Source organism: Dermacentor andersoni, chromosome 10 (assembly GCF_023375885.2).
Source record: "Dermacentor andersoni chromosome 10, qqDerAnde1_hic_scaffold, whole genome shotgun sequence".
Taxonomy (NCBI): Eukaryota; Metazoa; Arthropoda; class Arachnida; order Ixodida; family Ixodidae; genus Dermacentor; species Dermacentor andersoni.
Window position 1 is genome coordinate 49805278 of NC_092823.1, and position 144179 is coordinate 49949456.

The window sequence follows — 144179 nt, forward strand, 5'->3', positions numbered from 1 at the left end:
TATACTTTCCCCACTCATCGCCACGCAATGACAGCATATTGATAACATAATGTACTGCACATAGACGACGTCTTTTTAACAGCTCTAAAGTGCCTCTTGAACATAACTCGTCCTTTAGCTTTTGCACGTCGGAAAACAACTTTACTGGCATAGAACGCGGGCGTGCGATGCCGTACATATATGGTATCCTTTTATTAAACTCGATATGAAGAAACCAGAAGATATACAAAAAGAATGCGGATTTAATTATCTACAATAAACTTATATTCTCTGACTCGCCAACCCAATTACTAAACGCAGGGATTCTGCCACTACAGCATGGAGTTCGATGAGCATACATAAAATTCACGCATCAACTAATTCACAGCGCGATCGAGATACGCAAGTAAATGCGTCTCAATTTTGTGCATAAGACCAGCAAGACGCAGGCATTCAAATATTGGTGGTTCCACACCTACTGTTCTGGGTATTCATTTCTGGCACGAGCAACGAAAGAGACGAATAGACTGAGCCCTTCATTAACAGAACATCGCTGGAAGAATTCATCTTTGCCATCCAGGATAACTTTTGCAATCTGAGATCTGCTAGCACAGTTAAATGTGCTGTTTAGTTGTGTGTTGTGTTTTGAGTGCTACTTCCAATAACGAGTACTTTCGGATGTCTGGGTCCTAATTAAAAATATACTAATTTTCTTCATATGGATGACCCTCTAGCTAAGATCCTGTACAGGGTTAGCTATGTATAAATAAATGTGTCATTTCATTCTCTCCATTCCCGCAGTGGAAAGGCTTTCGCAGTTCGCCTCCCGGTGATTTTCACTTCGATTATCACTGTGTTTCCGCGGTCGCAGAGGCTGCACGTATTCCGCTCATCAGCTGCCTGTGCTTGGAACGCAAGCTTTTAAGTCCGCGAAACTCGAAGCCACTTCTCCGGGGCCCGTCCTCGGCATCCTGTTGGCTTTACTGGCCAAATAAGTGTTCCACACGATAGCCACGCCACTGCCGAACGGCTGTCGGTAGCTGAGGGGCACAAACTTGAAGTTGACGAACTGCGCCACGGGCCAGATCATGTACATGGTCCTCAGGATTTGCAGGTAGTTCGCGTGCACTGACTGCTTGATGTCGTCCCACGAGCGTCGCTGAAGGGCGCCCAGAACCACCATGAAGCTGGGCACAAACAAGGGGCCGAATATTGTTTGGTCCAAGAGCACTTTCTTGACCACCAGCGCAGTGCCGGCGCCACTGCCGACGACCCGTTCGAGGATGAGGTACCAGCCGCGGACGACGGGACCAACGAATCCGACGCCCATGATGAAGAACCTGCAAATTTCGACAGCACCTTTAGAGAGTGAGATAAAGGTCGGTCCAGCACGGAGGAAGGGAATAACTAGGCGGGAGCATTACGTAAGAAAAAGTTGAAGCGAACAAAAATTGGCTCAACACGTGACCACGTCGCGGTAAGTTCTGGTGGCTTCTAACGCCACACTTTCCACAATCAAGAGGCGAAAATTTCGGCTGTGGCGTAATTGTGTTCACAATTACGCCGCTGTCGAAAACTTACACCCCAGCTAAGAAGAATATAGTAATTAGCTCTGTGTTTATGTGGTTGAGCTTTGCACCACTAGCCGGCGCCACCAATCTGGCCTCTCACGTTCACGCCCCCGACCATCCGGTAATCCGCCCAAACCGCCCCAGTTTGCCGGAATAGCGGACACGCTAAAAGTCTCTAATGGGTCGACACAATCCAACGCAGGGTAACGTGTTGGCCCGCTTTCTGATAAAGAATAGGCGTAGGAGATCGCTTGAAGGAGAGTGTGCTTGCGAATACCGGCAGCGTTGTCGTAATGCTTCCTCCCAGTTCATTCCCAAGCGATTGCCGCTTCATGGCTTATGAGGAGATCACCTCGTCATGGGTGTTTCGTCGCTTTCTGGATGGCTCGTGAGGAAAAGAGGCCCACACAAAGGTGCTTTTCCTAAACGACATAAATGGCAGTAGCTGTTCTATTGCCAGCACTTCAGCCGAATTGCCTTTTTTCACACTATGTGGGAGATAACGATTCCGATGCCCTGTTGCGTCATAACAAAGGCACGGCAACCGGAAGAACATTCACAAGAAAACCAGTATGTGACCTTGGCTTTGTGAGAAAGCTTGTGCAACGTGCCGGTATCCGGACATACTTACCTGTTTTACACATAAGTCTCATGCACTTCCGATCATTACATAATAAATAAAATTGATACCGCAAAAAAAAATCATGCAGAAACTCCTCTAGGAGTTGTCAAAGGATGTGTAAACACTGACAATTGCTCATCTTCACGCAGCCTGTTGTTATTATCAATATTATAAAACTTGATCCGATCAGTATAAACTCCCAACAACCCTTATACCTTGTTAACCTTATCGGACTCTATGCGAGCGTTGTCAGCACTTATCGGTCGATATCAACCTTATCGCAATCGATACGATCCTTATCAACCCTTCCCTGTCCTTGCCTATCTTATCTGGCATGATCCGACCCTTAACTCCTACCGATCTTTAACAATCTTATCGGACTTACTCCGTCCCTTATCAACCCTTATCTATACTTAATTATTAACTGTATCAGAATCGCTTCGACCATTATATGTCCTTATTGCTGTTAAGCATCTTTTCCATCCGCGCTGCACCGCTACCAACCGTGATATGACCCATCTATGCTCTCATCGTTCCTTATCATCCTTATGAACTCATCGACTGCTACTATCGCCAGCGGTTTTCCTTTCCAATTCTGTTTCATACATTAATTTCGTTTAGCAAATTGTCTTACTTGACAGACGGACGGACAGTAATGCTTACGTGTTTAAAAGAAAGAGAGCCCTTCAGGGGCTACCAATTTATTTTTCCGCAAAATAAGGTTTTCGTATACTCTCTAACGTAAGCTACCTGAAGTTAACCTGACAGTGTCGAACGAAATTGAACAAGAAGCTATAATGAACGTGCAGGCACCTTCTATGTACTGCTTACATGTAATCGCATTCCAAATAAACATTTTCAACGCGCGCTTTGCGATCAGCCAAAAAGGTTCTTTTGGGTTACATCAGGCATCATTTTGGATTGCATCGCTTCACTTTGTACTGATGTACGTATACCAGGAGTGCATGTGTTCAGGTTTTATCTACATTAATGACAATCATCAGCTACATCATATCATAGCCACAGCCTGGCGTCGCATGCATCCACGAACTTCGTTGTGGATTTGGAACGCCCGCAGCTGTAAACTTTGCTATAGACAAAAAACTTAATCACAAGCTAAACTGAAATTGAACTGTGAGGTTTACGCGCGAGAACCGCGATAACAATTCGCTCGTCGATTCATTATGAGGCACGCCGTATGGTAGGGGACTCCGGATTAACTTGGCCACCAGGGGTTCTCTAAGCTGTCCCTATATCTAGGTTAGACCATAGTCTCCGAGATTTGAGCACGCCGGTTGATTTTGAGAAAGACCTGCCGGTGAGCGGAAATCTTGGAGGGCATGTTTAGAAGAGCGTATTTCCATTTCCCCACCATCGAAATTCGGCCTCCGCGGCCGGAGATGAAATTTACGACATAGGGCTTAGCAACACCACGCCATAGCCGCAAAGGCAACTCGAGGCGGGTTATAATCACCAGCACGACCCACATTGTGTAGCACCATATTTGTAGCACTAATAATTCACCGACTACGACTATTAGTCAAACCGTTTAGTACAAGCGCAAGAGAGGACTTAGCATACACGCAAACCTAATTGGAGCTATGAATTGGTAGTTGACACGACCAAACCTTCCTAGTCGATGCGCAGAATAGGAAGTTGCTGAGCACAGACTTTGCGAGACCAGTGCAGGTCAATTTCTGTATTTCCAATAGAAGGGATGCCTTCGCTGCGTCATATGCCACGCATTACCAGTCGTTTCTGCACAAGCAGCAGCTTGTGCATGTATTGCGTAGAATGCAACAACGCAGTTTAATCAAGTTGTTATGCTTTACGTTGATGCTGTGATTGACATTCAATAGGAATTAAAACTGAAACGAAGAAAAATAAGTAATTGTGACGAGCGTTCAAAAAAAGAAAAAACTATAAATGAGAATAAGAACAAGCAATCGAGTATACATACAAAGCATCACCTCCATACCGCTTAATTGTTTGCTGTTGAGGCGTAACGCAGTACAATGTGCACTGAAGGTTTGAAAAGTTACCACTTTCACAGCAACGTCCTGCGCATAAATAGCAATAGTGAAAACGAAAACAAAGCGGTGACGTTGCCACAATATCTTGCGCGCACAAGAACGTACTTGCATACTCGCTTGCGCATATATGCAGGCAAGCGCAAAGATATGTAAACACACTTTCACACACTCCCGCACAAACAATGCGTGATTGCAGCAGAATATTTTTGGCGGTTGAAGCTGCACAAATGCTCCTCGTGATCTAGGTGAACGTTGCAGAACCCCAGACGTTCAACAGTAGTCTGGAGCTCTCCACGACGACGGCGTCATATGCCCACGTGTTTCTTTGGGACGTCATAACCCACGAATCAATCATTTCCTAAGTTCAGTGCACCTACGTCGCAGAGTAATCTTAAATTAAATTATGGGGTTTTTACGTGCCGAAACTACTTTCTGATAATGAGGCACGCCGTAGTGGAGGACTCCGGATATTTCGACCACCAGGGGTTCTTTAACGTGCACCTAAATCTAAGTACACGGGTGTTTTCGCATTTCGCCCCCATCGAAATGCGGCCGCCGTGGCCGGTATTCGATCCCGCGACCTTGTACTCAGCAGCCTAACACCATAGCCACTGAGCAACCACGGCGGGTGCAGAGTAATCTTGGGCTGTATATCGGAATGAACCTTTTTCATTTTGCGATAATTCTTGCCCCTCTGTTTGGCTATATTGCCGTGGCCGGCCATTCAGCAGCACGAAGGAGAATAAATTGGAATACGAATAATTCGTACAAAATACAGTCAAAGGAGCAATTGCAGAGATGTCACGCATACAATGTCTGCGAGTATTCTGCGTTGCGGCAAATACTATCCGGTGGTCAGGTTGTTTGTACGGCGCGTCAAGCATAGATAGGCTTTCCTCATCTAGTGAATGACTCGTCGATTCACCAGTGCATGTCCACGTCATAATCGTGTTATGCCAATTTCCTTTCTAAGAAGGACTTATTACCTCGCTCTCCTTAGTTCTTTCATCGTGAAGCCCATGGCGTAAAGCGGCAAAGAAGTTTGAAGTGGTTAAAAAAAGGAAAAGAGAAAAATTACGACCTTTGGAGCTTATCTTGTCCTACGATGATAATCGTGATCTGCCTTGCTTGCGTTTCCTTTATTGAAACCTCCGCGCTCGGTACTTTCCTGTGGAGAATGCAATGTCACGCTGATAACGCCCATGCCGTTCGTGAAGCACCGGGTCGCAGCGTTAAAGGAAATGCGGACAAGATCGGTGACGATTATATCTGCGGGGCAAGACAAGCCCCAAAGGGTTAAAACTTTAGAAGTGTGCGCTCTAAAAACAGTTGCACCCTTTGGGGTGTATATTTGCCGCACATCGATAATCGTCATCTGTCTTGCCCGCATTGTCATGCTGATAACGGCATGTGCGTTATCAGCATGACAGAGCCTTCTCGACAGGAAAGTAACGAGCGCGGCGTTTTCAAGAAAGGAAATGCGGGCAAGACAGATGACGACTATCGTTGTGTGGCAAATATACACCCCGAAGAATGTAAACTCTTTTTAGAGTGCACCTTCAGGCAAAGTTACACCCTTTGGGGTGTATCTCTGCCACACAACGATAATCGTCATCTACCTTGCTTGCGTTTCCTTTCTTGAAAACGCCGCACCGTCTACTTTCCTGTCGGGAATGCTATGTCATGCTGATAACGCGCATGCCGTTCGTTACTGGAAAGTACCGGGCTCGCCGCGTTAAGTAAATGCGGACAAGACAGATGACGATTATTGTTGTGGGGCAAAAGGGTGTAATTTTGCTTAAGAGTGATATGTGTTGTTTCGGTACAGTGACACGCCCCACATAGCACAACTTCAAAAAAAGAAGAAAGAACAGTTTACACTCTTTGAGTTGTCAATTATTTATTTCACGTGCCTTTCCTTTCTTTTGCGCCGCGCGTCCGGTACTTCTATATCACGAACGGCATGCACGTTAGCAGCGTGACAGAACATTCTTGACAGCGAAGTAGCGAGCGCAGAGTTTTGAAGAAAGGAAAGGCATGCAAGACAGACGATGATTATTTGGACATAAAATACGCCCCAAAGGGTGTAAACGTTTCTTACAGTGTAATTTCAGGAACACGAGACACTTAACGTATAAACCGGAATAAAGGTCTGCCCCCGACCTTGACTATAGGCCAGACGACGACTCGCATTGTGAAGACCGCTATATAAGACGATGGGCCGCCTTCGCTCTTTCATTTTTTTTTGGGGAAAAAAATATTGACGTATATTTAAGTTTAAACGGAAATTCGCGCATCAAAAAGCCTACCTCGCCGCTCGAGGCACATCGACGTGGGGCCGGCGTTCGATCACCTTCTGTGCGATCAGGTCTCCCGAAACCATCACTGTGGCCGTGGTGATCATCTGCGTCTTCATCGGGTGATCGCGCACCATACGCGCGTAGAAATTCCACGCCTGCCGCATATCCGGTGCTGCGGCAGCGCTACACAGCCGACGGAGAACAAACGTGCCGGCTCTCGGTCGCACGCTTTGCACGGGCGAGCGCTTCCGGAACCGCACAGTCGCTAAGCGAGTGAAGCAAGCGCGTTAAAATTGCACTGACGTGCCTCTGGCGACAGCGAAGACGCGGGCACGTGTCCAGCGAATGAAAGAGAGCCGAGAGGAGACGTCTGGCCTCTTGAACACCTTATCGCGAGTGACGCGGCAGCGGATGACGTCAGGAGCAAGCGCTCCCAGCTGTGCGCTCATTTCGCACACCTCGCTCGCAAGGTAGACGTACTGCTTACGTACGCAACGCCCTCATGAAAGGGACTCATTCGAGCGCGTGACCTTCGATCCGCTGCAGGTCTGCGGTAAGGTCCTTTAGTCTGCGGCCGCTTGTAGTGCCACCGCTAGGCGACTGGGAGAAGTTTCAGAGATGCTGCGTGGTCTCCGAGATCGGGAGACGTGCGGTTCGCTTTCCGGCTCAAACCGCACACCGTACCGCTGGCTTGTCGCACGCGTGCGGTCGCGCAAAAAAGAATAAAGAAAGAAATTAAAATTGTGCATGTTCTAGGACAGTCGTACAAATTTCGACGCGCAATGATTCCGCACAAGCCGTCTGAATCTAAATTTGCGGCCCTGTTCGAGACATGTGCAGTTTTTCGCACAACCGCACGCGTGTGGCAGGCGAGCGGTGCGGAGTGGGGTTTGAGTCGTAGGCCCAGGCGGAGTGCGCGCCGCCTGGTGGACAGGAATATTGACTAGCGCCTTCGTGTACAATCGAGGCTTATTTTCTTTTAGTGTTTCGACGCCCGAGGTCAAGAAGTTTGGAGTACGATAGCATTCAAACATTGCTGACTGGTTCTCACGCTTCCCGGTAGCTGCGCTTTGTGTAACCGCAATGTTTACCGGGAAACACTGGCGGTGAACGCTATGGAAGAACGCGAGCTTTCTGGTAGAAACGCGGCCACTTGTGTGGGCCGATCTCGGAGGTAGTGCACAGCCGCGCCAAAAAAAAAAAAAGAACAGCATAATTTTCATGTTTCTGTTATTGTTTCGCACTTTTATTATTCAAGTCTGAAAAAATTTAACATTAGAACGCATGCACTGTCGGTGTTTTGTTTCAGGACATTTGTTTGTTGGCTGTCATTCTCAAAGAGCCGAGCAATAATTTTGTCCAGAGTGTAAGACAAAGTATGAGCAAGTTTAGTTATAGAATGGTGTGGCAATATAATCCACATATTCCGCATCTCGTATAGCAAGGCATGGCAGATATACGGGGCCCAAAACGCTATCGCATTGAAAAGCACGTGGTTCACCGCCAGTGGTAAAACGTTGCTGGGGCCGTACGGCCGCACCGACTGGCTGAAAGAAGCCCGCGAATGCCGCGCGGCAGTGTTTTATGTTTAGCGGGCTTTATTTCAGAAAGCCAATTAGCCCAATCCGTCAGTATTCGGAGTTACTTTCTTTCAGGCGTTGAAATAACTTTGGTGTAAGCACGTATTGAGCAGCAGAAAGCTGGCTCGGGAGTTTCTCAGGATGGTCTACAATTTTCCCACTGACATTTTTGCTCTGAATGTAACATTTAAGGAAGTTAATCATTGCATGATAACTACCTACATAAATAGGCAAATTCTTAAAGTACGACTTGCTCCAAGCGATGGCAAACAAGGTTACCTTGGTTCTGTCCAGCTTCGTGGCACTTGCGTGCGTTTAAGTGTAGCGCCAGTTACGCGGGACACGTGGTATATTTCGCTTGCTTAACGCGGCCTAAAGTCGCTTGAAGGCGGGTGTTTGCGCCAGATTAATGTGCACATTGTTCGATCGTCAAATCTGACGTCCAACAAAAACGCACACGCACACACACAAACGCGGGCTCGCGCACATGCACACGCACATTAACGCATGTTAAGATAGACACCGCTTATATAAACTTGCATTGGAAATTTACTTAATACTGTGCTTATAGCAGGGAATTTCTTTTTCCTGCAACGTGGCCCCTAGGTACCGACATGGTGCACGTATTCGAATAAAAATTTTGGTGAAGATCTGGTGATTCAATGTGACACCTATGTCCTCTATAATATTTGCTGTTTTCGTTTTCTTCCATGCATGCGAGTATTTTCTTTCCAGTAAGTTCCATCAGTCGTAACGCCTTAGTACCCGCCGTGGTTTCTCAGTGGCTATGGTGTTAGGCTGCTGAGCACGAGGTCGCGGGATCGAATCCCGGTCACGGCGGCCGCATTTCGATGGGGGCTAAGTGCGAAAACACTCGTGTACTTAGATTTAGGTGCACGCTAGAGAACCTCAGGTGGTCGAAATTTCCGGAGCCCTCCACTACGGCGTGCCTCATAATCAGAAAGTGGTTTTGGCACGTAAAACCCCATAATTTAATCCTTTACTGTAACGCCTTAGTCTACATAGAAAAAAGATGGATCAGCACGCAGCCACATGCTTCGAAACCTTTCTACGTTATCTTCCAGCTGTATGCAATCTGATCTAACATAACCGTATCTAGAGACAGGAAAATAAATGGACTGCGCGGAATTCAAGACAAGGACGTAGGAACAGACAGGGACAAAAACGCTGACTTTCAACTAACTTTATTCTTCGTCGCTCGACAATATGTTTTTGGTCGCACATGCGCGAAACATGTATTCACATTCTCAGTACCACAGGAGAAAGGGCAGGCCTTATTTTCAGAGCACTAGTTACGTCCTCTTATTTCTTAATTTTGTCTTTTACGTTGCGTTACTGAACGTATAGGGAAGGTAATTAAGCGTTACGCTGGTTAACCCCTCTATCTATCAACGGCGGCTCAGTGGATATGGCAGTTTGTTGACGAGCACGAGGTCTCGGGTCCAATTTCCAGTCGAGGCGGCCGTACTGGGAGGGGCCGTGAAATGAAAAAAAAAAGCGCATATAGCTAGATTTAGGTACATTTTAAAATAACTCGAGGTGGTTAAATTATTCTCGAGCTATCAACCATGGCATCTCAATAAATAAATAAATAAATAAATAAATAAATAAATAAATAAATAAATAAATAATGTCAATTTCCTAGGTGTTCTATTTCGTTAATGATGCAATGACGCTGGAAGATGACAGTGCAACAGCATCCATGCTATATTTCCTTTATTTTTGCCAGAGAAATTTTGCAGACACGGCAAGCGCGCTTTCTTGCGACACTGCGAGTTGGGCGCCTTATCGGAGGCGCGACGCACACGAGCGATATAGAGTCGTGTCGTGCTTCCGCGCTATAGGAGCACTCCCGAACTGATAATCTCTTATCAGAAGGCAACCTTGAGAAATAGCAATCAGAAGTCAGCGCGCTGACGTAACCGAGAAGGAGCGTCAGTGCGAGCTTTCTTTAAAACCTAATTCTAGAGGAAATTCCGAGCAGTAAAAGCTGAACCCTACACACGCCCTAAGTTTACACTACTGAAACGAAGCCCATCGTACTCTTCGAAGCAGAACAGAAACGGGCAGAACAGAACTGAATATATATATATATATATATATATATATATACATACAGTAAACGCTCATTTGTACGAACGTCGGTTTATCGAATATTTCAGAATAACGAACTTTTTAAAAATCCCCGGCAGTTTCTTTATAGATTCTATGCAAAAATGTTTCACTTGAACGATTTTCGGAACAGTCAATATTTCAGTTTAACGAACTCGCTCAGAGGACCAAGGCTTATTTTTACGTTATTTTTACGATCGGCAATGTAACGTCGCTGGCACTACAGCGCCCCTGGGGCAAAGCGGCGGCGCGGAAAACGAACGGCAACGAGTCAAGCATGTAATCTCGGAGGCCATGAACAAAGTAACATCGCCGAGCCAGTTTCAAGCCCTGTAACTCTAGCTGAGGTTGTAGGGTACATTGGAAAGTTGAGAGACTGTGTCTCAACAGCAAGCTGTGCCAGAAAAAGTACAAGAACATTGACTATTTGGACAGTTTTGTTACTTCCTGTGCTTTAAAAGTATAAGTGCAGAAGAAGATTACAGATTTTTTTTCCAAGTGAGAAAGGCAGCATTATAACTGTTATGAACCTTGTACTTGTTGATGTGTACAAATTCTATTTCACACATTTCTAACACTATGGATGCCATGTCTTTTGCTCCATGAATTGCACTTCAAACTTTTGACTCTGTATGTCATGTCTTATGTTGGTCTAGTGAATATTCAGTTTAGTGAACTTTCAGTTAAGTGAACTATTTATTTCAGTCCCTTGAAGTTCATTCAAGTCAGAGTTCACTGTATATATATATATAAGCAATAGACGTGCCGTGGCTGAGACGCCCTACTCCTATTGGATAGGCAAGCGCACTTCGTCGTCCGCTTCTCCAACAATCGCGTCCTTCGATCGTCGCATATTCATATATTGATGCGGAACAGCCTCCACAGTGTGGCTACACGTAAGAGGAGGAAGGCGACGTGTTCCCGATTGATACAGGGTCGCCATCTTGACCACCGTTGGCCTATGTGTAAATATATTGTAAATAGCCTTGTGCATCAGCTACACGTCACAATATTTGGTGGAGGTGCTGGGCCTTGCCGCGTGAGCGTTGACGACAAGCTGCTGTCGCGTTAAACTGGTCCACAATGTGTGATGCGACAAGTGACAAGTGATAGGTTACGTAATTAAGCGCGCAAGTTACGTGCAGTGGTGGCTGAGTGGCTACGGCGTTGCGCGGCCAAGCGCGAAGTCGAGGGACGAAATCCCAGCCGCGGTGGCCGCATTTCGATGGAGGCGAAGTGGAAAAACGCCCGTGTCCCATGCATTGGGGCAACGCTAAAGTCCCCTTACGGTCAAAATTAATCCGTAGTCCCCCAACACGGAATTCCTCGGTGCCAAATCCTGGGGCACGCAAGGCCCCATAATTTAATGTTTCTTTTTTTTAAAGCGTGAGATCTAAAAGAAATCTCTCGCTATTCAATATGCCCTATTTGCGTGACGACTCACACTACCTGCCCAACGCCATGGTGGAGTCTGAGCGAATCAATGGCAAAGAACTTCCTGCAAGAGCGCGACGGCATAGATGGCGAGGTAGAAATCAGAGCATCGAATTTTCCGACCCAGCGCATCCTGTCCTACAGCTGCCTATAACAGCTGTGTTGGCGCCAGCATGCTGGGTGTCACAATAAGCGATAAACTGAAGCTATCGTTTGTCCTGTTTGTGCGTGTTCCTTGTCGCTGCCAGAATGCATCAGAGTTCGAGTGACCCACTTGCCAGATCTAGCCTTGGTACATAAATTCGAAATATACAAATGCCTTCATTTCCGGCGATGTTAGAACTTAAACTACCTAATCTCATGAAGTACACTGCGTTTTAGAGGTTCTATAAAACCACACAAAGAAAATAAAAGACAATACATTGTACCATAACAGCTAGACCATCCTCGTAGAAATCTTGTACTCGAAACTATGTCGACCATCTTCGCGGCGAGTTGCGTGTTCTTTGCCTTCTGCGCTATTCCTATAATAGTAAAGACAAAATGAAATTTGTTATCATTATTAGGCAAGTGCTACTATTTAATTTTTTTAAATGTAACATTCATAGATTGGAGAACTGGCATCCATGGAATCCTTCGACGAAGCCACCGAGCAAGCACACACGAGTTTCTATGAAAGAGAACATCGCTTTTTAATAAAAAAATACAATTATTCACTGTTATTGGGCTATGCGAAAACGTCGGTGACCAATATTTTTATCAGCTCTCCGTTTTTCTTTTACTTGAGAAAAACTTTTTTGCAACTTCCTGGGGCTTTCAATGGATCTTTGCTCACATTGCGCTTAAACTTCGGTTCGCCGTATCACCTGGCCGCCTCCTTGATAGGCAAAACGTGTGCTAACCGCCCAGACAGCAGGTGGTGAGAAGTTTGACCTTTGAATTTCATTTAATCCTGGAATTTTAATGTCAGCTACCGTGACATACGACTATTCGAGCGCCACGGAAGGCAGTGTTTGTAAGAATCTTCGACGGCAAAACGTGACCGTGTAGAGCTGAAACTAAAGATAGTGGAAAGACGTAGTTCACATACCTGTATAAGTCCCGCGGAGCTCGTTGGGCCAAATATTTAAACATTTTGTTGTTCACAAACTTGCTCATCATTCTGTTGTGGGGGGTTGGCGTAGCCCGAACAGCCTTCTCCAAGTTTTTAATGGCTAATCTTTAGGTAAAGTTCTGTATGATTGAACGATCCTAAGGAGAAACCTGTTTAGGGTAAAGATTAACTAAATGTTAAAGGATTTTTCTCAATCATATTATTACGATATTATCGGTAGATACCCGAGAGACGAGCCGCCGCGACAACGACGACGAAGTGGGTCTGTGCCCTTGGCGCGAGTGAATGTCGGCCTGGCGCTCTGGCTCCAGTCCAGTGTGAATAACCTGTAAATAGCCTCTTTCATCTGTGTCTTTCTACACGTAACATTCTGGTGGAGGTCAGCGATCCCCGTCCTCGCCACGGAACTCCGGAGTGGTCGGTACATCGAGCTTGTCACCATGCCTCTCGGTGACGAGCCCGCCTCTGCAACGGCTTCGGCTGGTTCGACTGCTCCAATCGTCACGGTTGCCCAACATCGCGATCCTGGTGTGTTCTCTGGCCTGGAGGAACAGGACGTTAACGAATGGATCAAGCTGTATGAACATGCCAGCGCTAATAACAGGTGGGACCCAACAATTATGCTCGCCAATGTTATCTTCTATCTTGGCGGCACACCACGCGTGTGGTACCAGACGCATGACGACGAGATAAGCAGTTGGGACACTTTCAAAGAAAAGGTACGGGAACTGTTCGGCGACCCCTTTGGCCGCAACGTTGCCGCGAGAAAGGCTCTTGCGTCTCGTGTTCAGACATCTACAGAGCCGTACGTTTCATACATCTTCGACATCTTGGCTCTACGTCGCAAAGCTGACGATGCTATGTCTGAATCAGATAAAGTCTCCCATGTTCTAAAAGGCATCGCCGACGACGCTTTCAATTTGCTTGTATTCGGCAACGTCTCGACAATCGACGCCATCATTAAAGAATGCCGTCGCCTTGAACAAGCCAAGAGCCACCACATCACGCACCACATCACGCGGCTACCCAACACCACTGCTACGTCGACATGTGAGGGTCGACCGCGTCAGGCCACCACCTGTGAAGACGTCACCCGTATTGTTCGCCGCGAGCTCGAGGCCGCCTGTTCGCCAACTTTCTCCACGACGCCTCCCGATCCGCCAGCAACCACGATTGCCATGATTCAGGCCGTGGTCAGGCAGGAATTTGAAAACATGGGTCTGAACTCCGTGTGTTCAACATCTACACCCAGCGTTCCCCAGTTCTCTACCGGCCCTCCTCGTTCCCGAAAGTCCTTTTCTACCACATCTCGCCGCAACCCGTCCGAATGGCGTACCCCTGATGACAGACCAATCTGCTTCCACTGCTGTCGCATCGGCCACGTCGCTCGTCACTGCCGCAACCGATGGCCACCGCCTCCTCGGACATACGCCGCCACTTATTCCCGCAACTTTGGACCTTCTGTTCCCTATGCCACCCGCCATGAACCCACTGCCGCTGATGCTCCTGCTCCGAACCTTCGCTACAGCCGCTCGCCCTCACCTCGACGCCGTCAGTCCCGTTCGCCCCAACCCCGCCGCTTCTCTTCGCCGCCTATCGCCTCCCGGGCCTAGCCGGAAAACTAGGCACTGCAGCTTCTGGAGGTGAAGCTGCGGTGTGACAACCAGTGACATTGTCCACGTCACCCGATTCAAATCCTGCAACTCTCCACGTGCCTTGGATATTTAAAAGCACCGTGACGGCGCTTTTGCCGCCGGGGGGTAGCATTACGATATTATCGGTAGATACCCGAGAGACGAGCCGCCGCGAGAACGACGACGAAGTGGGTCTGTGCCCTTGGCGCGAGTGAATGTTGGCCTGGCGCTCTGGCTCCAGTCCAGTGTAAATAGCCTCCTTCGTCTGTGTCTTTCTACACGTAACAATATTAATATCGTAAGAGAAACTAAAAAGATATTCGCGCGTATTTTGTTGTTGGCTGTCAGGCACCTTAGACAGGTTCTGTGCTACCTCGTGAGAGTTCGCACAGATTCGCTAAAGTTGACATTTCTTGTAGCGGATCTTCTTAACACTTATGAGTTGGCCATGTAGCTCTGATTTAAGGTCACATAAGCACCAAGCTTTCGTGGCACAGACTTCCTCTACATTACGGATTTCGGCAGGACTTCCTTGCTTTAAAGGATAAAAATTTTGCTTGCTCCTATAATGACGCGAGGACCACCTAATTACACTGTGACATTTCAAGAAATAAATTGGGGACCCGATATTGACAGCGAACGCCTGCAGTTTTGCAGGTGTTCCTCAAGTCATTCAGTAACTAAAGTCAGTGTTCCTCCTCAAGTCATTTGGAACGAAAGGGAGTGAAAGGGATTGCAAGATTACGTCATAGGACATCCATTAGCATTATCATGTGCTAAGAATGCGTGTGTTTCAATGCGTGAATAACTCTGAAGCAGCCATCTTTCTTACCACTGCATAGAGGAAACAGTGGATTGGCCGATCATGCATAGGTCGCGTGTGCAGACGGCACCATGGTCGTGCCAGGCATGACGCAATCACAGGAGACGCAACCATGAATGGTATTGTACACTCTCAAATTTACTTCACCAGGAGCCATTCCTCTGCTTAAAATCCGAAAGCACTTGAGGCGTCGGGTGACACAACGTTTTCTTTTGTTAAATGTGAAACATTTTTTGGTGAACATTTGCCACTTTGACAGTATCTATCTAGCCGCCAACATCTTGGTGCTCTCATGGTCGTTTCGTTAGCTTGGTATGTACTAAAATTGGCATAGTAGGACAAGAGTGTACGACGAGCATATTTGATAGGTCACCACATGAATATCACGACATGTGTGATGTAGGTCATGAAACAGCCACATAGGTCTTGGCGTTGTCATGGTCGTTTCGTTAAGTTGGCAGGTACCATAACTGGCAGAGTATGACAAGAGTGTATCGCGAACGTAAATGATAGGTCATGACATGAGTGTCATGACATGCATGTCATGGAGGTCATGAAACAGCCGCCTACGTCTTGGTTCTCTCATGGTGGTTTCGTTAACTTGATAGGCTCCCCGCGCATTGCTTTGTACAACATCAATTCCCAAAGGGCGTGGAATCTGCCAGCTTTTTTTGTTGTGTGCCTTTTATAGCCCCAATAACATTTAATTTTGCCCTAATCGCCCATTTTTGTCTACCCGTCGCTGGCCAGCTCCACATTGTCGATCGGTTTCTCCGATGCACCCCGTACCAAAGCAAACGAGCAGAAAGACTGATGGTCATAGTTACCTACCGATGAAGTGTATCCCCTTCGCTAAACACAAGTCCGGGCCCATCTCCGGCGAACGTTAATCAAGTGTTGATTGAAGGAATCTTGGCCCATGCAATTGCCGACAAAGGAGCCGCCGTCTCTTTCATTGGTATCAAAACTATGTCGCTCACTCCGAATTGTTCTTAATTTTGTTGACTACACACCTGTGGTCCTCTCAGTGCACCTAAATCTCAGCACTCGTGCGTTTTTTGCTCTTCGCTTCTATCGAAATGCGTCCGCTGCGGCTGGGAACGAACGCGGGATCGATAGCTAAGCAGCGCAATGCCATAGCGCCACTGGGAAACCGCGGTCGGTGAGGTGATATGTCCTTACCTTCAAAATCTAACGTTATCAATCCAGCGATGTTCAACAGGTCTTTCTTTTGCCTGACTTTTTAGCAAGAAAAATGAACTTGCCTCACCTTACGCCTGCGCATTTTCTAGTGACGCTCATGCGAGGCTAAGTATATTTTATGGCACTCGCTTTTTTCACGTTGTTGCCAGGACCAATGATAATTTGGTTAACTTTTGTAGAGGTAAAATGCTGCTTTGCTGCCTCCTGTTTCATTTGAAACGCCATGCAGCATTCATTTATTCAGAAGCCGTGATAAACGGCAGCGGTGCATGCAGACTCGCGTAAGCTTCGCGCTAATTACCTGAGCCTCCAGCAGATGCACTCTTCTGTAAAGATAAAATGTGGAATTTTTAACCCAATACTTGCATTCTAACTCTCATCATAGATATTTTTTTACAAATGATCAATAATTTACTGCTATGCCCACAAAGGTCGATCAATCAAACATGCTTAGTCAGTAGGCAGGGACCGCAGCATTAAGACATGTTCAAATGAGTCGTGCCAAAAATGAGAAAGAAATGTACTTCGCAAACACAGTTGAAATCGTCTTTCTATTACCTCCGTGAGAAGAGAGCACTGTTGAATCAGCATTACCACAGAGCCAACGTGCCGTACAGCCAAATTCGGCCGCCTATTGCAGCCCTTGAATAATTGCAGTGCGATCTAGAAAGACATTTTTTAGGAAAATCTTAATTTTGCCATTTTTAAAGTGCTGCTACATTGTTCATTCTCTTGTGAGAACGTCAACTGCTGTTAAATAGAACGTGTTCCTAAACAGATAAAAAAAGGGCCGCCATATCTAGCGACAAAATTTTTAAGACGGCGATTCTGATCGTTTAGCTTTAGACAAGTATGGACGTAACTCCCCTTTGACAATATCAGCTAGTGCTATAGACCCGTTGCATAATGCCGCCAACTTTAAATTACAACCGAAATCGCGAGGGATATACTTATCCAGCGCATGACACAGGTAAAATCTTTGTGAGCTACGCACACTCTGCTGCAGGTCTAATTGAGGTTGTTGTAGCGTTCTGAAACACGCATGACATACGCATACATAGCCATCCGATCGCAAGCTCTGGCAGCAGGGCAGGTGGAACAACTTGGCATGCTACTAGTCTTAGCCTATGAACGCGTTGTTGATTTCTGCAAAACTAAAGTGATGGCGGCCTTGATTGCAAAAGCCAGTACTTTTTCTAGAGCCCTACATCATTTCCAGTTCACTCAGAGCAAACCGCACGAAAAAAGAAAGGAAGCAAATCAAGAAGTGAGGCATAATCTTGTCTCTTATGTATTGATGCAACAATCGCGCATGGTCATCCACGTCCGAAGTATCTCTTTTTAAGCTCTAGAATATTCGACGATACACTCAGGTCTATTTGCTGCGGTGACCATTTCTAGGCATCTTTAGCTAAAGAAATGTGTCGCCTACAACACAGCTTTAGGTACGTGACGCAGCTCACTAGGACGGAACCATGAGTCCGACAAAAAACGGATAACTAATCATGTGTACGCTGTGCTTATATATATATATATATATATATATATATATATATATATATATATATATATATATATATATATATATATATATATATATATATATATATATATATATTCACTGGTGAATCGAAGCAGCTGCACTTAACTGTTTCAATCAGCGTGAATGCACTAAGCGCCGTATTGAATTTGGCGCACTTGGGTACCTTATGGCGGGAACTGCACACGTAGGCAGACAGCTTGCATAGTGCGGCACGGAGTGGCACGTCTGCATGTGGAATTTCATTGACGCAACGCAGGTGAAAGAGCAGAAAGCTTACGTGGTGGGACAGGCGAGCGGTGACTGAGGCCTGCCTGTGTCTGACCTTCAATATCGCGTCTAAAGATCACCTTCCCCTGACGGCAACACAGTATTGCAGGAATTGTACAAGTCGCCTATTTCTCAGGCAAGTGCCTTGGCAATGGGTGAACTGCCACAAAGGGCGTTCTAAAGAATGTTATTCTTATGTTTACTTCTAGTAGCTCAAAAGACGCAAGAACACAAATCTCTCCTCGGGCAGAGGCGTCATTCTGGCCCAAAATGCGCAGTATGAGAACACCTGTCCTTTGGCGCAATTTTTAAAGCACTGAATGTTATATGTGGTAAACCTTCAGCCAGAAAAAACATTTAATGTCTGTGCTTTACAAAGCTGTCCATGATGCTCTATATCACAATCGTCTTCCGATTTCATCATCTGACCGTCTTTGCAATTGAACGTCAAAGCGAACTCTCGATAAGTCCTCAGTGCGAAGTTAACTCTGAAAAAAAAAAAAGTAACATCAACGTTTGGTCGTGTGAGCACAAGAACACGACATAGCTGAGAAGAATGAATATATTTTATTTTTTTTTATTACCACTTCAACAGATCATGCAATGGCGATCAGCCAAATCATGCTGAAGGGTCATGAAAGTCATAAGCTTCTACATTTATGCAAGCAATTAACTCGGAATGATCTGCCTGCGTACATGTATTTGCCACGTGCACCCGGTTGATAAAACCTAAGCTCAATGACATCTCCACAACATTTATGATTGTGTGCGCTTTTCCAGCTTGCGAGTTAACACACGTGTTCGGCAAACTGGACTCAGTCTAGAAGTCTGTGACAATCTTTAACTTGCTTGCTCAAAAATATTTGCTCTTCCAGATAGACCGACAAAACAAAGCATTATTTTCAGTGCAATAGATCATGCATAGAACGTAGAATGCGTCATGCTGCCACAAAGTTGTGAAATCAGCCTTTAACGCTTGCCTCATAACGGTGTCTCACAACGGTGTGATAATGCGTATCCAAGCAAGAAAACGAAGTAACGCAGCTGGAGTAGTTCCAAAATATAGCCAAAATTTCCTCAGTCCACAGTGTCCGGAAAGCAAACTAAGCTATTGTAGTTCCATATGGTACTGAATCCCGTACGACCGATGTGCATGTAAAGGCAGAAGACCACGTGGTCAAGGTTGACCAGGATTCACGAGCGGATCCGAGGGTAGCGCGTCCTTCGCAGCTGTTTAGTTTAGTCCAGAAAGAAACGCAAGACAGCACGTTCCACGGGCTCAAGTTAGCAGCACTTTCTTTAAGTTTTATAACCGCAAGAAAGTGAACGATTTCCTCACCCTTATTTTTACCCTCCTTCCTCGAGAAGCGGAAGCAATTCAAGGAAGCACAAATGTCGGAAATGGTACAGTAGTCACCCGACCCGTACAAGCTTCAGGCGACATTATCGCGCAATTCAGTCGCTTCCCCGAATGTACTCCAGAACACGTTCAGGTCTCCACCACCGTCCGGGCACGGAGTAATCGGGCACCAGGGCAATATCGTCAGGTGCCAATGCTGGTACAGAAGGAACCGAGGTGAGGTCCTATAGCTAAAGGGCGTGCCGCAGGCAGGGCAGACGCACAGGCGAGCGGCAACATCTGCAACCACAGAGGCCACCGATCGTTACCAGAGAGCGTGCGGCCCGCGAAGCGCCAGCAATGCGCAGAAACGCGTCCAAGTGAAGCTGATGCACGAGCAAGGCGAAGACGCCACTAGAGGGATCCACACCTCTCCATTAACAGTTCATATCGCAGTCAAAAACCCATGTCCGTCTTTTATTTACACTGCAAGGCCGCCCAGCTTTGGCATTCTCCTAACGCATGGTTCTAGCGCCGCGAATGAAGTAGAGACCGGTGCGTGAGCAGGTGGTGATGAGACGATAGTGTTCAATGTGAACGCGAGCTTGATGCGATAGATCGCAGCGACTTCATCCCCACCGTTGCCGTGGATTGTCGATGTCCTTTCTTCTCCGTGGAAAACTAAAAAGCGGGTGAAGCGGGTGAAGCGGTGCTTGTGTGTTGCTTTTAGCATTCCTACTATGCACGTACAGAGTGCGCAGAGCATCGTATGCAAACAGAGCTATCAGCGCAGAGCGTTCTCTTCCTACCTTTTTCTGCTTTATTTCAGTGCCGTCTCTGCTACAGCTAAAGTTCGGGGGAATGTGGACCCATCTCGGACGCTGTGCATCTCAGCACGGCGTCGCCAGAGCGCGAGTTGTGCCGATGAAAGATGACGAGAAAGTGACGCGGTACGCGAACGACGAATGTTTCCAGATATTGGCTGACTTTCGAACGAGAGGCGTGCGCGTGCAACTGCGGTCCAATAGAGAGCCTCGCCTCATCGAGCGCACGACGCAGATTCTCTCGCCAATTGAGCTATTACGATCTTCGTCGAGCATTCACTCTAAGCCCTTACCACGCTTTCCCCTCTCGCGGTGCCCGCATTGTCACCTTCAAACATTGTCTGAAGAAGTTCATGCAGATCGCGGTTGAATGCTTTCTCGAGGTGCAGTGGCTGTGGAGCGAAATGGTGTCTCCGTTGTCGTGTATTGAGACAGGAGTTCCGGAGCTAAATCTTCCTCTTAAACTTCACCTATTCTGCTTAACTGCTCGGGCTTTGTCTAAACGTCTCTCAACAGACACGGAATTCAAGAATGCCTCGCTTAGTTGTGGCAAAACGAATATTTTAATAAAACCGAACTATCCGTTACGAGGAAACACACTCAGCAGTTTTACGAACAAGAAGTGCAAAGATATTTTTTAAAATTTGTGCCTACATTAAAAAGCTCATTCTTCACGAATCTAGTGCGCTGCATGCTGAAAAATGCCAAGTATGGCTAGACCCTCCAATAGTATGCAGCTTTTACAAAATTATTCAAATTTGAAGTAAACCTGGTTAAATAAATAGATGTAATCTTACCGGTATTCACTTTCATCGTCACCTTCAGGTCCACAGCGTCTCTAATCAAGTAAATAACAATCATGAAAGCTAAGATATCTGCAGCTTTGCGCATTAGCAACATTAAGTAAAGATTGTTGGTATCTCGGTCCCTACATACTCTAAATGACAGGCTAATCTCCTGGTTATTTGAAAAAAAAAACGATTTTGTACGGTAAATAACAAAGGCAAAAGCAACATTGCACGGTATATTGTAACTGAACAAAACATGGTATCAAAAGAACAATCGCGATACCTTATTTTTTGTTCGTCACTGTTCTTGACTGATTATTTCTTGCAGTCTAGGTAACATTTTTAGATAACTACAATAATATGCGACAGCCTTCAGCTGGCGCCTCCAAAAGTACTGCTGTAGCTTCTTATACTATATGCCTGTTAACTTCTCCAGCACAGTATGACGACGTCTTCTATGGTTACTTTAACCCGCCTTCTCAAGACAAAGCACAAAAACAATCACTATGTTAAATGCTCTTTACCAAAGAAAGTTATTTTTGACTGTTATTCTCGATGCCTAAACCGCATGCTGTTCTTACTGTTACGTTTTCATCGAAGGATAGCGAGCTTACCTTAGCGAATGACGTGAAGAACTCTTGCTGAAGATTTTGTATGTTTACGCGCTGAAACTCTGCGCGACATTTTCCAGTTTCTGAAGTCATTTCGATGAACGCCTGCATGGCCAAACACATTGAAGCAGTTACCTATTTAAAACTGGCCTACTTGCTTTAAAACTGTTTAGTGTGTACAGTTACTTACCGCGTTTCTACTGAAAGCTGCTGTACATCGTCATGTTTTGAGAAAAATAACGTAAACCAAGTATGGTGTAAAAGCAGAGCGATGATAGAAGAGCACAACTCGACGACAATACCGAAACCTATAAGTCACGTGCGCGACCGATGTCTTGCGCTGTGAATGGCGCTCCGATGACTCGCTTTTGTCCGGCCAGAAGAGCTTCATTTTCATTGGTTTTCTCGCGCTTGGACTATATGTATTCATTCTATCGTCGTTTCATAAATGCCGCGTGTGTAATAACGATATTATAGTTTAGGGATGTGAAACTGAAGATTTCCTTTTTCAGTCTGTTTCTTTTTTCGTTCGATCACAGCCATGTTTCTATCTTAGATCACCGCCCCAACGTGTAAATGAGGGTCTGCACAGTTTTGGAAATAAAACACGATCGCAGGGCTCATTCGCAAAATTTCGCGTCGACTAAGCGGTATTAGTGTGAAATTTTTATTTCACCCATATTTCGAGTCACTTATGAGATTAAACCAAAACCTTTTTGAGAAGTAGTAACTCATCATTTCACTGACAAGCCCTTTATCTCAAACATTAATTGCACCTCGCACCATCAGGTTTTGCGAACGTCAAGCATGCTTGACGCTATTTTCTTGGAAACAAATCTCATGCCGAACTTTTTAATTCAAAAGTTCTATCTTTGCTCAGATTACCATTGGGCTGTTTCTATTGAATGCAGTTTCGGACTACCGGAAAGCAATCGGCAAATACCGCTTGATCAGCCTATGAATAAATATGTTAGGTAAAAAAAAGAGAAAAGGCAGGAAAGCCTGTGATCATTGACTACGCCTTTGTATGTTTCTTGTCTTTGTGCGTATGTGTGTGTGTGTGCGTGTGTTTGTGTGTGCGTGTGTGTGTGTGTATGTGTTTGTTTATGACTAGAGTTACTTATTATGTCAGGTACCAACAAACCTAAACTTGCAAAATTAATCGTTTCAGTTTTAAATATGCACGAAGAGCTTATAGAGGAAGTTATATTGAAAACGGTGATCTAAGCAAAGGTTGCCGCAAGCTTGTGTGATTAAACTAAACTAAACCAAACTAAACCCGGAATGTGTTCGCTACCCACAGCGGGAACTAAGGAAGGAAGGATTACGCTGAGACGACTAACATACAGGAGTGATACTGTGTCATAGTAGCACTAATATGCTAAGAGCAACACTGCAGCAAAATACTACGTAACTTTATTTTGACCACTAATTTTGTCCGCTCTTACATCAGACATCCCGGACCGCATTTTCGCGGTCATTTCACGAAAACAGAAAAGCCTAAACGCACCAGAGGAATCACGTAGTTGCCTGAGAATAGCTTCAAACGTCACTGCGCAAAACATTGAAGCACAAAAAAACCCCTGGAACGCCATTGTATTTCGTCCCACACTTGGGAAAATCACATCTAGAAACCGCTGTCATCTGGGATATTCATCTCAAGTGGATACTTCTTGCAATTCCACAGGCTATATTCGTAAATATTTATATTAGAAGCACAGTAATTATTTACCATGATAATTGGTTAACATTTGTTTACTAATATAAATTATCAGTTTAGATTTCTCTTTCTAGTAATGCCCTCCTCTTCGAATAATCCAGCTCTACGTCAAGTAATATGCTATGTGCAGCAGGTGATTTAAAAAAAAATTCTCGAAAATAAAAGGAAACATTATCACTCGTATACTAACACACGCACCACACACGGACTTGGCTGGGGTGCCGCTTTAGTGTGATAGCGTATCCAGAAAGGAAGCGGGAGAAAGCAGCGAGGCTGCATGCATGCCTTGGCGCGTTTTGACGGGGGTACAACCGTCTTTGGCTGCATTGGTTCAATGGCAATTGCTCTAACACCGACGGCCATCGTAAAACGGATTCTGCCAGAAATTTTTCTGACACTCGATACTTTGTTGCATGAATACTGTCAACTATCCGCGCCTGAGACGAAGCAGACCCCTACACTTCATGCTTAGTTGAAATACATCTTGCGGTATAATGAAATTGTGCGACCTAACAACCTGGAGCCGCACACAAAAACATGAGGCAAGCCTTTGAGGAAGATCGTGGACCTACTATGACCACCTGGTGTTCTTTAATGTGAACTCAAAAACACAGTACTCATCCCCATCGTAACGTCCTCTATAGCCGGAAACTGGTCACGCGACATCAGCCTTAACAAGCACCATAAACTCTAAATCTATTTTGACTCATAACTGTAATATGGCAGATAGTTATGATAGTTATGAGATAGTTATGAGTCATTACTGTTGTAATTGGTTCTAAAGACAACATTTTTATGTGTAGCACGCATTTGCATAAAAAATATCATATTCCATTATGAGCAGGAACAATGAATCGCTGTTCATTTTTGTAGGCTATGTTCACAACGAAAAAAGAGATAGGTACGGCGGCATGACGATCGATTGCCCTAGAACTGTATCACCCACATTGCGCTAATCGCTGTACACAGACATCATGGCTAATTCTATAAGGTGTCCGCAGCTAAAGTTAAGCTGAAAACAATAGAAAACATTTACGAAAGACGCTGCAAGAAACGATACTAAGGCTAACGGTGTTCGATGTTAAGATCTCTAGCGACCGAACATAGCAGATTTTATACTTCTATCTTCCAGCGTATTTTTTGAACAGCTTAGTTGACGTTAGTTGGGACACAGTATACATTTACACAGATTGCGTGGGCATTAGAGGCATTGTATGAACGTACCAATCGAGTTTTGCAAACTATTACCAGGCTAAAAGGACTGAACACAACAATCTTCATGACTTCCAAGGTAGCTCATCAGAACTATTTCATCTAGTTTGATTATGGACGTGCACGCTATGCTTATCGATTTGCGTAGCGTTCACGATATGATTATAGCCTCAAGGTAAAGCTGGTACTCAGAAAGGAGTGAAAGGACGAATTCTTACATTGTATGACGTCCGTAAGCCAATGTGGTCAAACAGTTTCAAGCTTAAAATGCCATCATCACCCCTGCGCTGTAAAAAAGTGACACACACATTATGTTGGTTGAGTAGAAAGGTCAGAGAGGCTCGTATGTCACATAAACTTCGGATGCTTTAACAGATACAGTTTACTGAACCGCGCTATTGGTTTTTGTTGCAGATTTACATATGTTTTGTGAACTTCGTGCTTCATTTTATAATATGCCAGAAGATTTTTCTTGAAATTTTTGCCGGGAGTTCAGTTTTTTAAATCTACAAAGCTTTAAATGAGACGTGTTCCTAGAGTCGGTTGAATTGTGGTTCCGCTCTTCGTTGATATCGTTTAAATTTCATTCAGATAGGTTAAACAGCTGTCGAATTACCATATTCATGTGTTTCACATGTATTTGGAAAGCAAATTCGCAGATAACCCGAGCCAAGGAATTACCTTAGCACAGGCACCATAACGTAAACTCTTCTTTCCTTTAGACAATTTACAGCACCATACCCATGGGTGCCGCCATATTTACTCACGCGACCGCGACCGCCAATGTGTGCCTTCTGGTCGGCGTTCGCGTGGTCGTTTGCCACGGCCACAACGGCCGCCGGGACTGTTGAGACAGCCACTATTTCAGCCACAACTGTGAGCAGTGAGCGGGTAGGCGAGACAATAGTTTGACCAACGCTGCAGCGCCAGCTTAAGTATACATTTTATTTATCCATCCTGTCTGCGCTGCAAGCTTAATAGTGTGCAAGCTTACCTGCTAAAGGCGACTAGTGTAACAGCTAAAGAATCGGCAAAGGTCTACCCTTGATATTCTAGTCTTTACAGCGCTAGATTTCTAGGGCTATTACGGCCGTGCGCCTGTATTCATTGTTAGCTCTATGTGTAACAACTTCGTTCGGGAATGATTGCATAAGCGCGCCCGTGAAGTGCTTGTTTTCGACCTCCTCCGACCAGGGTGGTTCGTTTCGACTGTGCAATTCTTGTCGCGACCGGTGGTCTGATAACTTGGGAACACTTTTGTTTGCCTAAAACACAGATTAAATTTTTTCACGTACACGTGGACAAAATGTTGTAAGTGGCGGAGCGATCCTTCTTTTTGTTTGATTTCCGCTGCAGATAGAAAACTCGTGCTGCCCACCTATTACTCCATGTTTGACTTCGATGTTTAGGCAAGTAAAATTGCTGGGATATTTCAGGCACGCTTGAGGAGGGGGGCGGGGTCGGGGACGTAGCACTAACTTGCGTGCTTATCACAGATCACAAGGTCACAGTTCAACATTCCGCAATATTTTGTTCCTGTGGTGGCGAGAACGCTGTGTTGTTGCCGTAGGGGGTGTCAGCCCGGAAGTCATTGCCGGCAATGGGTTCCAATAGTAGAGCTTGTTTGTTTACCTTGCGGAAAGTTGTGCATGGCGAACGGTCGTAAATATGGGCACTCCATGTGGACCTGAGGCTTAAGCTCGCACGCAGTCTCCAACCACACATTCAAGTCTTTGTCTCAGTTCATGCAGCTCACGACAAAGCATGCCTTCCCTCTGCTTTGCCACATTTTATGTAAACAGTACTAAACGATTCTCACTCTCTCGCGACGGAATGTTGCTGGAGTGTAGGATGGCGGCTGATGCGTGCTTACGCCGTATTTGGAAGGCGTTCAATGGAAGTGGGCCTGTGGCGGCCCCTGGTGCCTGGGGCGCAGATTGCTTGTAAAAAATCTACAACGCAGGCTATGTGGCAGCACAGCGGTAGGCGCCTAACATCAAGGCATAGACTCACAGCCGTGAATATAAGGATACCAAGATTGTATTCATAGATAACATCAATCTAGACCGCAAAAGCAATTATAAATATGGCGCCCACCATCTTACATGTGCTTTAAAACAACGAACTTGCTTATTCTGGTGTTTAGAATGATTGGTAAAGCGTGAAATTCTATCCTACTAATGCAAAGTGTTACGACACCCTAATTTTACACATATACGTAGCCTTATTGACGTATTCTTATTCTGTACACCTCATTTCCGAACTAAATTACGAACATCGATTTTTTTTGTAAACGTTAAAAGATCGTAAATGAACAATAGATACGCCGAATGAAGTATGCTGGGAACTAGCGTTACGGTCGTTCTTAGCATATTGTGATCGTTACATGGAAGCACCAATCAACACAATGAACAACAATTAACAATAAAATGTCAAAATATCGCTGTGCTCCTTCGCCATACATACTTCATCTGGCCCAAATAATGAACTCATCAAAAATAGTTTCTCGTTTCTTGAACGGGAAGGTTTGCCAGAAGGATTCGCCGATAGTTAAACGCAGCTATTGTTAGCCGTTACCGAATCTCATTCAAATGAAAAATACTATCAATACGTTTTCTTGAGGACACTTGGTTCGGTGTCACATAACTATTATCCCAACTAGATCTTTCGTTTTATTAACGGCTTTGGCCTAGATTATATTTGCACCTTGTATGGTAAGAACAAGATGGCATGCCTTAGCTGAAGAAGTGCGTTGTGTAAAGAACCGAACGGTTGGCCATCTACCAGAATGCCTGTTTTACTCTTGACTTACTCTCTATTTTCGTTCACTTTCATTGTTCTGTACACTTCATCCATAGAGCGTATGCGTACACCATTTGACTGCTCGTGCCAGCAAAACAACCACTTGATTCCTATCTAAGTGACAACTCAAAGTTATTAGCGGACATCAGAATTGCTTCAGTTTTATTAGTGAGCTTTTTCTGTCAACGATTAGGAAAGGTTTTTGACTATAGCAACAATGCAGCAGTACATCTCGAAACCTTTCGTTCCTCAAAAGTGCTAGAGTGTCCTATTATTGTGCGTAAAGCGCGCTACTGGAGTGGGACCATGACACCTGCGCCTTTGTGTTTATGACCAAGTAATTAAGCTACTGCAATCACATCGCACTAGAAAAATTCCAATAGATTTATGCGACTTCTCTGGATCACAAGTCATTCTGAAGAGAAGCTGATTACTCCAACATATACAGATTGAGGCACCTGGCATGCGTTTATTGTTCTTGCGTAAGTATTTCGCTGTGCTCGTACACATTCCGACTCACTACAACCGCGCACGTGGATAACCGAGCCGGAGTCATTGCGCTGGCAACCTTAAACTGGTGAGCGTGAATAATTACTGCCTGACAATTAACACTTGAAAGACAGGTACTTCCAAGAATTCACTCTAAGTGTACGAGGTCTCCACGCTACATATACAGTTTCAAGCCGAAATTCTTGGCCGTTTCCTTGAAGGGGCCCTGCAAAACTCTGTGAGCGTGGTAAATAAATCACACCAGATGCAACAAAACGCTTCGGTAAATACCCGAGCAAAATATTACTCAATCCCATGAAGTGGAGACCGCACAGTCCCCATGTAAAGATTGATCATGCTTTCCCACAGCTCCGCGAAACCCCTGCCATGTAAACTGCACATATGGTGCGCACAGTCGACTATTGGCGAGATGTGTGGAAACTTCCCCAGAAAGATTTTCTCAATGGCCAGAAAAGATAACAATATTCAAGATACCTGACGTGCTGAAATATTGCAAAATACCACTGCTTTCAGAGTTTCTACGCAGCAGTTCAGTTTTGTACTTCTGATATTTGGTGGCCGTCGTTTGCTCGCGCTGTGCAGCCTCCTACGCTGCGCGAGAATGTGACGTCACTGAAGCTTGGCTCACCGCTATCGAAGAGCGCGTCGACGTGTTCCAGAGAGCGCTTCGTTTTGTGTGCAAAATTTGTCACTCACTGACGCACTTGAACGCAAGTCGACGCGCAGCGTGAACGTGGCGTTTCTTATTTTCGCAGCTGTAAAATTTCTGCGAGACATGCTTCACTAGCCTTTTCTTGAAAGGGAACGCGAAACACCGGCGTCAGTGTGCATTTGTTGCCTGCAAAAGCAGCCAGTTTGGAAAACGTCCGGTGCACTGGTTACTGCAGACGAGCAACTTCGGCAAGCCTTGTTAGGTGGTATCCTCAAAGTTTAGTTTAGTATATTGTCAGGTGCTGAAATCGGAAGTAGCGGCCTCTGCGTGAAAATCTAAAACCAGATTCAGACTTCGCGCCGTTCAGTGGCCTCCGCAGCCCCGCAGTGCAAGTCGTTGAACGAGCGGGAGCACCGTGAAGGGGCTAAAATGCGGCGTTTGAAGCCTGGTAACTCCGCGTCTACTAAACGGATGGAAATGCCTTTTCTGAGAAATATTTATAAAATTTTCGCTTTTCGCGGTAAATGTTAGCCTGACGCCGATAAAAAGTGTTGTGGGGCTGCTTTACAGCTACAACTGCAATATTTAGTTTACGAATAGATGTTTGTCAATGCTTTTCGGGTCATTTCGGATATACGGCCGTCCCTGTTGTACCTACAACTTTAACAATTCTTGACCATGTTCTCTTTAGGATGCTTTTTTCGATAGCGATATTTCCCTTGGATACAAGCGATAATGCTGAGTTCAAGAATTCTTCAAGAATTCTTGTAGCCTTGCACAGACAAAAGCCAATCAGTGACAGATGCTTCGAAAATTGTCTCTAATGCACGTGTTCCCTGTAATACCGTCGGCAAGATGTACACTGTAAGAAATGTTTACACCCTTTCAGTCGTATCTTCCCACACAACAATAAAGATCATCTGTCTTGTCCGCCTTTCCTTTCTTTAACGCTGCGAGCCTGGTACTTCCCAGTAACGAACGGCATGCGTGTTATCAGCATGACATAGCATTGCCGACAAGAAAGTAGCGGGCGCGGCGTTTTGAAGAAATAAAACGCAAGCAAGGCAGATGACGATAATTGTTGTGGGGCAGATATACCCCCTAAACAGTGTAAACTCTTCTTAGAGTGTATGAGTGCTACGTGTTAAATTCTCCTTCAGGTGCCAAGGATGTCAAGAACAATTTATATTACCAACAAAACATAAAAACATAGCAGTCTGTCATGCTTGACGGACACTTACAGGGCATCCATACATGGTGTCCCAACTACCATGCGCCGAGTTCTAGAAAAACACGGATAATTTTACTCAAATAACACCAAGTGCATGTTGTTCAGGGTCTTGTTGAGAAACCAACGATACTTTTTGTAGTCTCTGAGATTGAATTTTCTTAATTAATAGTAAGGATATAACTTTTTAATTGCCATTCCAATTGTGAAAAGGTCACGTAGGCGCTTGCAGAGAGCCGTAAAACATGCCAAAGTGAGGTATTTCGAGCAACATACCAAATTAATGTTTAATTTTTTGGGCAAATAAGAAAGGTCGGGTGGAATTTGACAAGAGAAACATATTGCTGGGCATATTACTGCGGCTGTGTGCCCACGAATAGAAGTGCTATGAAAAGTTCGCAATAGAACAGCAAGCTGCTCTCTGAGGATCACCGATCAGAGCATCGCATTTCTTTGATATTGATCCTCGATAATTGCCGGGACTATTCAGGTGTCGTGAAGAGAACACGCATGCTTGTATCACCGCCGCTCAGTCCAACAAGAAAGGAACAGCTTGCTTTTTCACTGGCACCGTTTGATGGCGACGCTATCCCGTGCATGTGGTTAGCGCAGACACATTCTCTTCTTTTTATTTCGCGGCTTTTGTTATTTACCGAAACAGTGAACACGCAATCTGTAGCTTCCCGAAAACACCTGATTTTGTGTGTCTTACAATTCTCTAGAAGCGCCTAAGGTATATAATTCCAATTAGAAGAACAAACAGGAAGCTGGAGAATCACTTTGATTTCAATAATTGAATACAAGGAATTCAACGCATTACTGACTGCTTCTCAACCAGATTCTAACAAACATGTGCTTAGTTCTATAAGTGTGGACTATTAGGTGCTTTTTTGGAAACTCGGCGCATTATTGAAGTTCGGACACTATACATTTGGCTGCTGTTCTGTAGAATTGTTTTTAGAATAGAGAGAATATTTTAAGGTCACCTGTCATAGATAGCACAACTCTAGTTCTTGAGCTGGACTACTCAACGAGGTGAACAATGACTTCACGAGAAATAGGTAGGCATATTCGACGAATTACCGAAGTCACCCTAGTGAATTTTCTCGCAATTACGGTTTTACGTCATATGAGAAGTATTTGAATTTCAGCCGGTGAGTTCTTAAAGTCGGTCAATTTGGAACGAATTCTCAAGGCAACACCAGTTTTGAGAAATTATTCCTGACGTGGGACAAAAAATAATGGCATCCCAGATATTTGTTGTTGTTTTTGAATGCACCAAAGGACGTTTTCATTAAAAAAGTAAATTAAGAAATAGAACAACTTTTACTGCCAGTTCGACAGCACATATCTGGAAACCAGTGCGATTGTGAAAAATTTTTCCACGTGGAATTGCCTTCCAAACTCACCACTTGCAATTTTTAAATGGTAATATATGTGCACAGTAATTAGCTACGAACCGAGTTATTAAAATTAGGTCAATTATACACATTCGCATTTACCTTCACTGTAGTGTCCGTCGCTTGAAGCAATCAAGTTAAATAAATGGAAGTGCTATCTACGACGCCAAATTATCTTCAAATTCAGGAAGCCTTAAAAGACACTTCTTTTAATGGGCTTTTTACAGTCTTGACGTTTTCCGCAACCTATACCATAATTCGTATGAACAAGACCTCTTACTTCGAAGCGTTCCTGAGAGTGTACTTCCAATTTGTTTCCACTGTTCTTTGGTCGACTGTTTTTCTTCTTTAAGCAAGCCAGACGTTCTTTGAAGCTTTTCTTTGTGTATTCTGTCCAGGCGTATTTTCCTGTTCGTTCAAGCCACATTCTTCCTGGAAAAACGAAGCGATGAGAACAAAGTATTTTTCTGCAGACTAGAGACATTAAGTTCTATTTACCTGTAATTAGCTCTGCAAAATTCAGCGCTAAATGTGCGGGTCAGCATAAGATACATTTACCTTGCAAAAGACATGATTGTTCGCCTTGATAGTACCAAAAAAATATTTTGCAAAAGCTCTTGAACATTCAAGGCATCGCATATTCTAGGTGCGAACAACACTTCGGCACTCTGTTTATTGCAACAATGAAGGATGCAGAATGTTGTGAGAGAGCAATGCTGTCCGAGTCTAAACTGACCCTCAAGGAGATAATTGCAATTTCATCTAATGTATGAGTCAGTGACTACTGTAGTAACCGTGCTCTCCTTCGACAAAATCAGAGTAGCAGTGCTTTTAGTAGTGCCACCCGTGTCATTCATATACGTGAACGAACCAGTAGTTGATTCTAGACATAACGTAAACAGGCATTTATATAGCTGGCCATCCTGCCCGCTCGCACAATTAATTTGCTATAGGGCTGGCCAGAGCTACTGACAAAGCAAGGCACCTATCATGTGTAGATACGCGCAAATTAAGGGTACATACATCGATTCCTGCAAATGTACTGCGAACGTGCCCGTACAGCGATGACGAGCCTTTTACTTGGTCTTCAAAAGAGTTATTTCTCGGGTCTCGTCATTCTTTGAAATATTCCTTACGAGAAAAAAAAAATTCTGCGGATTTCTGTACTTAATCAGTATTTACGTATCTACGCATTCCTTCAATCTACGCGCGCTAATGCAGAAAGTTGTAATTGCCTTTTCTTACGATATATTTAGGAAGTTTAGCGTGCATTCATGTACCATGCATCTGTGGGGACGTGGCGAGCTCAGCTCTAAAGTGGCCCTTGAAAACATCGCTGCCAACTTATGTACCACTCAGGAATGTAACCGACAAAGATCGGCCATTAGCAAAGCGCTATTTAATTTCTACAAGGCACATTTGATGTGTTAGGTTTTCATTTTCTCATATTTTTTGCCGGCCTCGACATTGTCCAGGCAGGCGGATTGCGTCTTCTTAATATTGTGATGCTTCTCTCTTCCATGCTTACACTATGACGTTATCGGCATACCCACCCTTTCAAAGCAACAGAAACATACATAAAATTAGTGTCCACAGGAGCATAACTTACCGTTGTAGAAATGAACATTTTGAGACAATCATCTCAGATAAAGTACGTGAACTTACCTTCTGTTAGTAACGCATCAGCTAACTCTTCCGCTGTGAGTGTTCCCATTGACCCAAAAATGTCGGCGCTGAAAACACGCAGTGCATACCGTGTTAGGTATTCCGTGTTGGCTTGTTATCTTTACCTAATATTTGAAACGTGCAGCTTGGGTATCCTCACAGTTTCATAAGATCCGTCAAGACAAACTGAAATAAATAGCTACAAGAAAGCCCAGCTAGATAAACTATTCTGTCATTGCCTTTCCGAAAACCCTAACTGCCGTCTGCTAAACTCGATGCTGTATGAAGAGAAGTGTTTGGCAATCATACGACTTCTTTGGAACTCATATGACAATTGTTAGGATTTTGTGTCGGCTCTTCTCACGCAGATTACGAGCGCTTATACCAGATTGAGAATAAGCCGTTTCTCAAACGGCACCCATTAGGACCCGCTTTTAACTATCTGCATTTCGCACGCAGCCATCTTCTCATACTTGGGCACGCAAGCATTCTATTATCCGGAAGGGGTTATACTGTAAATGTAGGCACATTGCAATGCACAGTATGCGCAAATCATATGAAACGTCTGTGCATCTTCACTAGCATAATTTTACCGATATTCGGCTCGCGGGCATACAGGGCCGCCATCTTCAGGAAGCCTGTCATTGACGTCGTATGAGAGATAACATGGCAAGGGGGGGGGGGGGGGGGCTGGCAGGCCCATTTGACGTCATTTGGGCGAGCTATCCCATTGGCTATTCAGGTTGCGTCATTGACAATTTCTACACTTTATGGTGAAAAAATGTTGTTCTAAATAGTTAGGATGTTGGTTAATCTGTTTATAGAAAACGTGACAGAAAGAATTCACAACAACAATTTATCGCCGCACTGAGCTACTTCCAGCGCACAGCAAGTGTCGTCTGTTAGTGCTTCAACATTCTACATGTTGACGCAAGCTTCGCGGTCAGTGCTGGTCTTGAGCTTTCATTTCGCGAGCACCATGAATCACCCTTGTTACGCTGCATGCTGCAAATCTTGCGATTGGCGGCATGTCAAGCGGCGACATCTTGTCCCTCTGCGAAGCAACATGCGAGCGAAGTGGCTGCAGCGCATCGGGCTGTTGGTACCCGATCTGTGGGAGCATCTACGCTTTTGCGGCCTTCACTTCACGCCGTAGGATTGCGATCACAAAAGAGATGTTTAATATGCCTGGCATTCAGGTAAAAGCAAGCGGACGCAGATTAGTTGTTTTGTTGGATGAGCGGAGGCACAAACTTCAACGGCCTGCACGGTGCAGTCACCTGATGGTACAGAACTTCAAAATTAAAATTAACTTACGGATTTTTGCGTGCCGATACCTCGAACTGATTATGAGGGACGCCACAGTGGGGGACCCCCGAAATTTGAACCACGTGGGTTTGTTTAACGTGCACCTCAACTTAAGCACACGGGTGTTTTCGCATTTCGCTCCCATCGAAATGTGGCCGCCATGGCCGGGATTTGATTCTGCGGCCTCGTGCTTAACAGTCCAACACCATAGCCACTAAGCAACCACACAGCAGGCTGTGGTATACAGAACTTCACCAGACAGACACAGAACTAATATAGCAGTAACCGAGTGTGTTCTACTTTGCTGCAGCTGTAAATTTTCGGTAGGAGCATAATAGTGAATACGTTCCGTTTTTATATGTTCAAGCTATGTTATTCTTGGCTAGAGCAATAGTAGCTCTGTGTTTTGCTGGTTAAGCTCTGCGTCCCCAGGTGACTGCACCATGTAGGCAGCTTAGGCCGGTTAAGTTTACGCTAAAGCACCTTCGTCACAGCGGTAGTAGTATGGAGGGGCTTTAGTTCGCGCCTCCTCTCATCCGTCAACACGCCCAGATCGTCTGCGCTTGCCGGAATACTGGACACGCTCGACGCTTCGACAGAATGCTCGCGACCCACACTGCTAGGATAGCTGCATCACATGATCGATGACCAGGTGGATAGCGGAGAGGCTTCGCTCGCTACTTCCAAGACAACCGGAAGTAGACGACACGACGCCACATCATGACGCCCAGCCAGTGACGGTGGAGCTTAGCCCCGATCCCGATCACTCGGCGAATGAGGTGGGGAGAAAAAGCATGACTAGGAAGGAAGGTAACTTGTAAACGTTCATGTCCCTCCTAATATGAGACGCTTGACCTGAATTGTGGCGTTAATGTTTTACTTTAGCTGTACGGGCCTACAAAATCTGTTCAAACTGTTTAAGGGACCCTTTTCATCATCATCATCAGCCTAGTTACGCCCACTGCAGGGCAAAGGCCTCTCCCATACTTCTCCAACTACCCCGGTCATGTACTAATTGTGGCCATGTTGTCCCTGCAAGCGTCTTAATGTCATCTGCCCACCTAACTTTCTGCCGCCCCCTGCTACGCTTCCCTTCCCTTGGAATCCAGTCCGTAACTCTTAGTGACCATCGGTTATCTTCCCTCCTCATTACATGTCCGGCCCATGCCCATTTCTTTTTCTTGATTTCAACTAAGATGTCGTTTACCCACGTTTGTTGCCTCACCCAATCTGCTCTTTTCTTATCCCTTAACGTTACACCCATCATTCTTCTTTCCATAGCTCGTTGCGTCGTCCTCAATTTCAGCAGAACCCTTTTCGTAAGCCTCCAGGTTTCTGCCCCATATGTGAGTACTGGTAACACACAGCTGTTGTACACTTTCCTTTTGAGGGATAGTGGCAACCTACTGTTCATGATTTGAGAATGCCTGCCAAACGCACCCCAACCCATTCTTATTCTTCTGGTTATTTCAGTCTCATGATCCGGATCCGTGGTCACTACCTGCCCTAAGTAGATGTATTCCCTTACCACTTCCAGTGCTTCGCTACCTATCGTAAACTGCTGTTCTCTTCCGAGACTGTTAAACAATACTTTAGTTTTCTGCAGATTAATTTTCAGACCCACCCTTCTGCTTTGCCTCTCCAGGTCAGTGAGCATGCATTGCAATTGGTCTCCTGATTTACTAAGCAAGGCAATATCATCAGCGAATCGCAAGTTACTAAGGTATTCTCCATCAACTTTTATCCCCAATTCTTCCCAATCCAGGCCTCTGAATACCTCCTGTAAACATGCTGTGAAAAGCATTGGAGATATCGTATCTCCCTGTCTGACGCCTTTCTTTATAGGGATTTTGTTGCTTTCTTTGTGGAGGACTACGGTGGCTGTGGAGCCGCTATAGATATCTTCCAGTATTTTTACATATGGCTCATCTACACCCTGATTCCGTAATGCCTCCATGACTGCTGAGGTTTCGACTGAATCAAACGCTTTCTCGTAATCAATGAAAGCTATGGATAAGGGTTGGTTATATTCTGCACATTTCTCTATCACTTGATTGATAGTGTGAATATGGTCTATTGTTGAGTAGCCTTTACGGAATCCTGCCTGGTCCTTTGGTTGACAGAAGTCTAAGGTGTTCCTGATTCTATTTGCGATTACCTTAGTAAATACTTTGTAGGCAACGGACAGTAAGCTGATCGGTCTATAATTTTTCAAGTCTTTGGCGTCCCCTTTCTTATGGATTAGGATTATGTTAGCGTTCTTCCAAGATTCCGGTACGCTCGAGGTTATGAGGCATTGCGTATACAGGGTGGCCAGTTTCTCTAGAACAATCTGACCACCATCCTTCAACAAATCTGCTGTTACCTGATCCTCCCCAGCTGCCTTCCCCCTTTGCATAGCTCCTAAGGCTTTCTTTACTTCTTCTGGCGTTACCTGTGGGATTTCGAATTCCTCTAGGCTATTCTCTCTTCCACTATCGTCGTGGGTGCCACTGGTACTGTGTAAATCTCTATAGAACTCCTCAGCCACTTGAACTATCTCATCCATATTAGTAACGATATTGCCGGCTTTGTCTCTTAACGCACACATCTGATTCTTGCCTATTCCTAGTTTCTTCTTCACTGTTCTTAGGCTTCCTCCGTTCCTGAGAGCCTGTTCAATTCTATCCATATTATAGTTCCTGATGTCCGCTGTCTTACGCTTGTTGATTAACTTAGAAAGTTCTGCCAGTTCTATTCTAGCTGTAGGATTAGAGGCTTTCATACATTGGCGTTTCTTGATCAGATCTTTCGTCTCCTGCGATAGCTTACTGGTTTCCTGTCTAACGGCGTTACCACCGACTTCTATTGCGCACTCCTTAATGATGCCCATGAGATTGTCGTTCATTGCTTCAACACTAAGGTCCTCTTCCTGAGTTAAAGCCGAATACCTGTTCTGTAGTTTGATCCGGAATTCCTCTAGTTTCCCTCTTACCGCTAACTCATTGATTGGCTTCTTGTGTACCAGTTTCTTTCGTTCCCTCCTCAAGTCTAGGCTAATTCGAGTTCTTACCATCCTGTGGTCACTGCAGCGTACCTTGCCGAGCACGTCTACATCTTGAATGATGCCAGGGTTCGCGCAGAGTATGAAGTCGATTTCATTTCTAGTCTCACCATTCGGGCTCCTCCACGTCCACTTTCGACTAACACGCTTGCGGAAAAAGGTATTCATTATCCGCATATTATTCTGTTCTGCAAACTCTACTAATAATTCTCCTCTGCTATTCCTAGAGCCTATGCCATATTCCCCCACTGACTTGTCTCCAGCCTGCTTCTTGCCTACCCTGGCATTGAAGTCGCCCATCAGTATAGTGTATTTTGTTTTGACTTTACCCATCGCCGGTTCTACGTCTTCATAAAAGCTTTCGACTTCCTGGTCATCATGACTAGATGTAGGAGCGTAGACCTGTACAACCTTCATTTTGTACCTCTTAAGTTTCACAACAAGACATGCCACCCTCTCGTTAATGCTATAGAATTCCTGTATGTTACCAGCTATTTCCTTATTAAGCAGGAATCCGACTCCTAGTTCTCGTCTTTCCGCTAAGCCCCGGTAACACAGTACATGCCCGCTTTTTAGCACTGTATATGCTTCTTTTGTCCTCCTAACCTCACTGAGCCCTATTATATCCCATTTACTACCCTCTAATTCCTCCAATAACACTGCTAGACTCGCCTCACTAGATAGCGTTCTAACGTTAAACGTTGCCAGGTTCAGATTCCAATGGCGGCCTGTCCGGAGCCAGGTATTCTTAGCACCCTCTGCAGCGTCACAGATCTGACCGCCGCCGTGGTCAGTTGCTTAGCGGCTGCTGGGGACTGAGGGCCGGGGTTCGATTGTTGTATTCATATAGGAGGTTGTGGCCAAGTACTGCACCAGGGTGGCCAATCCTGCTCTGGTGAGAGAGTGCGTTACCGGTTCTGGTCACCGGGATCAGGCCGCACTCCAGGCCTGTTTGTGCAATTTTCTCAACACACGGTTTTTTTTTTACTTTCCGGTGGAGAATAGCGCGGCACCGGGATTTGAATCACGGTCCTCTTGCACTGGAGACGGATACTCTACCGTCCCCGTAAGGGACCCTTTTAGCTGGCAGTTATTAGTCAATGTAATTTAATGACCCGAAGGCGCACAAGCGCTATGAAAAATGTCATAGCGGAGGGCTTCAGACAATTCTGGACCGCTTAGGACACTTTAGCGTTCCTGTGAAAAGTGGTACTGCAGCGTCTTTGAGTTCATCTTGTGGAATGCGGCGGTCCCTGCTAGGAAAGAAGATGACAACCTAATGTACTATAACAGAATGTCATTGTCACTGAGCCACCCCGGTGACAAAGTGAAAAAAAAAACTAATCTATCTAGAATGACAGCTTTCAGGAGCTAAAGAATTCAGCTTTGACTCACGAGTGACTGCTGCATAAATTTCATTACAGTGAAGGAATTTACTCACCTCGATGCATTATACCTGAATACAGGCTCTTGAAGCGCACCTGCAGGCACACCTGTTGGAGGACACAGTGCAGTATTCCTGATGTATTGGCATTATTAAACTTTTAGCCACGAGGGCCACTGATGCACGAATTATGTCGTTTCGTCGCGGGTGCCCAAACGCTATCATAGGTTCCCGCTCTTACAAAAAGACAACTTTATTGCAAGAGCCCCCCGTATACTGTTATGCTTAGAATTGTGGACAACGTGAATACGTTGCAAAAACGTTTTGCAAAATCGATATTGTTGCAATGATGACCAAGTATTACTCGGTTGGGCTAGAGTGCAAGCACTCATGGCATTTTTGGTACTTAACAAATATTATACGGCCTACCGCATTAAATGTTGAGCTGATTTAACGTTAGGTAAAATTATTTCGAAAAAATATTTTTCGGTGAGCACCTCTCAAACAAGCGAATGCACAAACCTCCTTTTCTGCTTTTCCTCATCACAAAAAATTGATGTAATCTAATGTCACGAGCTAATGTACTGAGCAAGTTTCAGTCACACTGACCATTGTCGACTGACGAGCGATTCGAGGAGCAGCAACAATGCCTCCAACTTTCCGTTATAAATATAATTGAATTTTCTAATACAAGAACATTACGACCATTGCAAATTCTACAATAAGCCCAGTATATGAAAACTTATAACTCATGAGATCTACTGCGTTCTGAATTATTTCACTCAAATTAATGTATTACAACTGAGACAAATTGTTAGGTCTGTTAGCCGCATTCTTCAGCATTTGGAATTCGTGTATTGGGGAAAGCTGCGATTTGGCTAAACTGCCCTGAAAACTTAACATTGTTCTTTAGTTTAGCGTCCTCATTACCAAAGAGTTAACTGCTTGTATAAGCGAAATATACACGAACGCCTGGGTTATGCAGCGTTAGCAGTGACATTTTATGCACATTTCTAAGTGCTCATATGCGAATTACAGGCGTTTGTACACGCATTTCTTGCTGCAATTATTACTTGTTAGCCGATCTAGTTTCCAGCTAGTTTCTTGGCATTTTCTTATGCTTCATACACATGCTTAAAACTGACGTCATCCTGCCTGGAAGACAGACGATATTCTGACTTTCGGAGAGGCCGAGGCTCATTGGTCGTAATCGAAATGTATTGCAAGAACGTCGCTGCTCAACGGTTGACGCCGATTACCGAAACAGCGAGAAACTTTTCACAAGTACTTGAAGGCCTAAAAGATAGTTGTAAAGTGGTTCATCTGGTTCTTCTTGGCCGAAGCAAGAAAAACCAATGGCAGTATATCTTGCTTGGAATAATTTCGCGGCGTCTTTTTACTCGTATATTCACTACAGTTGCTAATATTTCATAGGTATCCTAAACTTACCTAAACAAGTGTAGAATTCCGAGTACCTCCCATGGGTAGCTAATGTTGACACCGGCCATCTGAAATACACAGTATCAACTCAGACATTTCTCCAGTCAACACGAGTGCTTTCAATGTGTCCTCATAAGCTGGCTAAAACTTTTCACGTCACATCCCTGCGTCGAAAATGATAAAAAAAAATGTTTGCGTTGCTTCCAAAATGCTCTATAGGTGCGCTTTCTGCCCATCCCACACTAGGCACATGTGGATGTGTAGAGCCGCACATTGAGAATATCTAAAGACTCATATCGGCGCGCGTTTGATTAGGAATTATAGCTCAGGAATGACGACACCATGTGGTGCGACCCTATGTCGCTCCATGGTGCCGATTCAAATCAAACGATTCCGCCACTTTGCTTTGTGAGAAGATGTTCCGTACCAAGAAGGCGCATACTCCCCAATAGAAGCCCATATGCAACTGGGCACGTACCGCTACTTATTGCCACGTTTTAGTAAGGGTCAAGAACACAGTAGTGAACTAAATAACTTTCTCGTGCGCGAACCTTTACTCAGAAAAAAAATCAAGCAAGAGTGAAGCACAACGATTGCGGCGAACACGGTCGGAGATCGTCGAAAATCTTCTCTTCGGTTCAAGCTCGTCAGCTTCTACACACGACCCATCAATGGTCGCAGGGTAATAGCTGGTGCCCGCGTGCCTACCAGAAAGCACCATGCAGTTCGCGTCGTGTACATAATCTGGGCCTTCGATACTGAGAATACACCACTCCTCAATGAAGTCACATGACAAGTTGAGGCACTGGGTATGTGCAACTGGATAGCTGCGGCCTCCGCATCGACGCCGCTAGATATAGCAGCGTCTCTGCGAAGCACCAACCTGTCAGCAATCCAGATAAGCAACTGACTTGGAGTATTGGGGGGACGGAGCAGGAAAGAGATTCATACCACTGGGTTCGTTATGGTGTTAGGTAGTGGTACAAGGCACATAGACAAGTTTTGAGGAAGATAAAAAAAGTTTAAGGAAATGTATACGCAAATGCTACAATGAAAATCTGGTATAGCATACCTAATCAACTCAAGCAGGGTGGGTGACTTTGCCTACGCCTAGTTTCAAAGGGGAAGCCAATAAATCGCCATCATCGTCATCACCATAGTCATCATCATCATCATCATCATCATCATCATCATCATCATCGAGAATGCCAGAGGATAGCCCGCTTCAGTGCCCGTATCATACATAACGTGCAGCGACTATTCACATACTTAGATAATTATCGTAGATGAGCTGTACGCGAAGTTCTTGTTGTCAGCGCTCGTAAGTAAGGCTCATACGCACAAAACTTAATAGGAGTTATTTTCCGAATAGGCAGCCGGTCTGAGTGCCGCTACTCAGGATAGCGTTTGCACTGATAACGTTATAAAAATCGATATTTCATCGTCTTTTGTACGCAGTTTCGAAAAACTTACAGTGGCAGACCTCCTCATTTCCTCATCAGGATAGGATAGCGGTTGGGCTGATAACGATATAAAGACCAACATTTCAATGTCTGTTGTAAGCAGTCTTGGAAAGCATAAAGTGGCAGACATATGTCTTCTAATTAAAGGAGGTTGTCTTTATTTCCTCAAACTTTGACAGTCACCTCGTGTGACCTAAAACACTACTTAAGGCACGTCCTCCAGACTCACCCTAAAGCCGGAGAAGTGTCATTTCCTTTACGCAGAACAGCTGTTTGCGGGGCATATTGTGAACAAGTCTATTTTTCGCCTTCCCAAACAGAGGACAGGTACCTTGTCAAGGATATTTCGTGCGCCACCATGCCGGTGACAGGAAATCAGAAGCCGACTTGAAGTGCGCAGGCCAATACATTCCAAAAGCACGACTACTCCAATTCACAACAGCGCTGGCGCACTTCGACTAAGTCGCCGCTACGAAAGTGTACATCAACGCAAGTAGAATAGGAGTTGGTGCCTGCTCGGTGCCTGCTCATTGAGAGCAAATACGAGCTTGTCAGCAGCAGGAAGAAGGAGCAGAAGAAGGAGCAGCAGGAAGGAGTCAAGGCTTTGTAATCGACAGAAGGCCTCGCAGCTTTCTGCCACCTCATGCACGAACTTTACTCCACATGCTTCGAGCAAACATTTTATGTCTTTATTCTTTTTGTTCTCGTAGAAATACTATATACGTCTTCTTATTGCTCAGGTCAAGGTATGAATTAGCGTGAAAAAATAAAGTGTCCTTAACTGTGATCATGGGTTTTATATTTCAATGTGGTGTTTAAACTCACTAAAACCTCAACCTATTCAGCAACAAGGAACAAAGGTATGGTAAACTGAGCAAGGGAACTCTGTTAATTGCATACATTTTCAGCGATAGCTTCTGATTTATGAAAGATTTTCGTGGTGGCCATTCTCAAATATCGGACAGTAAGACGAGCACTTTTATTGCCTTTCTAATTACAAGAAAAATAGTGCAAGAGCAGTGCCATGAGTTACAGGCATGTGTGGGAAAGGCAAGACCAGTGAAATGCAGGAACGCAGATGTGATGTGCAGTAAAGTGTGGTACAAACAAGGTGCGCAGAAAAAAGTAAGTTAAAAGTCAGTATCTCCATCTCCTTTCAATGCATATTGTGGCACAGTCAAAGGATGAGGGTGGTCATTGCATCAGTGGCAGACGCGAAAACTAGAATGATTTGTTATTGGCGTGTTAATACTGTTGAGGTTAATAATTTGTTAGACCTTAGAGCGCAGCTTTGACCTTCGACATGGCGAGTTGTAGTGGTTTGCTGAATTTGACTCGTCATTTCTCCACGACCGATACGGTGAACGCCGGTCTCGTGAAGCCTCCTTTAGCACTGTTCGGTATTGAAGGCCGGTATGCGACCACTCTGTACTCGGCGGCTTCTAAGGAAACGAAGCTTGATGCTGTTGAAAAGGAGCTCATCAGGTTCAAGGTTAGCACTGCTCTGACGGGGAAGTGCTTAAGGAGTTGATGGAGCAAGACACCAAGCTTGCCCAGTTTCTCGAGAACCCGCTTGTCAACAAGCTCGTCAAAAGAGGTATGGTCTAGGGGATATAGATTGATATATGTCGATTTGTGAGACAGCAGCTGTCTCAGGTAAACGATTGGGTGGTTGCATAATGCTTAGGGCGTTGGAGTGAGCTGCAGTTATTGTGCTGGGCTCTTGCTTGACATTTTTCGCCGGTATCTCTGACGTTGCAAATAATCTTGCAGCAATTTCTGATATAGCTATAAGCCGACTGTGTGTGCGCGCGCGTGTAATTTTGCTAGGAAATGAGTTTGAGATTCACCTCCTCCAGTGCACAACGTCGGCAGTCTTGGAGTGACGCCTTTCACCGGCAAAAGATGCCGAGAGCGAGTGGGGCTGTACTAACCAAGGAAGGAATCCAAATTAGGAAGGCCCACTAAGCTTCAACAAGACAGTCCCTCACCAGAACAGGATTGGCCTCCCTGGTGCAGTATTCAGCCACTCCCTCCCAAATGAATCACTCAATTACCCAATGCTCTCAGTCCCCAGCAGCTGTGGAGAACCTGACCAAGGCGGCGGTCAGACCTGTAACTCAGCAGAGGGTGCTAAGAATTTCTGGGTTCGGACAGGCCGCCAATGGAAACTGACCATTGCAACGTTTAACACCCGAACTCTCTCGAGTGAGGCTAGCTTAGCAGGACTCTTTGAGGAACTATCGGACATTGCTTGGGATATCATCGGCCTTAGTGAGATTAGAAGAACGGATGAGGCTTATACATTGCTGAATAACGGTCATGCCCTTTGCTATAGAGGTCTGCCAGAAAAGAAGCAATACGGGGCAGGATTCCTCATCCACAGGGACTTAGCGGGCAACAATGACGAATTCTACAGCATTAATGAGAGGGTAGCTGTAGTCGTAATCAAATTTAATAAGAGATGTAGATTAAAGGTAGGGTGCAGCGGTGGCGTAGAGGTAGAACATCCGCCTCGCGTACAAGAGGACCGTGGTTCGAATCCCGGTGCCACGCAATTTTTCACCGGATTAAAAAAAGAAAACAACAAAAGGAAAAAAAATCCGCGTGTTGATAAAATTGCACAAACAGGCCTGGAGTGTGGCCTGATCCCAGTGACCAGAACCAGTAACGCACTTCCTCACCAGAGCAGGGGTTGGCCACCCTGGTGGAGTACTTGGCCACAAGCTCCTATATGAACACAACAATCAAACCCAGGCCCTCAGTCCACAGCAGCTGCGAAGCAACTGACCATGGCGGCGGTCAGGCCTGCGACGCAGCAGAGAGTGCTAAGAATTCCTGGTTCCGGACAGGGCGCCACTGGAACCTGAACCTGGCAACGTTTAAAGCTAGAGCGTTATCTAGTGAGGCGAGTCTAGCAGCGCTATTGGAGAAATTAGAGGGCAGTAAATGGGATATAATAGGGCCAGTGAAGTTAGGAGGATGAAAGAAGCATATACAGTGCGGAAATGCTGGCATGTCCTGTGCTACCGGGGCTTAGCGGAGAGACGAGAACTAGCAGTCGGATTCCTGATTAATAAGCATATAGCTGGTAACATACAGGAACTCTATAGCATTAACGAGAGGGTGGCAGGTCTTGTTTTGAAACTTAATAAGAGGTAAAATTGAAGGTCGCACACGTCTACGCCCCTACATCCAGTCATGATGATCAGGAAGTCAAAAGCTTCTATGAAGACGTGGAATCGGCGATGGGTAAAGTCAAAACAAAATACACTATACCGATGGGCGAGTTCAATGCCAGGGTAGGCAAGAAGCAGGCTGGAGGCAAGTCAGTGGGGGAATATGGCATAGGTTCTAGGAATAGCAGGGGAGAGTTATTAGTAGAGTTTGCAGAACGAAATAATATACGGATAATGAATACCTTCTTCCGCAAGCGGGATAGCCGAAAGTGGACTTGGAGGAGCACGAATGGCGAGGCTAGAAATGAAATAGACCTTATATTCTACGCTAACCCTGTCATCATACAAGATGTGGACGTGCTCGGCAAGGTGCGCTGCAGTGACCATAGGATGGTAAGAACTCGAATTAGCCTAGACTTGAGGAGGGAACGAAAGAAACTGGTACATAAGAAGCCGATCAATGAGTTAGCGGTAAGAGGGAAAATAGAGGAATTCCGGATCATGCTACAGAACAGGTGTTCGGCTTTAACTCAGCAAGAGGACCTTAGTGTTGAAGCAGTGAACGACAGTCTTATGGGCACCATTAAGGTGCGTCCAATAGAATTCAGTGGTAACTCAATTAGACCGGATGCCAGTAAGCTATCGCAGGAGACGAAAGATCTGATCAAGAAACGCCAATGTATGAACGCCTCTAACCCTACAGCTATAATAGAACTGGCAGAACTTTCCAGGTTAATCAACAAGCGTAAGACAGCCGACATAAGGAAGTATAATATGGATAGAATTGAACATGCTCTCAGGAACGGAGGACGCCTAAAAGCAGTTAAGAAGAAACTAGGAATAGGCAAGAATCAGATGTATGCGTTAAGAGACAAAGCCGGCAATATCATTACTAATATGGAGGAGATTGTTCAAGTGGCTGAGGAGTTTTATAGAGATTTATGCAGTACCAGTGGCACCCACGACGATAATGGAAGAGAGAATAGTCTAGAGGAAGTTGAAATCCCACAATTAACGCCGGAAGAAGTAAAGAAAGCCTTGGGAGCTATGCAAAGGGGGAGGCAGCTGATGAGGATCAGGGAACAGCAGATTTGTTGAAGGATAGTGGGCAGATTGTTCTCGAAAAACTGGCGACCCTGTATACGCAATGCCTCATGACTTCGAGCGTACCGGAATCTTGGAAGAACGTTCACCTAATCCTAATCCATAAGAAAGGGGACGCCAAAGATCTGAAAAATTATAGACCGATCAGCTTACTGTCCGTTGCCTACAAAGTATTTGCTAAGGTAATTGCAAATAGAATCAGGAACACCTTAGACTTCCCTCAACCAAAGGACCAGGCAGGATTCCGTAAAGCTACTCAACAATAGACCATATTCACACTGTCAATCAGGTGATAGAGGAATGTGCGGAATGTAACCAACCCTTATATATGGCTCTTATTGATTACGAGAAAGCGCTTGATTCAGTCGAAACCTCAGCAGTCATGGAGGAATTACGGAATCAGGGTGTAGACGAGCCGTATGTAAAAATACTGAAAGATATCTATAGCGGCTCCACAGCCACCGTAGTCCTCCATAAAGAAAGCAACAAAATGCCAATAAAGAAAGGCGTCAGACCGGGAGATACGATCTCTCCAATGCTATTCACATTTTGTTTACAGGAGGTATTCAGAGACCAGGATTGGGAAGAATTGGGGATAAGAATTAATGGAGAATACCTTAGTAATTTGCGATTCGCTGATGATATTGCCTTGCTTAGTAACTCAGGGACCAACTGCAATGCATGCTCACTGACCTGGAGAGGTAAAGCAGAAGGGTGCGTCTAAAGATTAATCTGCAGAAAACCAATGTTTAACTGTCTCGGAAGAGAACAGCAGTTTACGATAGGAAGCGAGGCACTGAAAGTGGTAAGGGAATACATCTACTTAGGACAGTATTGACTGCGGATCCGGATCATGAGACTGAAATAATCAGAAGAATAAGAATGGGCTGGGGTGCGTTTGGCAGGCATTTTCAGATCATGAACAGTAGGTTGCCATTATCCCCCAAGAGAAAAGTGTATAACAGCTGTGTCTTACCAGTATTCACGTAAGGGGCAGAAACCTGGAGGCTTGCGAAAAGGATTCTACTTAAATTGAGGACGACGCAACGAGCTATGGAAAGAATAATGATAGGTGTAACGTTAAGGGATAAGAAAAGAGCAGATTGGGTGAGGGAACAAACACTAGTTAATGACATCTTAGTTGAAATCAAGAAAAAGAAATAGGCATGGGCAGGACATGTAATGAGGAGGGAAGATAACCGTTCGTCATTAAATGTTACGGACTGAATTCCAAGGGGTTCCATGAAACTAAGAAGTTTGCAGGGACAACATGACCACAATTAGTACATGACCGGGGCAGTTGGATAAGTTTGGGAGAGGCCCTGCAGTGGGTGTAACCAGGCTGATGATGATGATGTCGACGAGCTTGGAAAGGTTATCGCATATGTTATCATGTCGCTATAGCAGACGGAAGTGAAATATTGTATTACTTCGAGCAACTTGTGATGTCAATGCTTTCAGCTCTCTAAACGTTTCTACGCTACCGTAGCTATAAATGACGGTAAATGTTCTGCATAAAATTTGCATGCAGCTGGTCATTTAATCAGTGATCTGTTGTGAAAAGTAGAAAACAATTAAATTATTGAAATACTGATATTTGGCAGACTTGCGCTAAGAGCAAGTAGCAATTCTTTATAATTGTTCAGTAAACAGCAGCGACAGGCTCGTATGGTCGATGTAAGAGTCTGGTACAAAGCCGCATGATGACAATGACGCGCCTACATTCATTTAGAGAATGAAAGTAGTACGCAGTTACGCAATCGTGGTATGAGAGACATACAACTATCACCATCACTTCTATCACTTCGCCATCCACGATTGCGCATGAATTCACAAACCCTCCTTTTCAATAAAATCCTTTCTCTGTGACCGGCCTCCTTGATTGGCGTACGCTGCATCAAGCGTATTACTGATGAGTATGTCCTTACGAACCGCTATATCGTCCAAGGTGGTGGCTAGGCAAGAGAGCCAGAATTTGGCGGAATAGAAACCGAAATGACGTATGTTAATAAATTCTACAACGCTATATCTATATGTAGAAAGTGCATGTTTGATTAAGCGATGCTTGAGAGCAGATTAGTTGTTATCCATCACTAGTATACTTCAAGCGCAAAAAAAAAAAAACTGGCGAAAGGCAGGGCATCGGCAACGGCTTGTCCGCGTCTGTCCTTTCGGCCCTGTTTTTCTTTAGCGCTTCATGTCTACCAGTGACATGTGTGAACAATGGTAAACTATGTTCAATCGTTGATAATTCGACTTGGCACAAGCTGCTCTGACTATTGTTTTCAATGCCATAGACATGTGAACCTAGAGCCTAAAGGTTTATCTTAACGTGCACTAACTTATTAAGGAGAGATTCGGGTAAGAAATCGCGTCATATTTTAAGTAAATAATTTTTGGAGCGCTCATGCAAAATTTAGCATCAGCCTTTTATTTTCATGTTTAAAAAGATAGGTGTTTCTTAATCGAGACTACTACGAAAAGTTATTCATAGCAATGGGTTCTCGCTGTACTGGCTTCATTTTTCATTTAGTGCTCGGCTGACGATGCTCGCCACCACAAGTTTTGCCCGGATGGCGAGCTTTCTTCTTGTATGCGCAAGTGAAAAGTAGCCTTGGCTAAGCTCGCATCAGCTCATTTTCAGTTTTACCAGTGCTCAAGCAAAGGCCCTGAGTCCTACATATGAGCGGCTGCCAGACGAAAAGCGCTGTCTCGCTGTGTTCAGGGCAATACCGAGAACGCGGCTGAGTCAGAAGCAAGGTTTGGTTCCTGTGCCACAAATCGAAGCTTGCTTGATGCACTGTTGTGGAGATCGTCACTTCTAAAGCCATAGCGTGGTTCAACAAACACAACGCAAGCTGTGACGGGATTCTACATAACTTGGCCGTCCTTCAAATTCTGGAGTTTATCGCTATGAGCTGCACGAGGCACAAGAGAATTGAAAGAATGTCTAGAGCACAGGCACCTGAAGTCAAATTGCGTCGTCACATTGCAACAAAGAATATAGTCTGTAGGCGAAATCTCCCAAGGATTTTGAAGGTACCACCTACGCAGAGGGAGAATTTTACAATTTTACACTTCTTGTTGAAATATTAGTCTACATTGTAGCCAATCTGACTGACCATTATTGGAGTTTACTGGCGGAAAAATCTGGCTAACATCTTAAAAAATTCATTATCTGCAGCACTAAAAGCCATCTTTAGAAATTCTCAATTGTGTGCTTATCTTTTTATTATTTTAGGCTGTTTCTACTGCTCGAACTCGGCCTAGCTAGGTTTTGCATGTACAATAAAACATAAAATTGCAGATATTGTGACCTTGTAATTTTCAGCATTTCTGGACACGCACATTTTAGAAAGAACACGTTCTAGGTGCTGAAGTTTTTGCATAGAAAATATTTAAAAACAATCGAAAATAAAACTATTTTAACATATGCAATGTAAATTATTTTATTATGCTCTAATAGGCCCGGTCGGAAGTGCACATTTTGCGCAAGAGACCATGCTTTTCCCACTTCCAAAATCATAGAAAATTAAGTAGGCAAAATAATCATAAAGCAAAAACACGTTCGAAAGCATGAAAATAATTTATATATTGTTCAAAATGCTATTAAGTTACCTTTATTGCTGACGATATCTGAGGACACAAATGAGCTTCAGAAATTTCGACGGTCGCAATACTGTCTATATTCAGTATTAAATAATGACAAAATGATATTTTCATGTCACCACTATCTCGCTGTCTTCTTTGTACTTACATATCATTTCTATCATACGCCTCCCGATTCTTTCTCAACATCTGCAGAAAATTGTTGTCCCGATAGGCGTATATGTACCGCAAAAGATTGTCTTGCGTTGGTAACTTGACCTGGATACGCAGGCACAAAACAGGATACATTAGTTGTTCAGTAAACAAGAAAGCGACGCAAGGTAACAGTCTTAAGTCTTTTTTTTTTTTCAATTTCCTTTCTTCGTACTCATCCTTTGGAATAAATGTATTCATTCACAAAAAAACAGAGTATTTTGTCTTAAGGTTATTTGGATAATGTACCAAGGAAGGCTACAATGATTCTTCAGATTTGCTGCATTTAGGATGTCATGAAATCAGGAACCGTGAGAAATATTTTGTGCGTGTCACAGATGAAGTCCAGGTGCCAACTTAGTGCGTCCTGTACAGCAAATTACATTCTTGCAGCTTATTAGCAAGGTGTGTGGGTCAGCGCAAGCAGTCTCAGTATATGGAGACAGCAAGCTGTAATGCCATGATTTTTTGCTTCCTGCAATGTACAAAGCTTAAGTTATACGCAATGCCTAGTTATGGACATGGACTGCGCACGTCAATGAAGCACTTTGCATGTCTAAGGTACTAACAGAAAGAACTGCCAGTTCACGTGTGCAGTATGTCGTGTACATGATCCTTCTCTGTATCCTTATGGGTAACGAATTATTATTATCCAGGATTTAGAAATGATATTTCGGTCTTGTTTAAACAAGCAGAACTTTTTCTTGGCCCAGAGACTTTTTATCGTGCATATGCCTGCGTTGTCTGCAAGACAATGAGTGAACACGTTAATTTATTTGTGCCTGCGTCAGTAAATGATGTCAGCACAAAGCATGTTAATTTCACTAAATTCATAGCCTATATACTGTATTCCAACATCAAACCTAGTGAATATGAGATGGCAATATTTTATTCAAGTTTAACAGTGAAGATACTGGAGCAGGTCGAAGCACATTCGTAGCGGGAAACCTTGCGAATTCGCAATGATGTTTTACGTTTTCAATTTTACGAATGGTCACACACCTTTCCTGTCACCTTGTGAGCTCTGAACTCAATAATTCCCGTGACGAAAAGCCCCATGAGGTGAAAATAGGCCGTCAAAACATGGGCGAAAGCTAGATCTGGAAGAAATCCTAAACTCAGCAACGTATAACTGCCCTGCACACCTTTTCGCTCCAATTCTAGTTCAGAACAGTTCCTATGCTGTTTTTATATTTTGTTGACTTCGAACAAAAATGTTGGGCAACATAAGTTTTACAGTCTTTCTTCATCGAATATGACACTTTACAATATAGAATTATAGTATTTTCAAGCCCCAGATTAATATTCACATATTCTAGATCTCCAGAATTCATATATTGTAAGTTCCACCACACTATGCTAACAACGTATGCATCAATATTTGCATCCGTATCGGCAAGAAAAGCTAACAAGGATATTAGCTTCATTATTCAGCATACTATGCTTAACATTTTTCAGAATTTTTGTATGCCGATCAGAGTGCAATTAGTATAAATTCCGAGTATTTTCCTCAGGCGATGCTGCTTAGGTTACTGCTGGCCCTTATACTATCGTTTAGCATGGAACCATTTCCCTTTGAAAGGTATACTGAAGTTATAGAATACACAAAATAACCACATTTTTTATTTGTGTTCATATCACTGCATTACGTTCAAGGAAATGTCAATTATACTTGTACAGGTTCATATGGACAAACTTAAACTCATGGTGTTTATCACGCATTTAGTAAAGTGGTGTTCAAATTCTAATATAGTGCCTGTAATTGCAGCTTCTAGTTACATGAATATATTGCCTTTACTTACGAGATCATACTGTTGTTGAATTGTTGCATCATCAAGAAGTTTATGGGGAGCGCCCATTTGGTACTGCAGTTGACTCATCTGTATAGAAGTAAAAACTTAGTTTTGCGAATCTTAAAATGCGGGCAAGGTACTATGAGCTGCATGAAACACTACAAATTATGATTTCATCCTGCTTTCAGCAACAGAGAATGGCGCAGCTACAAAAACATCATCACCTCTTACAAGAATAGTTCCATATAAATTGCAATACACCCGCCGTGGTTGCTCAGTGGCTATGGTGTTGGGCTGCTGAGCACGAGGTCGCGGGATCGAATCCCGGCCACGGCGGCCGCATTTCGATGGGGGCGAAGTGCGAAAGCACCCGTGTACTTAGATTTAGGTGCACGTTAAAGAACCCCAGGTGGTCGAAATTTCCCGAGTCCTCCACTACGGCGTGCCTCATAATCAGAAAGTGGTTTTGGCACGTAAAACCCCATAATTTAATTTTTAATAAATTGCAATATTTAGAGAGGCGGACAATACACATGTGACAAGTGACACTGCACAATGAAAAATGCCAAAATATCAGTAAGTGTATGGCAGATATTCTGGTAGAGGAATCTCTGTGCATGGAAATGAGGCAGGCCGACGCTCAATGCACGGACGATTATACAGGACCCTGAGACTATCAGGAATTTGAGGCAACTGCTTGCAAAGTCAACACGAAGCACTTTACCTTTTTCCTTCTCTCTAGCTGTGCCTGAGAAAATCGCGTGAAAAAATCTACACGTCAACTTTGCTGTCCACACTGAGGAACGTATTTCATAAGCAAGTTAAGTGAACACAGAATGATGAAAGACTAAGCACAACAGCGGCAATAAAAGTACACAACTAGCGTACTTTATAAAGATTCATTTCAACCTTTGATCTTTTTGACCTTTGTGATCGCCCCTCGCCAAGCAGTTCTCCTGCTATTACCGGAATTTTCGAATTCATGGAGAAATAATTTTATGTACCAATACGTTAGATAGCAAAAATACAATCTTGAGGAAATCGGTCTCCAGAGCAACTTCCCGACCCCACCAATTTTGGCAGATTGACCCAACCTTATCGTTTTTCATGAAAGGTTGCCAAGACGCCCTTGCAAACTCATTCCAAGAGACTTATTGCTAAATTTCCGCTAAGAAAAGCTTTCTAACAAAATTCGAGGAGCCACAGAGTTCGAACGCAAGAATGGTACTCCCCACGCGGCGCCTTACAATCAGGTATTAAAATTCCTTTTTTGCATCCCGTCAGCCACTGTTTCACATTATTTAAGTTTTTCATCCGTGTACAACATCAGTCAGTATAGGTCGTATGGCTGCTGGAGCAAACTTTACTGGAAATCAAAAAGTGTTGAAAAAAATTGGATATTCTTGTGCTTGCAGAAGACACATGATCCAGCTTATCACCACAAAGTGATATCAAAATATCCTCCGTCTAACGTAGGCTAAAATCGAATGCACTCATGACATCTTTAGCACTACTTAAGTAGTAACAATTTTCACATTTTTCGCTAAAACGGAGTGCGTGACAACGATGAATGCGATCCGTTCTTATCTCTAACTTTGTATGCAGGCCTAACCTTAACAAAAAAGATAACTGGCACCTTACGTGGTAAGATATTAGTAAGAGCATTTCCGGCACATTGTGCAAGACGACCAGATACTGGATGTTCTGGAGCGATCCGAAACACCTCGCAAGGCTCGCAGCAAGTATTGTGCAATTTAAAAAAAAAATGATTGGGACTCGGAACACCTGTGGTTCGCCCTACTCCACTGCGTTACAGCCGAGCAGGGATGGTTACCTGTAGTCTTGTTCACAGTGGCTTTTTCCTGTATAAGCATAGATGCCCAGCCATAAATAAAATAACAGTGCGCGCAGAGACATCGTCGTCATTGCCTTGGCTTACGAACTGTGCGGGGCACCTACGTCTCTCCCGCCTCTCCAGACCCTGCACTTACAGCAGACCACATAATGTCGTCTTCTTCCCTCTTCGATTCTGCACAATTACTTCGAAACGTTGCGCACCAAATGTGGACGCAGCCAGTTTTGCAATAGAGAAGAAGAGACCAATGTATCACATCCAATCACACAAAGAAGCCAAATGCAGCGTTTCCATTCATCTTGACACCCACATTTCCATTTCCATAGTAGGGCGAAATCTCAATGCTTAACTCATTACTGTCATTAAAGCGTGTTTGATTCTCGCGTGCACCACACTACGGAAGCACGACCTGTCTGTATGAACACGCGCCGATCACACTGCTTACCTAACAGCGAGCGGATACTCACGTATGTACTCAAGCTGAATCTAGCGCTCACAAACTCCGACAGCTTTATCAGTCTTCCGTTGATCTCATAAATTATGGGGTTTTACGTGCCAAAACCACTTTCTGATTATGAGGCACGCCGTAGTGGAGGACTCCGGAAATTTCGACCACCTGGGGTTCTTTAACGTGCGCCTAAATCTAAGTACACAGGTGTTTTCGCATTTCGCCCCCATCGAAATGCGGCCGCCGTGGTCGAGATTCGATCCCGCGACGTCGTGCTCAGCAGCCTAATACCATAGCCACTGAGCAACCACGGCGGGTTTCGTTGATCTCATCTGGTACCATCGAGGTGGGACGCCGGTAACGTCGTTTCCGACTTTCCTCATCGCGCCAGCATTGTGACATACATGGTATCTTTAAGCGCAACGCACTGTTTCTTTTGTGCAGCAACGACAGCTGTCTCGAGCGTGTCGTCGAGCTATGTCGCATCCGCGTAGTTAAAACACCACGCGAAGAGTTCGAGCAAAACGCTAAACCTCGTTATCGTTTGCAATGCATCGCATTCGCGAAACTGTCAGTTTTCTTTAAACATGAAGTGTACAGAGGAATATTGAATAAAACGATTTGCCCGAAATGTTTAACCTAGCTCTTGCTTCAGGCGGCAGTTTCAAGTTCGCGCTGCACTTCCTTTGTAGAAAATACATTTTCTGATGTTTTTATTGCCAATGTGATTTTATTGTAATGTTTTTGCATACGTCACCTAAGCAACAGAATTTGAAGGCAGTGTGGCCTCGATCAGTTTCTCCCGTAGGCTTAACCTGGCTCTAGGCTGGGCCGGTTCGTACCGTCGGGAGCCGGCGCCGGGCCTAATCATGCGGGGGCGGGCCTGGAATAGGCCTGGGCTTGAAACCACGGGCCCGAACCGGGCTTGAGCTTAGATTCATGGTCCCGGGCCGGCCTCGGGCTCCTAATGGCTGACGTAGGTCGTAGCCGGGCTGGAAAATTCGTCCCGCGCAGAGCTCTAGCTATAAACCTGTGATACTTTGGTATCCATGAATCACCGACAAATGAATGCTTGACTGTTTTAACAATTACAATACGTGCAAAATTTTCTACGAGTTATATTATTTGGAATGTGCCAATGCAAAGTTACAATTTAATTTGGAAGTTAACGCGCGTAGTCCCAGGCTAATATGAAATTAAAATGCAGCTTTTTTACTAATGTAATTGTTCCAAAAATACATTTCTTCAAATATTATTTTTACCCCAATTACTAAGTTCTGGGTAACGTGCATTCGTATTTAATCCCTACGCAGTATTCAATTATCACGCTTGCCTTATGGAGGATGATAACGACGCTACTTATTATGAAGTTATGATGCTTTCTAAGAAAAAAGCTGTTTAGCTAAAATGGGAGAACATGTACAATTCAAAGCCATTTGATTACCCATTGCAGCGACTTCTCGTGTGTCTCTTGATCCATCCACGAATTCCTGCTGACAAAACTGTAGAATGATGAATTAAGGTGACGTGCCATTTCAGACGCCTGCGTCAGGAAAAGTACCGCAGTAAAAATTGTGAGCTAAAATGAAAACCACCGTATATTATAATATTCTTAACAGGCGTACATAAATAGGCGTAAAACAAAAAAAAAAGAACACTGTAACAATTCATTAGTCGACAGAGGCAAGTGATAAGTGCATTTTCCCTACGGCGCATATGCTAGCTTAGGTCATGCTCACCCGTTGTAAGTTCAGATAACTAACACACAGACAGAATGGCGGAGCTTCGCACTCGTTATTACTACGCCAACGCAGTAATTTGCGAAACAGCCAAGGTCCTGCAAGAACAAACTCAGGAATGTGCTTTCGAAAGCGATCTTTCCCTTTCAGACAACCTCGTCATTCGTGCCAAGTAGTGCCCATTGGTGTCAGGATCCTTTAATTCCAAAAGTACAAAGCCCACACAATCACCCTGTTCACAACATTTCTTATTGGCGTGTAGCACGTCAAACACATTGAAGATTCATTGATATTTGCTAAGTTTAGAAATGTAAGGCGCCCATATAATATCTTATACTAGGTTTTGACATAAAGTTACATCAAATGCAGAAGTAAGGGCACTATGCAACGTTTTATGCAGTGATTAGTTCTTCCATGCTATCGAACAGCGAAACTCCAGTTTTTATGGCTTCATCTCCATGCTTCGTTTTTCACGGTTTTCGCACAAATTGCTATGTTTTAAGTGGTTTGCCTAAAACGCTAAAGCCATTGCGAGGAGGAAGCGCAGAAGTAGTTGCTGCCATTCTAGCAGGCCACTTGTCTTTGTGGAAGCCCCGAAAGCTGCGGGAAAACAAATTTTTGAGCACATATTTTGTCGGTGCCACGGATGGCAGTGCTTTTGCAATAATGTTGGGTAATCAGCAAAAAATATTCCTATTTAGCTCCATACGAAAGAGGCATGTCTACGGTTCCTTACTTCGTTGATGGCTCTTTGACCGAAGTAGCGCAATAGGTACAAATGTGCGACGCCAGCTTCCATCACACCATGATATCCAATGAGCTTGTCAATACAGTGATCTTTGTTCAGAACCACTTGGATTCCAGGTTTGGACACTGTGCCAAGAAAGCGGTTAAGATACTGCCGGACCTCCGAAGTCATTACGTCCGCAACCTCTCGGGCAAAGTACCAGCCAGCGTAGTTTATTAGCTTCCTCCTGGAACATAACAAGAGAATGAGCAAAAATAAATAAAGCTGTCTATGCCAATGAGTTGTTGCCTTCTATGCTTCATGTATGAGAAAATTAGCCTCACTTACTGACCTAAGGGGCACAGAAGTTTTGATAGAAGACTCGTAGTTCAACTATTCTACTGTACCCTGTTACTTCTCAGCACGCGGAAGTAATAACCAAAATGTACATCTAATAATATTTTGCACTATTCATTTACCAGCTCTTTAAGGATCTGTATAAATGGGGAAAGCACTCATCATAAACAACTTACGAACTCTGGAAATTTTCTTAGACTGGAGGAAATTATTTGATTCAATGAAACATGAACATCTCTTGCGAAGTCACCACAGTACAAAATAAGGGGAGCCACTTTTAGCCTGATTCGAGGTTATTTAGATAACCGAACTCAGTATGCTCTCACTTATGATGTGAAATCCGATCTACAATTTATTAAATACGGCCTACCACAAGGATTTATCTTGGGGTCTATTTTGTTTGCTGTTTATAGTATTATTTCTTTTGTTAGCCAGACACGTGATATACTGTTCTATGCAGATGAATCTTTTTTTCTGTTTACTTTCCCCTCATACCTACGGCAAACACATGCCTCCAATGATTAACAGAATGGCTGAATACCACGCAACTAAATATAAATATCAACAAAGCTAAGTTCATATTATTCCATGCTATTTAAAACTCGGTTCTTTCATTCGCACACCTTATATTTCAGCGTCAAGACTTAGAATACATATCGCAGTACAAGTTCTTTGGAGTGCATTGCAACGGCAATCAACGATGAACACCACAGCTAGAAATTGTGATAAGGAACATAGCGAGCTCAATGGGGGTGCTTAACAGATATAGGACCTCATTAACTAGATACTCAAAAGGAGAGCTTCATTTTTCGCTGATTCACTTCCAACTGTACTACCGCATTCTTGTTTGGGGAGCCAGATCTCCAAGCAACATTAATAACATACATATTATGTGAAAAAGAGCAAATAATTTCATTCATGATTTATAGTGTCATGAACACGTGTCAACTTATTTTTTTTCATTATATCATATCATTTGCCATTGGTGAAATGTACGGCCACCGTCTTCGCAAACATATATTTACTGACTACACCACTGACTGTGAGCTTTCTCTTGACCACCCAGGTATGTATTACTAGGAATTATGACATGCACCAATAAGTTCTTAAGAATGAAGAACTAGAATTAAGCACAAAGCACTTAATAACATCGCAGATTCTTCATCTCCTAAATACTCATCCGCAAGTACTAACATTAATAACACAATCTTCCAACTTAGCCTTTAGAAAGCAATCTAATGTGTATTTATTGATTCGCATTAGTTCTTTTTATATACAATCTTTTATCAATTAATAATTGCGTATAAAACAAAAGAACAGTGACTCCCATTCTTTTTGCCTTTACTTTGGCTTTATTCAGTAGCGTGTATTCTGTAGGTTTACGCAGTGTACCTGTTTCTTCTATTGCAAATGAATTTTATTGAATTCATTTTTTGCTTTTATCTTGTTACGGCGGAGCGTTACATTCACCTCGCAAGCTGCTTGCTGATTTTTGTGTTATGGTGTATATTTTTGTTCAGTGGAGTTGTGCGATGAAAGTCAGAGGCCTAGTCAAGTGACCACTGACGTCATCGTTAGTTTTCAGCATCACAAACATCGTGTGTGCTAAATTCAATAAATAAATGTCATGATATAGCTGGTCGATGTATACGTCGCGTGCGCTAGTCAGGCTGTTTCCTTCATTAGTAATTTATTATTTAGCGTTCAAATATTTTTTAAATTCAAGGTTTATCAGCTTTAGAGTAATTCGTCTTCCAAGTCGTAATGATTGTGTCCAAGAGCCCAGTTACGGATGCAAAAATAATCATGAAGCGATCATAGGAACCATGCCTATTTTTGTTGCTCTGGAATGACAAGTACGCATGGACGCATGGTAGGGTGTGGCGTCCCCAAAAACGTAATTGTGTGGCGTTTGCCAGGCCACCTTTACAATATTTACGCTAGCTTTGAAAAAGTTAGGGGGAAGTCGATTGAGAACATTAATCTTACGACTTATTTTTTAACACCACAATGCCCATACGGGGTTCCTCTAGCACGGAGCGGTGGAACGATCTGGCCGGGTAAATAGGTGTCCACCAACTGGCGACACGACGCTTTTCAGCTAGATCATCCAAGCTTCGCTCGGTAAGAACTTGCTGATAATATTAAAAAAAATGCCACCAACACATTTCGCCCATCAAACGCACCTTGTTGGAATCGACATACAGCGTAGCTTTGTTGTAAATGCATAAAGAACGCTGCAACCCGTGCTAGTTTCTGTGTTACTGCAGTGTCAGTGCAAGCTCAGACCGAAGAGATTCGCAACAATTACATTGTCCAGATTGCAAGCTGTCCAAACGCAGCCCCTGCGTACCTGCTGGGATGTAAGTGCATGTGCTGCCGCTTACCAGGCATGCGCAGCGTGATACACGCGGCGAATACTTCGAATATATTATTCTCATTGACACGATTGAAGTATATGGGTGACTGTAGTCTAATGGTTAGAGCATCCAGCTGCTCTATGTACTGGGACACCGAGGCTCCATCTCACCATGGAGCACGTAATTCAGTTTCTGTAAGTTCCACCTGCTCGGCAAAATTGCAGCGCAACCCAGCTGCCATGGTCAGGAAAGTCTGTGAGTGTTCGTAAAGAAAACTTTGCTTAAAAAAAACTGAGTTTTCGTAATCGTGAGGCTTGACTTTTTGATGAGATCACGAATAATTAATTCGGCTTAGTAAACTGCATTCAAGGCAACCGAAGCATGGCACACAGAAGCGCTGGCAGCAAGCGGTCGAAATTCAAACACGAGAAGCTCTGTCGTCGCAGGAGGGGTTGCAACGCGACTTCTGCGCACGGTTTTTGTCTTAACTTCGATCCACATACGCAGTTGTATCATTGTCGGCTTCGCGGCCAGCAGCTCGTCCATCGTGAAGAATAGCACGGTAGCTCTCGCAGCTCACACTGCCCTTCATGGTTACCTCCATTTACACTGCCGCTATGTCATTGTTTGCTGGTGAATGGCTTCACTTTGTGCGCGAGGTTATAAACAGATGGGCAACGTGCGAGTCGCTGACAGTGAAATTCTAGCATGCTTTTTCCGCAGCCAGGCACCAGATTTTCCAACGAATCATCGGAACTCAGCGATAAAATAGTATCGGTATGCATTTATGATTCTGCTCCTGTGGACAAGTGCTTCTTCGTGTGGTACTACTATAGATAATGTTTGTCAGAGAAATTAAAACAAAGCACTTTTTGGAATCGAAGACTGTACGCTAGGCTACAAGGTTTGTGGTGTCCGATTTCATTGTGTGCAAGCGAACATACTTTACTCGGGATGAAGTTCCACAAATTTATCAACTCGCGCTATTGTCATTTTTATTCGTTAGATACTTTCGAGGTTGTCGGTATGCGTTCTTATGAAAGATGCGTTACTTACACTGGCAGGGTCTCGAGATATTTAGCCAACTCTTTGAAATAACCGATAAGGTGCACGCCTATTTCGTAGTTATTTGCCAGAGTTCTCTTGGCTCTTGTGACATCCATTTCCAGTCCTGTAAATATGGGAAACTGGAGAACAAAGAAGGAAAATCGAAGTTATTAAGTAGGCGCAATCGCAGTACGTTTTTAGTAAGTCGCCAGAGCATTCATAGCCACTTCTTACTTTTGTCTGGTGCACTAAAGTATCTCATCATAATAATACTTTCAGTTGGCTAGCCCCTGATAATAAAAATTACTATTTCTATATCGTTCTATTAGAAAGCTCCTGTCCTATGTAATGCCAAAGAACATTCCCCAATGCAAGACTTCAGCAAACGTTACAGCTTTTCGCCCGCAAAATAATATCTTCAAATATGAATCATGTGTTGCCCTACTTATTCACATTTTGGGGCCTGATGTTTTGTATCCAAGAATAAAATGTGAAAATTAATGTGAGCATGACTATAAATAACACATATTCAATGCTGCGCAGCACAATTACGTTGGAGCTTACTTTTCCAAATCTCTTTTGCCAGTTTTGCTCCGTGTCTGTCTGATAGTAATCGTTTCCACGACCCTTTATGATCATCTGAAATATAAAAGATGTAGGTAAGGTATTGTTTAAAAAGAAACCCTTCACGGCATGCATGTTTTTCATCAAGCATTCATTACTAGGGAATTGGCAAACACTGAGGCAGTACAAAATGAATCTAGTTTGCTTGCTGAGAATCGCAATTGCAGCAGTGATCATCAGTAGGAACGACCCACGAAGCATAAAAGAACCTTTATGTGTCTACTCTTTGTGTGAAATATATGTGTGATACAAACAGGAGGTTCCTTTGCCTACGCTATACATGTTTTTAACTTGACATTTAGCGTTTTGCAGTCTATCTTAGGGTTCGCATTTTTCAAGATGTTATTATTGTAAGGTCGTAGGTACGGCGTGCCAAAATACGAGCTGGACTTTACTAATTTAGTATTTGACATAACAATATTAACAAAATGTCGCAGTTTCACCCGAAAAGCGCAGAAACGATCATGATAGCAAATTATGAGACAGCTTTACGAAGTAAACATATTAGTTTTAGCGGCCATATAAGCTTGTAAACGTAGGCATACTAAGTAACTTAAGAAGCATGGTGTTCGCGCGCACAAGCAAATATGAGCGCATATCACTCGATGACGGCGGATATTCGTTGTCAAAATACTGCTCCGAGAAAGTGCGGCAGCAGCAGCGAGCGAATTGACCTTTGCGCTTCCTCTCGCATCAACGCGAATTAAGCCGTAAAAACATAGCGCATGGCGGACTCTGTTGCCGTCGCAGATGGCTTTCAAGATACAGAGTCCCGAGCCGACGTTCGCGGCGCCTGGTCCGCCCGAAGTAGAGCGAGCCCCTTCCCGGTATACCCTCCGGCCGGAGCCTTGCGTGCGACAGAAGACGGCGCGCTTGCTTCCAACTTTCATTTGTTGCGTGCGCGAGGTTGAGCCGTGATCGCCAGCTCATCCTCGCATGCTTTCATTCTCACATAAAGAATGCGGCGCACAGCGACGGTTTTATCGACCTTGGAATTAATATTGAACCTCTCAGGAACCCCGATGGTGACGACTATGGTGACGACTATGGTGACGATGACGGTGACGGCGACAGCATGAATGAGCCTGTAGTGTGCATATAATTGCTATCGTACTAATCATGTCGTATTATATGTTGCCTCCTAAACTGTCCAGGAATATGTTGCATTAGAATATTATTTTTGCTTGCAAAATGTCTTACTGATAACAGAAAGCCTAGAAAACCCATTTCCAGCCTCAGATCATCCCTTGGAGCTATAAAGCGGCCTATCTATTAACGAACATTTTTCATCTTAGGCCTAAATTGGCCCTTTCAGACTATGAACCGAGTATACGCTATAGTCTGGAAAATTCAGTAAAAAAAATATTTATTTCCTAACAAGCATCACTCTCTTGGAAGCTTATGGGCCAGAACATTTGTCATAATAGGGCATTAAATGCGTAAAAAGAATTCTCTAAATTATTGTAACATAAAAGGAAGCGCTTGAGAAAGAAGCAACAAAAACCAGGGACGAGCCTCGAGTCAAACTTTCTACCTTACACATTGCCGGATTAAAGGGTGAAATGAGGAAAGAGAGAGACAAAATTTATTACGGAAGAATGGAGAAAAACTGCCCTAGCTGTATGTGCACTCGAAAATCAAGCCGAGTCAAAGTCGTCGCAGCTACTTGTCGCCTTGAACTCCAATGGGACTCTCAATGCTGTCCATGCCAACGGCGCACGAGATCATGGGCTTCTTCAATTACATGTGTAGGAACTTCACAGATGCTATGATTTCTCATAAGAAAATCGTAAAACGCGTTCTACTTGAACGACGCCATTGTTTTGTGGCGAGCAATTTGGGCACAGCGATTAAAAGGCGACAGCTACATAGCATGCCAGCGGGTAATCTATTCCGCCATTCGTGAGCGCTGGGCGATTGCTGAGGGACTGAAGGAAGTCGCAGTGCTTCGCATTGGGACTAGGTGACAGGTGACCAATGGTCACCCAGCCTGCATAATTTAATCACGTATGCTCCACATTCCTTTAATTCTAGCATTTTGTATATATCTCCTTAAGCGTTGTTCTCTTAATGTTTGCCCCTATTCAACAAAACATCTATATCTACCTTGTACAGCTACCTATGCAGATCATGTCCTATCAATCTCTTCCTCTCTTTTTTTCCACCAAAACTGCAAAGGTGTCCTGGGTATCTTGACTGCCGACCAGTTGATGCTTCCACCAACTTTAAATCCTAGCGCTTCTGGAAGGGGGGAGTTAACTGCGGCTTTCGCTGGATGAAAACCTGCGCCTTCTGTTAGGATGTGTTGAGTGGTCTTCGGATTTTCGCTATAGCCGAGACATGCCTTATTTTGTTGCGAGTACTTGTTCTTAGCCAACCAGCTCGAGCTCCAACCAGCAAGGCACTGCACTTTGTGTAATCGTAGATATTGTCCCTTCTAATTTCTTTCGTGCCGTTCTTGTAAATCTCCATGGTCGTTTTGGTTTTCGTATTTTTCAACCAATTTACTGTGTCTGTTTCTCTTTCTTTTTGGTGACTTGTGGTTTCTATTCACACTTCTGTCCACGCTTTTGAGGTGCACGTACGCACTAGGACTTCAGGCATGTTACTGCTCCACTTCTGTCCTCTACACTCCTTCGGACGGGCAGCTACATTCTGAATCAAGAATGCCGTGAAAAAAATGCACCAAATGAATCACATTCGTGTCAGCACCTTATGTGCGGTGATATCAATTATTATAAAAGGCCTGCTAAATGAAGGCTAATAAAAACTACATTGCACTTACAGGCACGGTCGGGATCTAGAAACTTACTCGGTGCCGCCTCCCTGAACAGATCTGCCTTGGAATTTTAGAGCTCGCGTCAGGTCTGGCCTTTGTACGCACTCACAGCAAGAGAAAAGTGCCATCGACAAATACACACCGAGCACTCATTCTCGAACCGAGGTGTGTATGCAGCTGTCGCGCACGTTTGCCAGGGCTCGGAGTCTTGGAGATATCCATGTAACGTTCACGTGCTACCACTGAAGCGTTTGCGGCCGACAATTCTCCATCGATGTGTTGCTTCCTGGACAACTCGTCAAACAGAGACCTCGACATGACGTTCAGCCAACACATATGTTGAAAGAGATGAAACGGAAAGCACAGTGAAAAAACTGCACGGTGGCAGCTCAGCCTCCGTGTACACCCAATTTTGCCGTGCTCGCGTAGAAACCGGATACAACATAAAAACGCGACACGCACACGAACAACCGTCGATTACCGTACCCACATAAACATGCGCGATTGTCGTACTGCGTGCAGTACAGGAGACAATACAATTTTGAGGAAATGACCATTGTTTGAGACAAAAAATGCCAATATGAAACTCTGTTCTGCTGTTTTCATATCGCTGATATAAATATATATATATATATAACGCGAGAAAGGGAATTGAGTGGCTCGATTTTCTTAATCGTGATCACGTAAAATTGGCAGACAATGAAGCGAAGGAAATGCCGGGGAAAAAACTTGTGGTGTGAATTATAATGTAGAAAATAATGAAGGGAAATGTAAGTGGACGAAGAGATAAGCTGTCGCCGGTGGGAGCCGGACCCAAAACCTCCTCATTACGCGTGCGTTGTACTACATTTAAATTGTTTCGTCTCGGGGTAGCGTTCAGACCAGGAATCCGCCAGGCACAGGGATGAGTACGTTCGGGAATAGGAGCGAAAAAAACGGGGTTTAAACTCCAGAGGTGGAATACCACTCCACGTAGGAGCACATTATATGTCTCAGTGCATATCAGGACACATCAGCACCTCCTCATTGCGCCAAACTTGTCCGCTTTTAATACAGTCGTCTTCCCTAGGAGACTAAACTAGGGAATCATGTGACTGTATCCCGGCTAATCATAATTATGGAGTCGCTCGCAAAATCCCTTCCATGTTGTCGCACCGTGCCGCCAGACTCCGCCTCCTAGTTGCACCATCGCCCCTGCCCACGAGGCAGTCACATCACAATCTGGGAAACTCCAGTCGACACAGTTCCCACGGTAGTCCTCGACGTTGGCCCTTTCACCAATTAGTGGGTGTTCAGTGACGGTCAACTTTCAGGTACCCTTCACAGTTGTAAGCACGTCTACAGAATCCGGTGGTCGTTGTACCCCGTGGGAAGCTTCTGTGTTGAACCGTCAACAGTCGGCGTCAGGGCTGCTTCAACGTCTGGAAAGGCTCTGATGAAAGGAAGGGTGCCTAGTGGGAAACACCTAAGGAATGTCTTCTGCCGTGTTAAGGCGCAGCAATATATATATATATATATATATATATATATATATATATATATATATATATATATATATATATATATATATATATATATATATATTGTAAGCACTATTAACGTACTTCGTCGTTTTCATTTGTACATAGCCATCATCATCTTCACTGTTCTTCGACTTCTTCGCGCGTGAGCTGGGGGCGTTGCCTTTGGTGGAATAAACAGCGCTGGACAACTTGATCGGTCTCGGTATTATAAAGTGGTGGAGGTGCGTCAAGATCCCGACGTCCTCTCGCGTTCCCGTCCTCCCTGGAGCTCCGTTCCGGTCGCCGCCTGCACCCAACTACCCCTACAACAATGGACACTTCCGACCCCGGCCCTTCCGGCGCCTCAAACCCTACCACACAGACGACCCCACCTGCGGCGCCCTCTTGGACTGTGACGAGCCCTCAGCGCGATCCCCCTGTCTTTGCGGGACTCCGCGGTGATGACGTAGACGATTGGATCGACCACTACGACCGCGTGAGTTCTTGTAACAAGTGGAACGACACCCAGAAATTGAGGCACGTCGCCTTCTACTTGACCGGTGTTGCAAAGACGTGGTATTTCAACCACGAATCCGACATCGCGGATTGGTCCACGTTTACCTCGAAGCTGCGGCAAATCTTCGCTTCCTCGTCTGGCCGTGCAGAAGTCGCCAAACAGAAGCTGGGAACGCGCCGCCAACTTCCCCAAGAGTCTTACACCTCATACATAGAGGATGTCTTGGCTCTGTGCCGCCGTGCGAATCCTAGCATGACGGAAGCCGAACGCGTTCGCCACATCTTAAAAGGCATTGGGCCTGTCGCGTTCAACGCCTTAATCGTGCAAAATCCGGCTTCTGTCCAAGACATCACTTCAACGTGTCAACGCCTCGACGAGCTGCAGTCTATTCGTCTTCCACATGACAGCAGCGATCCTCAGGTTGCTCATTCTCCAGATCTACGTGCTCTTATCCGCACCATCATCCGCGAGGAGCTTCAACTACATGACCTAAAGCGTCCCCCTGCTGCCTGCGCACCAACCCCCACCTTCGACTTGCGCGAGGTCGTAAAGCAGGAGTTGACAGCGATGACTACACCCACGACGCATCTTGCTCCGGTAGCGCGCTCCACCCCTACCTACGCGGATGTTGTTTCGCTACCCACCCCTACCGTGACTTCCGTGCCTACTGGCGTTTCCTATGACCATTTGGCTTCGATGGGAACCAGAGCACTTGCTGCGCCATCGTACCCTCAGTGGCGTCCACCTCGTCCGGTTTGTTTTTACTGTGGCATACGCGGCCATATATCTCGCTTCTGCCGCCGGCGCCAGCAGGATGAAAGGCGAGGCTATGCTGAGCACGAAAGAGACCGCACTCGCCGATCAGACGACTACTATCCCGGACCGCACTCATTCCCTCAACAGCGTTCTCCGTCTCCACCAGCTGCTCCCAATCTGCCTCATAGTTCCCGTTCGGCCAGACGTCGTTCTCCATCCCCTTACCGGCGCTCTACATCACCACTTCGTCCCACTTCCCATTTTGTCGACCAGCACTCGGAAAACTAACTGTTGCAGTTTTTGGAGGGGAAACTGCTTCTTATCGGTCTTCAAAAATTCCTCCTGTTCGCCCGGCCAACATGCTTTCTGTGACTGTCGAAGGTGTTCCCGCATCAGCTCTCATCGATACCGGTGCCGCCGTTTCTGTTCTTCGGAGTGATCTGTGTTCCCGGCTCCGTAAAGTAAAAACGCCTTATCTTGGACCTATTTTGCGTGGCGCTAATAATGCATTCATTCACCCTGACGGACAGTGTACTGCTCGTGTTCTCATTGACGGCATACGCCACCACATCGAGTTTATCATCCTTCCAACGTGTATCCATGAACTTATACTTGGTTGGGACTTCCTACATTCTGCTTCAGCCGTCATTTCATGTAGAGAAGAAGTTGTCCACATCACAGATACAGAGCTTGAACCTGTTGCGGACTCTTCACTTTCATGCGTGAACTTGGTCCTCGCTTCAGACTACGTCCTGCGTCCTGGTCACGAAGACGTTGTAGCCGTAACGTCCAGTCAGATCGCCGACGGAGACGCCCTAGTCGCCCCTTCTTCCCGCTGTACTTCTCGCGGAATTCTCATTGCCACCTGTCTCGTCCGGTTTTCACGCGGCCGCGCCCTTCTGTCTGCTTGCAACACGACCCCAGATCCTGTGATGCTGCCCAAAGGGATGACTGTGGCAACCCTCGCCGACACTCAACCAATCTCTCTAGTCACGCTTTGCCCTTCTTCATCGCCAGCACCAACCTCAGGTTTGGATGATTCTTCCCCTCCTCCAGCCGTTCTTGGTTCTGACCTAACAGCCGCGCAGTCCGAAGCCTTAATGGTGGTCTTGGCAAAACACAAAGCCTGTTTCGATAGCTGTTCCTCTGTGTTGAGCCAAACTCCTGCGGCTACACACCGTATCGAAACCGAAGGTTCCGCTATAATACGACGACGCCCCTATCGTGTATCGCCGTCCGAACGAAAGGTCATTGAACAACAGGTCGCTGATATGCTTGCGCGGAAGATAATACGACCTTCATCTAGCCCATGGGCGTCTCCCGTGGTCCTGGTAAAGAAGAAAGATGGCTCAGTTCGCTTTTGCGTGGATTATCGAGCGCTCAATAAGATCACACGCAAGGACGTATATCCAATACCTCGAATTGACGACGCTTTGGACACACTACAAGGGGCGGAGTATTTCTCCAGCATTGATCTTCGATCAGGATATTGGCAAATTCCGATGAACGAGACTGACAAAGAAAAGACCGCATTCGCTACACCGGATGGCCTTTATGAATTTAACGTGATGCCTTTTGGCCTTTGCAATGCTCCTGCCACATTTGAGCGCATGATAGACAACGTACTTCGTGGTCTAAAATGGAAGACATGCCTCTGTTATCTGGACGATATTGTCATCTTTTCGTCTGACTTCAGCCAACATCTTCAACGATTAGACGAAGTTCTCAAGTGCCTTGCGAATGCTGGTCTCCAGATCAATACAAAAAAATGCAAATTTGCAACCAAAACAATAAAAGTATTGGGTCACGTCGTCTCAAAAGATGGCATCCAGCCTGACCCCGACAAGATTAGTGCCGTTCTTCAGTTTCCTCGCCCCCAGCAACAGAAAGATCTACGTAGTTTCCTCGGCTTGGCGTCATATTTTCGTAGGTTTATACGCAACTTCGCAGCAATAGCAGCTCCTCTACACAAGCTACTGGTTACCGGTGCCTCTTTCACGTGGACTAGCGACTGCGAGTCGGCTTTTCAAGCTCTTAAGCGGCATCTTACTTCCGGACCAGTGCTTCGCCACTTCGATAATCGTGCCCCCACCATACTCCATACTGACGCAAGCGCACAAGGTATTGGCGCAGTACTTCTGCAACGTAATACAGCATCTAAAGAGCAAGTCATAGCATATGCCAGCCGAACACTTTCTCCAGCTGAGCGGAACTACACCATTACAGAGCAAGAGTGCCTGGCTATCGTTTGGTCGATTCAGAAATTTCGCCCATACCTTTACGGCCGCCACTTCACCATCGTCACCGACCATCATGCTCTGTGTTGGCTGTCATCAATGAAAAACATGTCAGGACGCTTAGGACGCTGGATACTCCGCTTGCAGGAATATGACTTCACTATAACGTACAAGTCTGGAAAACACCATCATGATGCAGACGCATTGTCTCGCTGCCCACTCTCACTCTCTCCAGGTAACGCGCCGTCGTCTTCCCAACCACGTCGTTCCGATGCTACGCCTGCCTCTCACCAACTCTCGATAACATCCCTGGACCAAGTTACGCTTTCATCACGCTCTGATTTCGTCTCGCTTCAGCGGGCCGACTCCTATTGTCGAGCTCTCATGGATCGCCTTAGTGGGTTCGCCGAACCGCCCAACAGCCGCTTGCGACGCCAACTTCGACAATTCCGCCTTCAAGGTGGCGTGCTACACCGCTACATTTACCACCCAACAGGTCACCGGTGGGTCCCAGTTCTACCTCGCTGCCTTCGTTCGCGGGTATTAGAGGCACTTCACGACGATGTATCGGCTGGCCACTTAGGCTTCCACAAGACTTACGACCGCATAAAGACCCGCTGCTTCTGGCCTGGCCTATCCTCAACGGTGGCCAAATACATTGCCTCTTGTGCGTCATGTCAGCACCGCAAACGCTCGACATCCCCTCCTGCCGGTTTACTACAACCTCTCCCTTGCCCGGACGCACCTTTTGAATTTGTTGGCATTGATTTATATGGTCCCTTGCCGTTGACACCCTCCGGTCACCGTTGGATTGTCACTTCGGTCGACCATTTAACAAGATATGCCGAGACTGCCCCTCTGCGATCCGGCACCGCTTCTGAGGTCGCCGACTTTTTCTTGCGCGCCATCGTCTTGCGCCATGGGGCTCCTCGCGTTCTTCTCAGTGACCGTGGCAAGGCGTTCATTTCACAAGTCCTCGAGGAAGTTCTTCGAGCCACTAATACCGTCCACAAATCTACGTCCACTTATCATCCGCAAACCAATGGCCTTACTGAGCGCTTCCACCGTACGCTGTCTGACACGATTTCCATGTACATCCGTCCTGACCACACTGACTGGGATAAAATTCTTCCTTTTGTGACATTCGCATATAACACTGCTATTCAACGAACTACCGGCTACAGCCCTTTCTTCCTTGTGTATGGACGATCTCCTTCCACCATATTCGACAGAGAACTATTTTTCGCACCTTCTTCGCCTAACGCGTCGCTTCCGGAAGATTTCGCTGCCCGAGTTGCACATTGCCGTCAAATCGCCCGGCAAAGCACAGAAGCTACCCAAGCTGAGCGCAAGCGTTACTGCGACAACAAATGCCGTGACCTACGTTTTCACCCTGGAGACCAAGTCCTGCTTTGGACTCCAGTCCGCACCCCAGGCCTCTGTGAGAAGTTCCTTCCACGCTACATTGGCCCATACACCGTTGTGCAGCAAACATCTGCAGTGAACTATCTCGTTCGCCCAGTACACTCCGTCACTGACCGGCGCCGCCGGAATGCTGAAATTGTTCACGTCTCGCGGATGAAGCCCTTCACTCCCCGTTTAGATAATCTCTAATCTGCGGCCAGGCTGGCCGCTTCCATGACGGGGGGAAGTTAGTGTAAGCACTATTAACGTACTTCGTCGTTTTCATTTGTACATAGCCATCATCATCTTCACTGTTCTTCGACTTCTTCGCGCGTGAGCTGGGGGCGTTGCCTTTGGTGGAATAAACAGCGCTGGACAACTTGATCGGTCTCGGTATTATAATATATATATATATATAGCTCAGATTAGCAGTAACCTCAAATTTAGCAGTAATTGTAATACGAGAATGCGCTCCCTAGCAGCTATGTTTGCTTCCTAGCTGCTGACGACATTACGATGGAGCAAGCAAATGATTTTTTTTACTGTTTCTGATAGTTGATTGCTATTACCCTGCTCCATGCACTGCTTTAGTTTTTGGCTTTTATGTTCACAATGAATTTCTCTATAAATTGACAAGGCTTTCTTACTATGTTCAACAAGTGTTTTAGGGACGCCTTAACGAGAACTTCAAAAAACGCTGAAAGTGAAACAAAGTCGCCTATGAAAGATACTGAATGTAAACAGTTAAGCTTTCGCTTCCTATTTAGTGGTTGCTTTATAAAATTAATCTGCAAATTGTGCAAAAATACCCTGAGATACTCAACAGCCACATAATATGGGCCGAGAAGTTCATGTTCCGAGTAATTACAAATGACAACAAACCCGATACGGCTCCACACACTTTCCTCAATATATATCCACATATTTCACTCGTTTACTTGTTCGAGCCCTCTTTTACGTGTTCTTTCTATTTCTGTTTTTTTTTCTGATAAGCGTGCCTCGACTATGACTATTTCTATGTACATATTCGTTATTTACTTACTTGAGCAATGCTGACTTCCACGTCAATAATGTCGGATATAACTTGCTCAATCGCTATCTCTTTCTCAGCTACACTCTTTGATTCTTCAACCATGCTACTCTGCTGCTCATGATTGCTCCAGTAATGATTCCCGTCGTCATGAGGACCAGTTTTTGGTCCGACTTCGTTACTTTGCCTTTCACAAATCAAGTTTAGCACCACGCGAATCAGATCCGTGTACGCTTTGTGCATTTCATGACGACTACGAATTTGCACCATCGTATCCGGATATGCTGCGAACCGAGGAAGAGGTGCATTCACCTGGGATAAACAAAGAAAGAGAGACATTTATAATTATAGAAAAGCCGAGATGTCGGCTTTGACCTAAGTCCTGACTAGTTGCACTCAGCATTGGTGAAGTGTAATCAGAGCAAAAAGTGAGAAAGGTGTTGATAATGATGAAAAAAATTGCGGTTATTCAATATGAACAGCAAGCACATTTAAAGGTGTAAAATCCGGACCACTCTAGTGCTAGAATTTTGATTATCCATTGGAATATTAAACCGACGTCAACGGTCTGGTTAAGGTCCCAAGAGAACCATTGCAGTAAATGACAGATGAACTTTCACGGAAGCTGTGTTGGTAATTGTTGATATACAGCATAATGCGCGCAGATGTACAACGCGTTCTACAGCACTCAGATATTCTGCACTCTACGTAATCTGTACTGTCTGCAAGTACAAGATGGTGCAAATACGATGGAGTGAATGCCACACTAAGTCGTAACACATTCAGCCAACTTGCACCACTTCTATAGATGATGGGTGGTAAGTTCAATTGCATGTATGGATTCGCTCCAGGAAGACGGTGACAATGGTGACTCGACTGCAACCAGTGAGGTGCAAGTATGTTTGAGCAGTTTTGCATAAACTATAGCAGTAGAGTGCAGGCGTCAAACAAATACGTATGATATAGCAATTCGCCCATAACGAGATAATGTTTGTCTAAATACAGTCCAGTAGAGTGCTTTCTAACTCGTGAATGAAGAGCAGATTGTAGAAGCTAACAATATTTTATGAGACATGTAACCCTAACGCACTTGGAACTTTGAAGCGGTGATAGAGCAGCACGTAAGCAGACTTTAACGCTCAGGGATTATGCATATTGAAGGTGTTTGGTTTACAGGAAGAACGAAAATGATCAGTGCATTATCTGAGACAGAAAAACGAAGTCATTCTAATTGTGGTACAACATCAAATAACTATTTGGATAACATCTCATCAACGCGGGGGAAAAGGTAGATTTGTATTAGAAACGTAATAAACGGAATGGCGACCAAACTGGGGTTAGACGTTTTGGCTTCTGAAAGGAAGCCTTGTCAACTAAAGCGAGCGGCTCAAATGTCAAGTCTAAATCTGCTTGAGTAATCTGATCTTTTAATCTTTTGATCTTTTTATTCTTTTCGTCTTTTAATCTGATCTTTTAATTTTTAATCTTTTTATTGCACTGGTATTCTTATGTTATTTTACGAAAATTGCGGCGATTATGTGTGTATAGAAGAAGAAAGTGTGCACAGAAGAACAGAAAATTGAGCAAGTTGGTATGGAATGGTGTGAAAGAAGGTGAAGAGTGCAGACAGGGACACAAGAGAAGAGAACCAGGCAACACAAACGCCGACATTTGTGTTGTCTGGTTCACTTGAGTCCGTGGTATGTGCCAGTAGATGTGTGTCGCTATTCGATTAATGCATTGACCCTATTGGGAGCTCGGTTCCGCTGAGGCAAGTAGTACACGTTTTGTCAAGTCGGCAACGCAGAGTCGACTGGCTTTATTCAACAGTAAAAGGAATTTTGCCGAACTTGTTGAGAGCTTGGTTTAGTGGAAGCAAATAATACAGGATTTGGCAGGTTGAGAACGGGGAGTTGACTAGCTTTATTCAAGATTAAAAGCAGGTTTACCGAGTGGCAGTGGTGGTGCACCTGTAGGATAGCCGCTTCGGTTCCAGCAGAGGGCAATGACCCTCACGGCGGGGACAACGAAGGGACGGACGGTCGCTACAAGGTCTCCCCGCCTAGAGTGCCAGAGTCTTGCGTGTAAATGACGTAAGTAATGAAGAATTACTGTTCAAGATTGGTTGGTTCCACGCGGTCGCACGATACTGTCCCTTCTTTGCCGCAAGCGCCATTGTTCAACGTTTTTCTAAACGCGAAATCACACGAAAGACAGGAGCCAATGGTGGCTTGATAGAGTAGCGTCGCAGAAAGACGTGCGTGGGTGTGTCCATTGTCAAGAAACTAAACATAGGCTGCCCACGAGCGATACATGCTGCTGTAGGTAGAATATGGTTGAGTCAGGAATATAGTCTAAGTGATGCGCGGGCGCCGGCGGAGTGCCTTGCTAGGTGACGAAAAACTGGTCTGGAAAACGCACTTCTGACCCATAGAACACCTCAGCTGCACAGACTCCGAGGTCATCCTAGATTGTTCTTCGCAGCCCCGGTTGTACTATGGGTAGCCTTTCCGCCAGCGACTGAGTGTGAATGGCTGAATATGATTTTTCTTTTCCCATCCCATCTCTTCCATCTCTTCCCCTTTCTCTTCCCCATCTCTTCCCCTTTCACCTACCCAAGTGTAGGGCAGCCAACGGGCTCGTCCTTGGTTAACCTACTTGCCTTTCCCTCTTCCTTAGAAAAAAAGCTATCTTTGGAATTGTCGCTCTCAGTCAATAGTTAAGCGTAAATGGAAACCGTAATGCGACACGCACGTAGCAACAAATGTATGTGCTACTGTTTCGGCCGCGATGTCTTCTAAAGGCATCGCCTCAGGCGAGCTTGAGTCCTGGTCGACACATGTGAGGAGGTACCTGAAAGCTTGGTAGGGCGGAGGAGGACCACCTAGTCTATATGCACGTGACCGAAACGACTCTCTGGTGGTCGAAAGAGCTACACCGCTGAGCGCACGTGCCGGGTCCCTTCCACGGCTTGACAGGCTTGGTGGCTTCTTGCCCAGCATCGAATGTTTTTGTTGATACCTGGCCAGACGAAGAGGTTAGTGATAAGCCTCTGTGTTACTCTAATGCCGGGATGGCTTAACCCGTGCAGTGAATCGAATATTGGCCAACGAAACTGATCGGGCACGAACGGGCGAGCAGCTGCCTGCCCTGTGTCGCGCGTGACCAATGTTGATGCGTAGTGAAGCGTCACCTCCGCAAGCTGGAGCGAGGAGCCTTTTTCCCACAATTTGCGCAGCTCGGGGTCGTTTTACTGAGTGGAGGCTAGAGCTCCAAAGGACCAGCAGGCACAGAGCTGACCCACGACAGTGCGTCAGCTGCCTGATTTTCAGTTCTTGAGATATGGCAGATGTCAGCAGAAAGTTCAGAGATAAAGGAAAGTTGTCGAAGCTCAAGTTCTGAGTGCTAGGAACTGTTCCTCTTGAAAGCAAAGGCTTGTGTCCGGACACAATGAGAAAGCTCTAAGAAAAAACGTAAATGTTTGACAGCGCAATGGATGGCCAACATTTCCCTCCTGAAGGTGCTGCAGTGAGCCCCTGTAGGTTTCAGGCGCTTTGAGACGCCCAGCAGCTTCCATTCTGTGCCATCTTGCTGCTGCAGTACTGCACCCACTACCATGGTTGACGCGTTACCATAAGGGAAGTTGGCGCGTCGGGCAACGGATGAATCAGCGAGACTGCAGTCGCCAAGCGCCTTTCGTGCTCCGAGGGCTATAGGAAAGTAGGCGTTTTATTGGAGTCGCTAAGCATCGGGTCGGTAAGCGACTGAAGAACTTGCGCACAGGCTGGCATGAAGCACCTGCGAAAATTTATGAGCCCCAAAAACTCGCCAAACTTTCGGAATGAGGCTGGAGAGGGGAAATTTCCGTCGCTTGATGCCTTGGGGTGAAATGCGATGGCCGAGACAATCCAGTGCTTCAACTCAGATTATGCATATCTGGGGCTTTAGGATCGGGCCGTGTTTATCCACTAGGTCAAATAGAAGGCGATAGGGCTATTTATGCGCTTGGTCTGTGGGACTTTCAAGGAGAATATCATCAAGGTAGACAAAAATGAGCGGCAGTCCATGCCTAAACTCGTCAATGAACCTTTCAAAAATTTGCGCCGCATTCTTCAAACCGTAAGGCATACGGACAAACTCAAATAGGCCACATGGAGTAGTGATTGCTGTCTTCGGAATGTCGCTGGGTTTGGCACTACATTCGTGGTATGCGCTCTCCAAATCAATCTTGCTGTGTATTTTGGTTGCTGCAAGAAGAGCACTGAAGTCATGTATATGGAGAAGGGGATATTGATCCGGAGTAGCGACGGCATTCAATGCTCTGTAATCACCATAAGGTCGCCAGTCGCCACTGTCTTGCTTTGGAACCAGATGGAGAGGCGAAAACCAATTGCTGGAGCAAGGACGAATAACGCCGAGCTGAAGCACGTGTTCGAACTCACGGGGGGCCAATTCCAACCTCCGTCCAGCGAATCTCTGTGGCCGAGCGGCGACAGGTGGTGGTGACATGATGCGTGACCATATGTTTCACGAGCAGAACATTGCTTCGGGGCTTCTTGAGTTACGGATACTTAGCAAGTATCTTGTCGTACGTTGAGACCGGCCAAAACGTACGGATGCCAAATGAGGTGAGCCTGGACTGCAGGCCAAGTACATCGAGGGATGTGACGCTATTCTTTAGGCGCCTAAAGGGAACACTCACATCTAGGCTGAAATGGCTCGGGGAGTCCACTCCCAGTATGGCACAACTGACGTCGGCGATCACAAACACATATATGTTGATGCGCGGAAGTCCGATGTCTAGTGTTATTGACCGGAGCCCATAAGTCGCGATTGCAGTGTTGTCCACTTCGTGGAGCGTGGGTGTGGACTTGCCGCGTTGGCCATCTGCGGCCGCCGCGGGAACGATACACCACTGGCCTCCGGTGTCGACGAGGAGGCGCGTGCCGGTGATGCGGTCGACTACGAAGAATAGGGGGCTTGCGCGAAGGCCGATGTCGCATGCCGCCGTTAGCGACTGGTCGGCGCGTTTCCCATCCACGGCTGGGTGCTGCTACTTGCTTGCTCGCGAAAGCGACGGTGATGCTAGCACAACTGCAGCGGCGAGTATCTAGGTGCTTTGCGAGACTGTGAAGGTGAATGGTTGCGCCTAAGTTTGTCAGCAGTGTTGCCACCTGTCGTCAGCTTCTCGTGTGCACTGGTGAAGCAGTGGACTTTTCCTCCAGGCGTGAGAGTTCGTCTCCTGGCTCGGAGACTATCGCAGCGGCGTTAGGTAGCTGCGCCGCGGACGAGCAGTCGCATATGCAGACAGCGAGTGCAGCTAGGCGATGAAGACTCGTCTCCTAGGCACCCACGAGCACCATGCACGGGGCCTGCGAGAGGCGCCACAAGAACAGCTCGCGCAAAACTGGAAGCTGGCTCTTGTTTGCGGAGTGACCACCCAGCAACTGACGCAACCGGTGCACGAGTTGTGACGGCCGTTGTTCACCGTGTTCCTCAAAGACGAGCTGTAGAAGCCTGCTCTGTTGCAATGGCTCGAGGAGCTGCATGACCGTGCGTTTCAGGTCGTCGTATGCTATGAAGTCGTCTACGGCATCGGTGATGTCGGGTGGTAGCACGGCGACGATGTACGGGTACTTTGCTGTCCGTGAAGTGATGCGCCGGAGTTAAAAACGGGCCTCTACTTGCATAAACCAAATACGAGAATTATTCATATCACGGCCGCTTGTGTGTGTTTGTGACTTTGTTTACGAATTCATTGTGGTGCAACATGCATTTGACTTTTATACTGTTGTGTTCATGGGCGTATAGGACTGTGCTGCGGATGTCTGACCGTATGAAGAGATTTCTGTTCATTTCCCTACATATTTTTTATACTGTTGTTTCCGCTATGAGAAAAAGAGTAGGTGTCAACATTAGAAGGTGAGTACGTCTCTTTCTTTTATTTTCATTTCAATAAAAATGAAAAAAAAAATGGGCCAAAGGCTGCGAAGCAGGAGCTACACGACAATAACAGGATACGTAATCGTGGCGTCGTCTCTGTCAGCAAGAGTAGGATCAGCGTAGTCCATGGCTAGTTTTCGAAAAAAATTGTAAATGTCCCGGCTTCGCACATGTTGGGAGCTCGGTTTAGCGGAAGCAAGTAATACACGTTCCAAGAGGTTGAGAACGGAGAGCCGACTGACTTTATATAAGACTAAAAGCAGGTTTGCCGAGTGGTGAGGTGGTACCCCTTTCGGACAGCCACTTCAGTTCAAGCAAGGGGCACTGACTCCCATGGCTGCGACAACGATGTAACGGACAGTGGCTACAACCCCAATTTGACTAACTAGGCGAGTGCCATTGAAAATGCGCCACTCTACAATGACAGAAAAGATCCTTTGTATTTCTCGGATGCTGGACGTAATCAAAGCCACGTCACAAGGGTTCCTCAAGGACAGCAGCCCTACGCCTTGGCAGGCTGCACCGCAACTGCGCCGGGTATGTGCGGTTTTTTGGATGAACCTATTTGATGTCACCGGATGCACAGGATATCATATATACCATGTCTCGGTGCATTTCTTTCTTGCAGCATGTCTTAGCCGTTGATCAGCTCGTGGCGCTAGTTGTTAGAAAGAATGGGGGCCACTTGAACGTTGTAGCGGCGCAAGACACGCGTGATAGATTCTCCTACACAGCGCACATATGGAATTGCCATCTGGAATGGCTAGTGACATCACATGGTTCTCGGGATGTGAAGCACGCGATACCGCGATTAAGCCTTTGGCGTAACCGCAGGTACCAAGTACACGTCGTATGCACACAAGCTAAGAGACCAGATCTTCAGGTTTCTTGCAAATTTTTCAATTTTTATGCGTTTGCAAAACTGACACTGAGCGCTTACAGCAGGCAGGGTTAACAGATCAGAAATCGATAAATGGTCCTTCGTCGGTGTGCTTTGTATGAACACTATAAGAGAGGTCCTGTGTCGTTCCACCATGCTGTCTCAGAACTAGCCTCCCCGTGTCTTCTTCAGCGGTAAATTGGGCAGTTCGCTCGATGCTATGAGAGTGATCGGTGAAGGCATCCAGTGCATCATTTTATATAATGCACATTGAGCCTTCAACGCAATTAACCATCACCTTTGGGGCAGGGTAAAAAAAAGCCAGAACGCGTTTTTTATCTGCTTCTACGGTAAGAGTAAAGGCGTTGCTGATATTCACAAGCCCATAGCGGTTCCATGGACTTGCTTCTAGACCACACTACGCCACATGAAGTACATATTTTCTAGGCAGAACTGGTGCAGCCACACTGGGTCATGTGCTTCCATTGCCGTGTACTTACTGAGCTTCTCGTCAGCCTGCAGAGCCGCCTTTCACGTATTCACGGGTAGGGACACAGACACACCGAACAATAATTTCACGTCGAATGGCATGTTCTTCATAATCTAGCGTGGTGTGGCGTAGCTATCTGACAGAAACCTTCCAGTCATGCGGTCCCCGCTCGTCAAGCTAGACAACTTGCAGAGTGTAGACCTCGTGAAATCTACAGTGGTTCCCATTGCACTACCCTGTTTGTGGATTTTAGGACGACCGTACAGTGCTGGCGCTGAGCCGCTGAGGCGGAGAAGCGAATAGTAATGTGATTTTTTTTTTTGCTGAGCTAGAAAAATGGAGAATAGTATGAAGAATTTTCCCTTTATATTCAGATCAAAACACCGTTGCATAACAGGTTTTTGTTTCCTGTAAGCCACTGGCGTTAACAGTTTTTATTCTACTTGGGAACACTGGAAAAGCTTTGGGCAGCGCTATCTACTTGATGAAAAGTTTCACCACGCAAGATTCTTGAATTATGCCATCGGATAATTGGAATATGGAGCACGGTGAAATAGAATGCTAGAGTTTACCTACGTCCTCCAGTCGCCCACTGTCGCAATTGTATCACCGTCTTTATGGCTAAATCCAGGTGAATTGGCAATTCAAGAAATCGAGTGACTCATACTGTGTGTTAAATGATATAAATGGCAGCAAATACGCGGAAGACACCAAACGCACAATATTGCAATATTAGCAGTCAGCTAGTAAGTTCGTTTAAACGCTACGACATCGAACCCCCCGTGAGCTTACCTTTAATGATCTAGGTACTGTCAAATGAATGCGTTTCTTTGAGCGAAAGCCACGCTGCCATTATTGAATGAACTGTATGGAGACCGAATGCACGTCTTTATTATAGGTTGCTCTCGTCTACCAGCTCAAAAGGCGTCATTGTCATCCAGGCTAAGCTAGCCACAATGAAGTAATAATTCGCGGACATAACACCTACATCGGCAGAGGTTGCTGCTCTGCGTGCTACTGCATAGCACGTTCTATCAGAGCGATCGTGGAAATGGATCATATTTTGTGACTCAAAGGCATTCCTTTATACTTTGCAGTTTGTCCTACACCACACAATCTATGGGCAATAGGTACAAGAGATAAGAAATTACCACAATCAAGCTTGGGAAAAGACGACAAGATTTCAGTCGCTGTCCGCACATACCTGTATTGCTATAATAATATTGCCGACGACGCCGCCCTGCCCACCCATGTATGAATATAAACCTTTCTAATTCGACTAACAAGAACGGAGGCTGCAACGAAACTTTTTCGTAGCTTGGATGACCACGCCCACTTAGTGGTCGTCTCCTAGTTCCCCGATGCTTTACCCAAATAAGCTTCATCTATCTTTAAAGCTACAACTGCCAGCACGCATTTCTTGCTCCTGTGCTACGCTGGTATACCGCATCTGTATCAGGGCTGCATTCGCGAAAGCATACTTGCTCCACACTGGAATGGCTGACGCAATTACGCGCGACTCCGGCGAGAGCGAAAAACAACTGAACACGTCCTGTGCCTGTGTTCTCGGTATGACGTTCAGCGCACCGCTCCAGACGACAATTATCAGATGCCAAAATTCTTAGACCATGGCCGTGCGCGTTGCTTCCGAAGATAGCAACGAAGGCGTTGAAGTCAACAAGACTCTGCGACTGTTTGTAGAAGTGATCTCCACCTTCAGGTGTGCTCTCTACTTGTGCGCTGTCTGCTTCTCTCTCTTGGTCTTTTTGTGCCATTCTCTCAGTGCGGAGCAACACACAGGACGGGCGTCTGATTAAGCTCACGGCCTTTTCTTGCTCCTCTCTCTCTTTCACTCTCTATTTTGTGAGGTGCTTAGGTAAACTGATTTTTTTCTTCACATTTTTTTCTTGCTTCTTTCTCAATGCAGGGTAGCCAACTGGTCACGAACTTCCTAATATCGCTGGCGTCCCCTTATTTTTTCTCTCTCTCCAGTAAGGAGCGGTCTTTGAACTGACCGAACTACATTAAAACATATATGGGTTGCTCTGTGCCAAAACCACGATCTGATTATGAGGCACGCCGTAGTGGGGGACTCCGGAAATTTGAGCCATTTGAGGTTCTTTACCGTGCACCTAAATCTACGTACACGGGTGTTTTCGCATTTCGCCCCCATCAAAGTGCGGCCCGTGTGGTCGGTAGTCGATTCTGCGACCTCGTCCTTAGCAGCCCAACACCATAGCCACTAAGCAACCACGGCGGGTGCGAACCACTTTTCTTTGCAGACGTCCATACAAAATAGGTTATGAGCAACCGCTAAAAGAACTCTTTCAATATTACTTCAATAATTTCATTATCCAAAAATCACTATCCCCATTGGCTGGCCAAATCGTCCTTCTGCCTAAGGAAGCCTTTAACTTCAGCATTTGTATCATTCATACAGATTGGCGTTGACATTGAGTGAAAAGAACAGATACAATTTACAACCTCAACAAAAATAAATGGTAGCAAAATGTACCGACAACACTTTACATGTACAACTGTAATTTAAGATCGTTAATTAGACCCTTCAGTCCATTGCACCCTACTCCTTATAATTCTTACCTCCTTTTGCATTAAACATCGCATTCGTCCAAGAGTTTTCACTGCGCCGACGTTGAACGGTTTGCACTCACATCGGCTGCAGTACGCATTTCGGCATATCTTGTGCATGGTGTAGAATAAGATTGCATGAGAATAAATTTCTGTCTTGTGTGGTCCATAAAATTATAATAAGACTACATGTTGCGTAAAATGATAATAAACTGGTACCCATCGTGTTTAGTTATCCGCTCAATGAGAACGTCCATTCACATAGGCTTCAATATGTTCGTGGAGACTGCATAATTTTTGTTCACTCCATCATGTGTCACACACTACGGCATCATCTCAGCAGCCTTTCTTTGGCCACGTGGCCGTAAAGTACATGCAACATCAGAAGCTTTTTCGTATATTTATGCGTCTACGATAGCATTTGTCTCCTTTCTCATACCAAGGACTTGCTAGCTTAAATTTTTAACAAATTCAGCATGTATTCTTTTCGCCTATAGCTGTCGATGGCACTATTTTGTGCCATAAAATTCCGATTGCCTAAATTGATAAATGTTTTCTAATACGTTTGATTTCCGCATTTATTAGGACCGAACTTACCGCTAACATGAACTGTAGGTTCTTTGGATCAGGAACAGCCGCTATTGTTGCCACAGGTCTAAGCCCTGTCTTTTTCAAGACCTCATCGTATTGCTGATGTGACTCAGTCATCAAGGGCCATTCATCTATACCAGCTGATCGCAGCACTTCTTGAAGTGCTTCTTGTACTTTTTCTTTGGAGTTCTGCTGATCTGAAAAAAGAAAACAGTCATTCTTATATCAAAGTAACAACGTAGGTAGATGCGTCTTGGAAAATCACCCACAGGAAATCTTGAATCAAAACTTTTTTTTACAATCAGGAAAATTAGCTTGATGTTTTGCAAAATGCAAAAATATGTCAGTTGAAATATCACTTATTAATTGCGTACTTCTATCCAGCCCCATATCCAGTACCCCAATGACAACCCCAGATATCACTTTTTGCATTCATAGCAATGCCCATTTAGGGGATGTATAGCTCATATTCTTCAAAGAGGTTATGAAATGGTCAACCGCCATGTTTTAGTTTCATATTACATTAAATATTGCAGCAACACGTTCAGTCAAACCAGAACTATTAGAGCTCGGAGGGCTAGGAAACATCGACCGCCATGCTGATAGCAGCATGTGACATTAAGACTTGCGATGCGTAGGCGCATCATGTGAAATGCAAAAATCATGCGGCTGTGCTGTCATCTTGACAGCATGCCAACAGTTGTAACAGTTTACTAGTATTCCTGAGCGATCCCAGCGGCTAGCAAGTACGACCGCACTCCGATTCTGCCACCGCCTCCTCGCTAGGCGAGCGCAAGTATGATTACACAACGCTTTGAATCTAACGATAAGCAAATTCGTCGACCGAGCGTCCCTGGTATATCGATCGCCTATACTGTGCCCGCAATGACGCCGACGTTACCTACACGTGGAAGTCGGGGCAGTTTGGCAAGCTATATGGTTCCGACTTCACCAACCTGAAGAATCTAGCCATCGCCGTCGGATCGACCAGCATCCAGGAGATCCGTCTCTGAGCAATACCTTCGCAACGATCAATACCATACCTTGTGCCAGTATTTCTATCTGCTTTATTTCGTTCAACGTATATAAAATCGAGCATTTGAAGCTCAAGCCTACAAACTTAGGTTTGGCATGCCGTGTCTATTGCGTAATGGTTGTGCCTCTTGTACGCCAATTCGGTTAGTGTAACTGCAGCAGTTACTTTAGTGTACATAGAATAAGAACGTGCCTCACACGCGTTATGGCAATTTGTTTTAGCGAAGGTTTCACTGTTGTTTACAAAGAGTGATGTAGCTCTTTAGTGACTGCTTACAAGAACAAAGCACACAACCATGTTTAAGAACTTTCCACAGAAACCGCCTCGCTCAACCTAAGCTTGCGCTGCTTGACCATGCCCTTCACGACAAAAGGATGACGATGATGTAAAGAGCACGGCGGCAGGACGACAGTGCCTTGACAATGGCATTAAGACATCCCATGACGACACTGGTAGCACGAGACTGTAGTGACTACGAGAAAATGATGAGTGAATGACGACGACAGCATGGCAAACACTGTGGACAACGCAATGACGGCAACGGTATGACAATGAGGGTAGGAAGACGACGGCATCATGACCATGGGTTGAATGCGCTAAAGTAACGACGACTGTATGACGACGACCGCATGGCGATAACGGGACGGCGATGCTGGCATGACAACTACGGCATGATGAAAATCGAATGACGACGATGTTATGACGATGCTGGAACGATAACAAATTTGTCAGGACTCCAGCGCCATGGCAACGGCATGACGACAACGGCATACTGATAGTAGAATTACGAAGACAGAATGAAGAAGACTGAACAATCACAAAGCATGAAGACGACTCTATGATGACAATGCAATTACCACGACGGAATCACAACAACGGCAACAGGAGCTCGAGGATGGCAGCGTGATGGCGATATATAACAACGAAGTGACCGTGACGAAGTGAACATGGCGGGAGGATGATGACGACATGACAACAAAGGTGTGATGACAATTGTATAAAGGCGATGTCGAAATGACGACGATGGCAGAACGATGATGGCCTGTTGGTGCTGGAGCTTATGCCCATGCTTACTTGCATCACCTGCCACTCCGGGGTGTCTGGGTTCGCTTCACATGCGGTGCTTGTTCGCATTATGTCTGACACAGGTCAATCGTGGAAGACAGGAGCCGAAAAGGGGGGGGGGGGCAAGGCAAGCAAACATTTTATCGCAAACAACAGCCTTCGTTTACATTACCGTTGGTCCTAGTGGTCTGCAATAAGTATTTTTTTCCTCCGTTTTAAGCGCGCAAAAGACGGGAATCGCTGGATGCATAAGTTGGATTCAGTAAGAGCTGACACCGCTGCGAATTCTGCCTGCACTTCATTCAAGGTGCTTCTCCGTGATACGGCCAAAATATTGCATGGATTTGTGTTAATTGCTGTCATTTCGACAATTATTATAAGCGGGGCGCTAATAGCACTAAGTTGTTCATGTTTCATATCAAGGGACCATATAGCGCTGGCCCTATGACTGCAGCTGTATATGTTAAGGGACATCATCGGCCACTGCAGCAAATGACGTGGGTCTCGGTTTTCGCCCCTATCGGCTATGAAATCACAAAAGTTGCAAGACTGCTAATCATTCAAAAATAAATGACCATGTTTTGGCATACTTAGGCCTTAAATGAGTCACATTTCGCAGAGTTGTCATATGATGTCCGAAAATCACCGTGACACAAATGTTTGCAGTAAAAAAACACCAGCGTTACGACATTCTAACAGAGAGGTGCAAATTTCAATTTTACTTCCTATCCCACCTTTTACACAGATGCTGTACAGCTTCTTGGCCATTATTTCGATGTTTACATGATCGCCATCGACACCACTTTCGATGCCAGGCTTCTGTGTATGACTATATTCGTCTTCTAGTATACCTGCAAGAAAATTGCCATTTAGGAACTTTGTACATTCTGATATAATACTCCCTAGAAGACGTTCATGACTGTTACCTTATACAATAGAGCTCTCAGTTTTCTTTTTTTTTTGCGACGTGAACATCCCTGCAATATTTCTTGCGTCGGAATTGTTACGTGAAAATTTGCCCAGCATGTGCACGGTCCGAAAATCTATTTAATCATCTCTCATTATGAGAGTTACCTGAAAATGAGCATTTTCTTCAACATGGCCCCACTTCCGCTACCTCTGTGGAAGAGTAACTCTTCCGTTTTGCACGTTCAGTACTCACCACTTGTTCGATATCATATGCTACTTTTAAGGCATCATGAACAATTCTACGTTCGCCGAAACTTTCACGTTTTCATGAAGACCATCTCAAGTTTAAAATCATCCGACAGATGAAATGAGTGTCACGCAATTTGAATAGGCATGTGAGGTGTTTATAACTAATTAAACTATCTCAATCTAGTATAATCTTTGACAAGGATGTAAATAAATATACTGATATGTGCTCATCATTGATTACTGCCCCTTCGGGTCTCATTGCTATTTCTCCCCAAGTTTCAGTTCATTAATCCAAACAAGTTACATTTTGTGGGTTGCCTAGCCAAGACATCATGAACATATGTAGCATTGACGAACACGAGTATGACCTCGCCGAACAGCCTGTTTTCATATCATGTGGTCACTTATGTGTGAGCAATGTTTCAAAGCTTTTCATCCATGAACAACAGCAGCATTTTCTCCTATTCAATTAGCGTAAAGATAATTTTCAAACTTCAAAGTTTTCTGGCTAAAAGTTCGGAAATATAGTATGCGGGGCATTGGCTCAACATATTGATGTTTTCTTTGTTTTCTCAGCGTTCATGACCGTCGCCTGCTACGTGCTCAATAAAATACTTAAATTTATCTATATAAGCTCACTGAGGAAACATATTCGCGTTACGCATGGATCATTTCTCTCATTTCTGTTAATTGTTTACTGTGGCCATGTGATTTGTGGAGACGTCTATTCATGATGGGGAAGTAAGTGAGCTCCCTTGGCGTGGTGGTGACAGGCTCTGTGTGTGTGTGTGTGTGTGTGCGTGTGCGTGTGCGTGTGCGTGTGCGTGTGTGTGTGTGTGTGTGTGCGCGTGTGTTTGCGCGCGCGCGCGTGCGTGAGCGGGTGCGCGCGCGCACCAGCTCACGCACAGAGTTATAGGCCTATTTAATCTGACAGGCTATATTTAAACAGAAAGCTACTCTCTGTGAAAAGCTCAATAATGTATTTTGTTTATTGAAGCGCTAGAAAACTGCAACTGCTATGCGTTTCATATTCTTTTTTTGCACTTCACGAACTATGCTAAAGTAAGCTTTGCGATTACTTGAACAATGCGTAGTTTTATCGTAACTTGCAGTTTCCTCTTACCTTTCAGTTTTTGGTAGAGCAACGTCTTAAGAAATTCGGGTGAAGTCCTGTGCAATTCTTCGTTCCCGCCATGGCACACATGTTTGTAGAAATTGTCGCATTCAGTAATTCGTGTTTTCACATCTGGCATCGTAGAGTAGTGACGAAGTCGTAAGGAAGGGCAAAATGAAATGACCAGCTATGTCAACGAGTTCACTGTCACCTTCAGCTTTCATCATTTTTTCAAACCCTTTACATCTCAGGAAGAATGTCAGTAGTAACCCTACGTTTCAGATAAGCAGCATGCTTTTGTACATTAAGTATTTCCTTTGTTATTTCCGCCAGAATGTTGATCCCGAAAGGGCCTATAAAAAGTGTGCTTACATAAACTACAGATGACGCGTTATTTGACAATTATCTGCACGTTTTATGTTACTTATTATTCAGACAATAATTAAAAGTCCAACTGTATTAACACAAGACGTTTATTTGGCTTGAATTTCCACCTAAATGCCCGGAAAATGGTTCCACGGAAATTTAAAACTTGATGTTGCACAAGTAAAAGCTACAAATAAATTAAAGTGCCAGAAATTAATTCAGAAACAGATACCGTCATAATTTTTTTCAAGCTTGGACGATTTAAACATACCGAAGACAAATTATTACTGTCAATCGAATTTGCTATCGCCCATTGCCATTTCAGACTGCCATGAATTAGGCTGTTGTATTTTTTTTCTGTATACGCCATATAACAACCAAATCTTATTATTAATGGACTGCTAGTATCTGCTTAGCAGTTTGCTATAAAGGGACCATAGAGTGATAACAACTTCAGTCTTTATAGTGAGTTTCTCTCACAGATACCGGCTTAAATCATGCTTTCTTTCCCTAGAAGCGCCCATCATAACTATTGTCGCTATCCCCATTCCTCATAACGCCATTATATATATATATATATAGTTGAAAAAGCAAAGGGCCACCATGACGAAAATGGCGCGTTTAATGGTTTAACGTTTCGGCCGTGCCTCGGCCGACGCGTTAACATGGAATTTTCGTCAGTGTTCCCCTTCGCTTCCTCATCCACCTATGCGTCGTACCTACAGAACTTTTCCTTGAATCATATATATATATATATAGATAGATAGATAGATATGTATGTATATATATATATACATACAGTAAACTCTCTGTTGTACGAACGTTGGTTTATCGAATATTTCAGCACAACGAACATTTTCAAAATCTCCGGCAGTTTTCTTATAGATTCTATGCAAAAATGTTTCACTTAAACGAATTTCTTTCTTTACACTCTCGTCGGTTACGCGTGTGCACACAAACGACCCACGTGGTGTGTTTTTCATCGGCTCCGTTCAGCCTTCCAGTTTTAAGTAACAACGGCAATTCGCGTGCCCACTTTCAAGATGAGTGCGACGCAATGGAAGCGGTTGTCTCTCTCAGACAAGCTGAAATCCTTCAGCGCCTGGGAAAGGCAGCATTATAACTGTTATGCACCTTGTCATCATTATCATCATCAGCAGCAGCAGCAGCCTGGTTACGCCCACTGCAGGACAACGGCCTGTTCTATACTTCTCCAACTACCCCGGTCATGTACTAATTGTGGGCATGTTATCCCTGCAAACTTCTTAATCTCATCCGCCCACCTAACTTTCTGCCGCCCCCTGCTAGACTTCCCTTCCCTTGGGATCCAGTCCGTAATCCTTAATGACCTTGTACTTGTAATGACCGTAATGACCGTAATCCGTAATGACCTTGTACCTCCGTCACCGTGATGTCCATATTGTGCCCGGCACCCTCGTGTTGCTTTGGTCACCATCACGTAAAGTTGGGCTATGTGAAAAGCTGCTTTCCTGCTACACAGGCCCATATCGCGTGCTTCGCCAAGTAACCGATGTCACCTACGAAATCGCTCTAGCCACGCCCACTACGTCCTCCACTGTGACAGCCAGTGACATTGTCCACGTCGCCCGACTCAAACCGTACAACTCTCCACGCGCCTTGGATATTTAACAGCACCGTGACGGCGCTTTTGCCGCCGGGGGGTAGTATTACGATATCATCGAGTGATGCTGAAGGTACGAGCCGCCGCGAGAACGACGACGAAGTGTGTCTGTGCCTTTTGGCCGCGAGCGAGTGTCGGCCTGGCGATCTGGCTCCAGTGTAAATAACCTGTATATAGCTTCCTTATTCTGTGTCTTTCCACACGTAACAATATGTACAAATTCCATTTCACACATTTCTAACACTATGGATGCCATGTCTTTGCTCCATGAATTGTACTTCAAACTTTTCATTCTGTATGCTATGTCTTATGTTGGTCTAGTGAATATTCAGTTTAGTGAACTTTAAGTGAACTATTTCCTTCGGTCCCTTGAAGATCACTGTATATATATATATATATATATTTATATATATATATATATATATATATATATATATATATATCGATGCCGGCGTTTCGAGTGGTCATCAACAAACACGGATACTTTGCTTTGGAGGGGGCAACATTGCATGAAAGTACCATGTGAAAATTTGAGCGTGCGAACTAAGGCGTCCTTTAGTAACAATATTAGGGAGTTTTAGGTGTTGCCAGCACAAACGGCTTGGCGTAGCCGAAGGGGCTCTTGCGATCCAAAGCACCACGCCCTGCTTGCATGTATTTTTACCCTTTCGGTTTTTTATGTGTGCCTTTGCGCATTCTTGTGTGGACCCGCTAGTTTGCACCCAAACACTGGCTCGTAGTACGTAAAGCTCTCTAGTGACTCGCAAGTTCTATTATCACAAATGTATTCCCACGAAAATTTCAAGACTATAAAATATAACGAATTGGTAGAATACCGATGATTGATGGGATGCGTTGCATAGCTTGATATTGCACAACCGAACCGCTATTAGTGCTAGAGAGTCTGTAGACTTACGCTGATGTCCAACATTTATCGCACAAACGAGAACGAATCTGGCTTAGAACGTTGAGATATCTGAACTGAATGCATCCTTGGTAGCATCATTGTTTATGACGAGAGCTCATAGATCATCATCATGGATTATGATCTTTGGTAATTCATACCTACCTTCATCCTTCGAATGAATGACAGTTTGGTTTTAATAAGATGGCAACGTAAACCTATTTACAAGACGAGAAGCCTTCGAAAAGAGAAATTCATTATATACCTACATAAAACTAAATATTGGGAACATACATAAAAACTAGATATTGTGAACATACATATTCAAGATAACATACGTCGTTAAGAGACCTGTGAAAAGTAACAACGGAATCGGCACACAGGCACGCGGCAGCTGTAGGCGAAAAATTCTCTGCAACGTTGACGACTCCGGAATTTCTCATGCAATGATGAATACTGCCTGCGCTTCTCTGTAATATTGCAATTGGCATTCCTACAATACTTCGCGCACTTTGCGATATGTGACTATGCTTCTACGCCTCAACCCGTTTCCCCCAACTAAACTTAGTGAGTAGTTCAGGGTCTCATGCAGGTCAAAAGCATGGTATCAGAATCCTCCACGCGGGGAACATCGGGGTGCTGTGCTGAGGGAACGGTATTAGAAACTAACCGTCCAAATAACTTGGATCACTGCTGTGTGACACAGCATACGTGCCGCTTTTCAATGTACAACTTTTACGTTAACGTGGCTCACTGGGTGCTTGCCGCTGACTACGGACCGCATTTAAATGAACCTCCTTGACGCCAATGTGGGCAACTGGGCATACACCAGCTGATATGTGCAGCTCTTCAATGACAAAAGGGAATCTTAATAATTCTGTGGTACTGAGCAGAATCGAATTCATTTCATATATAATCCGGCAATGTTATCGAAGTATTTATTTAGAGAAGCGTCACGCGCGCCCCTCGCGGCGTCGCCGCTGGATTAAGATATCCTAACGGTATCAAACGGTGACAATCTTTTTTTCTGTTTTATATCGTCCTCCAAATTACAATACGACGGCCTTCCTTGCATTTCTAGATAAGTTTTTGAGCTGGGCAATTAAAACTGGATCAAAGCTGGTTGTAGGTGGTGATATGAACATCAACTTGCTACACACATCCCCGACACAGTATGACTTCCTTGTGATATAACAGCCTGATGCTTGCACTAACACTAATAATGAGCCCACTTGTGGCCAAAACAGCACTGAGACGTTACTCTACCTTTTCATTACAAACTACAGTTATCTTTCGGGCACAGCTGGCGTACACATATGTGATCACCTCCGAATTTTTCTTATCACAGACCTAGATAACCGACGTCGCTCATCAGATAAAGAAGAACAAGTCTTATTTCAAAACATAAATCTGATCTCACTAGAACGATTCCGAAGTGATGTACTGAACATTGACGGGTCGGAAATATACAACACAGTTGATCCTGAATTACCGTATATCTCCTTTTTACATCTATTTAAATCTAGTTATATCAGACATTTTTCGACTTAGACAAGAACGCCTAACAAAAGAATCCGGAAACCTTGGATCACAAAGAGCCTTCTATCTCAAAAAGAATAAAAAGATAGACTGTATAGAAATTTTTTTACGAACGAGAGATGTGAATGATTTCAAATCTTTTAGAAGCAAATCAACACATATCCTTACAGAGGCTAAAAAGAATTATATGCACAATGTATTCAATTCGCATATCATGAAACGTAACGATCTCGTGTGGCAAAGGCTAAATGCGTACTAGGGAGAGTAAGCGGGACTCTGGAGCAGCCTCAAGAAATAAATGTGAATGGCACGCCAGTGTCTGGTTCTTTATTAGCAAATTCAATTAATGATTACTTCCTTTATAAACAGCTCCCATCATCCTGCTAGCCTAGACAATCTGACACCTAATAATCCTGTCAGGGCGTTTCTAATACCTACAAGTGCTCAGCCGATATGTAATGCATTTATAACATCTCGAAGAAGTAGTAGCACTGATGTTGATGGATTACGAATTCATCCTATTAAATATGTCCTATATATTAGCACTGCGGTATTATAGCATGCATTTAACCTCACATTTACAAACTGTATATTTCCGAAAGCAATGCAAGTAGTGAAAGTAACTTATTATTAAAAGGTGTGGATAGGAACCTATTATCATATTACAGGCCAATATCGATCTTACCGATCTTTTCTAAATGTCTTGAAAAATTATTTATGTTAGAATGGTTTCGTTTTGCGAAAAACATCACATCCATACCGACGACCGATTTGGCTTCACGAAAGGACGCTCGACGGAAATGGCAAAATGAATTTACACCTAACGCATATGAACAGAATTTACACCTAACGCATATGAACAGAAGGTATTAGCACTAGGATTATTCAGAGACTTCTCCAAGGCTTTCGATCGGATTAACCATGAAGCATTAATAGGAAAGCTGCAAACTTATGGCTTCAGAGGCGTATATTAAGTATAATAGAGAGCTATCTGGAGCTCCGATGTCGAAGAGTTGTAATAGGAAAGATACATGAAATCTTAAATCAGTAACAAGTGGGGTGCCACAGGGGAGCATTCTTGGGCCGCTATTATTTTATAATTTTAATAACCACATAACAAACATTACTTCGGCGTCCAAGTATCTTATCTATGCCGGCGATACCACATTATTATGCAGGTCTGCCAGCTGTTGTGAAGTTTTGACTTGCGCAAACTCAGCATTAAATAAGCTTAATAGATCGTGTAGAGTAAACTCCTTAACAATTAACGCGAACGAAACGAAAGCCATTCTATTTCAACCTAAGGATTCCAGGGTTAATATTACCGACCGTGTAATTTTAGGAAACTAGCATGTTGGTATAACCTCCTCGGATAAATACCTTGGCGTCATTTTTGACGAACATTAACCTTCGAATAAACATTTTGACCAGCTCGGCGGTAAACTTGCAGGCGCTGTGGCTGCCCTTTGCAAAGGTACGCGTTTCTTTGCCCACTTCCGTCAAGCTATTAGTCCATAACTGTCTTTTTTTTTCACACCTAAAATACTGTCACTCTGTCTGGGGCAACACTACAGGGTCAAACATTACTAAGCTTTCTGTTAGAAAAAAGGCTGTGCGTGCGATTAGCAACTGAGCCTGTGAAGAACACACTGAATACCTTTTAGGAAATTTCAAGTTTGTCCTGTAAACTTACTATTCAATGAATTACTCTTGCAACGGTACCTTACGCAATAAAAGCGAGGCAGTCACTTTATTGAACACTGTGAAGAAGTACTCACAAAGTACGGAACGCCAAAGCAGACGACACTGCCGCTGTCCTCGACAAGAGGAAAAGAAAGACGAGAGAGGCTCGTGCAGCGAATGAAAAACGGGCTCGTGCAGAGGTGATCGTTGGAACGGAGGCATGACTAGGGCCGCCGGGCCTACGGAACCCTCATCTACGAGCGAGGTTAACTTGATTGGGCGTCCGTCTTCGTGACAGAGAACGCCTTGGGTCATTGCATGGCACGAGACCTCGGAGCGACCTGCTGCAGCCTTGAACCCACATCTACGCGCGAGATTCGGGAGAGCGAGCGTCCGTCATCGAGACGAGGAGCGCCTCGAGTCGTCGCCTTGCACGAGGCCTCAGGTCGGTCTGCTGACATCTCGGGACCCGCTTCTACGCGCGAGGTTCTGATGACCGGGCATCCGTCATGAAAAGGAGCGCCTTTGGCTGCCTTGTTGCTCGAGAGCTCGGAGCGACCTGTTCCCGTCCACCTTTTCCTACCCCGTGCTGCTGCGTCTGCTTTTCGACGCCGGGCATCACTCTACCAGCGAGTGTTCCACCTCAAAGACTCTACGAGTCTCACCACACTCCGGACTTCAACCGCAACCTCTGAGACTACTTTTCTCCTGTTTACGAAGAGCCTGGCATGCGTGGTCCTAGTTCAAGATAGTGTTTACGTGCCGTCTAATGTAAGTGTCGTGTGTTTGCTAATCATGCACCGTCTCCTCCACCTTCCTCGCGTCACACGCCTTGCAACGTGACGACCCTAACCATCACAAACACCTATCTGACTTAGCCAAAGGCATAAAAAATACAATACTCATCATAATGCGACCTAGTTCATACTCCAGACAAGCATCAATTATGGAGCAGCGCTACTTTCTTAATCATTACCGTCCTTGTTAAATTCACTTGGTTTTTGATTACTCACTTCGTTCCTTATGTTTGTGCAACAATGGTGAATGTAAATTGTAATACATTGCTTTGATTACAGTTCTTCACTGCGTATATTTAGATTCCTCTCCTGTAATGGTTCAAATGCTACGTAACAATGACCAATTGGTGTTTCCAATTCTTTTTTTTTCTGTAGAGCAATGATGATTCTCCTTCTATTACACTGCTTGAGGAACACATTTTTTCTCATTCTCATTCCGCACATTTATATTCTTCTCTTCCCTATTTATAATGCTACCCTACAATGTCCGAATGCTGTTGCCAATTCTTGTTTTCCTTTATTTCGTACACAAATTTTGAAAGGTGGCGCAGATCCTTGTCAAGCCAAATTGATATTGTATTTTTGACTGTGCCGCCTACAGCATGTATAGATGTGAACTAAACTTGATTTTATTGGATTTTAATAGCAAACATTAGGTGAAACGGCAAGCTTTCGCGTTCTGACTTATTTAATTCTGCGTATGGCGATTATGCATGCTTGTCTGCGTTCTTTTATACCATGTATCCTGAAAACTAGAACTTGACAGGTGGCACAAGCTCCCGGGCGTTTTTGTCCCTGTTGCTGCAGTTCGACACACAACAGTACCGGACACCTTGGCTACCCGACCGCTTAATCATGGCTAAAGAGCGGCAAGAGGAGGAGCAAATTTTCAACAGTCGTGGGCATCAACAGGGCCTCACGGTGCCTGTAACCTGTTACACGGTGACGTCGCACTCCTCAAGGGAAGAAGTGGCGCTGTCGTCTGTTGACATATTTGAAGTTGGGAGCTCTATACGGCGTGTCACTACATTGTTTCATTACTAAACGCTCAGCGTTCTATGGGGTTTCCTGGGATCTTCTTGTGCAACTGCTGAAATTACGGGCATTACCTTTCGTCTAAGCAACCTGCAGCCTTTGTCAGGCAAGAATATTGCCTTTTGCTGCAGCCCCTGAGACAGCTGTATGTCTCAAACAACAAATAAATGAAATGAAATAATACATTTATTATTTGGAATCCTTTCATAAACAACGAATGCATATAATCTCCTTCAATGTCAGCTGTTGTCTTCGCTTTATTTTCCTTGATATCTCTTTTATGAAAGCCACTGTACGGATTAAACCAACTGTATGTTGTTAGCAACCTTCTGACGAAACTTACCGTAAGCTTGCGTTGTTAAATTGTAATGTTGCAGCCCCATCGCTACCATTTTTGTAGAACACAAACACTGAAACGAACACTTTCGCTTGTTTCGGATGCACTGAAATTAATGGACGGCTTCCTTCCATGCTGAAAATAAAGCCTGCGAAACCATTAAACAGCCGCATCCCACCCGTCGAGCGCCTCAGTGGAAAAATTAACCAGATCATATTTTCTCGGTTAAAGCAAGAACGCTACGAACGTGCTGGCGTTTTTATAAATGAGCATAGAAGTGCTGTATATAAGGCAGCCTTCAATACCAGCAGATGACCTTACAACAGGCCCATCATTTGAAATCCATCTTTGCAGATCTCAGCGAAAAGAAGTTTTTTTCTTGCACCTAAGGATACCATCGCGGCAAGAGGATAATATCGTATTATGAAACCGCCTTGAGCCAGTCGATGACGGCATATTCTTCTACTTCTGGGCACAAAGTGGTTGTTACTACCATTTTCAACCACCAGCCGCAGCGGCCGCACTTTCATTAGGGCTGAATGTGTATTTGCATTTAGGAATAAGCACGGGAAGGAACGCAGGTGCTCAAAATTATTGCGTAGCTCCCTCCCCCCTCCTGTTACTATGGCTTCCCTCATGGCATATTAACGTATCACCATTGTTGCGTTCTGAGGTTCCATTTTAAGAAATCTTACCGCTGTTCACTTGGTCATTGCCTCCTTCTGCGAACGCCGCAAAAGCATGAATGAAGGCTGCCATGGTAATGCCTAGGACCCACATTCCGCCTGCAGGAAACGGGCAACCCTTTCTTCAAATTGCACATGTTTATCAAGACATATGATTCATTGCACCGTCAAGATTATGGTATGGTAGGTGGCGAAAAGAGCACTAAAGACAAGATCCTATATAACCTAAAACTTATTCGATGTTCAATGCTTAACCATGGCAAAATGACGGTCATAAAACGTGCCTACTTTTCAGTGCCACTTTATCTAAAAAACGGTCCTTAAGGACCTACAACGTTTACTGGACCATATATATTGTCATAAGTGCAGGTACGCAAAGTAACAGACATTTGTTTGCGTTTTGTACGTACTAAATCTCAAAAGCTGTTAGCTGTGTTGGATACATTCTGTAGATTGAAAAAAAAAACCCAATTCAATTTTGCGAAATAGTATTTTCTACACACACCAGCACGGAACAACCACAGTGGTGCAACGAGGAGGGCGTAACGATGACAGCAGAGCGGCGACTGTAGAACAAAGACAGCATTATGCCAACAGCATCAGCATGGCGGCGTGACAAACACGACATCCTTACGACAGCGAACACAATGACAAAGAAGAGGCGGTGTCAAAAGCAGCCTTAAGATTACGCCAGCGGCGATGGCTTGACGATGATGTTTGACTGCATTAGCCGGCAATTTGTCGAGCAATCCCTCCAAAGCTACGGTCTTACTGTATTTTTTGTCCCCTCTTTTTCCTAATTTAGACGTACACCTCATGGGTCAATCGCTTAACATCTTCATTAGTGCTAAATCCCGTTAACGTAATACGTTGGCACAGCATTAAAAAGTTTACGCGGAACGTGCACACCGTTGTCTTAACGACCGGCTCCGCACCATAAAACAAGCGTAGATCGTGGCCATTTCAGGGAATCCAGTCATACACTACTCCCAATGTGTACCATTGTTCGAAGACAACTTTCGTGACTGCAAACCCACAAACAGAACGGGGGAAAGCTCACAAGCTGCGAAATTTGCAACGCTGCAAACAGCATTTATCTATCTATCTATCTATCTATCTATCTATCTATCTGTCTGTCTGTCTGTCTGTCTGTCTGTCTGTCTGTCTGTCTGTCTGTCTGTCTGTCTGTCTGTCTGTCTGTCTGTCTGTCTGTCTGTCTGTCTGTCTGTCTGTCTGTCTGTCTGTCTGTCTGTCTGTCTGTCTGTCTGTCTGTCTGTCTGTCTGTCTGTCTGTCTGTCTGTCTGTCTGTCTGTCTGTCTGTCTGTCTGTCTGTCTGTCTGTCTGTCTGTCTGTCTGTCTGTCTGTCTGTCTGTCTGTCTGTCTGTCTGTCTGTCTGTCTGTCTGTCTGTCTGTCTGTCTGTCTGTCTGTCTGTCTGTCTGTCTGTCTGTCTGTCTGTCTGTCTGTCTGTCTGTCTGTCTGTCTGTCTGTCTGTCTGTCTGTCTGTCTGTCTGTCTGTCTGTCTGTCTGTCTGTCTGTCTGTCTGTCTGTCTGTCTGTCTGTCTGTCTGTCTGTCTGTCTGTCTGTCTGTCTGTCTGTCTGTCTGTCTGTCTGTCTGTCTGTCTGTCTGTCTGTCTGTCTGTCTGTCTGTCTGTCTGTCTGTCTGTCTGTCTGTCTGTCTGTCTGTCTGTCTGTCTGTCTGTCTGTCTGTCTGTCTGTCTGTCTGTCTGTCTGTCTGTCTGTCTGTCTGTCTGTCTGTCTGTCTGTCTGTCTGTCTGTCTGTCTGTCTACGAATATCCAGAGGCCCAAGTTGTCTTTCAGCTTGACCCACTCGGCATATGCTGGATGTGGTAGTGCCGAACAGATAACATGACACTGCGTATGTGCCCAAGTGAACACCTTGCTGCTGGTTGCTGTCTAGGTTAGCACAGAACTTGAGTAACTAGGTACGCTCCACTGGATAAGTGCCCGAACATGTAACTTCGTCACGCCTATTCTTGGCCATTCCCACAGAGCGGATGTGCCATGGTGATACAAGGGGTATGTAGTCCCAAATTTATTAGAGTGATAGCGCCTCATCCACATCGACCACGGCCACTTGATGGCCGTGGTCGATGGTCGTGGTTCTCACAGAAATGATACTGCAAATTTAAAGTCATCGAGAAGTCGCCCCAAGATGGCGTGTCGCGTGTAATGAAAGTAAGGTTTTGTGAGAAATATTGAAAGGAGTAATAGTGGCAGTGCTAACGTTCGCAAACTTAATTTTGCGCTTAAAATGATACATCTTGTAGAAATTCGAAGTTAACAGAAAGTCGTAGGGCAGTTTGCCTGGGCAGCCCACGGTAAAATTACAAGCTTCCTGCACTCGTGTGGTTGGAGCGTAATTGGCCTTTATAGAAAGCATGGCACCGATAACACGACTGTCGCAGCAACTGCTTCTGTGTATATTTATTATCGCATAACGGGAGTTGAAACACGCTTTCGAAGTGGAAATGCACGGTCGCCAGCCCGTACAAGCCGTCCCCATTGAGTTTGAGCCGGTGTTGATCCATTTCAGCGTAGCTTAGGCCTAAAATAGCTGATGAGTTTCTGCGCTATGGGCCAACCGAAGTAAACAATATGCAACTAGACCAAAGAAAACTGCTTTCCCACTTCAGTCGTGACCATATCAACCTGAAGTTTACCACTCTTAGCTAAAATGCACTGTGCGCACATGACGCGGTACCAACGCCGGTGCGTCACTGTTCTTGATCGAAGGCCGCGGGTGGGCTACGACGGAGGTCCGTGAATTAAATGCCACTGCGTGTAATGGCGCATTTGTCATATGGTCAAATTTCTTCGTTACCTAGAAGCACAGCTTCCCTGTCATGCCAACCAGGCAGCAAGTGACGCAGTCGTCTCTGCTGCAACTGTCAACCAACCACGTGGCTAAATAGCCATGCGTGTAGAGCAAGTATCGGCTTTTTCGCTTGAAAACTATGTTTATAGTTTATTTATTATGGTGTCCAAGTCGCCGTTCTTGAAGGGGCCGCAACGCTATTATAGGCTTGTCGCAGTGTCATAAAGCGCTTCTCATGCGCTCTAACCTGTATCTTTCGAAGTATTCCCTCATATTTTTCGACAGCGCTTCCTGGTTTGCAGTGTATTTGAAACGAACAACGATCGCTCGCTGAACGTGCCAATGAAAACAAATGTGGAGTACTGGTAGCTATTGTATAAACACTGCCTGCATTACAGCTTACATGGACACCAACCGTAAGTAAACCATCTTGTAGTCAAACTAAACTATAAAACCGATTGTCATTGTCCAATTGCCTATACGTCCACTCCAGGTCTAACATTAGCAGATGCATGAGCGCGGCAGCTTCAGCGGCATTGACACAGGCTACTACCGGATCTAGGCGACTGGCGAGTGCTTAGGTTCGTGCATTTCAACATTTGAAGCATGTTTGGATTCATATTGAGCACTACTATATATATATGTATATATATATATATATATATATATATATATATATATATATATATATATATATATATATATATATATATGTAAATATATATATATATAGATACATTTAGGCGTTGTAGCAATCGCGTTTGTATGCGATGTATTCGATAAGCGGCCGATCGCACGGTGACTTGTTTTTTCGGGTTAGCTGGCACAAAAGGCCAACGTCACACTGCGACGACTCGCAGTTGGCTGTCGCACTCATGTTGTCGGCGTCGGCGTAAAAGGAGTGTTACTTAATTAATTGATAGACGTAAAAAAATATTTTAGCTAGATTCATGCAATGTGTCTCTCTGGGTGGCGGCGCCTCGATATCCTCCATTGTATCTCGCGGCGTCCGCTAAGGAGGCGCCAAAGCTCAATGTAATAGGTGAACTCGAAGCAGAGACAGCTTCTACTTGCAGCGACATTCGACAGGGACGACCATGACCACGACACGTCAAATTGTGGATTTGTTCGTAAAGAACGCTGCCCTTTAAAAAGCGAAGGCCAGGTAGGAAATGGCACGAAGTGTTGTCACTCCGCTTCACCACCCGGGGGTGCCCTAAACATGAAACAGCAGAATGGCTTGTGTGGCGACTGTGGTCATATACCTCGCTGCAACTACGACTTGCCGCAAACAGCTTACACATTGTTACAGACTATGGGAGCGTAGCCTAAATACGGCAGCAACTGTGCCACACCCGCAACAGCTGCATGCTGTCGGCGGCAGCAAACGACGAACTGACTTTATTCAATACACCAACGTTGCCCACCGAAGCAGCGGCAAGGTGGTGCTAGCAACTCGTTAGTAAAAATGCTACGAGCTGGTTACACTCCTTTCCCATTTGATTTGTGTTGCGGTTAAGAGAAACAATGGTGAGGAGGTTTTCTGCATCTCTAGCTTCTTCTCACGGTGACGGTTGCCCTCTGAGCAGACCCGCCACTCAGGCTTAATGCCTAAGCTATTGCGCTTGTAAGCGCGAGGTCGTGGGATCAAATCCCGAAAGCACCGGCCCTATTTTAATGGAGATTAAATGCGACAACGTCCTTGTTCAGTGCATTGGGGGCACCGTAAATATCCCCTAGTGGTCAAAATCTGCCCACAGTTCCGCACTACGGCATGCCTCATACTGAAATTGTGGTTTTGACCCGCAAAACCCAAGCATTCACTTCAGACATTCCTCGGAGCAGCTGTCAAGTATGCAGGAGCGCATGTGTCATCGCTTTTGACCGTGACCTCTCCCTCGGTCAGCGGTGAAGGTTCGCGAGGATTGACCTCTGATTCCAGTTTATGTTGTGCAGGTGGTGTTGCAAATGGTGCCTAGGGAATGTTTCATGTGAGTGATGGTGATTTAGTTGTGGGCCGCAAGGGATCACCATTCCTTTGCCCAATTGTTCCATGATCCAGCGCAGCACTATCTGATGATGTATTTACACACACTGTAACAGCAACTAGTACCAACGGTATATGCACCCTGAAGCGTTTTGCAATAAGTGGTGTTCCAGACTGCATTAGCGCGGCTGGGCGACAACCTCAATAAGCATGCAGTTTGTGCTTCAGCTGTTACATTTGAAGAGTTCTCCGTAGACTTTGAATAAGCATGCTGTTTGTGCTTCAGCTGTTACGTTTGAAGAGTTCTCCGTAGACTTTACCCTAACACATCCGGAGGTGTTCTACTTGCTTAATCACAATACACACCATACTTGGCCTGTTGCACGGTGTGTAGCCGCTCCATACTGGAACAACAACCTTGCCAGTTGGGTTTTTAAAGTCACCCGGTGCATTTATCTTGAGTTTGTCATTATAACACCGAGCACATTCTGTACTGCTTCATGAGAAATATAGCGCTATAAAGGCCGAAGTAAGTGACAAAATCCGCTTCGCTTCAAGATGTCTGCATCCTGAGTGCACGGAAATAGTGATGTATTGCTGGATACGTTAATGATATTCAGGCCACGTTGGGAAAAGATAGCCTTGAATGCAGAGATGGTAAAGTCTGCTGATGGCAATGGAACTGACTAAACCTCTTTCCACTTGGAAAAAAAGGGCCAGCCATCTCAAGGAAAGTGTCGCCAACACAAAGTGCCTCCAAAATCACTATGACGCGGGCAAAAGACTGCTTAAATGGGCTTGGCGTCATAGGTGGGCCACCTGGAGACTTTTGAAGGGCTTGGCACACATCACAGTATTTAAATTGATTTGTAATGGCGTTATCAATTCCCGGCCATCAAACATAGGACCTTGCAACCGTCTGCTTTTTTTCTACACCAGGATGGGCCCACATATAGAAACTGTAGTACTTGGTGTTGCAGGGCCTTCAGCACAACTACATGAGATTCCCAAAAAAAGGAGCGCCTTCGTGCAAACTAAGTTAATTGAACCAAGATGTGAAATGAACCCAGTCTCGCCCATTTGTAAAAGGGTTCCAGTGCGAATAGCATGAGTCACGTGAGAGATCAAGAGAGCATTTTGTCATGCGAACTATGGTCTCTGAAGATAGGACTTCATGGTAACCTTTCTATAGCATAATTACATCTGTAGGCATGTCTTAATAGTAGCTTTTGTTGGTAAAGAAAGACTCCTAAGGGTGTCAGCATGTCCGAACAAACTTCCTGCTTTGAGGCGATCTTTAAGAGGTAGCTTGAAAGAGTCAAGGCCCGCCTGATTGCTCGTGGTGGTGGTTGAAAAGGCACGCCTCGACTGGAGCTGAACATTTCTACTAATGACTTGTCTTCCGCACACCTACTGGTACTTCGAAAATTAGGGCGAAGACCTTCCTGTATACTTGGCTGTATTTTTTTCAGCAGCGAGCACCCTTCGTGTAGGGAAGGCAATGAACTGCTTTATTCCGTAGAAGTTCAGCGACAGTAGTGCGGCCACACCATGTGGTGAGGCGTCGCAGCTCAATACAAGCTCCATGGAACGGTCGTAATGCACCAATACAAGTACGCTTGTCAGAACCTTCTAACGTTCAAAGAAGGCTTGCTCTTATTCCTTGGTCCGTGTCTATTTCTTGCATTCTAAAAGTTGCTGAGGGGCGGGTGAAGCTAAGCAGATATGTTAGGCAATAAACGTCTGTAGAAATTCGGTAAGGTGAGGTAGCTTTGAAGCTATTTTACATCCTATAGAGAAGGTGCATGGATGGTAACTTCTGCTTTCGATTTGGCGATAGCCGTTGCTTGTTGATGATATGATCTCGGTAGATTTAATTTGACGCGAAAATGTGACATTTGTCGAGAGTCAACATCAGTCGAGCTTCTTGAAATGTTTGTACGAAAACCTCGAAGTTCTTCATGTTCTCTTCATCATTCACAAACGTGACAGTGATATCAACAAAGTGCACGGCTACCTTAGTTAGGCCACGTAGAAGATTATGCATTTCACACTTAAATGTGGCGGGTGCAGAATAAACTCCGAATGCACATCTGGTGTACTGAAATGGCATTAATGTGTGTGTGTGTGTGTGCGTGCGTGTGTGTGTATTTAAGCACAGGTGCAATAGGTGCAGAGGCACCATTTTTAAGCACAGGTGCAATAGGGGCGGCCCTGTCTGCAGTTTTCACAGGCTGAATCCCCCCATCCCACTACATCCGTGTTTCCTGGGTGACACCACCACGTAGCGCAAAACGAAGTGCACACAGTTTGCGAAACTTCGGCTCAGCGTCTACACAAACTATAATTCTTGGCAGAAATATCTTTGAAGGTACTCGGAACTTCCTCATACAGAACAGTGTACTGGTGTACTAGGTTCGCCACATATATGTCACCTTGTTTACTTACTGTATTTTGTGCAAATTGCAAAGGCCTGACTTCAGTAGTGACCGAGCAATGTAGGAGCTGGACAACCAGTAATGTAAAGTAGAACGCATGCCTCTTGGCCTTTGAAGTGAACATTGATAGCGTTTATATTGGTTCTTCACAAGCTCTAGCTATTCAGAAAACCCTCGCAGGGGGTTGTTCGACGGTTTCACATTCAGGTTCGCTGAGTAGTTTACAATTTGTCAGCCGACATCATGGAGACACTCGCTCCGGTATCCAACTACACTGACGTTGGTTTGAAGATGTCCACACTGGCTATGTACGGTGGAACTGCGAGGCTTCCTTCAGGTTAGCTGATGTTGAGCTCAGGACATGATGTTGGCTCGCGTCGGCTTCAGCCGCTCTGTACACGACGACTTCCCGTACTGCTGACGCACCTTTTTGCACTCTCTCTCTCTCTGAGCGAATATTTTTTTTTTGGTTGCAAACGAATAACAAATGACCTTCCTTGCGGCAGTGTAAGCATGTATAATTCCCGTGCTTGCAGCATGACGCAACGTGAGTCGGGCAACCGCAACGGTAGCAAGTGATGTCCTTCAAGGGTGCGTTAAGTTTGGACGTGTGCTACATTGAGGCGTAGGCAGATGCGTGCTTGAGCCAGCCTGGCAGAGCTAACTTTGTCCTTCGTGGCAGATTTCATTTCAAGTGCGCTTTTCATAGTTTGGCCCAACCTAACTTCTGCTTCTCCCAAAGGTTCGTTTTGTAGTTAAGCATTACTAATGCTACAAACTATACTGAACTGCACCATGTTGTCAAACTATGTGCTGAATTCACAGTGTTCGGACAAGCTTTTCATGGATGCAACACAGTTGCTCGCAGACTATCCTTCTGCTCGAACACGATTACAAAATCTGGAGCGCTGTAGTACAGCGAAATACTTAAGACACTGATGAAAATAGCGAGAACTTCTTCAAATGACTTATCTGGAGTGTTTGCGGGTGGGTTCGAAAATGTTGTGTAGTGTGTATATCCTTTGGCCTCAGCAGCTGAAAAAGACAGGTTTCTCACTTTCTTCCTCAATATCGTTCGCAACGTAGTAGACTTTCATTCGCTCTACGTAGCACGGTCAGTCTTCACCTCTACGAAGGTCTCGATGTGGCCGTATGCTGGCATCACGAACTTAGGCTACTAACTTGAAAGCAGCGGCGCTGTAGAACGGAAATCTTTCACAGCCTGAAAGTGATGGTACAATGGTATCTTCCCCTGCGCGAAAATGTTAGGAGATATGGCAGCTTATCCTAGAAGTGTTAGCAACACTGCCGCAGCCTCAACAGCTGTATTCAGCCCGGGGCAATCAACTATCAGCGCGTATGGAACCTCGCAACGAATTGACTTTATTTGATACACCAACGTTATCCACCCAAGCCGCGCCTAGGTCGTGCTAGCAACTGGCTGGTAAGCACAGTAGTAACCGTTTGCGCACGCTTACGTTTTGAAAAGTGTGCTTTTTGAACAAAAAAACTATCTTATAAGCGTGGAAAGTATGCATCGGTGAAGTAAGGGTCCACTAAGGGTGTTGTGTAATGAGTACACTTCTTTTCAAATAATTCAGAAAGGTTAAAGTTCGAAAAGGCTCTTTACATAGCCAATCAACGCACTAAGATGTCATTTTATTTACTATGTAGTTTCTCTTGCCGCGCATAAAGAAAAGCATAACAGCAATGTGGTCAATATTGTCCAGAAACAATAAGCCGTGAACATCACTCTCTCAAAAAGTGGCACGAATGTAGAATTAACCCTGTTCAACATTTCCAACTGACAAAATTACGAGGGGATTAGATAAAATGCTGCGTTCCTTACCGATAGGGCGACCTCCGAGCAAATGCACGTCTTTATTACAATGCATATGGAGCAGGACTGGTATTTGAACAGACGCGAAGGCCTCGCCATTTAGTAAAAGTTCACGTGATGGCGGAACTGCCTATTAATGACGTTATCGTGAAGTTATGACGCTGTAACCTGCCCATCAGTCCTTGTCAGAACACCCCCAACTAATATGTAGGCTATCATAATTCTACATTTCATAGGGCCCTCATCCACCTGAAAGCGTATACATGATTATCTGTTATAAGTTTTCCGGAATTTTTACAAATAGCTTATGAGAGATACCACTGTTCTGGTCCTTCAGCGAGATTGATGAGAAATCGAAACACATATTCAACTAATTAACAAAAATTTACTAGTCTGGACATATGTGCCATTAAACTTCTTGACTAAGTGTTTCGATATCTCGTGCTAATACTGTCCGCCTTTTCGAATAACCCAGATGAGGAGTAGAACTATGCTATATGCCACAAGCGATTTCAAAAAATTCACACATATACGGTAAAAATGATCTCTGCCCCCAGATATATTAGCCAAGCAGCGCAGAAATTCACATTTACACGAGGACAAATGAAACCGGAGACCGAGCACTCTTGTCTATTATATATATATATATATATATATATATATATATATATATATATATATATATATATATATATATCCTGCAGTTCACGAAATTGAGGTCGAGGCGCCAGCATTGCGCGGTTGTGTTAGGGACAGAATTACGGGAGGGCGTGTTAAGGTAGTAAAAACCACCTGTCCGGTGACACTAGCATCTACATAAGCCCGGTCTTGTCCGACGTCTTTTCTCACCAGTCGCGATCTATAAAGTCGGCCACCGACATGGACAGCAACTCTCGGCTTTGTGCGGTACAGCTTGTCAGCATCAACTATTGCAAGTGATACAAGCCTATAATGTACTATACAAAAGGTATAGGTTCAAAGCTCCGGATTTGTCTAGGTATTTTTTAAAGTGCGTCAGCGATAGCAAGCATTAAGATCACTAAGAACGATCTCACCAATACGTATACAGAAGAGGAAGCGCTAGGTGTACACACAAGGGACCTTGCCCGCACAGCACGCAACCATTTAGTATTTCTATCTGCGGATAAATCATACACCTCGCGCTGCTGAATACCATCCATGCGTCGCGATTCATTACCATCCGGCTTCACGCCTGCAGCAAAATGTTCCGACTTTTCCTCGCAAGCTCATTAAGCCAAAGACCAACGCCACAACAGCTGCTATGCGGAGCAAAACAGGTTTGTCATCGTTAAAGCCTTGACAGGTTTCTTTCTTTATATGAAATGTATCGAGACCAAACGAAATTTCCGTCTACGCGTCAGCTAGCAGGCAATCGGCTCATGAGCAACTGTCAACAAGTAGCTTCAGCTTCATAGAACCGCGCAGAAATATGTGCCGCGCCAAACCAAAAAATATTCACTATAGAGCAACCACATAAAAAATTTCGCTTTCAATTTTGTGAGCCATTCAACTTTGTGAAAGTGGATGACCAGCGATGCTATTCAGCACACGGCACAGACGTAACCCAGAATATTGAACAAAAGCACGAACATTTTTATTGTCCTAATCTGTGGTCATCGTGTCGAAATAGGTGCGCACGCACATTCACGTATCACCTCTGTTAATAAATGTGTCCGTCACCACCGCCGAGTCCCAAATTGAACAGGAGGCAGGCCATCGCCTGGAGACAACTACAGACGAACACCTTCCCTAATTCATTCCGTCTGAAACGTATATTCCCAGATAAGCATCAGGACGACAGGTGCAAATTGTGCCAGGAAGAACCAGCAACACTCAAACACATGCTGTGGTAGTGCAATGTAGTTATAGGAGGGATGGCAGTTACTCCGCAGACCCTGTCGTCGAGGTGGGCCACCGCTCTGCGCTGCTCAGACCTCGGAATCCAGACGTGGGCAGTCCAGCAAGCTCGTGAGGCGGCGTTGAGGCAGGGCCTTGACGTTCCCCCATGGGAGACATGAGCCCGGGTCGCGTTAAACGTTGCCGGACGTACAATAATGTTGTATCCATCCATCCAGCCATCCGTCCGTCCATCCGTCCGTCCATCCATCCATCCATCCATCCATCCATCCATCCATCCATCCATCCATCCATCCATCCATCCATCCATCCATCCATCCATCCGTCCGTTCGTCCGTGCATCCATCCATCCATCCACGTAAGGCAATGAAGGGTTCATACCTCTGTATGCAATGGCTCATACCCCCGTGAACGCGGCCTCACCGTTACGACGACACAAGTGAAATTCTACGGTGGAATGATGAGCGGTAACAGAGCCAGCTGTAGAAGATGACGGGGCTTGAGCCACTGCTGATTATAATAGTTTTTTGCAAAACGGAGCCAGCTTTGGAAGAAGACGACGACGACGAACGCGCGAGCAGTGGCACTAGCGCGTTTGCGCGGTTGGCGCCGAGGATGTTTTAACAGTCCTTTTTGAAAAGTTGTAGAAAATTTCTTTTTTCATAAAAGATCTGCTCTTATTCTCGTTCCTGGAACCACTTTAGGTCCCACGTTTAACAAAGATAGTTGCATGGCACGTTACAGGTTGAACTTGGACCCTTTGTGCACTTTAACAAGGATGGGCCCACATGATGATTTGTTTTTGTCAGCATCTCGGATACATTTCTTTCCCAGATCCCAGCGATAGACAGCTTCGCTGTAAAAAAGCAACTCTTACATTGTGAGGACGCTCAGTAAGCCAGAAGAGGCACGAGAAAGAAAGCAGTAAGTGCCATTTGTGAAGCAAATCATCATCATCATGCTTGCCGCTGAGCGCTTGCGTCAGGAAGAAGATAGTCGCACGAGCAAATCGGGCGCATACGTGATGGACACCACGGTCGCGGTGCCTGCTGGCGACTCCAAGGGGGTCTTCCTGGCGTTCGTCAGCTGCGGTCTCCTGGTGGTGCTCATGCTGTTCCTGTCCACCGTGGCCCTGAGCCAACTGGGCGCCTTTCCCTGGACGGGCGGCCGCGGTGACGCGGCCGCCAAGGTCCGGCCTCCGGTGGCCGCCGCCCAGGTCCGGGACCTCGTCACCCCGGAGGACAGCTTGACCACGGAGACGCCGCCGGCCCACCGCCAGGTCGCGCCTCGCACCAGGGACCGCGGACGGTTCCCGTTGCTGCCCACCGAGCTGTACACGAACTCGAGCCACCAATATTTCTGCTTCTACCAGGTAACCGCGCGAGCGCTGATTAGAAACTCATGATGAGCATTGCGCGTTTGCCAAACGAGTGCCAAACAGAGAAAGCACATCGTGCACAACTATGCCCTTACACAGCCTTGGTCTTATAGTTAAAAGCGTAGTGACTACTGCTCGTTTTCACCCCGAGAAGCCAATACGCTAAAATAACTATCCACTTTTACGCCCGTATATCCTGTCCCAGAACAATAACGTCGCCTATCATGCGTACACAGTTCCTTTTTGAAATACTTTTCGCTCGCGCTGCTTCCGTGCAAGGAATTCTAGATTACTATGATGAAAGTACGCCTTTCGTGTCCTGAATGTATACCGGTAGGGAGCGCAGCTCTGTAAACAGAGGATTGCACGCAAGATATACGACGATTATTGTTTGGGGGAGGGGCAAGGTTAGCCCTCTAAATGGAAATTAAAAGTACACACACACACACACACACACACACACACACACACACACACACACACACACACACACACACATATATATATATATCATTGTTCACAGAAACTTAAGGGAAGTGGGGGCGGGGAGAGAAATGCCTGATGTTCATCAAAACGCAAGCCGTAATGAAGCGCTGTGCGAGGTCAATAAGGGCGGTGAGCCAGGTCCTGGAGGAAAGGCAAATCCGCCTTGCTTGGCAATCTAATCAACGAGCTCACTGTCGCCTGAGTGAGAGTTTGATCGCCACCCGTGGAAACCGCTTGGACATTGCCAGAACGACCGCAGACGCTTCACTGGGAAAAATTTATCTTAGATTAATTTTCCGACCATGGTATGAAGCCAGCAGTTGTGTACCAACGTTACCGGTCATTTCAAAACGCGCTTCTGCAATGAATGAAAAGCGGAGCCTGAACTTAGTATTCCTGAAATATTACAAACGACATCGCAGCCTTTCTTTAAAATAAATTATATTTCTCTGTGCCCAAATGCCATTGAATTTCACCGCTTCCTTCTACTCCAATATTTCGAGCCTCCCACGTGAATTTCAACGGGCTTTTGGCCTCCAGAGACTATCAATAGTGCAGTTGTGGGGATTTACATGGGTCGCTTTTTCCCGCGGACACTGCTTATGTGCTTAGTGTTTGTTATTGGGGAATAAAATAAATAAATAAACGGCAGTTTCTTGAAACCGCGCGTTTTTCGCGCTGGCGACCGCTGGAGGGCAAGTTCAGGGAAGTTCGAAGTTAGAGAAGCGCAGAGCAACGCTAGTTACCACTAGCGCATACCATCCGCAGCCGAACGGGCTGACAGAGCGTTTCAGCCGAACTCTTGGCGAAATGCTCGCCATGTACTTCGCGTTGATCTATTCCAACTGGTACGCTGTGCTTCCGTTCGTCGCGTTGTACTAACATACTGCTATTCAAGCCACCACTGGCGTCTCGCCATTTTTCTTGCTGTGCGGCGGCGGATCATCCGGCACCATCGATACAATTCTACCCTACCTGGCCGATTCATAAGAATGTGTTCCTTTACCTCATGCTGCGCAATATGTTGAAGAATGCAGACAGCTCGCCCATTGTCCCACGACAGCAGATCAGACGCGCCAGAACCATCGCCGTGCTGGCCCTGACCCAAGAAGCTTCCCTTCCGACTCATTGGTTCGGCTTTGGGTTCCACCTGTAGCTCCCAGCGTTTCCTTCTAAATTGCTCCCGAGACACCATGGCCCTTACTGTGTGACTGCACGAACATCCCTCGTGAACTATGTTGTAGGGCGTGTGTCGCCGTCTGCTCATCAGCGCCACCGCGGTCGCGAAACTGCTCACGTAGATCAGCTCAAGCCCTTAGAATACGCTTAGATATATGCTTAGGTCGCCAGGGTAGCGTCTTTCTCTCCGGAGGAAGAATGCTACGAATAAGAACCGGCGGTCAGCCAGGTGCATCCCAAGCGTATAAAATACAATCGTGAAGTGCAGGTCATGCAGGCGCTTCATCAGCGTTTACGCAGGTAGTCTGCTTTGGCTGCTCACAGGGTAAACCTCCGCACCGAGTTTGAGGTCTACCTTCTTGCCTAGCCTCACAGTAAATACCTTAACAACAACAACAACAACAACAACAACAACAACAACAACAACAACAATAATAATAATAATAATAATAATAATAATAACATTAATATAACTAATATTAATCATAATGATAACAATCACTTCCGGGATTTCAGAGTGTACACATACAAAAGTAAGATACGCTCTTCACAATATCTAGCAATATCAAATATGAGAGTGTAGTGCGCATTGACGTCTGGAGCATTCTTTTATGTAGTTTCCTCGTATCGTCCATTCGATATCGAAACTATAGAACGCCGGCATCCTGAGAAGCAGCCGCAGCGCAGTAACGCAGCGTGGTCCTGAATTCACAATTTCTGCGCGCCTGTAATCGCGGCTCACACGGATGAGACAGGCCCATCATCACTTCACCGGCCGTGCGTTCTGCGCAGGCCCGAGCCGAGCGACCCGAGTCTGCCGGTCTGCTGTTCGGCCTGTCGCTCTTCCCCTACCACCTGTGCACACACGCCGTGTTCTGCTGCGGCCGCCTGAACGAGTCGTCGCTGCAGATCGAGGCGCCCAGCGACGCGCACGGGTTCCCGCGATACCTTCGCGGTCTGAACCCTCATCTGCGTCCGCTGCTGGGACTCGGCGGCAGGATGCCGGCTGCCATGATGAGCGGCTCTGACTGGATCTTCCTCGAGAGCGCCATCGTGTGGCTAACGGTACGCGCGCACGTTTATTGTAGTCCTGGGCCGAACGTGCGATTGCGGTAGAATCCAGCTGCTGCCGCTCCCGTTGTCGTTTAGGAGGAGCGGGAGCGGAGCGTGGCTAACTCTGTGGTGGAATCAAGATGAAGGTTTAGCTCGTGGGCTCCTGCCTAAATATATAGAAAAAGAGAAATCGTTTTTCTCAGCAACCAATGCACGGAAGCTGACAAGAATTGTGACATTTAAATGAAGAAGGTAAAGTTCTAGTGATTAGAAAGCGCCTTTAATGATTTAGGAAAGCGATTTTCCTATAAAAAGTTTTATATATTTCACAATTTGGAAAAAGCTAAGCTATCGAATTGGAAACTTAATCTCAAGAATAAAAAAAAAGATATAATGATTCTGTTAGATGCTTTGATAACACGTGTAAAGCAAGATTGTCGTATTATGACAAGATTGTCGTATTATAGACCCAAGCGAAATATGACATTTCCGAATAGGCCTTAAGGAGAACTCGCGTAAACATTGCAATAAACCATGCGAGGTGTAAACTAATCCGCGAAACATGTCCGCTTGTTATGTTCTAACATATGCGCATTACAAAAGTGTGATATCTGTTCCTCGTAAACAGTTACTGATTTGTAAACTTCGTGCTTCTATTTTTCTTTTTAGGATTACCAAATTTGGCATCCGAAATTCCGTTTCTACATTCTCTAGCACTTAACTTGCGCCAATGTAACAAAGTTTATTAAAATGGGTCCAGGAGTTATCTCAGAAAAGCATTTCTGCGTTTTTTTACATCATTTTATAGGCGGTATTAGAGTTGGGCCCCAGCTTAAGTTTCCTGTTGAACGGCCTTGAAACTTACCGCGACATGATCAAGTGTTGAGCCGGTTATCCTTGGCTTCAGTTTTGTTACCTTATTGTGCTTCGTGGTTTTTTCCTTTCTTCATGAGGCGCAGTTTGAAATTAGATGATGACACGTTGCAGACGCGAATTGACAGTCGCTCGAAGCGCTGTCCCATGAACGTCTGAGCATAAGATCGCAGCTGTTGGCTGTCGTCCACGGGTACCGCCTTACCATGTATGGAAAAAGCAGCATCAGCTTAATGTGTAACACAGTTTATTTTCCGAACAGAATGGTTAAACGGAGAATAAAGGGTTATGCTAAATTATGACTTTTAGGACATAACTTATCGTTATGTCTCTTTTTTGTCCATTGTTTTGCTTGTTATGCTTTCATGTAACGTGCTGTGTATTTGGGCTCCTTGGGGTATAAATAACGTGTTAGATTTTTTTCTCGGCGTTGTTTCGTTTTTCTTCGTCCGTTTCATCGCTGAAAAAAAAAAAGCTTTACGCTTCTGAGTAGTAAGTGCAGAGAGCATTTTCTGCGCAAAGAAGAACCCCAATACGTGCAAACTTTAATATCAACATCAGACTGAAGCACGATTGGCGCAGTTCACGCTCATAAATCGTGTTCTTCGCCGGTAGAATAACCTTTTCTGACAAAAGAACATCTCGAGAAACGTTTACATAAAATTTCTGTCTATAAGCCGATTTGCACCAGTACTAAAAAATGGGCTTCGACGCGATCTTCCTTGACTCTACTGAATCACGCCCAGCGCCGTCCCATGTCTGCACAAGACAGCGCACTTCCGTAGTTGCATATTGACACCAGCGCATTTGAGTAGACGGTGAGAGCCTGCTGGCTTGGAAATTTGCCCTCCGATACCACTGTCCAGTAACACCTGAAGCGCAGCGGACGCCTCATTTTCCGAGGTACAATGTCGAGCGGAGTAACATCTTGGAAGACGTGGTCCACCCCCGTGTCCTCAAACAGTTCTCGACTCTAAGCTCTTACTATACACTCCACCGAGTTGATCCCCAGCACCGCCCATGGAGTGAAAAAGACCCTACGCTTCTCAGGAATTGTCGTGGTGTGTCAATGAAGCGCAGTGTCCACTTCTGTACTCCTGGACGGCGCTGACATCCACTTTACTGAGTCGAGGCGCGAGCACCGTGTCAGGGAACGTTCTTGAATATGGGGGCTATTGTCGCTTTCTAGCGCAACCTTTACGCTTCATCCGCAATCAATTAACGCGGTTTTCACTGAAGAATCTTTACATTTAGGAGGATTACTATCAAGCGCATCACGCAGAGGAGCGCAAGCAGTTCTCGTGCATTTTTTAACGGTAACCTGCCCATCCATTTCCAATCAATCGTGTGCACATTCTTGTCAACATCACAGCACCAGCTGCATCACTGTGCAAATCGCCCCCATTTTTTTCATGTTTTTTTTTTGGCAGCCCCGAGGGTACGAGGGCGCCGTGCTCCTGTGGAAGGCCTCGCTGGACACGCTGGCGGCGCGGCGTGGATACAGCGAGCTCTTGGAGCGCGTGTCCCGCCGATTCGGCCGCGAGGGCTTCGCCCTCAGCGTGCTCGTGAACACCGGGGACAGCCTGAAGCAGCGGCTCTCCCTGGGCGAGCTCGACGTGGCCCTACCGGGCGGCGGTCACCACTCGACGGCCTCCGTGCTGCTGCACCCGATCGTGGGAGAACCGCCCGTGGCCCGCAACCAGGGGGTCGAGGACGCGCGCTCGGCGGTTCTCTACGAGAAGAACAGGCTCCGGGACGCGCTCAGGCAACTGCAGTCTACGCTCGGACAGGCACGTGCGGGACATTACACCCAACCACACCGGCGCAGTTTAAAGCTCTAAAGGGTGTACTAACTTGAGCTGCATTATGATAAATTACCACGATACGATGCCGAAAGATCCACTCCTTTCTAGACAGAAGGTTTCAAAAGTGAGAAAAGGCGCCATAGCGAAAGAGGGCCTGGCGGCGCCGCCTGGAAGTTCTCGCGCCACCTCGCCCTGGCGTCATAGATTTTGAAGGTGTCTCGTCGCGCGAATGATTAACTTGGGAGGTTTCGGAAGCATTCGCTGCGCCTCAATGACTGGACGAAATACCATATAATACCTTGAAATCCATGACATCACGCTGACTTAGCGGCGCCGTGGTTTCGAGCGAAACTCAAAAATGGAAGTTTGGCCTAGCTTACAAAAATATAGCTGCGATCTTAGGGGAATGCAAGCTCGCCCGCATACTCAGATTTACGTTCGCGTTAAATGTTCCCAGCCAGTTCAAATGAATCCCAAGCATTTCTTACGACGCTTCTCGTAGCCCCAGTGAAGTTCTACAATGTGCAGAAGAAGCTACCAACGTCTATTACTCATGAGCGCGCTCTTAAGCATGATTCTACCGGGCTCATTTTCAATACGCACTGGAACAGTTAAGGAAGCAACATTACCTTAACATCTGCGTTGTTATTTTTGAGGTCCCTGAACACGTCCTCAAGTGGGATGCCCAAATAAAGCAAATATGCGTGAGACTAGAAAAAATTGGTTTCTGTACATCAATAACTAATTATAGGAAGACCGCCCTAAGAAGTCATAGCTGCGGAATATTATTGCCTAACATAGAAATGTTCAAGACACACACAAATTAGACCGAGAAATATTGCAAGGAACATTATTCTCATATCGGGTTTGACTTCTTATGTCGAGAGTAATTGTTTCTTGAAAAATGCTGTCTGATGTGGCATACTGAACACGGGTGAACGTCTTCTTCGCACTATGCGTGAGAGGACGTTGCTCGTTGGAATAAGTTTGATATATACAGCCATTTCTTCTGCTTTTTTTTTCTTGTGTTACCACAACAAAGTTTCTTCATTTCGAGCAGGTGGAGCAGTCTCAGTCGCCTTCGCTTGGCGGCGCTGGTCACGGCAGCCGCACGGTGGGTCTGAGCCAGTCATCCGCCGGCAAGCTGTGCTATGTGTTCTCCTTCGCGGGCGTCACGTACAAGTTCTGGGACAGCAACGTGACCGGCGTCCAGGAGCTGGTGTACGGGCCAGGAGACCCAGGCCCCAGCACCAAGACGCCTGGTGAACTTGCCTACTACGAAATATGCAACGAGGTACGCCTTTACGATTTTGCCGTAACGACGCAAGTTTACCTCATGGTGTAGATTGTTGCTTTGATTATCGGCACCTTGCGCCGAAGCTTACCGCAGTGACGGCGTTGCCCGAACACCCCGACTAGTGAGTGGTGTAAAAGCAATGAGAGGGACGCGATGCACACTCAACGTGGCTCCTCTAACTTGTTATCATCGGTAATAATGTCTTACAGACCTAAGGATATCCAATTGCGCATGCTCTGAATGACCGAGCATGTTTACCATTGATGTCAAACATTCTCGAGCTTGAGTTCGCAATGCTCCATGTATGACATACAGATCAGCGATGAGGCTTGAGTGAATGTCGTTTCAGTTTCTTCGTATCCAAATCGACCGGTGCTGGTGACACTGCAGTGATAAGGCGTCGCGACGCCCTCTTGCCGGTACAAGTTGCATATTTGCCATGATAATGATCATTGCTGATAGTGACTTATTGGCATCCCCTTTGAAACGGGATGGTGAGAATTAGTCACGTAGCCTGCTTGACGTGCACCTAGCCTGCATACACAGCATACTCAGGTATACTGTGTATGATTTTTGTTCTAGCATTTTTGTACCTATGTTTAATCTTTTCTCGCTTCTTCAAAACTTCTCTATCAACCTTATACCGGTACCCATCCCTGTAACGGGTCCCGTTGTAGAAATCTCTTTCCTGCTTTTTTTCCACCAATATTCCTAACGTCTCTAGGTTATCTCGACTGCAGGCCGGTCGATGCTACCGTCTATTTTAAATCGAATCGCTTCTGAAAGGTGTACGTTACCTACGGGCCTCACTGGGTGAAGCCGTTCGCATTCCATTGCGATGTGATGAGTGATCTCCGAAGTTCCGTCGCAACATTCACATCACCGCCCTTGTTGCAAATATTTGCTCTGCTATATTTTTCTCCTTAGGCAATCAGCTCGAGCTCAAATAACAAGGCACTCTCCTTTGCCTTATCGTGTACACCTTCCCTGCTAATTTCTGTCTTCGCATTCTTGTAAATCTGCACGGACATTTTGGTTTCCGTTCCTTGCGTGCAATTCACTGTAACTGTTTCTCTCACTTTCTTTGTGATGACTTCTTACACTTATTTACACTTTCAATTACCCTGTACATGGTTGCCAACTTTCTTGATCTCTTCCTCTGTTCTGTATCCAAGATTTTCAAGTACAGACACTTGTGATATTTAGCCACCTACTTATTTTGACCCATGTTCCTGAGTCTTTGTTCATAACTGATTTTACTCTGCGTTTCTCCGACTTAAAACGAGGCCCAACCCTTGTCGCCTTGCCCTGCCTTAGTTAAAGGTTATAGTTTTGCCGCGGGCTCCCAAGGCCAGCTGGCCTACTAATCTTTTATTAATTTCCAGCCCTGACAAGATATCCGATTTTAACCAGATAATGGCAGTTGCGACCGTTAGCGCTGGCCCCGTTACTCCTTTCCGTATTTCACGCACCATCTCACATTTATTGTCGCCCGAAAGTTCTCTATGTTTCATTATTGCTGCATTCCAGTCCCCTTTATTTTCAGGTTACCTTGGAGGGTGCTTGAGTAAGTCTTTCCTTCGTTTAAGTACACGCCGAGGTATTTATATTGCTTGATTATGAGTATGCCACTCCAAATAAATGCTCGCCCCCTTGCGACCGTGCCGCCAACCAGCCGATCCAGGTTCAGCCTCAGGTTCTCACCTTACAGCGTGCGCTGCAACGTTTTCTTGTAATTGTCAAAACGTCCTGGTGTCACGGTGCACTATTCCGAAAAAGAAAAAGAAAAACAGATGTTCAAAAAATTTTGCTGTTGGCCATTATAGGAGGGTCAGAGGGTGGAAAGGCAGCAATGCATGATTTCGTCATTTCCCCTAAACAAGGAGAAGACATGCATCGCAGACCGACAGGAATAAGTACGCGTTGAGAAAAGGGGACTTATATCCTATGCTGGTTTGTTCAAAACACTTCACTCGGGTCTGCTACTTTATTCCTTCCGTGTAGACCTTTGCTTTCTTTTTACATATTTTAACTATGCTGCTGGCGTTTCAGATCGCAGAGTGTACTTTGTTTAGGCAGGTTTTTTTATAATTTAGTGATGTACGGTTAAGCTTCATTTGCTTTGGGTTCAGCTTTCTGCTCCTGCATTACCAGCACTAGTGTAGCTAATGCTTTAATTGAAGGAATACCCTCGCTAATGTATTTTTGTACGTAGGCACCGGTAGCACGAACGATAACTAACTTGGAAGATCTGACGTTTAGAATGACATGTATTACGTCGCGAGGTGAAATATCGTGTTGATTGCATGCCTTAGTCTAGCGGTATAAGCTGAACATGTTTTCTCATTCGGCGCAGTGAAGTGCAAGTTTGTTTTCTTGCACGAAATATACACGCAACAGTAAACAGCGCTCGTTCCATATTAGGGGCATTCAACCTGGCCACAGCGCCACTAGTTTGCTTTGCGACTCTACACACGCAACTAATTTCTATTACAACTCGTCTTATTCGTTTCCATGCCACGCATTTACACTAATACAATTGACAGTGCTCGAAAGAAAGCCCTCGCTAAATTTAGAAAACATGTTGGAGGAAACGCGACTTGGTCTATGAAGGTCGAAAATAGTCCAGTATCGTACCTATAGCTGTGGAGCAACGCCGCGAACAAGGGCTTCCACTTTTCGGAGGCCCGCTAAGCGCAAACACTTCCCTTTTTTTGACCTCCGACTCGCTTGAAAGGCTCTTTGAAGTAAACTGATGGGGCTCGCTGGACAGCCCGGGCGTTTGCACGCACCGCGCAAATACTTCCTTGATTGCGCCTGTGAAATCCTTAAGGCCGATGAAATGTGGTAACAGTTAGCAAGAATTCTTTTGGTTTCGACAAAACCATTCGATTCCACGCCACAAACGAGAAACTTGAGCACATGCAGCATCATGGGAAAGAGACAGTGTGAACTTGGATGTCGTAGCCATGTTCGTCATGGCACAAAATAAATATATTTTTCAAGTGTCCTGATCGCCAGCTAAGATGCCACGATGAAGATATCGAGACCCGGAAAGAGGTATTGACACATATTCCTCTATGTGGCGAGTCTATTCCCTAGGAACTTCTCGTGCTTCCTTCCGGGGAAGATCGCCTATGTGCACAGATTAAGTAACAGCACATGCGTCCGTCTCGCATACATCGACGGCCTACATAAAAGCAGTCGACTGTCCGATCGCTCTGAGTAGCCACTTAGAGGTGTACGTCCCTGTAGCGGGTTTTGTTCGGATCAACGAAACTGGAAGGGATCTGATGTGAGGGAACTGGGCTACCCTTCGTTGCTGTGCAACATTCAGGGTAATGCAGACTTGGAAACGAGGGCGAGCTTTGCATGAGGATAATTGTCGTTACTGTACGAATGTGCAAAGGTATTGTTGTGCAGGAAACAGAGCAATAATACAAGCTTATCTCATCATTCCGAAGTAAATTTTTGTGCTGCAATACACATCGCAGAACGACAGATCATGGCTTCCCGTGTACAGCTTAAGACGTAGGGACAGTTGCTCTCTCTTAAAAAATAATTTATTCAGACGTCTATAGGTTATTTATAATCTTCAAATGTTGCCTCTATATTAAGTTTCTCTCCTTAAATTTTAGAGAGTATATAGGCTTTCTCTTGACAAATGTAGCTAACCCCTTTTCCTTTTGTGTAATTCCTGTTTTAATGCGCACCGTCTGCACAAAGCCTATATACATTAATTAATAAATATAATTGTGAGGCCACATTTTCAGTGGCCGTGTACAGACTTTCTATGCGCTGTAAGAAAATCAAAGTTTCACTAGCGCTCGTAACCTCGTTTCCCGTGTGTGCGATGCTAATAATTGTGACGAGGGTAACAAAATTGCTGCCTCTCCCGTAATTGAGAGTAGATGCAAGCATCAAATGACCACCGGCAAAGCAGACTGGTTGCTAGTGATACTAGCCACAATTTTAAAATGGGTGCAGTGCATGTTCGCAACGGCACACATCACCACACGATGCCATACTGTGCAATCGTTCATATGGACGCTGCCCAGCTAAAAGAAGTACAACAGACGAGCGCATTATAGTTGGATTTCTCCGCTCTTTTTGCGCATGCGCGAGGAGCAGTGATTGCGAGAGACAAATGCGGGGACTTTGGGTCCTCGAGATTTCTCTTCGCCTAGGTACTACGGAGAAGAAAGTTGTTAGCTCCGTTCGTCCCTAGCCGAGCTGGCAGCATAATCGACAGAATGCGTGGCAGGTGTTCTGTGGCGTGGCCGGCAAGACGAAGAAGCCGTGTCCAAGGTGAGTTTGTTGCTATTTTGTTGCGACGGCAGCATAATAAATTTTTGTAGTCGCAGGGGCTACGTTTGGAAGTGAGGTTGTGAGTTTGGAAGTTGAAAAAAAAAGCAACAAACTCGCATCGGCATGGCAGTCGAATTCATAAACTGTTTCCGTTCCTGCGAATCTCCTGAATTTAGTGTGCGGTATGCTGACCTTGGTCAACGACACTAATGAATTGCATCGACGCGATGTAATGGTTTGCCACCAAAGTCATCCGAGAAGACACCTTACATCCAAACATATCCCCTGCGACTATAAAAATTTAGTATGTTACCGTCGCAACAAAATAGCAACAAACTCGCCTCGGACACGGCTTTTCCGCCTTGCCGCCCACGCATCCTGTCGATTCTGTGCAGCCAGCTTGGCTAGGGACAAACGGAGCCAACAGCTTTCTTCCCCGTAGTACCTAGGCGAAGAGAAATCTGAAGGACCGAAAGTCCCCACATTTCTCTCTCGCAACGACTGCTCCTCGCGCATGCGCGAAAAGAGCGGAGAATTCCAATTATGATGTGCTCGTGAAAAACAGCTGAAGGTGGCACTACAGGGAGTGAAAGACGCGAGAGGGACACAGCGCACTGTATAGAAAAAGGAAATCACGTGAAGGAAATGCCGCGCAGCGTGGCGCTATCTTTCGAGGCCACGCGAAACCCGCGGTGCAGAGCTCACGGACCACTGGCATTCAAAAGAGTCAAGTAACCCTGTCTCAGCGCCAAAAGATGAGAAGGAAGAGTATGGTGCCCTGTATCTGCTTTTGAACGTCGCTATTGGAAATTACAGAGAAAGCTTCAGCGTACTAAATGTTGCAGCTTAGTGGTGTTGTGGACAAACATTAGGAAGAACTTGGAAGCAATATTTTTTAATATTTGTTTGGGCGGTAACTAGCCTGTGTTATGCGGTCCTGTACAAAGTGTAGGGGGCCACAGACCGTATTTTTCTTAAGTTTGACTGGTTGCACCTATGATCTCGTTTTATTCTCGTAACTTCCCCGGAGGTCCTCGTTTTAGTGCCCGGATAAAGGCTCGGGCTTCTAGCTCAAGTTAGCATTAAAGTCACCGACAACGGGAGCTAAAAGCATTGCATGCTTAATAACCTCTGACGTGCGCTCCAGAAGTCCCAGAGACCGATACTACATAAAACAAAACAAAAAAAAAACCGCAGGTGTGGGATTCAAGCCAAGTATTCGAGTTCGGCGTCGTCTCCAAGCAGGGAGCCAATTGGGTCTCGCACCTAACCGAGTTCGTGGTACCGCCACTGGCTCGTTACCTCCGCGACGAGTTCGGCGCCCGCTGCTTCGGCGTCTGGAATCTTTGGCACGACGATTTCGCAGGCGTCTGCGGCGGCGGCCAGTACCCACTGATGAGGAACCTTTTCGGCGTCTTCTCCGACCACCGATAGCCCGTGGTCCGACGCTAGAGCCGGGTGACGCAGTCGCTGCGTCTGCGCGTACTCGTAATAAAAAATACGATATACAGAATCCACTCGCTCGCGAGGGGAAGCCTGCCGACTGCACTTTGTTATACAGTGCCCAAACACGGCCATGCATTGGCTGATGACAGCACTGAATCACGTGGCCCTATATGTCGTACACTATCGTTTATTTTGAGCACCCGATACACAGGTAATTTTCACTTACATTCTCCTCTATCGGAAGCATAAGAACAAACACTTTGTTCCGCCATAGTCCGATACAATAGGGTTGGCAGTGGGATCTGGAGCCTTAGCCGGGATGACTATAGTTTTGAATCTTTCCCATATAAGTTACTATTAATTACAACCTAAATATTGTTGAAAACATATGTGCTTGATAAGATCCAGACAGACCAGTCAAGGCTACCGTCCGTTATTCCAGTATCTTTCTTTGTCAAAATGAGCTCTTTCGTAGACACCGCTTACATTGGCTTTCCACAATGCTTCAAGGATAGCAGTTTTTTTTAGTATGAAACAGCATAATTATCAAAATTTGGCTCCACTCTGGCGTTCAGGAATAAGTATTCATCCCAGAGAACCATATAAAATTAACTTTAAAGTGTGGACTCATTATGCCGTTCTTGTGCTCTTTAGAACCACGATTTTCAACGATCATTATGCTCAGTAGCAGCCATGTTCCAAGATGTCACGAGCAATTAACACGGGCAATGTGCCTTATCAAGATGCTTAATAAAAACGCTTACAGTTTACGTAACATTTTGAAAGAACGTAAAGCGCCACATAATTTACATCTTGAAGGGGTAAGGAGAAACTTAAGGGGGATCAGCAGGCACTTTTAGAAGTGTCACTTAAAAAAATCTTTGAAATATTCATCAGCCAGTAGCTCAAAATTGTTATACAGAAATTATAAACATTGTCCCTTTGTTGGAACCGAACCCGCCGCCAAGATCACATTTGGTATAAATGTTGGAGGAATATCCTAGAATGTTATTCAATAAATCATTTTATTTCGATATATTTCAATAAATAGATATTGGAGATGCGATTAAAAGATACAATTTCACAGATTCATCAGCCCACGACCCAATTACATGTAGCTTACCGCAGCACAAATATATGAATATGAATTATTACAGTAAAAGAAAATTATCAACATTACGTAAGTTTACTATATTCTCACGCATAAAAAAGGCATGCTTAGATTGCTTGAGTCGCACGCAAATGAATCAAAATTAGCGGATTCGTAATTCTTTAAAATATTTTCGAATTTACACCCGTTGCTAGAACTTATGTTTCACCTTTACGCGCCTCATAGTCGTGTTCCTTATAACAAGAGACGGCTGCCAGATACTTTAAATGTTGCCTAATTTCCAATTTAAATCCCGCGCTCGAGTGATAGCAGCGCACATGGTGGATACGGATGGCACCTCCATTGCGACAGAAGTTAGTCGCTCCTTCCCCTGCAGCACGAACTCCATATCTTTTGGGTTAATTATGAGCTCTGCAGATAATTAGGGGTTACTGCTTCTTTCCTATTTTTCGTACCTAACACGAGGTACGTAGTAGGGTGCCTGAGTATCCTCGGTCAGTTCAACTAGGCACCAAGCATGCATTCATGCAAATAGCCTTCTTTGCCTACTTCAGTCATTTTGAGCCTATATATATATATATATATATATATATATATATATATATATATATATATATATATAGATATATATATGTACAGTGAAGTAGACGCGCGTATGAAGCAGTTTATTGACATTTCGGCCGGGGTCCGGCTTTCATCAGATGGTGAAGGCCGGACCCCGGCCGAAAAGTCAATAAACCGCTTCATACGTGCGTCTACTTCACTGTGAATATTTACCCGGACCCAGAACTGCTTGTTTTCTGGTATATATGTATATCCATCTGTATATTTGTCAGGCGTCTTACGCTGACCCAGTATCCCGAGTTTACTACCTGCTTGGGCCACTCGGTATGTGCTCCTAGTCATGATGCCGTGGTGATCGTTTCATTGTCGTTATTCCGGTTTCGTGATATTACTCTCGTCAGGCCATCGTCGGCCTCCTAATAGCTTGGGCCACTAGGTATGGGCTCGTCGTCATGGCGCCGCTGTGGTCGTTGCATCGCCGTCAATCCAACGTTGTCATCCGACACTCGTCATGTCATCGTCTTCGCGCCATCGTGGTCATGCAGCCATCGTGCATTCCTTGTCACACCGCCGTAGTGATGCCCTCGTGGTCACTCAAGCGTCGTCATTCCGGCTTCGTGATGTGACTCTTGTAATGCAGTCGTCGTCACGCATTCTACATCGACGCTGTGGTCTAATCTTGGGCCACCGGGTATGTTTTTGGAGCCGTGATGCCATCATGTCCTTGGCATCATCGTCATTCCATCTTTGTCATCCGACTCTCGTTAAGCGTCGTCACCATACCATCTTGGCCATTCCATCAATGTGAATCTTTTTTCGTTAGTGTATTTAATCATACCGTCGTCAACCTCTCGTGATTGTGCGGCCCTTGTCACTATTGCTTACAGCGCGAGCAAATCAAACACGGACAAAAAAAAGAGAGACGAAAATGAGCCCTTGTCATGACGTTATCGTCAGACAGCCGCCATCATGCCTCCATTGTCGGATTGTCGGCAGGGAACGCACAACGCGTGGCCGTCCCTTCCGTTTTCCGATACTGAACTGGACGGAAATGAAGCTGGCGCAGCGCGCGCGATACCCTTTCCCTCCCCTGCGGAAGCTAAACGGCGCGTGGCGCGAGCCCACCCCTGTGCAGCAGGCAGGAACCCTTGCTAATGACTCAGTCTCCGGCGCCAGCACAGCTCTTAACTCATCAAACCGCCTTTTCCTGCAGCTGCTCTGCTCTGGGAGCAAGTGGGTTTCTTTTTTTTTTTTTGGACAAGGTGCCTTGCGAGCCAATACAAGCTTCGTTTGAAAAGAGACGGACAACTTCAAAAACATGTATAGCATAGCAACCTTTCACAATTCCACGCTATAAAGTAAGTGCAACGATCATATCGTAAGCAGGTTCTACGCATCAAATATTGAAGGGCCTCAGAATGTTCAGAGGCTACTATTACGTCTTCTCACCTTTTCGACTAACAAGCCGAGTTTCGCCTCGATGTTCCGCCTCTCGATACACATACGTCGACCCACAGTGAACGGAAATCATGCGTAAGGAAGCTGCGTCCAGGCTTCCTCATTTTGGCTCGAGGATTTTAGTCCGAGTAGAGCCACTGCAAAAGGGGGAATTCGGAGGCTCGGGTGAAGTTCTTATCCGGCGTCTCAGCTGGATATTGCTCCGTCCGCATCAGGGTCTGCGATCATCAAGGTCTGCGATCTTACAGAGATGCCTGCTCAGCCATGGATAAATTTTTCAGTTGTTTCATGGCGATTCCTTGTGCGATTTCTTGTGAGGTATTTTTCACTCGATTTTTCACAAAAACAACCTAACTTCTTCCTTAGTACCACCGAAATCTCGACCAATCTACCGCAGTGGGTATGCGCCATCATTGAAAGAAAAGGAAGCGAACCCTTAATCAGAAAATTTTTGAGGCAACACCAACAATAAAAAGATGTCTTGGCGAATTCCCAATAATACTAGGTATGAGCGAACATTTCTGAGAATAACAACGACATCAATAAAGGGAAGGTCATAGTCGACAGTAAAGCGAAGAGTACAAAGAAAAACAACGTGCTACGTGCTAAGCCAGATGAAGAAGAAGCTTCCGCACTTGGTGAAACATAGAGATTACGTAGGCCAGTTAAAGCTCCCCATCAGCGATAGAACTTTGTTATTCTAATTTGATTGCTTTATTAGTTGCGAGCTGTTCACGGAGACTTTCGCTGATTACTTATAGTGGATGTGAGCCGCAGGTATCGGCTTCGAGAGGTTCAGCGCTCATCATGACCTTAACGACAATCCTTCTACAGAAAGACGGCGTGAGTCACAGTTTGATTCTCTGCCATTTCTGGAAGCTTTTCGTCACGATGTAATATTTAGTAGTCTTTCTTTCTGGAACGTTCACTCAGCATTAGCTATTCGTCCCTGAATATCTTCCTTGTGGCAAAGGTGGCCTCGGTCATGCTTTGAGGAAATTTATTGTTCCACGCCGTTGTTCCCATTTCTCCGTCGTAGGAGTCAGTTATTTGCAATCCTGCGCAGGTCGAGGTCGCCGAGGTACCGCCCCCCGAACCGGGCGAGTACTCGCTGATCCGGGCAGCCGTCGTATGGATCATCGGCGCAGTCGTGGGTGGAGTCCTGGGCATCACGTGCGTGATGCTCTTGGAATCCAGCTTCTCGCGTCTTCCCGAACATAGGACGACACTGACAGTGCCAGAGCCGCCTCTCATGTCCTCGCCGAGCGCTGTTTCACCGTCCTCCACGGCACCCTCGACCGATGACACCCCGATCAATCGCACCATCTGCTTCTCTCACCAGTGCCTCAGAGCGTCACGTAGATTACAGGTACGGGCAGACTGCAATGGAACACGAAGAGGAAAAGACGTGGACCTCTCTTAGCCGTAGATGTTTTGAACTTTGGCGCGTCGGGGATCGCGCCTGAACTGGGGACCACGTAGGAGCGTCGGATGCTTACTACCGTTTTATTTCGATAGTAAGTGTTTGGACGCTCCGGAAGCAACTGCGCATTTCGCGACCGGCCTCAAGGGGAACTGACAATCGCGGCTCAAACTCGTGTGCCATGTAAGGAAGAAAGCGGGGAGACAGCGCGGGAGGGAGGGAGGGGGGTCGCTCGCCCCGTATCTTGAAAGGGATCTGCAGACGTCACGTACCTTTGCGAGCGTTGTGTTCTCGCCACTCTTGCGTTGAAGCGATAGACCGCAAGGTAGCTTCACTCGCTGCTGCTGCCGCGGTTGCTCACACCAACGTTTTGACAGCTAGTGTCCGTTCTCATCAAATGCGATGCATTCATGTTTGCTTCTGCGCGCTGACACTATGCTTGCTAAATCAGCTAATAAGCTGATTTAGCAAGCATAGTGAATGCTTAGCGAATGTTTCTAAGCTCATACGGCCGATGAGATTACTATCCTTACTTCGTATAGGTGTGTATTAATTGGCTGTCGCAATCGATGGTTCGCTTTTCGGCCGTAACTGCGACAGTTTTTAGAGCACCAGTGCGTTCTGTACTAAATTTTGACTCGAGAATTGATTAGTGCGCTCAAGCAGGCAGGGAACCTTCAAGAAAGCGGATGGCAGAAGCATCATCATCATCAGTCTGGCTATGCCCACGGCAGGGCAAAGGTCTCTCCCATACTTCTCCAACTTGCCCGGTCACGTGCTAATATTGGCCATGTTGTCCCTGCAGACTTCTTAATCTCATCTGCCCACGTAACTTTCTGCCGGCCCCTACTACGCTTCCCTTCCCTTGGAATCGAGTCCGTAACGCTTAATGACCATCGGTTACCTTCCCTCCTCATTACATGCCCTGCCCATGGCCATTTCTTTTTCTTGATTTCAACAAAGATATCTTTAACTCGCGTTTCTTCCTTCACCCAATCTGCTCTCTTCTTATCCCCCTTAATGTTACACCCGTCATTCTTCTTTCCATAGCTTGTTGTATCGTCTTCAATTTAAGTAGAACCCTTTTTGTGAGCCTCCAGGTTTCTGCCCTATAGGTGAGTACTGGTAAGACAGCTGTTATACACTTTTCTCTTGAGGGATAATGGCAACCTGCTATTCATGCTCTGAGAATGCCTGCCAAACGCACCCCAGCCCATTCTTATTCTTCTGATTATTTTCGTCTAATGATCTGGATCCGCCCTCACTACCTGCCCTCCCTACGTAAACTGCAGTTCTCTTCCAAGACTATTAAACATTACTTTAGTTTTCTGCAGATTAATTTTCACACCCACCTTTTTACTTTGCCTGTTCAGGCCAGTTAACATTCATTGCAATTGGTCCCTGAGTTACTACGCAAGGCACTATCATCAGCGAATCGCAAGTTACTAAGGTATTCTCAATTAACTCTCATCCCGAATTCTTCCCAATCCAGGTCTCTGAATACCTCCTGTAAACACGCTGTGAATAGCATTGGAGAGATCGTATCTCCCTGAAGCCTTTCTTTATTAGGATTTTGTTGCTTTCTTTGTGGAGGACTACGGTGGCTGTGGAGTCGTTATAGATATCTTTCAGTATTTTTACATACGGGTCGTCTACACCCTGATTCCGTAATGCCTGCATGACTGCTGAGGTTTCAACTGAATCAAACGCTTTCCCGTAATCAGCGAAAGCTATATATAAGGCGTGGTTATATTTGCCACATTTCTTTATCACCTGATTGATAGTGCAAATATGGTCTATTGTTGAGTAGCCTTTACGAAATCCTGCCTGGTCCTTTGGTTGACAGAAGTCTAAGGTGTTCCTGATTCTATTGCGATCACCTTAGTAAATACTGTGTAGGCAACAGACAGTAAGCTGACCGGTCTGTAATCTTTCAAGTCTTTGGCGTCCCCTTTTTTGTGAATAAAGATTATGCAGGCGTTCTTCCAAGATTCTGGTACGCTCGAGGACATGAGGCAATGCGTATCAGGTTGGCTAGTCTTTCTAGAACAATCTGCCCACCATCCTTCAACAAATGTGCTGTTACCTGATCCTCCCCAGCTGCCTTCCCCTTTTTCATAGCTCCCAAGGCTTTTTTTTACTTCTTTCGGTGTTACTTCAGGATGTCAAATTCCTCTAGGCGATTCTCTCTTCCATTATCGTCGTGCGTGCCACTTGTACTGTATAAATATCTATAGAACTCCTCAGGCACTTGAACTATCTTATCCATATTAGTAATGATATTGTCGGCTTTGTCTCTTAGAGCTTACACCTAATTCTTGCCTATTTCTAGTTCCTTATTCACTGCTTTTAGGCTTCCTCTGTTCCTGAGAGCATGCTCAATTCTATCCATGCTTTACTTCCTTATGTCAGCTGTCTTACGCTTGCTGATTACCTTGGAAAGTTCTGGCAGTTATATTCTATCTGTACGGTTAGAAGCTTTCATACATTGGCTTTTCTTATTGAGATCCTTCGTCTCCTGTGATAGCTTACCGGTATCCTCTCTAACGGAGTTACCACCGCCTTCTATTGCACACTCCTTAATGATGCCCATAAGAGTGTCGTTCATTGCTTCAACACTAAGGTCCTCTTCGTGAGTTAAAGCCGAATATTGGTTCGGTAGCTTGATCCGGAATTCCACTATTTTCACTCTTACCGCTAACTCATTGATCGGCTTCTTATGCACGAGTTTCTTCAGTTCCCTCCTGAAGTCTAGGCTAATCTGAGATCTTACCATCCAATGGTCACTGCAGCGCACTTTGCCGAGCTCGTCCACATTTTGTATATGCCGTGGCTAATGCAGAGTATTAGGTCTATTTGATTTCTAGTCTAGCCATTCGGGCTCCCCCATGCCCCCTTCCGGTTATCCCGCTTGCCGAAAAAGGTATTCATTATCCGCAAATTATTCCGTTCAGCAAACTCTACTAATAACTCTCCCCTACTATTCCTATAACCTATGCCATATTCCCCCCTGACTTGTCTCCAGCCTGCTCCTTGCGTACCCGGGCATTGATGTCTTCCATCAGTATAGTGTGTTTTGTTATGAGTTTACCCATTGCCGATTCCACGTCTTCATAGAAGCTTTCGGTTCCTGGTCATCATCTCGACTTCCTGGTCACCCTCTCCTTAATGTTATAGAATTACTGTAAGTTACCAGCTATATCCTCATTAATCAGCAATCCGACTCCTAGTTCTCGTCTCACCGCTGAGGCCCAGTAGCACAGGACGTACCCACTCTTTAGCACTGTATATGGTTCATTTGTCCTCCTAACCTCACTGAGCCCTATTATATCCCATTTAATGCCCGCTAATTCGTCCAATAGCACTGCTAGACTCGCCTCACTAGATAACGTTCTAGCGTTAAACGTTGCCAGGTTCAGATTCCAATGGCAGCCTGTCCAAATCCACAGATTCTTGGCACCCTCTGCTGCGTCACAGGTCTGACCGCCGCCGTAGTCAGTTGCTTCGCAGGCGCTGGGGACTGAGAGCCGGGGTTTGATTGTTGTATTTATAGACATGGTTGTGAATAAGTACTGCACGAGAGTGGCTAATTCTTCCTCGGTGAGGTAGTGCGTTACCGGTTGTGGTAACCGGGATCAGGCCGCATTCCAGGCCTGTTTATGCAATTTTATGAACACGTGGATTTTTTTTTATACCGGCGGAAAATTGTGCGGCACCGAGATTTGAACCACGGTCCTCTTTGCATGCGATGCGGATGCTCTCCCTCTAAACAGCACCGCTCCTCAAATCGATAGTTCACTGTTGGTCAAAAGCACTCCAAAATGATTCCTGAGCGTAAATTTTGCGAAAAAGTGCTCTCGTCGTCTACGCAAAAGCAACCACCGAGGACCGTTATTGCAACGCAATACCAGTGCATGTTACATTTCCCTGCAAGGGTTTCAACTTGGTTTGTAACGCGAGTCGATCACTGAGGCAGTATAGTAAAACCTCAAAAGCGTGCAAGGGCCGATCGTGACGATGCTAGTTCATTGCACTGTCTCAGGTATGTCAAAGACCGACGTGGCTTTAGCACGAATAGCATTCTTTACAATGCCAGACTACTTCTCTTACCGCTTAGGTATATTGGCTAAACAAAAATATGGACTGATCCCAAAGATAGTGCAGTCAAGAATATCGGCCGTTCCCGGCATTATCTACCTCTACGTGTATTTATTATGTTACCATAAATAGGAGGAAACTATAATAAAAGGAAAATACATAAATTGTTGAAAATAATGATCTAACGTCTATATAAAGTGAAAAAAGAACGACACAAAGCAATAAATTAAGTAAACACAGTAGTTCGAAATCGAAAAGGCCGTGTATGCACAATGATGCACGCACACCAGTATAAGCTCTCACACAAGGTACTGATAATGTCACAAATTATAACTAGAGATCAAACACCCAAATGATGTGTTAAAGAGTACAGTAGTTGACAGATCATCATCATCATCATCATCATCATCATCAGCAGCAGCAGCAGCAGCAGCCTGGTTATGCCCACTGCAGGGCAAAGGCCTCTCCCATACTTCTCCGACTACCCCGTTCATGTGCTAATTCTGGCCATGTTGTCCCTGCAGACTTCTTAATTTCAACCGCCTACCTAGCTTTCTGCCACCCTCTGCTACGCTTTTCTTCCCTTGGAATCCATTCCGTAACTCTTAATGACCATCGGTTATCTTCTCTCCTCATTACGCGTCCTGCCCATGTCCATTTCTTTTTCTTGATTTCAACTAAGATATCATTAACTCGCGCTTGTTCCCTCACCCAATCTGCTCTTTTCTTATCTCTTAACGTTACACCTATCATTCTTCTTTCCATAGCTCGTTGCGTCGTCCTCAATTTGAGTAGAACCCTTTTCGTAAGCCTCCAGGTTTCTGCCCCGTAGGTGAGTACTGGTAAGACACAGCTATCATACACTTTTCTCTTGAGGGATAATGGCAACCTGCTGTTCATGATCTGAGAATGCCTGACAAACGCACCCCAGCCCATTCTTATTCTTCTGATTATTTCAGTCTCATGATCCGGATCCGCAGTCACTACCTGTCCTAAGTAGATGTATTCCCTTACCACTTCCAGTGCCTCACTACCAATTGTAAACCGCTGTTCCATTCCGAGACTGTTAAACATTACTTTAGTTTTCTGCAGATTAATTTTTAGACCCACCCTTCGGCTTTGCCTCTCTAGGTCAGTGAGCATGCATTGCAGTTGGTCCTCTGAGTTACTATGCAAGGCAATATCATCAGCGAATCGCAAGTTACTAAGGTATTCTCCATTAACTCTTATTCCCAATTCTTCCTAATCCAGGTCTCTGAATACCTTCTGTAAACACGCTGTGAATAGCATCGGAGATATCGTATCTCCCTGCCTGACGCCTTTCTTTATTGGGATTTTGTTGCTTTCTTTATGGAGGACTACGGTGGCTGTGGAGCTGCTATAGATGCCTTTCAGTATTTTTACATACGGCTCATTTACACCCTGATTCCGCAATGCCTCCATGACTGCTGAGGTTTTGACTGAATCAAACGCTTTCTCGTAATCAATAAAAGCTATATATAAAGGTTGGTTATATTCCGCACATTTTTCTATCACCTGATTGATAGAGTGAATATGGTGTGTTGTTGAGTAGCCTTTACGGAATCCTGCCTGGTCCTTTGGTTGACGGAAGTCTAAGGGGTTCCTGATTCTATTTGCAATTACCTTAGTAAATACTTTGTAGGCAACGGACAGTAAACTGATCGGTCTATAATTTTTCAGGTCTTTGGCGTCCCCTTTCTTATGGATTAGGATTTTGTTAGCGTTTTTCCAAGATTTCGGTACGCTCGAAGTCATGAGGCATTTCGTATACAGGGTGGCCAGTTTCTCTAGAACTATCTGCCCACCATACTTCAACAAATCTGCTGTTACCTGATCCTCCCCAGCTTCCTTCCCCCTTTGCATAGCTCCCAAGGCTTTCTTTACTTCTTCCGGTGTTACCTGTGGGATTTCAAATTCCTCTAGACTATTCTCTCTTTCATTATCGTCGTGGGTGCCACTGGTACTGTATAAATCTCTATAGAACTCCTCAGCCACTTCAACTATCTCATCCATATTAGTAATGATATTGCCTGCTTTGTCGCTTAACGCATACATCTGATTCTTGCCAATTCCTAGTTTCTTCTTCACTGCTTTTAGGCTTCCTCCGTTCCTGAGAGCAAGTTCAATTCTATCCATATTATACTTCCTTATGTCAGCTGTCTTACGCTTGTTGATTAACTTCGAAAGTTCGGCCAGTTCTATTCTAGCTGTAGGGTTAGAGGCTTTCATACATTGGCGCTTCTTGATCAGATCTTTCGTCTCCTGCGACAGCTTCCTGGTATCCCGTCTAACGGAGTTACCACCGACTTCTATGGCACACTCCTTAATGATGCCCACAAGATTGTCGTTCATTGCTTCAACACTAAGGTCCTCTTCCTGAGTCAAAGCCGAATGCCTGTTCTGTAGCTTCATCTGGAATTCCTCTATTTTCCCTCTTACAGCTAACTCATTGATCTACTTCTTATGTACCAGTTGCTTCCGTTCCCTCCTCAGGTCTAAGCTAATTCGGGTTCTTACCCTCCTATGGTCACTGCAGCGCACCTTGCTGAGCACGTCCACATCTTGTATGATGCCAGGGTTAGCGCAGAGTATGAGGTCTATTTGATTTCTAGTCTCGCCCTTTGGGCTCCTCCACGTCCACGTTCGGCTATCTCGCTTGCGGAAGAAGGTATTCATTATCCGCATATTATTCTGTTCCGCAAACTCTACTAATAACTCTCTCCTGCTATTCCTAGGGCCTATGCCATATTCCCCCACTGCCTTGTCTCCAGCCTGCTTCTTGCCTACCTTGGCATTGACGTCGCCCATCAGTATACTGTATTTTGTTTTGACTTTACCCATCGCCGATTCCACGTCTTCATAGAAGCTTTCGACTTCCTGGTCATCATGACTGGATGTAGGGGCGTAGACCTGTACAACCTTCATTTTGTACCTCTTATTACCACAAGACCTGCCACCCTCTCGTTAATGCTATAGAATTCCTGTATGTTACCAGCTATGTTCTTATTAATCAGGAATCCGACTCCTAGTTCTCGTCTCTCCGCTAAGCCCCGGTAGCACAGGACGTGCCCGCTTTTTAGCACTGTGTATGCTTCTTTTGGCCTCCTAAGTTCACTGAGCCCTATTATATCCAATTTACTGCCGTCTAATTCCTCCAATAGCACTGCTAGACTCGCCTCACTAGATAACGTTCTAGCGTTAAACGTTGCCAGGTTCATATTCCAATGGCGGCCTGTCCGGAGCCAGGGATTCTTAACACCCTCTGCAGCGTCGCAGGTCTGACCGCCGCCGTGGTCAGTTGCTTCGCAGCTGCTGGGGACTGAGGGGCCGGGGTTTGATTGTCGTGTTCATATAGAAGGTTGTGGCCATGTACTGCACCAGGGTGGCCAATCCTGCTCTGGTGAGGGAGTGCGTTACCGGTTCTGGTCACCGGGATCAGGCCACACTCCAGGCCTGTTTATGCAATATTTATCAACACGCGGATTTTTTTTTAATCCGGTGGAAAAATGCGCGGCACCGGGATTCGAACCACGGACCTCTTGCACGCCAGGCGGGTGTTCTACCTCTACGCCAACGCTGCACTGTCAAGGAGATAAATGATAAATTACAGTAAATGAAAGTGGATAAAAAACAACTTGCCACGGGTTGGGAACGATCCCACGTCTTCGCATTACGCGTGGGATGCTCTAACCAATTGAGCTATCGCGGCGCCGTTTCCCCGTCCACTTCTTTGGGTATTTATTTTGCACTACTACAACTAACCTTGGGAGCGTTAGCCAGCGCCACAACTCACAGACCTAGGCGGCGGATGTGGAACATCCCTTCTGCCGCAGGCGTCACGATTACGTGATCTTTTAGGGTGAAGGCAAGTGGTCAATAAGCCCACATATGCTACCTGAAGGCATCAATGTTGCCGGATTCGAGACCCTCGTTATTATTATTTATTAAATTATGGGGTTTTACGTGCCAAAACCACTTTCTGATTATGAGGCACGCCGTAGTGGGGGACTCCGGAAATTTCGACCACCTGGGGTTCTTTAACGTGCACCTAAATCTAAGTACACAGGTGTTTTCGCATTTTGCCCCCATCGAAATGCGGCCGCCGTGGCCGGGATTCGATCCCGCGACCTCGTGCTCAGCAGCCTAACACCATAGCCACTGAGCAACCACGGCGGGTTAACCCTCGTTATTCGTACGGTTTCAAAATTGTGCTGCCGTGTTTCGAGTCGGGGGTTCCACTCCACCGACAATGCGGGCACGTATATCACTGGGACGTAGCCATTGGAGCCAATATAACGCAAGCACACGTCTCCACGTTACCGCTCATTACCGCCGCATTCACTATGGCAATATTTGTAGCCTTCTGACGAATACTTCGCAATTGTATGATGAACGAAAAAAATCAGAACACTCTTCGTGAACCGCTTCGGTAGCAGCGAAAGTCTTTTAGCTCAATATTTTCTATGAAAAGCCCTTAGAGAGCATAAACGCGATGTTGAAGGTCATATTTGGCAAGAACGCGCCTTTTGAGAGCCGGAGAAAAAGCACGACGTCGTCGCCAACCATCATTTGCAAGAAAAATTGCATCACGTGAACATCCCCGTGTAGGTGTGATGTTGTAGGGATACTTGCCGTTACCGAAATTGTCAAAAAAGGTTCATTGATGAGTGGCATACACCCGTTGGCTTACGAGGCACATTCGCAGTGGCACACACACACACACAGCGACCCCATAAGATATAAAGCACTAAATACGCATAAGGAATGAGTGGCTCTACGTTTTCGCCCCACCGGTAAGAGAAACAAATAACATTCCGCAAGTGTACTGAATGAAAGAAACCTTAGAACAAACAAAGGGAATAAAATCAAAAGAACTGATATTAACGAGAATATGCGTTGTAAGTCGCTGACAAATGCATTTTAATATATAAGACGTAATATTTTCGGGAGGTTCGTTTCAGTGCGTAATAGCAAGAGGGATTAAGCGGCGAGTAAAAAAAAAACACTGATTAGCCTGCACACAGACAGGCTGCACTTTAAGTGAGCGGTCTAGACGACGAAATACGCGATAAGCCGGCGTGATACAACTGGTCTCTAAGGCTGAATGACTGTGACAAGCTTCACGAAAAAAAAGAAAGTAGTGGATCATGTCTAGGATTGGCAAAAGGAGGTAAATTAGATGATGCTTTTATCTCAATTACGCTAAATTTTCGCGAGTACCTTCTAGTAACGAAACAAGCAGCTTTGTTCAAAAGCGATTCTAGCTTACTGACAAGTTGATTGATGATTACGTCATCCGTGTTACAATTCAAACAGATAAAGTGATGTTCAAAAGAAACGGGCATTTCGTTGGTAACAAGGGAGCGTGAAAAAGAGTCGAATTCCTCACTGGGCGCTGCAAAGGTTGGAAGTTCCGTCCTTACCCTGTGAAGTTAGAATTAATCACTTGCCAGAACTTTCAGTATTTCGCAGTATTTCAGAAATTTCGCGATTGTAGAACCTTTCTTTAGTTGTTTAAACTTTATTTTGACAGGGCTGTGCATATTCAGGGTAGCGTTTTTAGTCTCAATAGGATCCCGCGTGTTTCGGTTTCGAGAGCAAGCGATCTTATACTGCGTACGCCACTATACGGCGTGTGTCACGCTCCTGTGAAACCCTACGACATAACCTCAAGTCACTGGATATGTCCCACCAGGTATGCGCAGATATCACAGGGGCGATGCTAGATGGCGCAACTTGTCCAGTGGAAAGTGCCAGATAGGTGCCAGGCTCTAGTACGCGCCTGCTGACGGGTTCCTGCTATTCGTATTTTTCGATTGTCATCGTAGATAAGTTTGTTGGATTTTCATTTTACGCAGCGTACAGACGGCTATGGCCATCGCGTTCTAGAACTTGCTGGCTTACAGAGAGAAAACACTATGGCCGATGTTGTACATGCAAGAAAAAGCCGTTTTTTTCCTACAGACCACCTGAATGCATGAAATTGTCTACGTATAGTCGCCTCTACATTATTTTGCACACGGTTATAGTTGGGGCGCAAATTCTCCAGAATTCTCAATGGCCCGGTAGTTTCTTCTATAATGACAGGTCGAAAGACGTTGCATTGCAGTGTGATACAATGGGCTTGGTATTCGGTATGCTCGTGCATTTGACCGAAGAAAACGCATTCTATAACCAACAGTCACGGAATAATGGAAGTCACAGCCTGGAGCCAGACCCGGGGACTTGGCTTTGCCAGAGGGGTCGGTCGGTCGGCCAATAGGTTGATATGAATATATTGATTAACCCATTTCAACAATGGAATAGCGAAAAAGGTATAACACACAGTGTTCCTTGGTTTCAGAAGGTGCTGAACCCGCTGGCGGACCCGTGTCAAAACTGGTACGAGCACGTGTGCGGACGCTTCAGAGGTCCGCAGGCCAGCGTGCGTCAACTCATGGACACCGCTGTCACCGAATTTGTCGAAATGTCGCTGCTCTCCTTCGGCCGAAGCCCGCCTCCAGGCGTCACTGGCAGTGCCGACGCGCGATCGAAAGCGGCCAAGCTGCTGCTCGCTTGCGAATCCCACGGGGACCTTTTCGCAGACGAAATCGCCGACGTCACCGACTTCATGATTCGCCACAAGCTCGGCGTGGTTGTTGCAGTTTCCAGTGGTGTTACGGCCGACGAAGCTCTCTCGAAGCACGTCGAGCTAGCCTTCTCGTATGCCCTCAGCGGTCTCGTAACGCTCAGTCCCGGTCCCCAGACGCTGGTGCTCGACGTCGATTCGTCGTTGGAAGCGCGCATCACCGCGTTCGCTGCTCTGGGCCCGTCAGGGCTCGCCGATTACTTGACCAATCTCGCCGATTTTGCGGGTCATCCAACGTCAGAAGCGACGACAGCGGTGACGTTGCACAACACCGTCAAAGCAGCTGTGGCATCAATTGTGGTCGAAGCGCACCTGCAAACCAAGTCTATACTTCAAAGGAGCACCGCCAGGGAACTCAAGGCGTCCGAGATGATGTTTCCGGGCGTAGGGTCCAGCGCATTCGGGGAGGCGCTGGAGAGAAAGACACCGTACTCGAGAGACACGGACGTGGATTCCAGCGACGTGGGGCTTCTCGTCCTCGAAGCCGTGTGGAAGGCGCTGAGTCCGGCCGAGATCGTGGCGTGGACCGCCTGGGCCGTCTTGCACGAATGCGGCTCCGTGGCGTCTTCCGAGCTGGCAGCCTTCTTCGCCAGAAGAGAGCTCAGCAAGAAATGCGCCCTTCGCGTGCGTCACGCAATGTCCGTACCGTTCGGAGCTGTCGCACTTTTCGACGTGATCACGAAAAAGATTCAGGTATGTGTGACTAGATCAGGTGCTTAAACCATTCATGACCATTCTGTGACAGGAAAAAGAAGGAAAACCTACAGGACTGCGGAGACAGCCGGCGTGGTCGATGCTGTATTTTGGGATATTTCTTTACATAAGTATGCAAATATTGCTGGTAAATCAAATTCCCTTCGTCGCGTGTTACCTCACGAAAGGCAGGCTGCAGCGACCACTAGACTGGTGTCAAAGTTTCCCCGTAGTGCGCACACTTCTTGCTTCTCAATCGCAGTCGTGTTACATCGTACGTGTGGTGCTCATGCGGCATCAGCTCAATATATGTGCAAACTCCATCTTCCACTTTCACATGAGTTTCGGGTGGTTTCGAAGTGACGAGCTCGAAGTTCCTAAGCGTAAGCAGGCAGCTGGAAGTTAGAGAAATACTAAGGAGATAACCTACTCATCGAAGAGTGCGCATATTTCCGTTCACATTGCTGTACCAGGTTGATTCCTGAAAGAGAAAATGAAAACGAAAGTATAGTTCTTTCTTTTTCTTATTATTTCATGCAGAAATCCAACCACTGGTAGGAGGTTGTGACGTCATATATTGCATAGTATTTTTTTTTATTTGGGCCACCTGACGGACCGTGAAAATTGTCAAAAACTTTCAAGTTTAGTACTGGCATGCCCACATTACATTGTACTCTATCTTGCCGAAAAAAAATGAAGTCACGGCCTGGAATACATCCTCACAGTCTGTGACAACAGAACGAGCCAGTACAGTAAGTGGAAACTTCAAGGCGGAGTAGCCTCCACCCATCTCCTTTTCTTGCCTCTTCTTATCCTCTACAGCGTCTTGACAAAGAAAAAGCAATTCCTTTTTTTTTCGCTTTCTGTGAGCATAATTTCCGAGTACATCCAAGCCTATATCTCTCTTTAATGCCCCCGTTATGAGGGGCACTACTTATAACCCACTTAATAAACACTCATCGCACCGATGCACCGATGAATTGCAGCCTGTGCGCTTTTACCGGGGAACCTTTGATGTTTTGCGCAGTTTTCGAATCCCCCAAATACCTTTGAGTGTAGTGGCGTTTCACGCGAACTGGATTTCATGCGCTCGTGGTCCGGTGCAACCGTGTAGTCTGTTTTTTAGATCGTTTTTAGTGAAACTGGTGGCCTAGTATTAAAAAAAATACTTTTATCACACATCTACCACTATAGCTCTGCTATTGTCTCCATCAGCCAGCTGGCTGATGGAGCCAGCTAAATAAGCCGCAACTAAATAATAAGCCGCAATGCTAAATAAGCCGCAACGGAATTATAAACACGGTAAGACTTGTCGAGCAAAGATGGCAGGTTGCCGAGGCGGTAGAAGTAACGCTACCGTTGTAGCGGTATGCTAAAGCGCTCCAATGTTCTTTTACTTAGCGCCTAAATGTACAAAGAATTTTGGCCAGTATTTCTAATCGCCATGGCTGTCACAGAGAAATTGCCAGGCGCGCTGCTTGCTTCGGCAAGAACAAGGGCACACGTCATCGAAGGGCTTTATATATACAGCGCTGTCTGTTCATTCATTTACCTTTCGTGTTCCGTAAATTTTGAACGAATTAGTGCAGATTTTATGTAATTTATGCCATAACCGCGACAGTAACGCGGCATTCTGAATTTTATCTTTTGTGGGGGAAGCATATCGGTATGAGGCAATGGGCAGCAGTTCGGGAGCGTTAGGTCCTCTCTTGTCGTTGGTTCGAATTCTCAGGACGACGTCACAGCAATGACGAAGGTAATTTTCGAGTGCCTCGCGAAGAACGCGTCCCGTTGGCTGCGACGGCCGCTGCCGTCCCCGCCGACGGTGATCGTCGGCTTCCCTCCCGGACGAGACACCGTCGCTGGAACGGACGCCTACTACGCGGCGTTCCCGCAAACGTCGCCACCTGACTTCTTCAAGCAGTGGGTCGCCGCCGAGGACGCGAGGAAGGATAAACTCCTTCCGACGGATGTGCACTTCGACCCTGCCGGAACTGACGTCATCGTCTCGAAGCGGGGCATTGTGCTTGTTCCGGCGGGCATTTTCAAAACAGACCTGTACGAGGCTGGTGGAGTTGACGCCCTGAATATGGGCGGGCTCGGCCACGTCATCGCCAGGGCCATCGTCCGCAGGCGAGTGTGACGTGTTCGTTTCGTTGCTAGGCTGACTGACCTGCTACGGTGGCTCAGCAGCTGCTGTGGCGTTTCGCGGCTGAAAGCGAGGCTCCGGGTAAGCTAACCTGGCACTGTGGCCGCGTATACAACCAGGTCGTAACTCAGCAACACTGACTCACTTAGGATTAGGCGCATGCTAATCAACCACAGGTGGTCAAAACTGATCCAGCGCCGTCTACTAAATCGTCCTACCATAGTCTAAAATACAAAAAAGGACACTGGCTGGTTGGCGGAGTGGTAGCGATTTACGTGATTGCGGTGGGTGGCAACGTGCCAAGTGACGGCAATCTCTTTGCTGGCCTGTGCGACACTTCATTCTCCTCACAGTGAGACTATGCAGTCTTTAAAAGCGTCTAACATATAAGATTGCTAAGCGCTGTGCTTATAGAGCTAAACTGTTTTAAGTACACTAACCAAATGTACCCATTACTGCAGTTTTTGTTACAACGATACACGCGCGAATGTTCAGGACGACGTCAGAGCGAGGTCTCGTTAACAGGGGGCAACCCCAGGGTCGCTCAGATGGAAATGGCCCTGTCACCGACTCCAGTGAATACTTCAATCGAAAATGGGGTATGAAGCGCGTGGCAGCTGCGATCTTTCTTTTTTTTTTCCCTCGTTGCTGCATGTGAAAGAGCCGCGAAACTTGGCGCGTAAAATTTATTTGTTTGTTGACATTTTCGTACCCACGGGTGCGCAGGATCTCTGAAGAACGTTGCATTAGAAGACCGAACAAAAAGTACCCCATTTTCTCCCAAGCAAATCTTTCTTTACCTACCTCCCCGCAATTTGGCGTGTCCTCTTTGTCGGTTGTCTCGTCTAACAGAAACTGTCACTGTTATGAACACAGTAACTTTCACGTCGTCTCACGTGACTCCGCATTAGACACATCGGTGCGTTTCTGGTGCGATGCCAAGCTCGCTATAGTAGTACAACTCCAGGAATGCTATGGGTCGTCTGCTTCAACTCGTCGAGGGCCGACTTATGCAAAACTTGTGGAAGTGGTAGTATGACCAAAACTAATCGTTTGAGAATACGTTTTCTTTAAAAAAGTGCATTTCCTCTGCAAGGTACGGTCACGTGGTAAATGGTTGTTACGGGATCCGTTCGACGTCGATATGCACTTCGTGTTTCCTACGATGACGCGCCGCTTCGCCGTGCCAGCTCATCAGTGATCTGCTTGCACTCCCCCTGTGCGCGAGATCTGCATTGGTCGTATTTTTTTATTTTTTGCATTATGCATCCGTCGGAATGTGGTCGTCTCGAATAACGAATAACAGGGAAAACTAGTCTGGCATAGTTTATCGTTCTATATAGTGTCAATAGGACTTACCGCGAGCGGGAGCTTGCTGACGTAGAAGGGACGCGAACAACGGAAGACTGATGGCAACACCATCTTGACACGCCCACCCCAGCATCTTGCCATGTCATGGGTTTAAACTGGCAGCGTCTGTTAGGCGAGCGCGATGATTGTATCGTAACAGAGAAGTGATTAGAAGCAGCAGAACAAGGAATGTCACTGCAGTCAACGTTCGGGCACGAGAAATTTTCTTCGTCGGCGCAGCAACTGCTTTCCTCGGCAAACTTCTTTCGTATGTGTAGCTTAATATGCTAGTAGTCGACGACTCGTCCGTAGCTTTTGGTAGGCACATCGTGGGCAGGGTAGGCCGACAGGCCTTGTTTGGTAGGTAGATAAGCAGACAGAGTGTACTCATTAACTCACCAACATTTCTGCTAGACACTCGCAGCCACTTAAATTCGTCGATACTGACTCACGTTCGTACTCGCGCTCGAGGATAACTCACCAGCCTTACCAGCGTTCAAATAGTTACTTCAATTCACACTCGCCGACAACCACTGACGCTCATACTCGGGTCGGCTCCCATTCACCGGTACTCACATGCGTACTCCCGTTCACCAACAATCGCCGACAGTCACCTGACGTTGATACGCACACTCGAAGTGAGCGTTACTGTCTTTCGTTCGTATACACGTTAACCAACACTCACTGCTGTTGATACTCAGTGTCCGGTCAAAGTCACCGGCACTGACTCACGCTAGCGTCCACTCACAGCCCTTCGTCACCCGCTGATGCTACATCTCATCTCAGGTCCTTGAAATGAGTATTGAGCGAATGGTAGTCAGTGCGTTCGCGATCGTGTATGCCCACTTATGGTCTAAACGACGATAAAACCATTGAACCTATTCAGGTGAAATGTTTAGGTATGCATTCAGCGATATATACGGGAGCGATTGGCTTGGCCGAGGCGTTGTCTAGTTTTCTCAACTTCCTTTCGGCCATAGATTACGTAGGTGTAGTTTGTAATGTATCCATAAGCTCCAATCGGTCGGAACGTTTCGAAGAACTACCGCGTGGTGGCATGTGCCGACGCCACTATTCGACCAAGCAAATGCTCATATTAACATTATCATCGAAGCCAAGACTGAACCAGGCACAACGGCCAGCTCTGTTGATTTTATTTGAAAACTGGTCACGCGTGCAGGTTCCTGCGCGACGACGTTGAGCCCGGTGCCGGATGCACGGGCGTGGCCGACCCAGACGTAGCTGAGGACGTCGAGAGTTTGCTGGCCTTCGAGTGCGCGCAGCCGTCACTGCGGAAGTTGGCTGCGGGTCCTAACCCCTGGCTGCCGATGCTTTCTTCACTTTCGCCGCGGCGCCAGTATTTCGCCGCGGGTTGCTTCAAGGTGAGGAATCTGTTTTTATAGCTCTCTCGGACTAGTGTGTGGCTTGCACTGCCGACTGTATATGCGCCGGAAAGGGCAAAACATGGAGAGAGAGAGAGAGAACAGGTCCGCACATCTGTCGGCGCGCGCGCTTAGCAATCGTTGTAGCGGTTGCGAGGTCTGGGATCGGTGTGCTTCGAGAAGTGCGTGTTTACGCATTCACCTTTGACACGTGTTCACTTTGTTTGATATTAATCGGGAAGCCTGGGATACTCCCGTGTGGCAGGCAGCGTATAAAACTTGATATTCTTGATTCTTCTGCTGCACCGATTTTTCCTTCTGTACATGTTTACGTGTTTACGCTTTTAGGCTAGACTTGCATATTAGATTGGCATGTTTGTCGAAGGTTCTTTGAAATAATGTTCCTGACTATTATAAGCTAGCCCACCATGCGTCGTCTTTGTCATGACTTGGCTTTCCGGTTGTTGCTTCCTAATGTCAGTGGCGCTGAAATTCCGATGTGCTTGAGCAGTGCTTGGCACGGAGACTATGTGTAATTGCTGAGTGTGGAAGCGTGCTCTCTGTCAAGAAAAAACCGTAGCTGTGCGGCGCCTTTCTGCACGAATGCTACAGTGTCCGCGACAAAGCATTCGTGCTCCCTCAATTACCAAATGCAGTTTTCTAGCTACAAGTTTTCCACAGCCGGCTGCGAGAAAAAATTAGTCCCGCAAGTACCTTGTAAGCACGATTTCTCTATAACAACAAATGTCTCCCAGTCTATATACCTAATGGCATGTTCACGAATTTTAGTTTTCGCTGTGTGTGTCACATTTCAGCATGGTTTGAGGCTAAAAAAAGGATCGGACGTTGTGAAAATGAATATACACATCTCGTATTAGGTTGCTCAGAGACTTTCGCTGACAGACATCCGTAAGTGCTGCAGGCAATAACTGGTCTATTTCGCTCAACCAACTTTTGGCTAATAGGCTTCTCATTTGATTACTTTCAGAAAATCTACAGCCAAATAGTCTATGAAAAATGGAAATCTATGCAACCACTGGGTTTCTAGACGCAACTTCCACAAGTGGCAGAAGTTTGTGCTCTAGGCAAATTAAACTTTTGTGTATTAGCTCGAGGAAAGAAACTGTTGGCACACAGCACCATTTCCCATTCCATGCGGCGCTGCAGGACTGTCGACGCAGAGGTAAAGGCCTCCTTGGCAGCTGCGACACGGGCACAATGACGAACCTTCGCTCCTTCACCGACTCATTCGGCTGCAGGGGCAAGATGCCTGCCTGCGTGTTGCCGTAGCTTTCCTCCACTCGTCATCACGGGAGCAATCGTCTCCCCACACTGCCGCGACTGTTACGGAGTTTAATTCTATACATTTGATCTTCCAAGTCACAAGAACGATTACAGCGATAATTGTGCAAGGGGAGGTCAAAAAGCAAGGAATCCAGAAATAGCGTGCGAACCGTGTACGGTTGTTTGTATGTTGCAATTGCATTTTATATACATCCGGCCCTTCCATCATACAATACAGATTTATAGAGCAATGACTTTCTTTTTTGGCTTCGTGAAGCAAGATGTTTTGAGGGTGCTAAATTTTGGGAAATAAAAGGGTGTGCTAGAGTAACAACGCCAATGTTTTTTGTCGTTATTGTCCAGGCGACTGTTCAATTTCACCATCGATCACGGCAGAACCACGAAATTCACAATTTACAAAAGTGCGACTGCTTAGGGATAACGTTAGAAAAAGCGGCAAGCTAAAAAAACGAAGGCGTATAACAAGAACTACAGAAGCAAACTACAGTACACATGCTGGTAGATTGAGCTCAGCTCTGAGTGGAAAGTGCTATGCCCTGGGGGGGGGGGGGTATTCCGTAAGAGTCCACCTAGAGGACTGTCCATTTCAGCCGCTGCTGATTGGATGCAGCTGTACGAGTGAGGAGGAGACTAGCGGCCCTAGCCAGTCAGCTGCGGCCAAAATGGACAATCCGCTAGGTGGACTCTTACAGAGTACCCCCCCCCCCCCCCACCTCTGATTAACTAAGATGTGTTTCTAATCTGAACCGTCATGGGGGCGTATTAGCTTCGGCGTTCTGTTGCTATGCCAGAGGGGGCGGGAAAAAATTGCGGCCGTGGCGACCGCATTTCGACAGGGTCAACATGCAAGAACGCCAATGTACCGTGCGTTGGGTGCACGTTAAAGAACCCCAGGTGGCCCAAATTATTTCGCAGTCCACGACTACAGCGTGCCTCATAATCATATCGGGGTTTTGGCGAGTAACACCCCCGAATTCAATTCGAATTAATTTCATTCGGAATCTCGGCGTAAATGGCAACATTGCAGCCTTTGTCGGACAGCCGCCATCCTAAAGCGACGCTAAAGGCAAGTATAAAGTTAAGGTCGACTGTTACAGTAGAAGCCCCGCACCACTCATTTCTAGCCAAGAAAAGACAGTTCAAAAAAAAAAAATACCGTGATTGAAGGGGTCGTATTCCTCTACCGCAACTTAAATTGCCCGCCATTGGCTAGGCGATGTGACACTGTATACGTCATCACCCTTTTCGGCAGGTGCCGATTCAAACGAAGCCCTGTAGTCGGTGCTGTTTCTTTTTTTTAAAGTAAAACCTGAAAGGGTTGACAAAAAAGCGAACAGGGCAGAGCTGATCACACAGACTTCATACTGCCGTCGTCACGGCTTCATTATCGTACCATCGTCGTTATCCCATTGTGCTCATTCTGTCGGCGTCAGGCGGTCATCGTTATACAATTACCATTTCAGAACCGTCATACCATATCCCTAGTGCCGCCTTCGTCGTTCCATCAACGCTCTTCATTGTTTGTCCTTTCATCGTCGTACAGTAGTCGTTATGTCACAATGGTGTGCGAGTGTCCTAGCAAAATGGGACAATCCCGGAGACCTTCTATGTCGCTCGTAGCTGTAGTAATGGAAATTCCAGAACGAACACTAAAGGCTCTAAATATAGGTGTCTTAAGCAATAAGGTATGTTGCCATATTGTTTGAATGTTATTCGCATTCTTATACAATTATTAACGAACGCTAAGCCATCGTGACATGGGCTCTGCTTGCTAGGAGTTTTAAATAAAACTCCTAGCAAATTTGGAAAGGTGTAAAAAGTAAACGCTGCTTAAATAAGCAGCGCTTACTTTTTACACCTTTCCAAATTTTTAGAAAGCTGACGACATTTCGGTTATTGGCGAGTTAGCAAGTGGCTTTGGTTAGTTTCTCATGCTTAGTGTGTCAGGTGACCTTGACGCACTAGTGGATACCTTTTAGAAAAGGATTAGGTCCAGCGTCGATCGTTTCGCGCGAATGAAAACAAAAAAGAAAACTAATAACACACCTTGGAGGAGTCGTGACTTGCCGTGTTGTGAGGTGAACACGTTCGAAACGCTCTTGTACCCCACAGTCACATGCTCTATTCGCACAAGCAAAAGAACTGCGTCGCGAAACAGCTACCGCAAAATTATTCTTCTACAGCGCTCAACTTCCGGCTCTGCTTGAAAGTAACCCTCGGAAATTCTTGTCTTGTCTTGTCTTGCCTCCCAGGCAGTGGCGCGTACCCACTATGGGGGATTGGCCAAGAAGCAGGCGGTTTTTCGTATGGTTAGAAGTATAGAGAAACTAGATTTGAATAGTGTAGCGTGGGACGATAGAACTGTAATTTAGACTTGCAATGAAAATATTGTTAAGAATTTCGATGAAATAATTTAACGTAAAGAAATGAAATAATAGAAACTATGGATAATT

At 45.5% G+C, this 144179-nt stretch overlaps 3 protein-coding genes across 4 annotated transcripts in view; all 3 read right to left on the bottom strand.

The window, feature by feature from the left end:
• The window catches only part of LOC126543673 (mitochondrial inner membrane protein Mpv17-like), an 8556-nt gene extending 1608 nt beyond the window's left edge, over nucleotides 1-6948 (bottom strand). Inside the window, exons 1-2 of the mRNA XM_050190780.3 lie at nucleotides 6515-6948; nucleotides 1-1319 (exon numbers count right to left, since the gene is read on the bottom strand). The exon at nucleotides 1-1319 is cut by the window's left edge and continues 1608 nt beyond it. Coding sequence (XP_050046737.2) covers nucleotides 872-1319; nucleotides 6515-6669 — 603 coding nt within the window. The 5' untranslated portion in view covers nucleotides 6670-6948 and the 3' untranslated portion in view covers nucleotides 1-871. The remainder of the gene's footprint in view (nucleotides 1320-6514) is intronic.
• An 11627-nt stretch (nucleotides 6949-18575) lies between these two features.
• Nucleotides 18576-60680, bottom strand: LOC126543413 (membrane metallo-endopeptidase-like 1). Of its 2 annotated transcripts, XM_055062300.2 has the most exons (14): nucleotides 60600-60680; nucleotides 60045-60175; nucleotides 56281-56518; nucleotides 55250-55348; nucleotides 51512-51589; nucleotides 49666-49775; nucleotides 40172-40230; nucleotides 38780-38831; nucleotides 32988-33055; nucleotides 31603-31754; nucleotides 24949-25017; nucleotides 21802-21903; nucleotides 21197-21237; nucleotides 18576-18724 (listed from the first exon to the last, which is right to left on the bottom strand). In XM_055062300.2, the coding sequence occupies exons 1-14, from the start codon at nucleotides 60672-60674 to the stop codon at nucleotides 18577-18579; spliced, it is 1422 nt and encodes a 473-aa protein (XP_054918275.2). In that variant the 5' UTR covers nucleotides 60675-60680; the 3' UTR covers nucleotide 18576. The 2 variants fall into 2 exon arrangements, with proteins under 2 accessions (XP_054918275.2, XP_054918276.2); XM_055062301.2 differs by lacking the exon at nucleotides 21197-21237.
• Nucleotides 60681-62321: 1641 nt separating this feature from the next.
• LOC140213448 (uncharacterized) lies at nucleotides 62322-94835 on the bottom strand. Its single transcript, XM_072284678.1, has 6 exons — nucleotides 94749-94835; nucleotides 85760-85882; nucleotides 84213-84329; nucleotides 81384-81574; nucleotides 70897-71196; nucleotides 62322-62393 (listed from the first exon to the last, which is right to left on the bottom strand). The coding sequence occupies exons 1-6, from the start codon at nucleotides 94831-94833 to the stop codon at nucleotides 62322-62324; spliced, it is 888 nt and encodes a 295-aa protein (XP_072140779.1). The 5' UTR covers nucleotides 94834-94835.
• Nucleotides 94836-144179: the final 49344 nt, after the last annotated feature.

What these genes read in the sequence shown, in the direction of transcription:
- LOC126543413 (XM_055062300.2), bottom strand. Translation starts at nt 60,674, where the DNA reads ATGATCATAAAGGGTCGTGGAAACGATTACTATCAGACAGACACGGAG. An exon ending in GCGTATGATAGAAATGATAT is followed by an intron (nt 40,231 to 49,665) that starts GTAAGTACAAAG and finishes TGTGTATTTCAG; the next exon opens with ATGGCCGGTGTCAACATTAG. An exon ending in TTCAGGTATAATGCATCGAG is followed by an intron (nt 33,056 to 38,779) that starts GTGAGTAAATTC and finishes GCGTGTTTTCAG; the next exon opens with CGCCGACATTTTTGGGTCAA.
- LOC140213448 (XM_072284678.1), bottom strand. Translation starts at nt 94,833, where the DNA reads ATGTGGGTCCTAGGCATTACCATGGCAGCCTTCATTCATGCTTTTGCG. An exon ending in GTACAGCATCTGTGTAAAAG is followed by an intron (nt 81,575 to 84,212) that starts GTGGGATAGGAA and finishes TTCTTTTTTCAG; the next exon opens with ATCAGCAGAACTCCAAAGAA. An exon ending in TGGAAGTCAGCATTGCTCAA is followed by an intron (nt 62,394 to 70,896) that starts GTAAGTAAATAA and finishes ATGTAATTGAAG; the next exon opens with AAGCCCATGATCTCGTGCGC.